The following is a 144,179-nucleotide window of genomic DNA, read 5'->3' on the forward strand; positions in this document are numbered from 1 at the left end:
CTTGAGTAGAATTCAGACAAAACTTCACTCTGAACACTAAAGCCCATGCTGGTGACTCCCCACTCTGGATTCCTTAAAAACATAGGGAAGCCAATGCTTTAGGACATAAAATGACATGGCGGTGAAAGAAAAGAAAAAGGAGGAGTCAGGAAAGGTAATGCAGTTTGATGAGTCCTTGTTCTGGCTGTTATTTCCCAACAAGTCTCAAGGAGATGCAGCTATTTCATGATGAATACACTGGCTCAGTGACACAGGTCATCTCTGGCCAGTCTGTAGAGAGGGAAAAGCTATCATCAGACCAGAAAGAGAGTTTATTTACCCATCTTCAGTATTGTTGGCCAATTTCTGAGATGCATCAAATGTCCCATTGCCCTAGAAAAGCCAGCATCCCACACCCTGTGGCAGGATGCTCATTCATGTCCAGAAGGTAGCGGATCAAAAGCAGCTTCACAACAGAGCCTTGCCAGAATCGGGCTTCATTACCCAGACAGTGTAAGCCTTGAATCTTGGAAACTGATAAGGACAAGAGAATAACTGTACCTGAGATGTATCAGATAAAATGACAGGGTTCTTGGCAAAAAGAACATTTTCCCTCAGTCCCAAATAGCTTTGTCAACATAGTTGTCTTCAGCTTTTAACCCATCACTGGGATGGACAGAAACTGAAGATTAGGAAGGAAAAGCTCCTTATCCACATGTGACTGAAATTTTTTTTCCTGTTGCTATGATAAACTCCAACTTAGGGACAAAAGGTTCACTTCAGCTTCCAATTCCAAGCAACAGCCCATTACCAAAGAACATTGGAGCAGGAACCTTGAGCATAAACCATGGTCTTTGCCATCAGATGATCATCTGTCAGCTCAGACTACTGAATACAGCCTGAGGCTGGATCATGAGGCAAGGAAAGATGAAAAAGGAGCCACTGTAAACCACTGTGCATCTTTGTCTTCAAAAGGAATCCCAGGAGAACAGGACAAACATAAAGGGCAAGCCTCACAATTCGGAGAAAGCAAGCAATGCAAGGTAAAGAAAGCCACGTGCATCCAGATGTTGTGTTCCATGTGTAACACAGTGATGATGCCTGGTCAGTTGTTTACGGCCCAGGTACACATCCAGTGAAATTCCATGTTCAAAGCCTGTTGTGGTTAGAATAGGAATGGCCCCAATAGGCCCATTGGGATTTGCACTGTTAAGAGTTGTGGCCTTGCTGGTGTAGGGGTGGTCTTGAAGGAAGTGTGTCACTGGGGCAGGTATTAAGGTCTTATAAGCTCAAGTCTGGCCAGTTTGTCTCAGTCTCCTGCTGCTGCCTTAGGATCCAGATGAAGAACTTCTCCTTCCACATGTCTGCCTGCATGCCACCATGATGATAATGGACTAAACCTCCAAATTATAAGCCAGCCCTAATTAAATGTTTTGCTTTATAAGAGTTGCTTTGAGCAGGGCATAGTAGTGCATGCATTTAATCCCAGCATTCAGGGAGGCAGAGGCAGGTGGATAGCTGTGAGTTTGAGGCCAGCCTGGTCTACAAATCGAGTCCAAGATAGCCAAGACTACACAGAGAAACCCTGTCTCAAAAACCAAAAAAAGAAAAAGAAAAGTAGTATTGAAAAATGTTATGGGGAATAACCACAACATGAGACACTGTATTAAAGGGTCACAGCATTAAAAAGGCTGATAACCACTGGAATAGAGGATCATGGGAATATTCACCAACCAATAACATCTGTAAATTTTCAGGATAGCATTGACATTATCTGAGGTACATGCATAGATGATGAATTATATTTTGTTTCTTATTAATTTCCTTTATTAACCAAATTGTGATTTTGACAACTATGATTTCCTTAATTTTCCTTCAATGTCCTTCTGATTAAGGCTCCAACAATAGTTATTGAATGCCTTACTAATCTCTTCTAACCTGAGACAGCTCCCAGACTTTTTGTCTTTTATATCCCTGACATTATTTGTGTGAATATAATATAATTAGATCATTTATCTCTTCCCTTTCTTCCCTCCAAGCCCTCCCATATGTCCGATTTCAAACTCATGACCTCTTTTTACATTTATTGTGGCTATATGCATTTATGTATAGGTGTACACGCTCCTGAATACAGCCTGCTCAGTCTGTATAATGGTGCTAGTATGTGTGCTTTCGGGGCTGACCATTTGGTATTGTGTAACCAACTGGTGTGTTCTTCCCCTGGGAAAGCTGTTTCTCCCACCCTCCACAATCGTTCCTTAGTTGTGTAGGGCTGAGACCTCAAGAGCTTTTTTTCATCTGCTTCAGCATGTCCGCCATCGTTCAGCTCATGTCTGAGCAGTTGTGCTGTTGAAACATTGTGGGTATAGCTTCTGGTATTGCTGGGAGAAACAATCTCACAGCAAAGCCAGTGATCCTCTAACATCTACAATCTTTCTGCTGCCTCTTCCTTAATCTTCCCTGAGCCTTAAGTGTGGGAGTGTTTGGTAGATGTATCCATTGGAGCTGTGTTCCACAACTCTGCCTCTGATTGGTTGTGGATATGCCAGTGATTTTTTTTTTTTTTAATGTCTAGGTCAACTGTTTTTCAGACTCTTCCTTGATTTGGACTTTTATGATTATTTCTTCTTGATTAGATTCAGATTTGGCATTTTGGGGCAGAAATCCTAGGCAGGAAATATTGTGTCCTACATCCATACCAGAGGTCTGGATAATTGAGCAAACTAGAGCAAAGTCTGGTCACTTAAGTAAAGGGTATCTGCCAGATTTCACTACCACAAAAGAGCACCTTTCCTTGTGTAATTAGGAAGTTATCTACAAGACAATACTTTAAGAATGAATATTCTCTTCTGAACAACCTTTTCCCCAGCGACTTTAGCATTATTAAAAATTCTTGCCTAAATTATTGCGATGGTTAAAATGGTGCTTTGCAATTCTACCATTACCTTGAATTTTTTAACTCCCATTCTTCTACAAAGGGGTGGGGAGGGTGCTTTCCAGGGGCTGAAGAGATGGCTCAGTGGCTAAGAGTACCAACTTCTCTTGCAGAGGACCAGAGTTCAGTTCCCAGCACAAGGTGGTTCACAATAGCCTGGAATTGTGAAAATCTATAATTCCAGGGGATCTAGTAACCTATTCTAGTTTCTGTGAACACTGCATGCAAGTGGTACACAAAAATCTATGGAGGTGAAATTGGTGTAAGGATAGACTCATAGATTTGTTTGTTTGGCCAAGAGAGCTTCTTTAAGCAAATCCTATACTCTTCAGTTTTGAGCCCAGTTTATGGTATTTACAATGAAAGAAAGAGCTTGAAAAAATAAACAGGAAGAAAGAAGGACCATGAAGGACTTACAACAAAAAGAGCTATGAAAATAACAACCCAACAGACGAATCTTCCTCAGCCAGAGCTATGAGGACAGGCCCGGCCATGATCCACACACATGGGGAGTGTCTGCTAGTGAGCTTAAATAAATGCTATTTGCTTAGCAAATAGCCCAGAAGGCTATGGGAAGGTGAAACTTGCACTGAGAGGGAGGCAGCACAACTGCTGGCTCCTCAGGAAGAACAGATTTATATCCGTTACAGTCCATCACTGAAGGGAGCCGGGACAGGAAACAGGATAGAGGAACCATAGAAACACTGCTTGCTGGTTCACTCAGGCTCATGCCCAGTTCTTTTCCTTATACAGCCCAGGACCACAGGCTCAGAAAAGAGTACTCTCCCCAGTGGGCTTCCCTCTCTTTCTCCTTTGATAGTCCCCCACAGACATGCCTACAGGCCTATCTGATTTAGGCAGTTTCTCCAATGTCCTTGTTAGGATTTACCAGTGCTATGACCAAAAGCTAGTTGGAAAGGAAAGGGTTTATTTGGCTTACATGTCTACAGGGAGGAAACACAGGCTTAGCTTTCACATCATAGCCCATCATTGAAAAAGTCAGGACAGGAACTCAAGCAGCATTGGAGCCTGGAGGCAGGAGCTGATACAGAGGCCCCAGAGGGTGCTGCTTACTAGTTAGCTTTCCACAGTTCGGTCAACCTTCTTTTTGATAAAGCCCAGAACCACCAGCCTAAGGATGGCACCACCCACAAAGGGCTGAGCCCTTCCCCACAGATCACTAATTAAAAAATGTTAACATCACCAGGACCAGTGGCACATGCCTTTAATCCCAACACTTGAGAGGCAGAGGCCATTTGAGGCCAACCTGGTCTACAAAGAGAGTCCAGAAGAACCAGGGTACACAGAGAAAACCTGTCTTCAAAAACAAACAAACAAACAAACAAACAAACAAAAAAAATGCCCAACAACCAGATCTTACAGGAGGGGGAGGTGGTAATTTTCTCAATTGAGGTTCCCTTCTTTCTGATGACTATAGCTTTTGTCACGCTGACATAAAACTAGAGGTGTTTCTCTCAGGTGTCAAATTGACAGTTAAACCTACCTAGGACAGTTGCTTTGGAGAGCAGAGGTTTTCAGGGGGCTACTATGCAAGTCTACCTCTGCCCTCTGCTAGCCCTGAGGCAAGAAAGGCAACCAAGAGGAAACTGAGCTCTACAGTTCATGGATTTCATAAACAAAACAAAACTTAAAAAAGCCACTCTTCCCTTGTGCGGAACAACCTGTCATGAATTAGATGTCAGTGGACCCCCTCCATGTGATGTGGACATGTGCCACACACCTTTTATCCTAGCACTTGGGAGGCAGAAGGCAAATGGATCTCTGAGTTTGAGGCCAGCCTGCTCTACACATCAAGTTCCAGGACAGCATGAGCTACATAGGAAGAGCCTATGTCAAACAACAAAGCAAAACAAAACAAAAGAGAAGTGTGGGCCTTGGGTGGTGAGCAGGTCATGAAAGTTGAGCCCTCATCAGTGGGATTAATACCCCTGTGAAAGGAGTGTTCTCTATCTTTCATGTAAAGAGAAGTGGACCAGGACATCCATCTTCATGGATATAAGAAGCCAAAAAGAGGCTAGACCTAACCATAAACAAACCTAAATAAACCCACCCCAATCTCAGACTTCTCGAATCCAAGACGGTAGAGAACACACTCCTGATTTGTATGTCTGTCTATAGAATGGTGTTGACAGCACACTAATAGACAGGGAATGCCCTGAGGCTATAGTATCACAGAGGAATCCACCAAGACTTGGGTGGGGCAGTTCCTTGCACACTGGGGAGCAGAGCAGTCCCCATGGTGTGGGCTTATTCATAGAACTTTGGGATTGGCTGCAGGAAACCCTTGATGAGTGGTAAAAACAGACTGTGGCCAACCACAAAAACAACTGAGGCAAGAGACAGCTAACCAGTGCAACCAAACAGCCTTTACCTGCAGGGAGACAGAGTACCCTGACACTCCGATCAATCCTGAAGCGAAGGCGAGCAGGGGACTGCCATGCCTCAGAGCTAACTAGCCGCTGACTGGTCAGTATCACAGGCCTGGAACATGGCCTGGCATTTTTTCCACCAGGCAGAACAGAAATGAAGACAGCTGTGGGATTCTAGAATAATGGAAGGAGAACAAATCACCATACGAAGAAAAGTAGGGGTGACTAGTATTAAAAATGTCCAAACAGGTCAGCCTCCAGAGACCCCCATGACAGTTACCACATGGAACTTTGCAAGACTGTTACAGGCTCAGATGGCCATGAAATGGAGTGAAGAGAGTGAGGCATCCCGGGGAAAATAGAAATGGCCACAGGCAGAGTCCCATGGGCTTCAAGTGGCAAGACTTCAGAGAATAAAGAAAAGGACTGTCTGTTGAGCAAAAGTGACAGAAGATGTCTGTGATGAGGAGGGAAACCAGCCCTGATAACAAACCTCTGCTTACCTTCGTTAAATCCCCAAGCATCAATTTCAAGAAAAATATACTTTCTGTGCAAGACCAAGTTTGCTTATATGCATTGTCTGTTACCTCCCCCTAGTGACTGAGCGTGTGAATGTGTGAGAGGACCTGGAAATTAGAGGTCCCCATGATGGACAGCGATGGTGATGCTGACCATGGCTGCCATGGTGGGGGGGGGGACCTCTTTTCACTTTACGGTGTTGCAGGTCCTTTGGTGTTGTTTTTGCAGGCACCCTCGTGCATCCAGGCAGCTCTGTAAACAGGACACTCTCCCATCCACTCATCGCTCTCAGGCACTGCTTTAGACTAGGGCTTCTTCAGTCTTTTGATATCAAAAGCCAACATTATCATCTACAAACTTACACGTGAAAACTGTGGGACCAGGTTAAGTGGAAAAAAAAAATCCCAAACATTGGACTGGAATGATAGTTCAGTGATTACGGGAACTTTCTGCTTTACAGATGATCACCCGCACCAGGCTGCTCCACTCACAAGGGATCTGTGGCCTCTTGTGGCCTCCAAGGCCCATGGAATACATACATACACTCAGGCACTCGTGCACACATGAGCACACACACAAAAACTTTTTTAAATTGCAAGCAAAACCTGATGTTTGTTTGCATGTGTATGTTGTGTACTTGGTACTTTTACTGTGTGCAGGTGCGCGCAAGCGCACATGTTGAGGCCAGAGGTACCCATCAGATGTGTCTCTTCTTGATCACTCTCCACTTTGTGTGTGTCTCTGTTATTTTATGTGCATGGGTGTTTTGTTTGCTTGTGCACCTGCACCAAGTGAGTGCCAGGTGCCATTGAAGACCAGAAAAGAACACTGAATTACAGACAGGTGTGAGCCACCAATGTGGTTGCTTAGAGTTGAACCCAGGTCCACTGGAAGAGAAGCCAGTGCTCTGATCCAGAGCCAGCTCTACTGGTCCTCCACCTTTCTTTCTCTTTTTTTCTTTTCTTTTCTTTTCTTTCTTTCTTTCTTTCTTTCTTTCTTTCTTTCTTTCTTTCTTTCTTTCTTTTCTTTCTTTCTTCTTTCTTCCTCTCTTTCTCTTTCTTTCTTTCTTCTTCCTTCTTTCCCTTCCTTCCTTCCCTCCCTCCCTCCCTCCCTCCCTCCTTCCCTCTGTATTTTTGAGAAAGGTCCTCTCATGGAATCTGCAGCTTATCAGTTCCCCTTACCTGGTGTAGTGGTTTTAATGAGAATGGCCCCCTAGGCTCATCTATTTGAATACTTGGTCCCCTGTTGGCAGAAATGTTTAGAAAGGATTAGGCCTTGTTGAAGCTGTGCCACTGGGGGCAGCCTTTTAGAGAGGTTAGCTCTCTCTTTGCCTTGTGCTTGACTAAGCTGTGAGCCTTCAGCTTGCCTGCCTGCTGCCATGTTCTCTACCATGATGCTCATGAACCCTCTAAAACAGTGGGACCAGAATTCAACGCTTTCTTTTATAAGTTGCTCTGGTCATGGTGTCTTATCACAGCACCAGACAAACGATTAAGACAGAAGTTGGTACCAGAGAGTGGACTATTGCCTTGACAGGCCTCATCATACTGCTTTTGGGAGAAATGTGGAAGACTTAGGACTAAGACAGCAGTCGAATGCTGTAAGATTACAAAACTATAATACTGAGAGCAATATGGACTATGGAGGCCAGCTCAGGAGTCTTCAGAGGGGAACAATATTAACAATTATGATAGAGACCATTATTGTGATATCTTGGCATAGAATTCAGCTGCTTTTTGCCCTTGTCCTAAGAATTTGCCTTGGGTTAAATTTTAGAGTTTTGGATTGATGTCATTGGCAGAAGAGACTTCAAGACAGCCTAATATTGACCAAGTTGCATTATTATCACAACAATAGAAAAGTAACTAAGACAACTGGGTAGCCAATGAGACTCAAGGATCCACGTTTCTCTTTGCCCTGCCTTATCTCCCAACACTAGCTAAAGGAATGAACCAAGTTGCCTAGAATTTTTTACATAGGGACTTGGGATTCAAACTCAGGTCTTCATGCCTGCATGACAGGTACTTTACCAACTGAGTTCTCTCCCCAGCCCTCCCATAATGTTCTAAGTAAGTTTATTATTTTTGTCTTGGACTACATTCATAGCTGTCTTCGGCCACAGTTGTGCACAGGTTGAACATGCTGGCTACAGCTATCAGTAAAAATGCAAGAAGGGAAACCAACCTAGGATTTGAAGCCCATCTGGCACCCAGAGCATGGTATCTGTAAGCACGTGGGTCTCTGTCTCCATCCACATAAAATAAGGCTGTGATTGCACATCATAGAGATGACTGAAAACAGCAACAGACTGAGTCACTTAATACTTGTACAAGCACTGTGTGAGGTAAGACCTTCCAGATGCAATGGCGGCGGCGGCTGTTGCTGATGTGAATGGCACTGATCACTTTCTTGGAAGCCTGCTGGGAAGCAATTCTTTCCAGTTGGACTGAAAAACTCACCACTAGAACGAGCATCCCTCCCTTGTTCTAATTCCCTTGCTTTCCTGTTGTTTTTGCCTTTTTGGCCTGGCTTCTGATGATGCATTTCTGATGATGGCATCCAAAGAAAGTGAAAGTCTGTGGATGACCTCTCCTGATGCTCTCTTGGATCCTAAAAGTCTGTTGGCTCATCTGGGGCACCCAGAGAGCTACACACAAGCAGGAGAGCATTTTAACTAGATTGTGCTTGGAGCAGTAATGCTCACTTAAATAATGGTGAAAATACGGTGTTAAGCATGATGTGCTAGGCTCAGGGCTCCCAAGTAGCCCTGGCTCCTGAGGTGGGGTCTGCAGAACTTGTTGAGGTTTGGTTCTGTCTATCCTTGGGCTGGGCACACACATAAGCGCCAGGGAACAAAGTTTCAGAGCAACTGCAGGCTGAGGAGAAAATTGCCTGAGCATGGTGGGAAGTAATTCCTAGAGTCAGCCTCCAAAAGTAGCTTCAGCACTTGGACTGAACAGATGTGAGAATAGAGCACAAACAAGCGGTTACTGAGCAAACACCTTTGACCTGGCCAGGAGAGTAGCCAACAGCCCCTGAAATAGGTACTGGACTATCTCTGCTTAATGGAGACCTCAGGAGCTCTGTCCCTTCTGAAATAACAAAGTAGAAAGGGTGATGAGTAACCAGAGTCACTTCTGCATCCTCATGTTGCCTTACTGAAGAGAACCTTTGACCCCTTTGCGAAAACTCGAGTTCATTTAGCAGCACACTAGAAAATCCTTAATCTAGTCTAGCATGGGGAACAGTAGCCACACATATAAACCTGCTGCATGTGTGGCTGGGATGCCATTTACAGCTAAACGGCAAACAGCAGATTGAGTCTGAGTCTCAGATGCACTCAGGTCGGTCTAGACACCACCTCTAGACTGCAATTATGGCTGTGCCCCCACTCAGAAACCTGAAGGGTTCTTTAACTTGACGGAACCAGAACCTGGTGACAATAATCCCACCCCTGCTAGGGGATGGAGGTGAGAGCACAGGTGCTAGTGCCCTACTGCCCAAACCTTGACTGGTCATGTAGTGGCTGTGTGAACTTGGGGACAGTCAGGCATCTCTCTCAGCCTCTGGCTTTCATCTTTACAATGGGCTACAAAGAGAATCCATTTAGTGCTGACAGTAAAATGAAATGGTGTACCCGACACAATAGCTGAAACATAGCCATCATTCAATGAATGACTGCCATTTGACCAATGAAGGCTATACACTCTGAAATGGGATTCTCTCTCCATAGGAATTGGGAACAGCTTTGACATCAGTTCTTTACCTTTGTATCCTGCAGCTTCTGTCCTGTGCAACCCATTCCTCCCCTCTTCCTAACTCACCCCTGACTGAGAGAAGAAAAAGACCCAGACTGGTCACCAGTTACCAATGTGACCAATGGTGCGTTGCAGAGGCTCTGATGAAGTCTGGTTCTGGCAAGCTCACACTCCATGTACAGGAGTGTGCATTCCTCTGTCCCACCAAAGCCTGGCTACTTGGACTTATCCTTTAGTTGAATCACTGGGTGTATGGTGCAAGGAATAAATGAGCTTCAAGTCCATATGTTCTGTAAATATGGCCCACCTCTGCGTTTTGAAGCACATAGTGCTTGCCCGCTTTACCACAGTTGTTGATGTGTGTACAGTACTCTGCAGGACATTTAGTACAGGTCTCTACAGAAACAGCTGAAATGTATGCATATATACATACCCATATGTGAAAGTATAACACAATACATGTATTATACATGCGTATCTGCATGAACTGGCTGATTCATACAGCCATTGAAAGGCCAGAGAATTAAAAATTGGGTTTCCTGGGTTACTGAGCTAAAAAGTTTAAAACATATCAGGCCAGTTTCCTTGCTGCTTCTAGGCAGATTCAGCTAACTACAGGGAAGAGCTGACCTTGCTGCTCATTAAAGATAGTGTTGCCAGAAAACCAAACCAGACAGCCCAACTTGTTCCAACTTGTGGCTTTGCCCCCAAAACAGCAGACTACCCAAGGTCAGCCATTTCCCCCAACAAGAGAACAAAGGAAGCCAGAACCGTTTTTGAAATGTAGCCTCCCCTTCTCTGTTTTAACCACTAGAAGCTTGCCAGGCTGGAATCACCCTGGTTTGGGTGCACTGGGAGGGACTGGTTCCTATAAACCACCCACAATCTGGCACTCTGTTAGATTCCAATGCTTTGGTGTCTGTGAGAGTTCCAGCTCGAGCTGTGAATAAAGATCCTTGAGTGTTTTGGAATGGACTTGACTCCTGGTGATCTTTTGGGGGTCTTGAAAATTGGGCTTAATACTATATTCACATCTGTATGAACTGGCTGATAAATCCTGAGTCCTGCAAAGTGAGGCAGCAAGCTGGAGATCCCGGAGAAACCAACTTTAAGAAGGCAGGACAACAGCCAGTGTCCTCATTTGTCAGCAGGCAGAAGGAATCCCTTCCTACCAGAGGAAGCTTTCAACTAAATGTGTGGAACCATTTTCCCTAGTGTAGTGTTAGTGGAAACAGCTCACCAACTTACATGTATGCCCTACCTGGATACACCCTCAGCAACACCTGGAGCAGTATGTGGGTACCAAATGTTCCAGGCTCATGTGCAGCAGGCTTTCCTCGCGAATTGCAACCTGTGAGTTCCCCCTGGCTCTCTCCCCTTCACCTCAAGACAGCGATAATGCCCTGCTCCTTCCAATTACCAGAGAGATTCCAGACTATGAGCTAGGAAGGTCCTTCTGCAATGCAGAAGCCTACGCTGAACTGTTTTCACTAAAACTAGACTAGGGAGAGTTGGTCAGTGGCCCCAATAACCCTGTAAATGGATTCTAGTGTCAGCAGAGTAGCCTCCCCTCTACTGTGTCACCTGCCTGGCCCTGCAGCTCCTTTGCTATCTTGTGGCTAATGGCCCTCCATCACAATTCTTGTTGTCCAGGTATTGAGCTTCATTAATTGTAGAAATGTGCTAGGCACAACCCTCTTGAGACTTCTACTGTGCCCCAGAATAGCATACAATTCTTCATATTAAAAATGAACGAACATGATGCTTCTTTTCCTACCCCAAGCCTCCAGGGACACATTGAAAACTATAATCAAAGTAGTATAAGCAGTTGGCACAAGCCCGACTAAAGGTAGGCTGCCTGGAATCCTGTTTCTCTTAAGCTTGTTAAGACTTCTAGTCTCACTGAGTAAGAGTCTTTCTCTGCAGGGATGGAGAAGGATGTTTAACATCCTGAAGTTACTCCACTCAGTTTCATCCAACTGGACTTCCCCTCTGTGTATTTCCACCCTCTTCTCTCCACAACCTCCACACTCCCCTACTATCCTGCCCTAAGAGTGTGTGCGTGTGTGTGTGTGTGTGTGTGTGTGAGAGAGAGAGAGAGAGAGAGAGAGAGAGAGGTGGAAGAACTGTTAACACACACTGAAAACTTGCTATGTTCTAGGCACATACCAAGCCTATCCCACACCCCTGGAGCATCTTTCTGAGGCTGAGAGCTGATGCTCACCCCTGATTAGTACCAGTATGTACACCCCACATGTTGCCCAGGAGCAACTAGATGGAAAACAGAACTAGAAGGTCCTCCCTGGCAACATCCCTCCTATACGTTTGGCTAACACAGCTTAAGTCAGTGCCACAGCTTCAGAGAAAGCTTTAGAAGACCCAGCTCCATCTTTCAGGAAATAAAAGGCATTCTTTGAGCTAACATTCGGCAAAATTGCCACGAAGGGGCCTGACATCTGGGAAGTAGGCAGGGATGATGCTCACTGGTCCAAACTTTCAAAACTGCGCTACAGTGGTTACTGCAGAGATGGAGGCTTTGACTGTGCAGATGATCAAGCCACCATGTAAGAATGTGTCACAACACTCAGTGTGTGTTACACCCCAAGCTATACCCATTCAGGACTGAAAACGCAGAAGCCCTTTGGCAGACTGGACTCTGGACTTGTGAATACCACTAACTCACCTACGATTTCCAGATACTTCCCCCAACATTTAAAAAGTCTAAGGCAGTGAATCTCAACCTTCCTAAAGCTACAACCCTCTAATACAGTCCCTCATATTGTGGTGAGGCCCACTCCCCCAACCATGAAATTATTTTATTACTACTTCATAACTGTAATTTTGCTGTTATGGATTGTAAATATCTGATATGCAGGACAAGTGATATGCAGCCCCTGTGAAAGGGAAGTTCGACCTGAAGAGAGAGATCCACAGGTTGAGAGCCATTAGTCTAACACATCAAATTGCACTTGATCTCACGCCTAGACTGTACCTATTTAGGCCAACTGTTTATTTACAATCACAGTGGAGGAAATGCATTCGTTTTTATTATGGTATACCAACAGTCTGAACTTAAAACCCTGATGCTCACCTTACAAACCAGCTCAGGTTCCACCTGAATGTTTTGGCCTTGAACGCTTTGGCCATGAAGGAACAGATGGAAGCTAACGTGATCCCATTAGACTGGTTAGGAGGTAGCTGAAGTGGCACAGACCACTCAAATACTGAAAATGAAAGACCATGGCTGCCATGAAGATGGTGGCAACAGAATCTGTCATTCTTTTATTTTCCAGTAGGAGATAATGGACTCTGTGTTGGTCCAACTGTGCCTGGCTGCCAAGGTTCCCATGTCAGTTACCTAGGTTCCTTTTGTAAATACATGATGGTTGGTACATTTTCTCCTACAGGCTGCGATACCTGGCATATGACAATGACCAGGCTCAGAGGAACAACAGTGAAAACCTGGCACAGTCAGTTCAACCATGGAGCTGGTTACTGATGTGGTCAGGGAAGTGGGTGTTGGAGCTTGAGGTAGAGAAAGATCCTCAAGGAAAAGCAGCAGAAATGACAGGACATTAATGGCATGGACTCTTGAGGCAGGCAAGCATGGGGAAAGCTTAGTGGCCACCACTTGCCTTATGCTACAGACACAACCTTTCCCGACAATGCACCCAATGACCTAAGGCTCTACTGGAATAAAGCTCCATGTATGGTCCTCTCCAAACAGAAGCTGTCAGGCCACTCCAAGCTAGATCTCCCTAAAATCCCTTAGTAACTCCCCTCTTACAGCTGAACAAAGCCTGAAATATTCTGAAACTAGGGGTGGTGAGCCCTGGTTTTGGGTGCATGCACAATAAGGCAAAATGAACTTGAAGAAAAAGCCTATTTGACATCTTTTGCCTATGCATAATGGGACATGTATATGATTTAAAAGCAGATGCACTATGAGAGATGTGCACAGTGAAACAAGACTCAGATAACTCAAGTATTCTGTCAATAAAAACAGAATATTACCAACATTCAACAGAAAGAAAAAAAATTAGGATACATTCAAATGTTCATCTCCCAAGTGGATAAGCCAATTCTAATAGACAATATATTGGATGTAATACACTCAGAAATATAAAGAACTATTGTTTACTACTCTGGCTCAAAGAAGCCCGACAAAAGTACCTGATCCATGATTCCATTTATATAAAATTGAGAAAGTTCAAAGTAAACTGAAGTGGCAGCGTATCAGAGATGCCTGGGAACAAAGAAGCAGAGAAGACACAGAAATCTTTTGGTTAATGGTTTTCTTCATTATTTTGTTTGTTTGTTTGATACAGGGTTTCTCTATGTAGCCCTAGCTGTCCTGTCCTAGCTTTGTAGACCAGGCTGACCTCAGAGTCAGGCTGAACTCATGAGATCTAACTGCCTCGGGGATTAAAGGCATGTGGCACCACACCCAGAAGTTTTACCACTTAACTGTAGTGGTTTCACACAGCAAAATATATCCCACTGCATACATGTAATACAGACAACTGTTTAACAGCAAACCATAAAGTCTCTCAATGCACTCCCGCACTCCCACTAAACTGACCAAAGTAATCTAAATCAAGTATGTGAACAAGGAGAACTCCTGCTTACTTTTTGTGGAACACAAAATAGCCACTACACAAACCACCTGATGGTACCTAATAGAACTGAGCATGTGCACACTCTACAATTCAGAAGTTCCATTCCAGGGCAAACTGAGTTACACACACTGTGAAAGCGTACCAAACATATTAATGGCATGTGCATAGTTATCTGGTTACATGACAACATGGAATTAATGTTCAGTTTCCGTCTCAGGGCAGTGGCTGTATCTGAAAGGTAGACAGGGCCTGGTCACACAAGACAATTCACCTGAGTCAAGCAAACATGTTAATAACTCATAAATCAGAGAAAGCTTATTTTGCCTCTTATTTTCTATTATATATATTTATTTTAATATGTTCAAAGACAACAAATTCCTATGTATCAAAATTTGTAGCAAAGTAGTCCAGAGAAAACCTATAGTGTAAAATAAATTTATTAGAAACAAATTTTACACAAAAGTTGTCAAAGAGCAAAATGAGAATTAAAAAAATATAAAACAAGGTAATTTTTTTTCAGTGTGTATAATTGCCAGATGTCATTTAAAAACTACTGGAAAGAAACAGTATGCAGAAGCAGTAGCTCTCAGAATTTTGGTCTCAGAATTCCTTTTAGATCTAAAAATCTGTTATTCAATGTACTAAATTAAAATGAAAAAAATTTTATTAAAAAAAACTTTTTCATACAACGTATCTGATCATAGTTTCCCTCCCCCATATCCTCTCAATTCCTCCCCATCTCACCACCCAACTCCATACCCTCTTAGAAAAAACAAAAAAAGAAAAGATACTCAACAAAAAATGTCCCACAAAAAACATAAACCGTACATATAAGCAAAATACCATCAAGACAAAACAAACAAAGAAAAATAGGACAGAAAGTCTATACCACTGTATTCCACAGAGTTCATTTTCTGCTGGTCAGCTACTCCTGGGCAGGGAGCCTACCCAGAGGTGTAGTTTATATGCCCAGGGACACTCCACTGGGCAAGCTTTTTCGTTTGCCAGCGGGTATGGAGCGCAGGTAGCTTCTTGGTTAGGGGCGGGAGCTCAAGTTCACTAGCAGCGCTGGGGCTCCATCTGGCTTGAACTTGTGCACACTGCAGTCTCTTGAGAGTCCAGATGTGCATCAGTCTTGTGTCTGGAAGACACTATTTTCCCGGAGCGGCACAGGTGTCGACACAGTAAAAAGGCAGATGGTATCTTATAAAAGTAGTTTTGAACTTCAAGACCCCTAGAAATCCGAGGGTCAGGAGGATGCCAAGTGGTCTACATGTCATACTTCTGAGAACCACTGAGGTAGACGGTCCCTTAGGAAGTATCAAGAGAATACGAGAAAGGTACAGTAGTAGCAAATACCTCTCCTTTTAAAATTTACTTTTTCTAGACAATCTATTATTTTTCTCTAGCTACAATTACATACACATAGTACAGATGTATGTGTAGATGTATGTATGCTGGCTTGTCAGTCACAAGCCAGACAACTTAGGGTCAGGACTAGAATACTGGCTCTCCTGAGTAGCCAAGACTACAGTTTCCATATCTCCAACACTGCTATATAACGGAACTCTTCCAATAAACATGAAATGGTATATTTTTCTAGGGAAACACAAAAATGAGAAAACTCTACTGCCAGTCTGTCAACAGTCTGTACTTACTCTTCTTTGCCAATTATGGTGTCAACTTTACTCGGAACGTGTCACTTATGTCTCATGCAGACGCTCATCAGACCACACAGCTGCAGTTTAATAACCCAATCAGCACCCCAGCTCAACACTAGTGGGATAATCAGGAACTGTCCATTCTTTCATTCCTCTACTTGTGGACCAAGATAACGAAGTCTCTTATGTGAGGGTGCAACTGACTGCCTTCTCCCAGTGATCTGCTCCTCCCACACATAGCAGTCACCTCCCATTGCTGAGAAAGTGCACTTAATGGGAGATTTATTTCGCACTACGGTTTCAGTCCACTATTGACTGCCTTCATTACTTGACAACTGGACATGTGGTGGAGCTTAGAACCTTTATGACACAATCACCTATCACTAGCACCACCAACTGGGCACCAGGTCTTCTACACAGATGGGAGGGGGCCTGTATTTTACATCCATAACTTATACTATCTAGAAGAGTCCTCACGGTACTGGTCATAGCTTCAATTTGTGGGTAGCACAATTACTGCCCTCACCTGTAGTTGAACATTCAAGACAGATGACCCCTAGCCTTTAACATAGTGTCACTGAACTATAGGAAACTGATGAACTTTCTCACATCAAGAGGAATGGGCTGCTTCATGGGCATTCCCATCACTCCCTTCCACCTCTTCATGCTTTTTGGAGTATCAACAAGTCTGTTCCCAAATATACCTCTTGTAAGAAAGAACGGATGAACATGGCGGCCAGAAGTGTTCAAAATGGCTAGTAAGGCCTTTCACCATTCATACAATTGCGGCTCTAGGAATATTTAACCTAAGGACATACACAGACTGAGAGCACAGAGCTATAACTACTTAACTGAACCATCACTGAATGGAAGCATAGTTACCTTTCCTGAGTGGAGAAGCTGACTAGACTGATAGATGCACCAGGAACAAAACATCTAACAGGATTTCATACAGGAAATCATTAAAAATTACTCAACGTCCCACATTGGGATGAGCAGTACTGTGAACATCCTGCTACTTCAGAGGCATCTTTTGCCTCTGAGTGTGTGTGGTTGCTACATTGAGGGAGGGGTGCAATTCACAACAAAAGAGGCCATTTGGGATTGAATCTTGCTTTGTGGCCTACGCTAACTTCTAACTCACAATCCTCTTCCCTCTACTTAGCAACTGCAAGTCTGACAGGTGTATATCACCAGACCTGCTTCAAAATAAAACAGCTTCAACAGAAGGAATACAGAAAAAAGAAGAGCCTCTGTGGTAGAAACATGACTGCTTTGTCCAAGAAATGGCAATGGAGGTTGGAAAGATACCACAGTGGTTAACTGACTACTCTTCCAAAAGACTTGGACTGGAGTCCCAGCAACCACGTGGCAGCTTGGAGTTTACAAGTCTGTAAACTCCAGTTCTCGGAGATCCAATACCATCTTCTGGCCTCCATGGGCACTATAAGCATATGGTGCATATACATACATGCAATCACTTATGTACACAAGATAAAAAGTAAACTAAAAAAAAGGAAATTGCAATAATACTAAAAGGTACTTTAAAATTCACTGGTATATTTGTCAATTGTTATTGCCATCTGAAGAAAAGTGTTCTACACACATACAGATACGCACACCCCTTCCAACAGAAAAGAGAATGCATATGACCTATACTAGCACAGTCTCAATAGGGAAGCTAAACAGTTGTTATTTTGAAACAATAGTAATAGTAAAAATAAAGCAAAACTCTCCTCCATGGTGGATAGGACACGAATGCCTGCACCATCCTCACTGTCACCCACGCTGTGGTATTTTACACAGCCCTGACCCATAGAAAACACAAAAGTCTAGTCAGGAAGTTATAGGGGCAAACAAGACTTGGCTTGTTTGGTGGCTGCAATTAGAAACTGGATTCTGAATGACACTGATCTGAAGCACTATTGAAGCTTGTTAAAACTCAATGAGAATTAGAGTGAGTCAGTTTGAATAATAAGTGTCCCTTTATTGGTGATTACATTAGCAACAAAAAAGTGTTTCCTTGAGTTGATGTCAGAGGCAGTTACTTCCCAAATGTTAAATAAAGCAGTGTACAACATCAGTATTAAAATGTTAAATTTCACATTGTCTACACCACTTTGATCTTCTGAACAATTTAATTGAGCAAAGTAAGGTAAAAGATTGTGTTTATTTATCTTTAGGAATGTAAAGGTCTAATTATTCAAACAGTTTTATTACAAAACTAAACTCTGAAGATGTCTACAGAGTTGGCTTTTTAAAGTAATTTTTTTTTAATTCAGTAGTCTAACAAGGATTAGAAAAGACAAAACTGTTCAGTGTCTGACAAAGTAGAAAGGGTGAAACATAAATAAGGCTTTAATTTGGCAAAATATAATACAATGCCTTCTGTTAGCTTCTAACGAATAACTTCCCAATTACTTCACTCTGTAAAAGATAAGAAAGCAATCTATTTAGAACAAAGTAAAAAAAAGCAACCAAGGGGGTGTATCCCATACATATTTCACGAGATCCACCCTGGCACTTTCAGTGACACCCAGAGCAGCTCTAGAGATGGTAATCAAAGAAGAGGGGACTCTTCGGATGCAGCAGGAGCCTGTAGGTAAATATTTTAAAGTAACAACAACCCTGAGGAGTCACTTTTATTAAGTCTTGCAGGTGCGGAAGAGATGGAAACTTACAAACAAAATCTCCAAAAAACATGAGCACGGTCTAAAACCAGGAGGCAGTAGTCAATCTCATCACTTTTTTAAAGTTCTCTAATAATTAAGCCCTTTTTATAACACCAAGTTGGCAGACTTGGCATATTTTATCCAATACCTATGCCACTGTATGCAAATAAAAGCTTCAGCAAATCATTAATGATGTTTGCAAAATGGTTTTAGATAGCAGTTATTCTAGAGTAGAGAAATTACAGCAAAGGAAGAAAAAACACAATGAGAAAATGACTTATTAGCAATACATGTTAATAAGTGAAATAAAAATTGACTGACAACATGAAGGAAAAACAAGATTAAAGGATGGGATCTAACCATGTTCACAAGACAGCAAAGGAATAGTCATGCTGAAGCCAGAGGAAGAGGAGGAGAAACACAAGAATTTCTCTGTGACACAGAAAGCAAAGTCACCTGCCAATCTGGGAAAGAAAAGTACCAGAAACAACTTCAGGAGAATGGGAAATTGAACTCACAAAGATGAAGTCTGACATGAGACCTTCTGGTGTAACTCTAAAGACCAAGATGGGTTACTGTGTTCAGTGCTCTGACAGGACGTTAGCATGGCTCAGTGGTTAAGAGCACTGGCTGTTCTTCCAAAGGACCCGGGTTCAATTCTCAGCACCCACATACAGCTCACAGCTGTCTTGTACTGCCAATTCCAAGGGATCTGACACCTTCACACTATTGCACATAAAATAAAATTAAATAAATTAAAAAAAAAAGAGCATGAGCTCAGGTAGGCTATCCTAAATATAAAGGGCAACAGTCTGAGTTGCCCCTCTGTGACTACAGTGTATCATGATTATTTGGGAGCAAAGAGCCTCAGAAGAAGAATATTTGAAATGTTCTCTCTACCCTACCTAGGCAGTATTATTTAAGTCATTTATAGAAAGCAAAAGCTAGATAATAAAGCCTCCATTCCCCAGCAGGAATACAAGGCATCTTTAAATGTGTTAAACTTGATCTTTCTGCAGTCATATAAGCAACAAGTGCTCATAACATGATCTAATGATTTATTATTTCTCTTAAACCAATCTTTCGGTTCAAGCAGAAGAAAGTTAGTTTCTTAGATAATCTACAAAAGCAAACTCAAACAAAACACCAACTTAGTATGGTGGTGCCACTGTCATTCCAACACAGTGGAGGCCAAGCCTCAGCAGTGCCTGAGTCAATCACCTTAAAAAAAAGAAAAGAAATAAAAACAAAAACCCCAAGCCAGTTTCTAATCCACAGAAATTATGAAACTCCATTATACCCATCTTTAGTTCTACAATAAATATTTTATGTTCTTTTCATATTACGAACTTATGACGACTTCATTTTTAGTCCAGCACTGATAAAGCTAAAAGCAACAAGTCATAAAAGAGAAGAAAAATGTCACACAGACACTTGTCCTGAACTAGGATCAGGATTGACTAACCGGCAACTGTGGGCATCGCTACAACAGACCAGCCCAGGTAGCCAAGTCACAACCAAGCTGCGCTGCAGTAACCACACTACAGTTCTTTTCCTCTACACCAGAGACCTCAAAATATGTCCAAGAGCGGAACAAAACGGACAAAGGTCAAAGCTGCCACCTGGAAACCATGAGAGGGACAAAAAGGTAGTATTTTCTTCAGTAAAATGAAAATTATCTTCTGGTGAATACATTTATCTGTACTTCTCCCCCATTCCATTATCTATACAGAAACAGCGATACTTAGTAGCCGTGGCCCACACCTGGGATTACTTCTCCTTTGTGAGTTGTTGATTTACTTCCTGAAGCAACTGCTGTAACTGTGTCACAGTCTGATTGAGACTTACAGACATCGTCTCTTTCTCAGGAGACTCCTGAAAAGAAGGTGGAAGGGATAATAACTTCAAAAGCCTCCAAACACAAAGACAAGAATGTGCAACCAAAAAGGGAAAATGATCTGAACATTTATAGAACAAAAATTAGCAGCAGTAAAAACTGCATACAAAAATGATTGCTGATTAGTGGCAAAAACTAGCTGGCACCAAAGGAAACTATATTGCATAAAATGCTGGTCACAAAGGAAAAAACCTAGTCTGTAGATATTGAAAATAACGTATTTTTCCTTTCAGAAAACAAAACAAGTATGTTATTTAAGAAAATTCTTGTCCAGCAAAGGAGAGCAGCATGCCTCCAAAGCCCCAACCACAGTTGCCATTCCCGGGGGCTTACTAGGTGCCAGAGCTATCCTCTACCAACGTGTTCTCCACAGTATTCAGTTGGTCCTTCCATTAACCCTACAAGACAGGCGACATAACCAGCATCCTTTACAGAAGCAGTGACGGCCACACATGAAGTTAGTAAGCAGCAGGGCACAGAGTCAAACATCCAAATCTACCTCCAAAGCATGACAGCACAATACCTCTCCATAAACACCAGAGTTAAGGTCAGGTCTCACAAAGCTAGAGTGAAAACGACCAATAACAAGAATGCAGAAGATATTGTGGTGAGAAGATAACCTTCAGTTAAGAATACTATACATGGAGCTGGGTTAGCTAAGTGAGAGAGAGCTTGCATAATATGCACAAAGCTGTGGATTCAATCCCAAAGTCTCCTCCCTTTCCCCAAACATGGAAGCACAATTTGGAGCCAAAGAAAGGTCTTGCACATGCTTGTTCTTCAAAGAGTTTACAAGACAATTTAGCCCAGAAATTTGGGGTTAAAGGAAATACTCACCGTTTCTGGGGAAACATCACTGTTCTCAATAACAGCAGTGTCTCCAGCAGCTTTTAGTGAAATTTTTGAGTGGATAAAGTTCAGCGACTGTTGAGCCTGTAACAAAAGCAGATATGTCAAAACAGAGAAAGGAAATAACTTGCATATGTATTCTGCATGAAATTAAAACTCCTCTCAATGTACAACATAAGACTTTGGCCACCAAAACGAAAATTACTGCATCTCCCACCAACTTGAAAGAACATGTGTGCACACTTTCAATAGTTCAAACACCAGAATTGTGTAAAGGAAATTAAAACTAGAAATAACCACACTGATATTTAAGTTTTAGTATGGATTACAAGTCTGTCAAATCCAACCCACAACCTGTTTTGTACACTCACATCTAAGAATGAGGTTTTACGTTTTTGAGTTGTTTTCTTTCTTTCTTTCTTTCTTTCTTTTTTTTTTTTAATTTTATGTGCATTGGTGTTCTACCTGCATATATGTCTGTGTGAGAGTGTTGGATAATCTGGAACTGGAGTTACAGACAGTTGTAAACTGCAGTATGGGTTCTGCGTTTTGAACCCAGGTCCTTTTGAAAAGCAGTCACTGCTCTTAACCACTGAGCCCTGGGTTTTAATGCTTTTAATTGATTAATTTTGGTATTTCTGAAATAGCCTGGTAGCTCAGACTGGCCTAGAACTCATTATGTAGACAAGGCTTATGCTGAATTAATGATCCTCCAGCCCCTGCTGTCCAAGTGCTTGGATTATAGGCATGCACCACCAACACTTGGTCTTTTATGTTTCTAAATATTCTAGTTTGGGGTTTTGAATGACACACATAAGACTATGACATGTGAACTACTCACTAATCCTAAACTAGTCTGGGTCTCCTGGTTCCTAGTATGGACCCTTCCGTAAACATGTTTAGAGAAAATCAGCAGAGAACAGTCTCTGAATTTGCTACAACACTTATACTGCATGTCTTACAAAGTGTTTTGTTAACTCTTTCAGTCAAAAAATATTTATGTGCATTTCCAATTCCACCTGAGTATTCCTATTATATATAGATAGTAAATGACTGTCACCTATCATTGACCTGAGTATTCCAACTGAGTATTCCTATTATATATAGATTCCAATTCCAATTCCACCTGAGTATTCCTATTATATATAGATAGTAAATGACTGTCACCTATCATTGCCATTTCAGTCATCACACATACCATGGCCTATCTACACCTGTTTAATATCCTAAAAATAATGTCTGAAAAACTTCACTGCCAGGCTAAAATTACATCTTTTATATTTTGATTCACAGGTCAAAAACTTAAAATAACCTACCAAATTAAATTAATACACATCTCAGCCGTGTATCTGTACTCTCACTGGGCATGTTGGTGAAGACCTTTAATCCCGGCTCAGGTATCAGCTTCAATATCTTTAAGGTCAGCTGGTCTACATAGAGAGTTTTAGGCCAACTAATGCTACATAGTGAGACCCTGTCTCAAAACAAGAAGAGTTTGGACTCTAACGCTAACTTTCTAAATTCAAATATATAATCTGAAAATTATCAAGTACTTCTCAAATCTTAAGTCTTTTGTATTAGTAACAATCATAAGCTCTAAGTGTGCACTATAAAATTACTTTTCTTATTTTTAAAGGTGGCATGATATTTAAATAAGAAACTTTTAAAAAGATGTTAGAGTATTAATATTTAAATGTACCTAATTGATACATGTATCAAAATTGAAGCTTCACAAATACTTGATTCTGCAATTCTAAAGACAGTGACACATGTAATTTCTAAGACATCTTTGTTTTGAAGCATATAAGAACTACTAAGATCATCACACATCAGACCTATGAATAACCTGTTAACCAAATGAAAAGAATAAAAAATACAGTCCTAAAAAAACCATCAATTTGAATAAGAGAATTAAAAAAAATTGTGCTCAACATGGTGGCACACACCGCAATAAGGAAGCGAAGTCACTGAGTTCAAGATCAGCCTGGGCTACACAGTGAGACCTTGTCTCAGAAGAAAGAACAGGAATGGGAAGGGAGAGAAGGAGAAGAAACATATACTGGTATAAAAAACTTAACAAAAGAAAAAAATCTTAAAACTACAGATGTTTATACATTTTTTTTCATTTATTTCATTCTATAAACAAACAGAAATGTTCTTTCTAAGTAACAATGGCAAGCCTTATTTTAAAACTTTAGCGGGCTGGAGAGGCGGCTCAGCAGGTAAGCCAGAGAACGAACAGGCCCAGAGGAACCAAGGTCAACTTTTAGCACCCACATGTAGCTTACAATTACCTGTAGCTCCAGTCACATGATCCAGAGCCTGTCCAGAAGTACTAAATAACCATGTGTTACACAGACATACATGTTAACAAAACCCCTACACAGATCAAATAATTATTTCAAAGAATTTTTCAAAAATGAATAAAAAAGTAAAAACCCTGACAAATGGGGAAACATGTCAAAGTTTTGTTGTTTTTTTTTTTTTTTTCCTCCCCACAGTAAGTAATTATGCAGCCAGCAGCCTACACTTCTAAGGCCCCAGGAACAATTTTACAGTGTGTTGGCTTAGATGCATGCAGGATATAGGCTGGGGACACTGTCTCCAGGTCAAGGAGTGCCTTACCTTATGCAAATCATCAGCTACCTTCTTTCTCTCACTTTGTTCATTTTGAAGTTTTAAGCGTGTTTCATTTAATTGTGTCTTCAACTATAGAAATAAAGGAACAAAATAATTAACTTAATTTGCATACTTATTTGCTTATGAAGGAATATAAAAGAATGAGCTCTTAACAGCCGTGATGCACAATGGCTTAGCTAACAGCTGACCAGAGGTACAGAAAAGCCGGCAGCAGAGGTCCCACTTGCAGAGCTGAACCTAAGAGAAGCAACAGAAGGACTAGAGTTTAGTGTAGAACACTGTCAACCCCAAACCAAAGCCAGATGCTTAGAAAGAACCTTTTAAAAGTTTCTGTTCATAGTTACTAAAACTATTCCAAATTAAAAGAGGGGAAAAAAAAAAATCCAATCAGCTTTAAAACACTCCCTTAGAGTTCTTTGAGCCAGTTGGGCACTGAGGGTTATTAGCTCAGTGTTTAAGAGCACTGGTTATTTTTGGAAAGGACCTTAGTTTGATGCTCAGCACCCACATACATCTGTCTTTAACTCTGGTTCTGGGGGATTCAACGCCCTCCTCTGGCTTCTGCAGGAATCAGGCATGAACATGGTACAAAGACAGACACAGACAAAATACTCATACACATAAAATAGTAAATCTAACTTTTTTAAGAGTCAATTGTTTATTACTTTAAGCCAGTGAACAATTTACAAATCCAACAAAGTAACTTTGAAAACAGCAGTGTAAGGTTGTTCTAGCCTAAACTGTACCAGTAAGAAATGTTGAGGGGTTGCATTGGCTGCTCTTCCAAAGGACCTTGGTGCAATTCCAAAGGCTCAATTCCCAGCACCCATACAGCTCACAGACATTTATAACTCCAGTCCCAGGGGATCCAATGACCCCTTCTGGTCTTGGTGGGTGCTAGATAAACATGTAACACACATATATACATGCACGCAAAACACTCATAGACATAAAATAAAACTTTTGTTTTAAAAAAAGGTAAGACGAGATAAAATTCTCAACAGCCAACTTGTCAAAAACGGGTTATAGCCCCAGTTTCCACGTGTGATACCTTTCTCACAACTGTTTCAATTAAACAGAAAGGAAACTGTTCATATTGCCTATGAAGTTAATTCCAGGCAGTAGTGGTGCACACCTTTAATCCCAGCCCTTGGGAGGCAGAGGCTGGAGGATCTCTGAGTTCAAGGCCAGTGTGATCTACAGAAAGAGTTCCAGTGCTACAAAGAAACCCTGTCTTAAAAGGGGGGAGGGGGGTTTAAAAAAATTACTGATTTGGCTTCCAGTCAGAAATAACAAGTACATAAACAAATAAATAGACTGGCACTTAAAGTGGAATGGGGAATTCTCACTTGGTCAATGTATTTGGGGAACTATATTTAAATGCCTAAAGCTATTGCTAGTTTTACTTAACAGAGCTCAGTTCTTTCTGGCAGAGAGCACCATCTTTTGACAACAGAACACGAAGGTGTGTGTATGGCCAAGCAAATTCATTTTATTTTAAAATAAAGCAACTATTACAATCATAAGACTAGAAAGAAGAAGAAGGAAAAAAAAAAAAACTGCCACTTAAAAATGTTTCTGATAGCAGAAGGGCATCAGACAAAATTTACAGCTCTGATACAACTGCTGAGTTAGCTTCTAAACACCAAAATAAAAAAACAAAAAACTCTCTAATTACAAATGAATATTCTCGGCTGGGCAATGATAGCAAATGTCTTTAATTCCAGGATTCAGGAAGTGGAGGCAGGTGGATCTCTTTGAGTGCAAAGCCAGCCTAGAGAGCTAGTTGTAGTCTACAGAGCTAGTTCTAGGACAGCCAAGGCTACACAAAGAAATCCTATCTCAGAAAAACAACAACAACAAAACTTCTAAAACATACTATATATTTACAACTGTGGTATATCAAAGAACTGATCATTGTGATATACAGTAAATACACGTACAAAACTAGTCTTATACTGCATGGGAAATGGGTATAATTGAAACAAAGTCTTGGTAAATGAAATAAGAATTTACAAAATTGGGATATACGTATACATGTAGACATACATATACACGCATACAGTACTCTATATTTACTTCTCATATAACTCTAAAAACCAATTCTCATAAATCACTGTCATACTGTTGGGCATCATAAATCTCAATACGCTGCAAGATGAAGCAGGAAAATTGCTGCCAGTTAAAGGCTAGCCTAGATTATATAGCCAAACTTTGTCTCCAAACACCCCAATCAGGAAGTGGGGGGGGGGGGGGAACAGCCAGAGGAACAAGGAAAGGTAAGGGAAGGACAGTGGGGGAAGGGAATAATAAAGATACATATATGAAAATGCTCTGGTGGACTTGTTTTTTTTACACTAAAATATTTTAAAACGCTAAAGTAAAAAAAAAAAAAAAATCTCAAATGTAATTGCTGTAACGAAGAGTGTCCAGGAATGAGGATAAATGGGTTAAATAAGTTTGCCTTGCACATGTGCAGTAGTGCTAAATGAAACAACTCTCAACTAGCACGATTAACCTGGAATAAGGAAAAACCTAGTTTGTTCTTCCTATAATGTGCTCAGATACTTAAAAGTTAGTATGTTGCAAAGTGTTATAAACCACAGGAAGATACAATGATTATTGTATAAAACAGAAAATGATAGGTATGTCTATCTAACAGGTCAGCATGTCAACGATCAGTATAAAAATCACTAAAAACTACAACAGGAATGCAAAAAACTTCATGTCTTAACAAATGTAGCTGAAGCTAGGCCTGATGGTGCAGTCTTAACTACCTGGGAAGCTGAGACAGCCTGAGCTATCAAACTCAAAGCTAACTCAGGTAATTTATCAAGACCTTATATCAAAAGTCAAAGTAAAAGGAAGAGCTGAGGACATAATTCAGAAACAAAATGATTGCCTATTATGCATAAGATCTTAGTTTTAATTCCTAGAACCACAAGGAAGGAAACCAGAAAGAGAAGAAGAGAGAGTGGATTCAGTCAGTCAGTCATTGTAGGTTACTGTGTGTTAGATAATATACTGATGGTGAATACTGGCTCATATCACCCCAGCTAAAAGACTGAGACAGAAGAATCACTGTGGGTTTGAGATCAGCCTACATAAGAGACCCTGTCTCAAAAGAACAAACAGAAAGAAAATTGCATTTAAAAGTTCTGAAATTTAATTTTAGAAAGACCAGTTAGAAGTTTTGGTTGGGTTATTCCTGGAATGAATAGCATACATCTGTAAGTTTCAACAAGCTTCCTCCAGGTTACAAAATTAGGGAGCCTAGTTAACCAAGATAGTTTGAAAAGATAATCTTTAAAAAATCCTCCCATCTTTTGTTTCCTTATTGACCAAAAAGTAACACTGCCAAGAAATTAGGCTGCACAAAAGACAGGAAACATTGAAATAGAGTTGGAAGCCACACATGCCATTAGGAGCTAAGAAAAGAAGAACTATCTTCGGAGACACCAGAAGAGGGAGATTACCTCTAACCTAAGGAAAGTGCCAAGCTAAGGGCGGTTAGCCAAGAAAGGATGTCTGGTGTAGTCTGCACACCAGCACACGTGTCTTCGGAGCCTACTTGACACTCGGTGGAGGGCAAGCTTCTTACCAAATTAAGCTCTTCATTCTGTCTTACTGCTTCAGAATATGAATCATCAAGTTTTTTCTGCAATTCAGTCAACAGATCTTTCAGCTGCAATGAAGTTTACAGTTTAAGATTGATCTCCATGATAACCCATACTTTGTAGCTACTCCGAAGCTCTTCTACAAATAACTTAAACGGAAATACTTTAACACTCTGTCTTAACTTAATTTGAACTGAAAAGCAAATCTGAGGAACTTCTAAGTACCTCTCTGACTTCCGTCACGTAAGTCGACCGTTCAATCTCTGCCTTCTCGAGCTCCATTTCCAAGTGTTCTCGTTCTCTTCTTAGCTGTCAACACAACAAAGGGAAGTTAATACATTTAAATTTTCCTTTTGTGGTGGTTTTTCCCATAATGGAAACTTAAGGTACTTATGAATTTAAAACTGTATCAACTAAAATTACCCAAAATAATAAAAACATAATTATATCATTAGACATAAATGTAACCTTAAAACACTATGGAATAACATACATTCTCCATCTCTTTGTTTTCTCTTCTTAATCGCGCTATCTCTTGCTCTGAGGACGTGAAGGAGGACTGCATCTGAAATGTGAGACAACGTAAGAGAGGACCACCAAGGACCCAGGCTGCTCCCCTGGAAACGTGAGCTAAGAGTGATACACTCAAACGGGCACTTATCTTCTGATCTACAAATGTTTGGGCCATATTCCCCTCTATTTTGGGCTACAGGTTAGATATTATAGCTTAGAGCATTTTAGTTTTTTTGCTTTTTATATTTTTGGTTATTTTTTTGGAGGCAAATACAAGCCACAGTGCTTCTGAGGTCAGAGGACAACTGTAGAAGTCAGTTCTCTCCTTCCACCATGTGGGCCCTGAGAACGGAATTAGGCTATCAGGTTTTAGCAGGTGCCTTTCACCAACCCCACTTAGAGGTTTCAAAATACACCCCATACTGAATTGTCAATTAAAGCTCTTAAAAATAAGTTTCTCACAACAACTTCATTTCAACACTGCTCAGAACTTACCCATCTGTACTGATCTTATATTAAGAGACAACTAGAGCCACTTAATTTTTGGTAACGATAGGAATCATTATATTTAATCTCCAAAGGTATTAACACAGAACACGACCAGAAACCTACAGCCTGCCTGTACAAACTAACACACACACATACACAAAACAAAACCATGTGTTTCTTCACTACATCTGTGAAAATGGCAGGAAAATAAAGACTTCCCAGTAACACTTGAGTCACATGAACAGAATGACTTAAATTTTTCTTGAATACAATATGATATGTGTAGATCGTTTTAAATCTGGGTTTATTGGGCTGTTATAATATGTAGTGCTATTACTTTCAAGCACTCTTGTCTGCTACAACATGCTTCAGTCACTCTGATGAGTGATTTTCAAATTGGTCAAATTCAGAATCACCCCAGGGCTCCTTTATAAGATCCGCTGCCCCTCCGCACACGTATAGAACACAGGTGGCCTAGAATGTGTCACGGTTCCCAGGTGACACTGGTGGGGAGCCAGATGTTCAATACTGCTGTCCTAAGCTCTTTCTTAAATACCTGTTTAATAGTCCTTCGAGATTCATCAGCTTTAATTTTCCATTTACTTTCTTCTTGTTCCACACTTCGCTGCAACTTCTGTAAAATCCCTTCCTGTGAACAAAGGCAGAATTGTTCTGAAAAAATCATGATTTTCAGTTATTCTAATGTCTAATCACATAGGCCAGGAAGAAATAAGTCAATAATTTAAAAAAAAAAAAATCAAAATGTAAACTCAAGTCATAGCCTACTGTTTCTGCAAGGACGGATTTGTATTTTTCACACTCTAGCTGTAGCAGTGTGTGCATTTCATCAGCTTCTTTTAACCTATGTTCCAAAACCTGCAAAGAATGAAATAAAAATGACAAATAAGAAGACTGTAGTTGTACTAGATTCACTATCTAATGACACAATAAATGGATAAGAATGATTTATAGCAGAGTATTTCATTTCAGCCTTCCTCAGCAGCAGCACAGTTGACTTTTGGGTGACATCGTCTTAGTCCTCACTAAGAAATGAACCCACATTTACTACAAGAATATGGCAACAACTAAGTAAACCCGTAAGTAAGCGTTACAGTGCTTATGCCACACACAATGAAGGTTTTATCTGTACCACCTAGATTCAAAAAATCATGGATCTGCAAACTCTTGGTGGCAGAAAAGGGGGAGGCAAGTTTCTGAATGCTGCTGAGGGTATCTGGGGGTGCTTCAGAAACAGTGAGACTGACTACCTATCTCAGTTGGGTTTCCTTTGAAAATATAAGCTAAAAGGAGACAAGAGTAAATAAACTTTGGTTTCAGAAATGAAGGCACCATATTCTTTCCACTACCCAACTAATTATACACCCTTCCATCACACCAATGTTCCTGAGAACAGGTCAGGTTTGCTCTGCTGCGCAGTTTATTTAAATACACAGTTCATTTCCTCAACTAACCTTGACTGCCTCTGCGTCCGAAGTTCCAGCTACACATGCTTTTGCCTTCTTTTCAAAGCCACGTAACCATTCACTGTAAGTCTGTAAGGGAAAAAGGTCAAAAACACTGATTTCCAAAAAAGTCTGCTTTTAAAAGAAATAACCAATGTTGGTACAATGTTCTTTTGGAATGTATACACCTTACTCTTGTTCATTCAAATGCTGATTTCTCTCCCCAACTATCTGGTTTCAATTCGGACACTACATTGTGATACTTATTCTAAGCATCACATGTCCCAAGTTTGTGTAAACATGCCACCATTTGTTGTCTAATTTGTCAATTAAAACAACCAGCCACAATGGTGAACAATGGAGAGGATAGGGTGGGACATCCTGGTTCAGAGTGGGAGGTGAGGAAGAAAGCAGGAGGAGAGTAAGGAGTAGGAGTAGGAGTAGGAGTAGGAGTAGGAGAGGAGAGGAGAGGAGAGGAGAGGAGAGGAGAGGAGAGGAGAGGAGAGGAGAGGAAGCAGGAAGCAGGAAGAGAGGAAGCAGGAAGAGAGGAAGCAGGAAGAGAGGAAGAAGTAGGAGGGAGGAGAGGCGCAGAAGCTGGGAGACGAGAAGCTGGAGGAGAGGGCTTGGAACGACACGGAGAAATGACCTGGACCTGAGATATCACTAAAAGCAAGAATAATGGGTGAATCTTAATGGTAGAAACTATGCAGGCTTGGAGGTTTAGGATGGAGGAGCTATTGCCCAGCATTGTGTTCTAGGTTAACTAAATAAATCCTAGTCTCTGTGTGGTGATTTGGTTAAACAGCTGTTTAGGATTAACCGCAGCTTTACTAAAAGATGTATCAATAGTAAATATTAATGTCCAAATACAACAAACCAAGCATTTCAAAGCATTAAATCAGATAATTATAAAAGAAACCTACATACATTGTCATCCTTAGGATCTCAAAGGCAAATATAACTTTCACAAATTGAACATAAACCCAGTTTCTAAAAAACAAACAAATAAAAACACTAAAGGCAGGATGCAGCACACTTGCAGGGTGTCAGCAGACTAAACACCAATTACATGTTGATCTTATTTTGGTTCTGATTATAAAATAAACTACTTTGTTACTTTTTAGCTGGCATGAGGACTATACATGAAAATTAGGGGAATGACTAAAGTTGTCTAATTAAAGGTGTATTTTTTGAAATAAAACAATTATACCTTAATCTCTTGTGTTGAAATATTTGCAGATAAAATGCTCCAATGCCTGAGTTTCTTCAGGATGATCTGACACTAGGGTTCTCAACCTGTAATTCACAACCCCTTTGGCAAACCTCTATCTACAAAGAAACTAATTACATTACAATTCATAACAACAGCAAAATTACTGTTATGAAGGAGCAATAAAAATAATTTTATGATTTGGGGTCGCCACAACATGAACTGTATTGAAGAGTCCCAGCATTAAGAAGGTTAAGAACTGCTGTCATGTATTAACAAAAACATGATGGTAATTCATGAAGCGGGTCCTATGATCATTATTATTCCATTGCCTACTTTTGAGTCTATATACACATTATTTTATTAAAAATTTAAGGTCAGTTGGGCATGGTGGCTCCCACCTTTAATCCTAGCACTCGGGAGGCAGAAGCAGGCAGAACTCTTGTCAGTTCAAGGCCAGCCTGATCTACAAAGCTACTCCAGGACCCAGTCTCAACAAACAAACAAACAACGACCCCCTCCCAAAGGTCTATCTCGCCATTTTAAGAAATTCAGGCCCATTCCCTGGTCTTCTCTGCCCTCAAATACTTGCTGATGATCTGAACCAGGCACTTTTCTACCCTACTTGAACCATGTTCAACCTCAAGCCAGCTGATTTTTATCAAGAATAGATGAAAATCATGTTCTAAAAACACTATAACATTAAAGGACCATTGTTAAAATTAGGAAGTAATCTCTTAAATTAACTATTATTGGTTTTATTGTCCACTCAGGAAAACGAAAAAAAAAAAAACCTATTTTACAAATACATTTATGAGCCATTCGGTTGGATGGACAACAAACAGAAGTCTCAGATTCAGACAGGTAAGCTGTGAACTAAGTCACTGTCAGAATGCTCAGAAGTTCATTAGTCACAGGGATACCAAATTCAGAAATCAAATGCTGCTACCACAACTCCCTACATCATGCTAGATGTTTAAAAAGGAGATTCACCTTACCAAATTAGAAGGAACAGACACCATTGGAAATAATCTTTTGAGAAGTTCTTTGGCCTCTAATTCAACAGTTTCCACGCGTTGTCTTTCCTAAAGCAAAAGATGTACAGGATCAAACTTAAAATGTTAAATGTTAAACAGTTTTGAAAGAGGGAGAGAAAAAAAGCTATGACCTTTTAAGCTCTAATGGAGGGAAGAAAAATCAATTTTCAAAACCTATTTTAATATTGAAAAATATCTATTTTTCTCACTTTATGAAATTAAAACATACCTCCTTGAAGACAAAAATCTGCAAATCTCTAAGGCATAAACAGCAAATAAAACACCACACAAAGCAGTATGTGACAATATGATTTTATCTGCATTAAAATAAAGAAATCTGTGTTTCTAGGAACACTTCAAACACATACATTCCTTCCTCTCAATGAAACCTCACAGAGGACCTCACCAACGAAGAAGCATCTGGGCAAGGTAACTGAGGCTCAGTGACCAGTAAAGGTTTACAAAAAAAGCACTGATATTTTCCTACGCTGCTCTTTAGGGTAACATGAAACTATTTCTGCTTTTGCTTTGTTTTTAAGATTTATTTATCTCTTTATTATGCAGCATTTTGTCTACATGTATGCCTGTATACCAGAAGAGAGCACCAGATCTCATTATAGATGGTTATGAGCCACATAGATGGTTATGAGTCACCATGTGGTTGCTAGGAATTGTACTCAGGACCTTTGGAAGAAAAGCCAGTGTTCTTAACCTCTGAGACATTGCTCCAGCCCCAAAACTATTTATGTTAAGCAAAACAAAAGGGAAAAATTGTAATGGGAAGTACAAATGGGAGAGGAGCACTGCCGAGACACGTACTTCACTAATTCAGCTTCCATGCTCAGTAAGAGCGCTTCTTATTGTATCTACACCTGCAGTGCGCGGGCTGCAGAGGTCACTATTAGTAATGTTTAACCTAAGTGTGTTCATTTTTAACTCTGACTCCAATTACAAATTTAAAACCACTGTCTGTCAAAATTAGAAAACAATATGATCACATACACATATCCCTTAAATCTAACGTTCAAACAATTTCTACAAAATTAAAAAAAAAAGACACCTATAAAAAATAGAGCAAAAGTAAAAGAACTTCACATAGTCCAACAAACAACAAGAGGGTGGCAAACAACACCTCAGCCCTTTCACATGCTCTCTGAAATTTGGTTCTAATTTAATACACACAGGGTTCTATTTAATAAAACTGTAATCATATTAAAATCTCAATTTATACAACAGAAACCAAAATTTCATGTTCTATTCACACTAAAAGATTAGCAATATCTTAGAATAGCTCTTTAACTAAGGTATTTTCAGTAATTTAGTAAAGTCCACAAATCTGTAGGCATATATAACTAACTGCACAAAGTAGGGTATATTCACCTGAAGGAAACAATTGTTATTTCAGAGATAATCAAGAGGTAACTGTATTTTTTTATAAAGGAAAAAAATACTGCACAACAGAAACATCCTGAAACCACATAGAGGAAGATTGTACTCAACAGCCATTAAGTAAGATAATTTATTCTACAAAAAATGCTTTAGCTATAAAGTCTTCATTTGACATAAATTTGGTTGTAAATAGTAATTTCCATTCAACACCTGAAATATATAATTTTAGAAACTGAATTATTTCCTAAGTACCAGCATTGATTAGAATATGTAAAGTACCTTTTATGTAAGTCTGTCATTTACAGTTTCTAACAAGTATTTACTGTCTTAAAAATAACTCCAGGATAAGTTTGATGGTCGTGCCTTTACCCAGCAGAGGTAGATTCTCAAGGAGTTTGAAGCTATCCTGTTCTAATTATAGTTCCAGGCCAGCCAAAGCTACTAAACAGGAAAACACTGTCTTAAAAGAAAAATAAGTAAATAAAAATTTCCAGAAGCTGGTATGGTGAGGTACATGCCTGCAATCCCTGACTTAGGAAGCTGAAGCAAGAAGATCTCAAGTATCAGGCCAGCATGGACCACATCCTGAGACTCAATCGCAGAAGATCTAGTTTATGAAAGCTAAACATCTAAGCAAAGGATGCTACTCTGTCTTCTTTGACCACGTCTCACACCTAAAACACTAACAGTGCTCATACACTCACACCACAATTTGTGACAGTTAATATATCAACATCATTTTATAACCATGTGATGAAAGGCTTCTCAATTCAGCTATGAGAAGACTAGATCCTATCCCCTGTAGATCATTAGCTATGCAAACCGTCACGCACATACTGGAGCTCCCTTCCTTAATTAGAGGATGCAACAATGTCTTGTGAGGAAAGGCATCAAGAACACATTAGCTCTGACCAGTGAAAAACCCATACTAGAACTCCCCTTGCTGACAGAAATGACTGTACAACAGGAACCTCACAATCAAACAAGACCTGTGTGGCCAAAAGCTTCACAGTCTGTGGCCTAAATCCCTCTGGCAGTAACAGTTGTCAACTGTCTCAACTTGAAGCGTAATGAATATTCAAGTATAAATCTATTGCATTAAAGAAATGTAACTATACACATAAAACTGGCAAATAATAAAATTGTATTCTATTAAGAAACTGTTTCAAATATTTTTAACACTTTGTAACCAAAATGCAATAGAGTACCTTGGAACACAAACCTTTCAGAAAGTGGATATGAACCATATGAGATATTCATTAACCTGGCTTCAAAACCCAATATTCATGTTGCACACATACTCAGTTGTCCCAATATTTATATTACTCCTCCATTAGACCATTCTCTCCAGGGGACTTAAGAAGAACAGCCTTTGTTGTTTTGAAGATCAAGGGAACATATGCATCCGAAGTATTTATAACAACTCATCAAGAAAATTCTCATTCATACTAATATTCCATTCTTAACAGGACACAGGTGTCACTACTGTCCAGACACTTTATAACAGAAAATTTAAGTCTCTATCTTCTGAGGAATCATCCTCAGTAACATACTTCAAATTGACCCTTTTTCTGTACTGTTTTCAGATTTTGCTGTTGTCCTACCTTGTCTCAATCTTTCTGGCATGCTCCAGAAACCCCACTTTACTTTATATTATAGACATATGCTAGGTTTTAAAATTTGTTCCATTAATTCACTTCAATTTCTCCGATTTAGGGACTTCATCGAAGTTTTCTTAACTATGCCAGGTGGCATACCATGTGACAAGGAAGGACCTGCACACAAAGCGTTAGATGAGCTCTTTCCCCTGAAGCTATGCACACCAAGATGCCAACAACTAGGTCATCCCAACACATCAGAGTGGCCAAAATTAAAGTCTTTAGGAGAAGATGAAAAGCAGAGATGAAAAAGTGGATAAATGTGGATGATAAAAAGACACTATATTTAACTTGTTTAAATTGCAGTAAAAGGAAATGCTTTAGTCTGATCTAGACAAGCTGCAGATTTTCTCTATGCATGGGCAGTTCTGGGAGTTAATTACAACCTTGGAAGTCTTGTTCACTTTGTCCTGCAGCATTTTTTCAGTTGATGCCAATGCTTCCATTGCTTCCCAGTTTTTCTCCCGAAGGTCCTAATCATTTTTAGAAAAAATGGTTTCAGTTTATCCATTATTAAAAGATTTATCCTTTAGCTTCATCAATATTTTGCACTGCATTTAAATGCTGCTCACTGCAAAATTATTTCAATGGGAAAATGTGTGTATTAGCAAAAAAAAAAAATAAATAAATAAATAAAAAAAAAAACAAACATGTTTAGAAGTTTAAATGAGAAAACTCAAGATGCCCTCATGTTTTAGTATGCAGACCATATATGGCAGTTTTGAAAAACAATTAACTGGGCACATGAGACAAAGAAGAAAGCATTCGAAGGTAAGCACTCCAACCAGAATTATAATTATGACTTCAAGTTCAAGCATTACAACTAAGGATAGAGCAAATACACAGTATTGCGAAACACTTCTTGTGTAACTATAAAACAGCGTCCAACATGACACTCCCAAACTTTGCTAAGTAACTTTTTTTTTCCTCTAACCCTATTTTTAATAAAATTAGCACATTTCCAATATTCTAGGAATGACATAGTAATCCTCTGTGCTCTGTATCTTGGCATGGTCAAGTGTGAATGCCACAAGCAATCAGACACAACTGTACTAGCCAGTTGACTGAAGCAAATGAGGTAGCGAAACTATAAAACGCATTCTTGTTAAGGAGAAACAAGGGGCCATTTTAAAATGAGCTTTGAAAGAATTTCCTTAGCAAATACAAATAAAAACAATATGCTGTTCAGAATTAGGAATCTAAGCATAAAAATTAAAAGCCAATAATTACTATTTATTAAAAATTTAGATGCCAAATACTATATTTAGCACTCCACAAATTCTCATTAATCCTTACAACAATTTATGATGTTTTTATTTCCACTTTATAGATGGGAAACCACAGCTGAAATTAAGAAATCTGGCCAAATGTATGAAACAAATGAGTGGCAAACTAGAGTGGGCTGACGCTGCCCCCTACAGGCTTCCACTTGTCCTGTCTCTTTTCAGACTTGAAATCTGCAGACCTGCACAGACCTGCACAGACCTGCAGTGCTGCTGCCGCTGTGCGAAGTGAATTAAACTACATTACTTGTGCCCTCCTTACCTCAGAATCCCAGGAAATAAAACAATTAGTTACAATGTTAGAAATATATTTCAACGTTCATGCCAAATTTTGTGGCTAAGTGATGCTGTTAGTAATTAATACTACAGAACACAGTATTACAGGAAAATGCCAACTCATTATTTAGCAATTTAATACAAACGCTGAAAGATTTAGTTTACACTGAAAAATCATATTACCAATATTTTATCATTAAATAACATTTTGTTTTGTTCACAATCTCAAGCATACTTTTGTCTGAAAGAATACTTCTCTAGTGAGACTACTTGCACTCCACTAGTTGCTATCTTTTGGAAAGAAAGAACTTAAGACATCTAGCTGCACCTACTATTTGTTTGCTTGCTAAAAGTAATGGGATTTATAGTTCTTAAAGAGGTTGTCATTCCCATTTTTGCATACATATATTCAAGTTCTAAAACCACTAGCAGACTTAACTACCAGTATGTGTACTACTGCAAAAAGGCGGTTACAGAAGGCTTTGCAAACGTGATTACAAAGACTAAAACTAATATTTATTTTAGTCTATCAGAAAAAAAAAATCCTAGCCCTGTTTTAGTAAAAGAAAATACCTTTGTTTTTACAATAACAAAATTGAAAGACTTATTTTTCTAAACAAAAATGTTAACACAAAGTCAATCATTTTTTTTAAAAAAAATTTAAAGCTCCATACTGAAGCTGGGTGTGGTGGCACACACCTTTAATCCCAGCACTCAGGAGGAAGAGGCAGAGACAGGCAGATCTCCTTGAGTTCAAAGACAGCCTATCTAAAAAGGACAGTGAGGGCTGTTACAGAGAGAAATCCTCCCTTGAAAAACCAAAACACGCTGTACTGGTATTTTTCAATATAAAAATTCATCTTTTTACTATTAAAAATCCTTATAATTACTTTGGCAACACCTCCAAAGACACAAAGAAAGCGAAAGCGCTCTCACCCAAAGATCAAGAAATCTAAAGTAAAAATAGATGCAAAGAAAAACCCCTACCCATCTTTCAACCCTAACATTCTATAATGGAAATTTCTCATGAAAGTGGCTTACATTGTTTTTCTTCCTCTGATGTTCAACAGCATTCTTCAAAGAAGCTAACTCATTGCGAAGATCATCTATTTCTTTCTCTTTCTCTGAAATTCTAAATCAGAATGTAAATATATTTTAAGTAAACAGCATCTAAAATAAACAATAATATAACTTACATATTAGATAAACAGTAATAGATACTTAAATATCAGTATTTTTTAATACAAAATAAAAAAACAGCAAGTGATACTTTGAAAAATGCAATTGTAAATCGGCTACTGTTTGTCATAAGAGCCCATCCTATAAATTCTTAATTTCAAAAAGTGATTTTTTTTTTCGGGCTAGAAGTAGCTCCCCAGTAGGTAGAGCGCTTGCCTAGCATGCCCATGGCCCTGCTTTCAATTACCAACACATGCAGCCCACAAATAGGTCTGCAAAGAACCTGCACTCAGACAGTGAAGCCAGGAAGACCAGAAGTTCCAGGTTATCCTCACTATAATGAGCTCAAGACCAGCCTGGGTTATGTTAACTGTCTCAATAGGAGTTGGAGGGATGAATTTAAGAGAAAGGTGGTCTATATAAGCATTTTTTTAAGGCAATTAAATCAGTTGTTACTAAATGGCTCATTACGCCAATACCATTATATGAAAGTGACCTGGTATCCTCTTGCTATTTTTACCCAATCTTAGGATTTATAGCTTTAATTACTGTTTGTTTTTCTTCTAGTCTTGTTCAGTGCCTTATTTACCAGAAATGCAGAAAGAAAAGGAAATTTTCAGAATTCATTCTGTTATACTTGAGTAGAATGTCCACTCACAAACAGCTTTCTTAAGACTAAGGCTGTATATAAAGGGTTACCCAACAACCAATCTGGTCCTCCTCACAAAGACTCCTACAATAACAGTTTGGCCCCCACATGGTAGAACTATTTTGAAATTGGTCTGATAGGGCCCTTATCAACAACAACAAAAAATATATCACTAGAGGTGGGTCAATGAAGGTATCTTGTTCCCAAACCAGAGCCTCTGAGGTGGGGCTCCTAATACCTGTTCTCCCCATTACAGCACAGTTAGTAGAACTAAGGACAATGGACTGACTACCAAGCATCTGGTCACAGTAATAAGTATGATTAACATAGTATTACTACTAGTTTTCGGTTTTCTGTTGTTTTTTGATTTGTTTTGTTTTATTTGACAAAGGTGCTTTGAGACAAAGTCAAACTATGTTGACAAGGTTGGTCTAACTGCAAGTGATCCTCCTGCCTCATCATACCAAACAGCTGGAATTACAGGTATGAACCACTGTACGAGTCTCCTTCTTCCACAATTTTAAAAAGTTTAAAAATTAAAATAGGGGCTACAGTGATAGTTCAGTGGTTAAGAGCACTTGTTGCTCTTGCAGAGGACACAACTTCGGTTCCCAGCACCTAGGTCAGGCCAATTACAACTACTTTTAACTCCAGTTTCAAGGAATTCAGTATCCTCTTTTGACATCCAAGGCCACTGTACGATGCTTATGGTCATAAACAGACAAGCAAGAAAACACAAATACATATAAGAAAAAAAAAAAAAAAAAAAACAACTTCACATATATAACAAAAGAAAGTAACAACATGAAACTGGGACCTCTATGGTCCCTGAAGCCACTATCAGCTTATTATAGAAAATGTTTGCATTCTAACTTCATACAGTCAAACTCCAGACAAACAACAAACAACCCTAAATGGCTACTAAATGGCCAACCTTACAAACAATCTAAAATGGAAGAATATTTAGACTCCTGTCATCTATTGATACACTTAATATAGTTGTCATTTAGCATTTTGAAACAAACTATAAGCAGAAATGACTTTCAGTTAGTAGCCTCTTAAAGAAATCAGAGGCCAACAAGGAAAAAAATGTTTCTGTTTCTTAAAAAGAGAACCATAACAACTCTCAAGTTTTCATAAAAACACAGTGGTGGGGCCAGAGTCTGCAGCACTCATCTAGAGTGGGACACAAAAGAAAAGCAAGCAAAGAGGATGAGGACGGCGCTGGGATGATCGAGAGCAAGCTCCAGCCCATCTGAATTTGCTGAAGTCTCCAGAAGACAGGAGGAGGGAAAGCAAGCCCTAATATCTCCCTCACCAAAATACTGGGAGAGAAAGACATGCCTCAAACTGTGCACAATGAACAAAAGCACAGCTATGCTTGACAGCCTGCAGCCCAGAGCACCCGAAGACAACTCATACATTTAGACAGTTACAGTAAATTCCTGTCTCAGGGTAATTTAGCACTGAACTCTTTGTAACACACCAAACTCCAAATCAATGAGTTACTTACACTCTTTGTAATTCCTCCTGAGAGGGAAAAGATGCCTATTAAAAGAGTTAAATATTAGTTTAAAATAAAGCTTTCTGCAACATAACAATTAAATTCTTCTTCAAGATATGTCAACACCAAACTTAAAAATATCATATATTCCATTATACCATCACCCCAACTTTAATCAAGTGGTTTTGATAAAAACATTCACAAATTTTGTAAGTGGTGAGTGTTAAGTCCAAATCTTAACGTTACTCCAAAAGTCTTTACTTAGTAAGGACTTACAAATTTCTTACTGTAAAGCACTGAGGTACTTTTCATATTGGCTTCTAAAACTACCTAAATGAAATCAACAAATAAATTAAGAAAAGGTAGTTTTCTCACATTCAACAAAAAAGTGATTTTATATAATATGCAAAGGTATACAGCTTTCACATAGAATGTTAACTCATCAAACTCAGCTACAAGAAACTGCTTGTCAACAGGGAGTCTTAATTGTTTCTCAATTAAGACTCTCTGGTCTACCTATTCACATTCATAAAAACAGTTGAGTAACACATATTTTAATAGGGCTTGAGACTTTGTTTAGTGGTAGTACAGGCCCCTGGGTTCAACCTCCAAACTCCAAAAACGTTGTGTTGTCACATACACATACATAACTTCTTAAAGAACATATATTCCAGGACATATTAGTGCTGGAGCATTACTTTTAATACCTATATTACATTTCTATTAGTTTCTTTCCAATTACTGATGTTTTAAGGAAAGAGGAAACTTAAGATTCAAACAGACCTCTGCAAGACAATGTTAACTTCCTAAGAAAAGCATTCTGTAAGATAGGGGCATATGCAAACATATTAGCATGTGTGTGTGTAACAGAGATGGATCAGAGCACACATGCCCATCTGTTCAATAGAGCCAGAACACTGATCAGAGTCCAAATGCACACACATGTATATTACAATGGAGCAGGAACACTGAGGGCATACACACGCATACAGGTGTGTATTATAATGGAGCTGAAACACCTATCGGCATATACACATACAAACATGTATTATAACAGAGCTGGAACAGTGATCAGCACACATGTGTGTATAATAAAGCTGGAACAGGACACATACATATGTGTATTAGCTGTGACACTAATCAGAGCATACAAGCACACAAATGTATAGAACAGCTATAACTGACCCTGATCAGAGCACACATGCACATACAGGTTTACACAGTCGAGCTGGAGCACTGATCAGAGTGCATGTGCGTGCACGCACATGTATGCATATAAACAGAGCTGGAGCACTGATCAGAGCACACAGCTACACACACATGTGATTACAAAGCATACATGCAAACACTTATATAATATAATGGAACACTGGAACACTGATCAGAGCAGACATCTGTACACGTGCACACACAGTAGAGCTGGAATATTGATCAGAGCACACATGTACATGTGCATATAGTAGAACTGGAACATTGATCAGAGCACACACATGTATATAATCAAGCTGAAACACTGATAATAACATTCCTTGAACATATTTTATAAACTATACATTATTTTGTCTTAGACATTGCACAGTAAATTGCTTTTATAAAAATCTGATAAATAGGAGACCCACCATTTTACACTCTGTGAACATTTAAGCATGACAAGTAAGTATAAACAGTCGCCAACACAGTAAAAGTGAGACATGGAGTAGTACTTACCTGTTGGTGATTCTGCTGACTAAGTTGTTCAACTTTGGATTTAAATAATTTATTTTCATCTTGTACTTCCTAATAAAACAAAAAGTAAAGATGAATGCCTACACAGAGATTATGACTTTTCTATATAGGCTTTTTAAATGTCATACAGTCTAGAAAAATTCCAAAATAGTAACAATTTTTAAAGGATGGTCTGAGCCACATTAAAACATACTAAGTAACAGCAGTTGAATTTAGTCCACGTCTGGGAAGGGGTAAGTCTCAGCAGAATGAACTGACACGACGCCTGCAAGATCTAACTGGCACGCTTCTGTCGAGGTAAGGGTTCTCAAGGGTCACACGGCAGCACTTGCTGGCTCCAAACTGGGCAGGTCAACCTGAGAGGGCTGCGCCTACTGCTAACTAGAGAGCCTGGGAAACAGGCACTGCAGTGCCCACATGATTCAATAAAACAGTTAACTCAACTCTCTTTCCTAAGTACTCTCACAACTCTGTGCGCTAAATTACATATAAATCAAAATATATAATTAAAATTATACTTACTACAAGGAAACACAAAAATGTTTATAACCACAAAATGAAGTGATCTTTCCTCCTGAGACTTAAAACAGGACACTGCTTATATTTCAATGTATAAACATTCTCAATTTTTGGAAGAGGGAATGGGATGTGAAAGAAGTCAAACCTCACATAGTAACAAAATGTTTTCCATAATACATAAGAAAATCTCATAAATTAGTTTGGCATCCCAGAAGAAAAACTATAGACCAAAATTAAATTAGCAATTAACACACAAATGACTTAAAACATACTAAGAAATCTCATCTTCTCTCAGTCTAAAGCAATTTAAATTGATCCTTTTCTTCAGGTAGGATATCACATCTGTAACTTCTGTCAGTTTTGGACAAGAGTATAGAGTAAGTAAGAACATGGTCAAGAAGCAATTCAGCATGGCCTAACAAAACTAAACATACATGTACTTAAGTGAGCTGGGAGCATGACAAAACAGTGGATCGCCCAGAAGCAACTACAAATTTGCTGCCCCTTCAGGTCACTGTCCTGTGAGCACTTTGAATAGTAACTACCTGAAAAGTGAGATCTGACCTTCTGTTTAAAACTGATATCTCAGAAAACAAAGCAAACTTATATAAAGCATTAATACAAAATTTTACTTCTAGGAAAGTATCAGACAAACAGTACTCAAAATACCATCTGTAAATATGATGTAAAGATAGCCTCTGAAGTATAGTTTGTAACAGGAGAACAACCCTAAGTACATTAGGTAACTTTATCATCTGGTAGCTGGGCATGGTTACTCACACCGTTAATTCCAACACTCAAGCTCAAAGGCAGGAGAAACACAGTTTGAGGCTAGTCTGAGTTCCACAGCAAGTTCAAGGCCAGGCTGAGCTACATAAACTAGACACTGTCTCAAAAAACTCCAAAAACCAAAAGCCAGTAATGTAGGTAAGTGGTGGAGTATTTGTCTAGCATGTCCAAGAGCTTGTATTCCTTCCATTTGAAAAGCACAAAACAAACTGTTAAAAAGTAGAGAAAGGCTCCTACTCCTACAGGCATTGCAGGTGTGGCTACTGTGGCACATTTGCACCAGTAGGTGGAAAAGAGGAGAAAGGCTATGTCGACACTCAGTGTTCTTCCCTATGAACAATGAAGGATTAGAACCCTAACATTCTCTGAAAAAAGCAATCATGAGATGAACATTAGTCTGGCATTAGGTAGGCCTGGACAGGATGAGGAGGAAGCCATAGATTAGAAGAACCCCACGTGTGACCATGGGCCCGGACAGAAGTGAGCCCGAGACAACCACCACACTGGCACCACCATGGATACCCTGAGATGACCCCTGCCCAGGGCCACAATGCACAAGCAGGACATAGCACTGCTGAACCACAGCACTCAGACACTCAGAAACCCTGAGCACCAGTAAGAGGAGCAAGTGTGCCGAAATGGAAGAGAAAGAAAAACAGAAGAATGTGGGCACAATGAAGAGGCAGAACTGAAGACTGGAGGATAATGAGGAGCAGCCTGTTATGAGTAGCAGTACTTGGGACCATGCCTGGTTCCTGACTTGCACTGCCACCGTGGGGCCAAATCTGGGTATATGGCCCTGTAGCAGCAGGGGTCTGTTACCATTAAAGGCCAGGCAGACATCCTTGGTCTGGGCTGCCATCTGGGGACATGTTGATGTCTGAGGGCTATGCAGAACTGGCCCCAACCCTTACCTGGGCATCTTCGGAAAGCTGTCCCTAGGGGCATGAGAATAAGCAAGGTGACCCCATCCCTAGCCAGCTGCAGTCCTCCAGAGAGCAGGTCCTACACACTGCGGGAGTTGCAAGTAAACCATCCCTGAGGATACAAGTGTGAGAGGGCTGGCCCAGAGAGCTGGCCATGCCCCTTACCAGCTACAGTACTTGGAAGAAGAGACCCTGTACCTGGCCTGGGTAGCAGAGTAGCAAGACCCTGAGGGACAAGAGGGGCAGACAAGTCAGCCCCAAGGGACTAAGTATGGGAGAGCTGGCCCCAACACTTGTCTGTGGTGACATGAGCAAGAGAGAAGAGTCCCCCACCCCCATAGCAATGTACAGCAAGCAGAGGAGCTAGCCCTGCCCCTCACCTGCTACAGCACTTAGGAGAGCAGGCTCTTACTTGGCCCGCACAGTAGAGCTAGCCCTAGTTATGGGGAAAGCAGGTGAGGTGGCCCGAGGGAATGAGCAAAGAAGAGCTGGCACTGCCTCTTATCTGCTGAGCAGTGGCAGGAACCAGGAGAGATACCGTCCTCCTCTTCCTAGTCCCTCATCATCTACGGCAGGAGGGAAAACTGGCCCCAGGGTCATGAGAGTAGAACTGGGCCTTGTCCCTCACTGGCTGCAATACTCAGAAAAACAGGGCCTGTACCTCTCCTAGACAGTAGGATAGAGCTGGTATTAATTTGCAGAGGTTGCAGGTGAGCCAACCCACAGGGCTTGAGAGTGGAAAAGCTATATAGATGACTAGCTCAGATAACTCTCAGGCCCAAATCCAGGGATTTGAACTGGCCCACCCCAATATCTACCCCATCAATGGACTGCTGGAGTGCATGAAGAGGCCAGTTCTAGAGATCCAAAACTATAGGATCTCCATGACACAGGACAAGAACAGGATATCCAAGAGGATTCCCAGTGAAGATCCAGTATTGATAAGAGTAGCAGAAACCAGAGGCTTCGAATCAGACCAATGAGCCACTGCAATGAACACTACAAGCAAAGAAGTATGGACAAAAGGGTATACTGTGGGACACACTGTCATACACTACAGCTTCCACAAGATTTTTTTTTTCTTCTTTTGGGGGGGTGTTGCAAGGGTGGAACACGGGTAAGAGTGTAGAAGGAGACAGGGTGAGACTGAGGTGTACGATATGAAATTCACAAAGAACCAATAAAGTTTTTTTAAGTAGAAAAAGGTATTTATATGAAAAGTGTTAACACTAGAACTTACCAAGCACTTTCTCAAAAGATAGAACCAGCCCACAAAATACTCACCTTTGAAACAAGACCCACAATGAACAGAAATGGCTCATTATATCTTTTTACATAACTCTATATCCTTTCATAGCAGTTAACAACCAAAGATAGTAACTCATTTAATAATTAATTTTAAGTAATCACTTACCTGTAACAGCTTTGATTTGTTAGAAAGATCACTCTCTGTGTCTTTCAATATAGCTTCTATTCTCTTAATTTCATTTTCCTTTTCTTTCAACCTAGAATTTTTATAAAGACTTTATTTTATTAATGTACAAAGAAAAGGAGAAACCAAGCTCTGATGTCACCCCTAAGAAAAAGGACAGCACAAACAATGCCTATCAGCCATTTCTTTCTGTACTCTATCAAGTCAGAATTTGTTTTAAAAGACAGTATTTCCAAAGTCATTCTACTTCCTAGTCAAGAACAATCTATAACAATCTATATTTTACTCTAACACTTCTTAAGTATGGCTTTATATAAGAGGAAAAGTTAAAATAAATGCTAAGTGCAAAACAGTACTTCAGCTATTATTAAAACAAACAAACAAACAAACAAAAAACTACTTTAAAAAAAAAAGGAGCCAGGCAGTGATAATACACCCCTTTAATCCCAGCATAAGGGAGGCCGAGACAGATATCTGGGTTCAAGGCCAGCCTAATCTACAGAGAGAGGTCCAGGACAACTAGAGCAACTACACAAAGAAACCCTGTCTTGACCACCACCACCCCAAAAAATAAAGAAATAAAGAAAGAAATTTTGCTTTTAGAAATCTTAGACATACGGGCTGGAGAGATGGCTAAGAGGTTGTTCTTCCAGAGATCCTGAGTTCAATTCCCCACAACCACATGGGGGCTCACAACCATCTATAATGAGATCTAGGGGCCTCTTCTGATATTGTAGATGTACATGCAGATAGAACATTATACACATAATAAATAAATAATCTTTTTAAAAAAGAAAGAAAAAAAACTTAAGACACAATTCATTAAGCCTGGAAGTTATAGAACACTCAAGCCTTGTGCTACAAATATGTGCATGCTATTTAATATTTCCTTAGCCAATTTTTCTTCTCCTTTTCAAAACATTTTAGTACATGCATTTTATCTATCTATCTATCTATCTATCTATCTATCTATCTATCTATCTATCTATCGTAGATATACAGGTGCTGTAGTACCTGGAGGTCAGAAAACAATCTCTCCTTCTACTGTGTGTGTGTTGTGTGTGTGTATGATATGCCTGTGTGCCACAGCATGAAGAAGTCAGTTTTTTCTTTAAACCAAGTGATTCATGGGATTCCAAACTTAGTCAGGCTAGGAAGCAAGCACCATTAATCACGGAGTCTTCCTTTACACAATCTTGATGTAAAGCTTCAATTCAGCCCACGCTAATTTCAATGGCCATTATCATTCTGAGGAGGAGAGCTTTCTCAATGCTGAACACTACTAAATAATTTACTCCTCAAGGCTAGAACCTATCTTTATTCATTTCCCCAATGTGTGGAGACATACAACACTCATCAAGTATTTGATGAGCACTACTTTTATCTCTCCTTAGTTGAAGAAGTGCCAGGACATTTATAGGTACTTCCAAAAAAAAAAAAAAAAAAAAACAGTAACATACATGAAGAATAGAATGGGGAAAAACAGAACAGAAAGCCAGACCTGTTGGCACATGACTGCATTCAAGAAGCTAAGGTAGAAAGACTACCATGTGTTCAAGGCCAGCCTGAGCTACAAAGAAGACCTTGTTTCCTGAAAATAAAAAAGGGTGAAGGAAAAGGAGAGGGAAAGGATAAAAAGAAAGTGAGCAAGAGAAAGAAAATTAAAAAAAAAAAATAGATGGAAAAAGACAGGACAAGTCTTAGATGTACACTGCTAAGTAAAGACAATCTAAAAAGAATGTGTGTACTGTACAGCTCCAGCTAGGACACTCTGGAAAAGGTAAAAGGTAAAACTACAGAAGATATAGTCAATGGCTGCCAGGTTTTCAAGGAAAATAATGGCTGGAGAGTAACCAGAGTGGGAGGAAGAAAAAAAGGATGAAAAGGGTAGACAAAAGATATTTTAGGAGAATGTAACTATCCTGCACGATACTGTGCCGATATATTGTTCTTACACATTTGTCAAAGCCTAATGGAAAGCGAGGTGTTTAGCTGCTAACAACTGTAGTGTTGTTTGTTCATCAGTGGTAACAGATGCACCACATCAATGCTGACATGTTAGTAATAGGAGGAATGGGACTGATAATACACAATCTATAATGCTTAATCTTTTCTCTAGATCTAAAAGTGCATCCCCCAAAATAAAGTCTAATAATTTTACACACACACACACACACACACACACACACACACACACACACACACACACAAAAGGTCAAGAGCTCGGTACAGCAATGTACTCGGGAAGTACAGGCAGGAAAATTTCTGAGTCTCAGGCCAGCCAGGGCTACACAGTGAGACCCTATCTTAAAAAGGAAATGACAAAACAGAGCAAGAAACATGAAGGATGAAAATAAACCCAAAACTATGTACTTTAGTGATTATACCAAGCCCAACAATCTCAAATCTCAATTCAATCCACAGGTCAACATATTGACAGAGAAAACTGATCCCCACAAGTTGTCTGTAGACCACATACACACACCACGGCTGAAACACCCACACATGCACATAGAAAAATAAATTCTTATTTATTTAAAGTTTTTATCCAAAAACTTGGGACCCAGTTTTCCTTCTTTACCATTCTGCGGTTGTATAGTTTAAGAAAAACAACTTCTGCTGACCATGGTGGCTCAAACATATACTCACAACAGTCAGGAGGAGGAGGTGTAGGGTCAGTTAGTCTGAAGACAGCCTGATCTACCTAGTAAGTTCTAAGCCAGTCTGTGTAACAAAGTGAGACTGTGTTTAAAAAAAAAAAAAAAAAAAAAAAAAACTTTTTCATATTAAAGAAAAAAATACTGTTCTAGTATGAACTTCTGAGAACACAGACCTCTGTGATGCTGACTAGTGGTGATAAATTTTATTATTCAGCACAGAATTAGCTTGAAAGATCCACATTTATCTAAAAGCAAGTACAATTATAAAATGCCCATTATTTGTTAGAGCTAAGATTACCCCCTGATTAAATAGAAATCAATTCATTTCTTCTTTATAACAACTGCATGATTTGTTTTTTAAAAGTCTGTATTTTTGCAGAAAGAAGATTAGAGAAAATGAGCAAATCTTTATGTATTCTAAAGCATTTAAAGGGTCTCTGCTTTATCACACAGCAAGCAGAAACTTCTCTTATTTGTCTCTAGACTATAATTAGTACTTAACCATGAAATCAATAACCTTTCAAAGACCCATAAAAATGAATTTTAAGCACATCCTGGCACACCTCATCAAAAGACTAACTAAAAGTACACTTACATATTTTCAAGTTCTTCAAATCGTGGTGTCGAACACACCTAAGGAATGTCAAAACAAGCCAGGTATTACAATATATATGCAGAACCACCAAACTCTAAAATGAAAATATAACTAGGTGGAAATTTTAAAATCAGGTTGTTTATAAAAATGTAACGTTCCCCTTTTTCTCTTTGCCCAGCTTTTGAAACAGGAGCTCATTATGTAGCCCGCCCTGGCCGTAAGTGCAAGGTGATCCTTCTCTTGAGCATTCCAAGGGATGGGTCATAGGTGTAAGCCACCAAGCCTGTGAGTTTACCTGATCAAACTTAACAAGCATTTTAAAGGATCACAGATTAGTATGCCAGATAAGCACAGTTAAGCATAAGCCTGAGTCCATTTGACTAAGAAAAAAAAAAAAAAAAAGAAATGCTTATACTATTAGCTTGAAAAATCAGGCAGTCAGACTTAGTTTGACAGTAATAAAAGTTAACTTACTTTATCAGCAATAACTCAACTATGGCACAACACAGAAACTGAGAACATATACCTTCTTACTTTCTAGAGCAACACATAGAATGGCACATTGCTTAAGTAGCACACTGCCGTCCGTTTATACTGTACCTCTGGCAAATTAGGCTGTGCTACCTCTTGAGCATGAGCCTTTAGAGATTCATTTTCTTCCTGAAGCTCCTTAAAAAGAATAGATGTGAATTGGTACTCAAATATCAGGAAAAGGATTGTCTTCGCTTTTGTTTTTAGCTTCTCACCTGTATTCGTTTCCCTCTATCTGTCAGGTCTTGGTCCTTGACTTCTAAAGTAGCCTTCATGGTGTTCACCTGTTCTTCCTTGCTTCTTAATCTGACAAGTTATTAAGAGTGATAAATCAAAATTTTACATGAATATAAATAGCAAAAGTACTAAAGATTACAAAAATATTTCAGGTATTCTTACAGTCTAATTCAACTGGACTATGGTAGAAATATAAATAAATGGGCTGGAGAGATGGCTCGGAGGTTAAGAGCACTGACTGCTGTTCCAGAGGTTCTGAGTTCGATTTCCAAAAATCACACGGTGGCTCACAACCATCTATAATATGATCTAATGCCCTCCTCTGGCATGCAGGTGTACATGCATGCAGAGCACTATATATACATAATTAATCAATACATCGCTAAAATAAAAAAGAAATAAATATATTTTATATATAAATTTCATACATAAAATATAAAGGAATAAAAGATGAGACATCAAATTGAAAAGTACAAGATAATTATAGAAAGTCACCTATCACTGAATCTACAGAGCTTAGATAAATTAGTGTAGCTGTCCTCTGACTCTATGTCATCCCATCTAGACAGCATCAGTAATTCACACAGCTTAGTAAACTGGCTTAGGTGTCAATGCATAGTCAGTTTCATACGGTCATTAAAATGAGGACGAAGCGACATCTCCACCTAAGGTACTCAGAAATAAAAGAATGAGAGTTCTCACACCATCTCCTTCCCAAAAAATAATTAATTAGTTAATTAATTAAAAAATAGCAGTTGGTAAAATATGAGAACCAAAAACTATTTAAAAAGCCTAAAATCTAGTAAAAAGAAATCTTAACCTTCATTTATTTAAAAAAAAAAAAAAAAAAGCCTAAAATCTTTTGAAACAATTTGGATTTGGTATTTTCCAGAACACTGGAATCAAATATTTAAAACAAAAAAAATTATAATTTTTATTAAATTTAACTTGCAGGAAAGAGATATTTATATATTTATAGGAAAACAAGACAAATGTTACTTACAAGTTCTGAAGCTCCTGAACTTGAGAAGTGACAGATAACTAAAACACAAAGGACAAAAAAAGTAATTCACAATCCTATCAAGCTTGATGTTATCTTTATAATGTATACGCTTCAAAATACAAAAGCCTAAGCTAAACTGATCATGCCAACATAAGATGTGTTTGCATTTCACCCCCTCTTGTTCTAGTGACAGTAAAAGTAACAAAGTAAAAATAGTAACAGGGAGGTCTTAAGGTAAGGAAGATGTTACAAACAGCACCCTGCATAAGGTGGTACTTCTACAGCTGACTACACAGTCTTCATCCAGTTAACTCTCCACTCACCTCCATACAGTATCAGAATGTTCCAGCCCAGTTTTCAAGAACATCTGCTCTACAGTAGTCTAGAGTCTTCCTTAATTTCATGGTTACTTATATATTTACTTATGATTTTTTTTTTGTATATGTTAAATGCATGTGGGCATGTATGCAAATATGGAGAGGTCAGAGATCAACACTGTGAATCGAGACTCTTTTATTGCTCTTCACCTTATCTTCTGATACAAAGTCCCTAACTGAGCCTGAAGCTCTCCAATCTGGTTAACATGGCTAGCCAGTGAGGCCCTAAGATTGTCCTGTCTCCACTCTCTAGTGCTCAGGTTTCAGCTGTGTGCTTCCGTGATTGGCCTCTTACTCAGGATCTGGATATCTGAGCTCATCCTCGTGCTGGCACAGTAAGCACTTTACCTGCTGAGCCATCTTTCCAGTAAGTCAAAGGCACTCTAGCATTAATCCCATTGCCTCTTGGCCTTGGTTCTTAGGTCAGCTCTGTGAGGAGCCTATGCTGAAGTCTCAGTCACTGAGTACACTAGCTCCAATCCTAGCACAGGGCTTTGACAAGCTGTTGGATTAATCCAATGGATGTACAAATCATCTCTCCCATACAATCTAACCATTTTAATAAAGACTAGTCAGGTTAAATCTCATAAAACTCATCTACCAAGTAAATATCTACTTCAGGATCTCCACAGAAGCATCTGATCCATGCAGTTTCTTTTACCAACGTGTTGTGTTTTGCATTTTAAACTGACTTAAATCAAACATTTATACAGGAAACTTTTTCTAGAAAAAAAAAAAAGCTTAGTAAAAGGTTTAAAAAGGACTATAAACAAATACAGTAGTAGCAAACTAGTAAAGATGAATAACAAGGGAAACAAAATGTTCAAGTAGCTCACAAATAACATAGACACCAATACATCTGTCATGCCGTGGCTCTGGGATTTTTACCTGCTGAGCCTTTTCAAGCTGGGCATTTCCTATTTCTTCTTTTAGAACCTCTATTTCCTGTTTCAAAGCCTTGACAATGATAAAACAGACAAGATTGGACAATGGAAAACACAATGAGTTGACAAAGAAATGCAACATACAAACACATGAAATCAAATGGTTTTAACTCAAGTTTGATAAACAGGAAAGCCAGACACTATTCTCTCTCCTAATACCTGAACAGTTTTCTCCTTATTAGCAACTTTCAGAAGTTCAACTTCTAGAAGCTCTTCCACAGACTTGATCTGTCCATCTTTCTCATGGATCCTTAAATAAACAAATCAAGTATTAACCTGACTAGAAATCATGAGATCAACCAACTAAGCATAAAGACAAAAGCATCATAAGAAGCATTAAAGTGAGACAGTAGCTCAACTTCACAGACAAAAGCAGAGAAAATAGCTAAAGTGCCTTTTCAATAAAAATTTAATCATCAACTACTAAAATCTATGCATATATGAAGTTGGTGGTATGCTTCAAAACTACAAGGGAAATCTACTACTTAAACCATGAAGGATACCAACACCAGAAAGAACTGAGTTCCATTCAATACTACTGATTACAGAATTTTGAGCTTATTGCACAATATGGCATCAAAGGAGACCAGTACATTAAAAGGGGATACATGCAGGGAACTGTCTCTCTGTGCAACATAAACTCATTTGTAATAGCTTCTGCTAAACATGGAAAATTAACAACTTGATGTCACTTAAAAATAGACTCAATTATGAAACTGGATTTTAAAAACAGATTAAAAAATCTTTGAATATGGGAAACAAAGCTAATCTCCCTTAGTCCACTGATGAGACATTTTAGAATGAAGGTCCAACTGATCCAAGTGTGATGATATATACCACTATCTCAGCACCCATGACTGTGAGAGGAGTGTCAGGAGTTAAGATGCCTGTCCCAGGAACTCGGAAACCCTGGCCAGACTGGATTAGAAAGGAAGGCAGAGGAGGAGGTAAAGAAGTGGGGAAGTAGGGAGAAGTAATATATGTCAATGCTAGATAGCTAGACAGATAAGATGTAATATATGGCAACTCTCCCAAATAAAGGATAAAACTCCATTTAATAGTACTAAGAAAATAAGTAAAAAAAAAAAAAAATTACAATGTTATCACTTACACTCTTTTAAGGTCTTCAATTAGAGACACAAAAGAAACCTAGAAATTTAAAAAATGCATTTTTATTAATTTTTAAATTATAAGTGAGTCAGAAATAAAAAAATATAAGCCTAAATTTGTTATTATAAAAATCAAAATCAGGGACTGAAGAGCTCAGAGGCTAAGAGCACTGACTGCTCTTCCAGAGGTCCTGAGTTCAATTCCCAGCAACCACAAGGTGGCTCACAACCTTCTACCATGAGATCTTGTGCCTTCTTCCGGGGTGCAAGCATGCATGCAGAGAGAACACTATATATATAATATATAAATAAATCTTTTTAAAAAATCAAAATCAAAGTAGAAAAAGTAAGCCCAAAAATTCTTCCTAGATTTTCTTAATATCATGATGAAAATGAATAACATTTTGAAAGCGAGCAGTTGAGATTAGTTAGTTGTATACAGCCCAAAAATAATCATTAGAAATATGCTTAAGTTACTTAATTAGTAATTCAAAATAGGTGAGAAATTACACCTAAGAAACTGCCTCATTTCATGCAGCCCTTTTGGCATTATTAGAGACTCAGTTTATATGTGTAGTCAAAACCTTCATTATTGTAATTAAAATAAAAAATAAAAAAAACTTGCCAGCAAGCTGGCTCAGGCTTGTTATGCAAGCCTGATGACCTGAGTGAGTGCAACCCTACTCCAAAGTTGACTGTGGCCTCTACAGGACGACATATGGTACATGTGTACCTTCACACATCCTACATACAACAACAAGAATAAGTTTTTTTAAACTTAAACTGGGCTAAAGAGATGGCTCAGTAGTTGAAATATCCTGCTATTCTTTCAGAGACCCCAGGTTCAATATCCAATATGCACAGCAACTCACAACCATCTTTAAACTCCATACCCAAGAAATTTGATGCCTTTTTCTGGCATCTGTGGACACTGTATGTACACATGGTACACAGACATATATGCAGGCAAAACACTCATAAACATATAAGTAAATTTAAATAGATAAAGAAAAAGAAAAGAATGAAACCTTATATGCAGTAGTTCACTGAATGCCTACATGCAGACAGTATTCACCAAATTTGCAGTTTCTATTACTACTCAAGTCACAAAATCATTCATCAATCAAAAGTTTAGCTGAAGCTAGGCAGGATAGAACATGCCTTTAGTTTTAGCACTTAGGAAGAAGAGATAGGCAGATCTCTGAGTATGAGGCCAGCCTAGTCTAAAAAGTGAGTTCCAGGACAGCCAGACAGCCACGACTACACAGAGTAACCCTGTCATGAAAAACAAAAGTTGAACTGATAAATTCAGCCTTGGAAAAGAAGCAACTGGGCGCTGTGTACCAGCCCTGCCTACTGTAAGAAAGAAGCAAGTAGGATCAGCAGTGTACATTACCTGGTCACTCTGCTTGGCCTTTAACTCTTGAACTTCTTTAGTCAGGGTTGAGTTTTCTGTTCTTATGGCCTTTTTTCAAAAACATAAAAGCACAACATACTTTTATTTTTATTATTCCTAAAGCACTAGCTAGTTCAAATTCAGCTAGCCTATTCTTCCTCTACCCATTTTTAAAATAATTTATTTAATTTTATATGCACTGATCTTTTGCTTGCATGTATGTCTGTGTGGATCTCCTGAAATTGGAGTTATAGACAGTTGTGAGCTGCCACGTGGTTGCTGAGAATTGAACTCAGGTCCTCTGGAAGAGTAGGCAGTGCTCTTAACCTCTGAGCCATCTCTCCAGTGTCCCTCCTCTACCCTTTTCCCTAAACCTTAAGAGTTAGTCAAACATTTTGTAATTCAATTTTCACCATATACAATTCAAATGAATTGCTGACATCCTCAAAGACAGTGTGTCAGTTAAGCCACAACAGTTATACATTCAACTATATCTCTTAACTGACTTTCCCAAAAGTCTGAGTTAATTTAGTAAGGGCTAACAGTGAACATGGAGCACCTGGATTGACTTGCTCTCACCCCAGTGCCACTCATGGACTTATGACGTCTGCTAGTGATCAATGTTTATAATCTCAATATGGATGCAAGATGAACACATACTACGAACTGCAACCCCAGTATCTACCTAACTAAGGCAGTGAGCACGAAGATCATTAAGCATTTTCAATTTCCAGAGAAATGCCATTTAGAGTAAATGAAAAGCATTTACGGACTTGGAACATGTAGCGCACGGCTGTGGGAAAACCATTACAGTGAAAGCTCTTCATACTGACAGAATAAGCACAAGGAAAACAATCTAGAAAATGCTTTACATTCAGTTCCTCCTCTTTTGTGGCCACCTGAATAAGTCCAGTTTCAAGTAATTCTTCTACAGTCTTTAACTTTTCATCTTTTTCTTGAATGCTGAAATTATAAATTTAAAACACACATATGAACTATTTGGTCAAGGTAAATATTATTCTTAAGTATTTTATATGGATCAACCCCTCTGTCCCTCATTCATTGTAAACTTTTACTTCTAGAAAGATCTCTGAGGACCTGGAGCATGGTTGTCAAGGTGAACTCCTCACCAGGACAACCATACAGTTGTCAGTATGGACTGACAACAACCTGAACAAATCAATCGTATCATATGATACCCACAACATACCATAACATGACACCAGCTAATTCACAGCCGGAATACTCTTGTCTACCACAAAGTATAAGTAGTATTTTAGGAGCCCAGATTACTACTGCCAACAATTCTATCACCACAAATGTAGACTCCAACACAAAAAATTAAACTCTTACCATTTTTCCATTTGTTCCACAACATCTTTATTAGGCTAAAAAAAAAAAAATTCAAAAAAGGTTTAATTCTACCAAGTTTGCATGCTATAAAAATTAGTTTAGAAAAAGAACACTGTTGAAATAGTTAAGGATTCTAAATAGTTCCAAAATTTAGTCTCTGAGGATGAGGACTGCTCAGGATTACATTTTTTTTTTATTCAAAAGTGAGCAGAAAAGAATATCTACAGGATACAAAAGGAGGAGCATGGCACTAGCAAAATGAACTTAGTAACTTTTAAGGATAATTTTTAGTTACTAAAAAGGATAATGTGAAGCGAGCAAAGATTTCTTCAAATATAAAAATTTTAGGCCTTAAGGCCGAAAGTCACAAGAAGCTTTTTCCTGTTTTTCCTGATTTTCCCCTACACTGAAGTCTGACACAAACATACTTGCATAAATCTTGTTTATAGTCCAAAGGATTTTAAACATGTAGATAGATATTGTGAAAATAGTACCAGACAAAAGCAAAGAATATATTAAAAGTGCTAGTGCACACTGCAGAAGCAGCAACACAAATATATCTCCTTATAAACTATACAAAACATGACATTAAAACTGATCCCATTCCCTTGACCCTTCAGTCCCAAATTCCCCCAACGTATGCTCACATGAACAAATTCCCAGGGTTGTTACTGTGTGTCTGGAGGCAAAGCTTTTCCCCTCAGCATTCTCAGACCTTCAGGCAATTCAGTACTCTAGCCAAAAAGGTCTGGGGTCTTCTGTCCATCTCCCATGAACCAATCTCCTAATCCTGTTATATTCTGTTTTTAACCTGTTTCACTGTAACTATTTTTCAAAATTTAACTAATGCTTCCTCTGTCAAAGCTAAGTCCTAAGATTCCACCTCTTCTACATTTCTGAATTAGCTCCTTCACTTCAATACCTACATTCACGTCCTCAGCTTTATTCGTTTCAAACACCACAATGCCCTAAATTCTGTCTGAAGGATTGTAAGGACTGCTTTGCAAATTGCACTGCAAGAATGTCCCACTGAGGAAAATTATCCCATCATGAAAAAGGAGAGAGGAAATTCCCAAAGGGCATTTCATCAATCTGATAGTATAGAAAACATCAAGCACTGAAGTTTGGCACAGCCATATTCACTGGAAACAGCAAGAGCCATGAAGCCAGCACAGCTGTTTGACACAATTACAGCAAAGCTGAGTCACTGCAATTGCTGTCATTCTCTCCCTCACTTTTGAGTTTTGGAGACTTTCTGCCTTATGATTTATTTTATGTCTTTTCCTGAGAAAATTAGGTCTGAGTCTTTTTAGGAAAATCCTAAAATTAAGTTTATCTGGCCCGATTTGGAAGTCTTCCTTATGCTCTAGAGATCATTAAGCACAGAGAGGCACATAGCTGATGAGGCCGTTCTATTTGTACTTTCTAATTGTGACTGAACTTGTAATCATGGACATGTAATGAAAAAATCAAGCATATAATATGTACTTCCTGGATAATCATTAGTCTGCTTTTGTTTTGTGAAACTTGTAATAATAAAGAAGCAATCTGGTTGCTCGTCAGTGAGAGCTGCGCAAGTCCTTGGACCATCAGTGCCCGACTGACCCCTATTGCCAATGCCTTCTCTCCTCTGCAGGCCGGTCTCTGCCCGCTCAGCAACGACTGGCACAGAAGTTGCTTTTTACAGACTGAACACGTTCATGAAGACAGTTTTTAATCCACGTGTTTCAATGAATCTTGTCTCACGAAAGACACAACACTATCAGTCCAGCTTATGTCTATCTTGATTATTTGGTTGTCCTACTTCTGCTTCTTCGACTCCTAAATTCAAACAGTTCACTGCTATCATTTTGACTTTCTCACATGAAGAATAAGTTTGTCCAATGCTCTTGTTACAATGTTCTTCAGTGTTAGAGAGGGTCACAAGCTTCACACACTAGCAAATCTTTCTCTAGCCCCTACACCCTCGTTTCTCTATGTCAATTCTGCCACACACCACCAAGCTGCTGAAAAGTTTTCTCTCAGTCTGGACTGCCCCTCACTGTCTGTCAAATTTGTGGTACGTTGTCCCTGTGTTAGCTTTCCACTCTTCAAACGAAATCTTACTGTAAGCCTATATACAGTTCAGGAATTTAACACATCCCACTTTTCTACTATACACAGCTATCTCCATAGCAAGCCACACTGTCACAGTAAAAATCAAGCCTCATTCACCTTCAGAGCCTCAGCATAGAAGTAAATACCTAATGTACACTCAACAAATACTTAAACTCACTTCCCTCAGTGAAATCATGTTTAGTTAAGTACTCTGGTTCTACAGCTCAAATACTGACCAGCATTTTTACTTTATTATACTTTACCAGCCTAACACAATTCTATTTCTTCCTCTAGATGATAAACCTATCTTCTATAATTTAGTATGATCAGGACAATGTGTCAGGCAAAGAAAGAGAAAGAAGCAATTTCCTATGATTTTTCTTAGTTACCTTGATTACAGACTTTTAAAAGTCTAATAGAACAAGAATAAAGGCAGACTGCTGCTCGGCTATCAAACCAGCAAGCATGCCTGGCACCATGTGATTTATATGGTAAATAATAAGCTGAGCTTATTGGCCTTACTAAGGGCATTATCTGATGACAAGCAAACCTGCACACACTCCTCTTCCCTCTCCTTAGTGTCTAAGCACATTCCCATACCTGAGCCCTGGGGCCTTTGCTCTTTCTACACCTGAAGAAGCAACATGGCAACATTACTTGTTTCTGCTTCAGTAAATTCAACCTTTTCCTCCAGAATAAAACTATCTGGCAAAAGAGATGAAATGTAATATCACAAACCTGTTCTCTCTTAACTGTCATTTGGAATTCTAACTGATACACAGGAAAGAAGAGGTTAAAAAAAGTTGGAAACAAAAAGAAACATAGGTACCCTAACTTTGATCTCTTATTTGACTATCAGTAACAATAAAATGTGACTACAGAAAAAGCCAAAGAGTGAGGGAGGCTGTCAGGATGGCTCAGGAGGTAGATGTGCCTGTTGCCAAGCCTAATGACCAGAATTCAACCCTCCAGGATGGATATGGTAGAGGGAGAGAACTGATTCCTGAACCACACTGAGGCTGGCCTCTGAACTCTATACCCCCTAAAATATGTACACAATAATAAATGTTTAAAGTTTATATATTGAAATCTCTGGTAGTTAATACATAGAAACTGCATGCTATTTCTCCAGGTAAGAATTAACAAACACAGAAGGAAAAAAAAAAAAAAAAGGAAAAAAAACCCCACCATTCTTTAATCTAGCAAGGTTACGTGTCTAGGTAAAAAAAAAAAAAAATTTAAAGACTTGAGTGCTCTCATTTGCATCCAAACCTGTACACTAGAAAAGGGCATCAGATCACATTACAGATGGTTGTGAGTCACCACATGGTTGCCAGGAACTGAACATAGGGCCTCTAGAAGAGCAGACAATATTCTTTAACTACTGAGCCATCCATCTCTCCAAGCCCCATGAGGTAATATTTTTTAACAGTAAATTAAAAATACTGTTAGAAAAACTGTAACTGAAGACTACAACTGATATTCAAGTTTCAAAGACAGTCATCTGGGCTTGGGTGCCAATAAATCATCATTCATAATCTATAATACAACAAATGAGAAGATTTACATTTTTCCCTGCTACCTCTACGCATATACAATGTAACAAAAATTACACAAAGCATTTCATATCACAGAGAAGGGAAGGAAAGTCTGATTTGACAAAATGTTAACAAATACTTCAAGCAGCAGCTAGTTACATCAATATTATACTTGCTTAATTGTGAATTTTAAAACAAAGAAAGCAAACAGCTCTAAAGGAAATGCTATTATTTCCAATTAAGAATAGTTTGCGAACTTACTATTGGGAAAACATGCAAAGTTTATATTCTAATATAGAATTTAATAGCAAGAGTTTCTAGACTATTTTGTTGTAAAAATTTTTACATTTACTTACTGATTTATTTACTGACAGAGAGAGAGAGAGAGAGAGAGAGTGTGTGTGTGTGTGTGTGTGTGTGTGTGTGTGTGTGTGTGTGTATGAGTGCTTGCGAATGTATGTGTGTCTCAAGGCTCACATGTTCAAGTCAGAGAACATGTCCTCTCCTTCCACCGTGTGGAAGGAGAAATCAAAACTCAGGTCCCTCAGGTTTAGTAGGAAATACCTCTACCTGATGAGCCATCTGGCCAGCTCCTAGAATATTTTCTAAAAATATACTCTGAAGGTTTTCTATGAGAAAAATAGGAAGGCAACACTATGAAAGCGCCAGTTGGCTTATGAAGTAGTGCCATTCAAGGCTGCTATAGTTTTACTATATACAAAGAGTGACAGTGTTAAGTGGATGATAATGAATATATATGTGTGTACATGTACATATACATGTACAAATATATGTACATGCACACGTACATACACACATATTAAAATATGCATATATTAAAAATGCATATATATTCTTAAAATGAACTTATTTAGATAGAGTCTATATGCAAATCACTAGACTAAGCAATATATTCATGCTTTGCCATTCAGATTTAAGAAATCCTTAGGTACAATCTCAGTGTGAAAGACTGAGTCTGAGGAATCAGAAACCAACTTCAAGGTGTTCATAAGTTTCAAACTTCTTCTTCTTTTAAAAAAAGCATACTGCCTATATGAAAGAGTTAAGGCTCCAAAACCAGAATTTTTTTCCTTTCTTTCTTTTCTTCAAAATGCTTATTAAAGATTAACATTTGCTTGATCTCAGAGATGCAAAAATTTAATTTTTTAAACTTGGTAAGCACAAAATGAACAGGGTGAAATTGAAAGATAGCTAACTTTAAGAACAGTTTCTCAACCAGGTGGTTCTAATTCAACCTTTTCACACTGGCTGTTTCCACACTACTCCTTGAAAAGCCTCACCTGTTGAGAAACAATGACCTGCAGCTTCTGAACCTCCAACTGTAATGCTTTATTCTGGTCATTCAGAATCTGGAAGAAAGAAGCCCAATTTACTGTTTTTTTTAAGAAGGAGAAAGGTAATAATGCAATCATTTGAATCAGATTTTTGAACATGCAAACTCACGATTACTTTAGGCATTCATAAGAGACTAAAGAGTTACATGCAGACATAAAATTCAGACTGCAATGGACAGTGATTAGCAATGCAGCAACAGTGTAAACAGCAAAAAATATCTACAAACATAAAATGCTCATTTTAAATAATACCAAGGAATGCTTGAGGCAAAATCAATTTCAAACAGTTAAGATCAGATAAAGTACAGTGAGGCAAAGTCTATTAAGAGTTCACTATTCACATAAGCCACCAAATAAAGTAAGGAAATGTTTCCAAATGACTATAAAAAATAGCACTTTGAGAGTCATTGTAACTAAATGTATACGAAGTTGTTTTGAGAAATCCAAGTTCACAAGCTTAATCACACACCTTAAATTCTTCCATTTTGCTTGCAAGTTCACACTGCAGCTGTTCTTCAAGCAATCTTATTTTATCATCCTTTACATGAATACTATGAGAAGAAGAGTATCAATTAAAGCTTAGTTCATACATTGCAAGTTTTCAGGGCTATATGAAAGCTCAAATAGCCTCAACTGGAAGCAGCACTGTACATGAACATGGATGTACAAGTATCTCTCCACAGAACATATTACTCACCTTTTCTGCATCTTCTCCACTTCATGTGCTGTAGCAGCCTGTATTCAGAATAAAGTCAGAATCTTATCATTTCTGAGGAAACCATCTAAACTTTACTTATTTATATAAAAATTTGTATTTCCATATATGTACCTGTGTGTTTTATTGTCCATTATTTTTTACTTCTCAGAGGCCAATTTTCTCTAATGAAGGTTTTCCCATTAAAATGAAAAGGGCAAAACGGGCAACACATGAAGACTGTTCTAACAATCTCATCTATCTCAAAAATGAGTAATTCTATGTACCATACATTACTTCCAATATGAATCAGTGACATCTAAGTGGTCTGTATAGAGGCTCTAAATAACACATCTTAGAGCCAAACTTAAGTAGAAAGTATTACACATAGGCAGTATTTACATACTGGGGCTCACCGACTCAAAAAACAAAAAAACAAAAAAAAAAAGGCAAATCAAACTTCAAAGATAAATAAGCAAAAGTGATCTACCTGCTCATTAGCCAGGACCTGCAATTTCTGCACTTCAGCTTTTAATAAGAAATTCATATTCTGTAGATCCTAGAGAAGAAAAAAGTACAGGGTATTAAAAATATTTCCAAAAATTTTACTTTAAATTTGTGGCAAGGTATCTGTTCAACTTAAGAATTAAGTTACGGTCTCAAATTACAAATTTCCTAAATCAAAATAAAACATTAATTTGGCAAATATCTGAAACTGTTATAAAATGCATCATATAAGTAAAACCCTCTTAGAGCTGAAAAAATATACTTCTTTTATAGTTCAAAAGAGGCAGAATTATTCCATGAGTTCTAGAATATTCCTCACCCTTCATACAAACACTGACTATAGACTGGATATAATAATCTTCAGGGAAATTCAACTCTGAGTCCTACAAAATACTGCAGCAAGCTGCAGGAATTAGCATACCTTAAGCTCTTCCTCTTTGCTTGCTAAGTGATCGTGTTCACTTGCTAATGAATCTTCAGTCTGCTTTAGCTGCTTGTCCTTTTCTGCAATCCTTCAAGAAGGAAACACATTTGGGCTTTTAATAACCATTTATTAAGATTGAGTCTTACATGGAAAGGATCATCTTAACTACATTTCTCATATGACTACTTTCTCTTTCTAGGCACTCTATTTAATCTACTAGTAACTGTCATAAAGCATAATGCCCTAAAGTGTTATGTTGTGTGTGTGCTTAATAACAACTTGCAAAAGTTTGCTCCCTCCTTCCAGCATGTTAAAACCAGGGGATAAAATGTAGGCCATTAATCAGGGTTGACAGTGAGAACAGGATGGTGGCTAATACCTATACTTAGGAGGCTAAGGCAGGAAGATCACAAACTCAAGGCCAGTCTGAGCTACAGAATGAGGCCTCAAATCAGAGATTCATAGATGGACAGACACACAAGACAGACCCATTATTTAAAACTTAAGTCAAAGAATTTATTTACATTGAAAAGCCTGGCATCAAAACCAGACCATAGGTCATCTGTATATATCTGATCCATATCTGTATAGTTATGCAACACAAAACAACACAAAATTACTTTGAATGTATGGCTAGACACAGAAGAGCCACAAGTACGAAGCAGACAGAGAACTAATTTCCTTCCACTACTTTGAAAATACAATTGCCTCTTCTACATAATTATGAATATCCCAATGAAGGAAAGTTTGCCCAGCTCTTTTATAACAACAACAAAAACAAAATGTAATGTTTGGGGACTAAACAGACACAGGTTATAAGAAAAGAGCAAAATTAAAGTTAGGGTAATTTCTCAAACAGGTCAGAGTATGAAATTAATTGTGTTTTGTATCAAACAGGTATCTGTTAGTGGTTATTAAACAATTATAAAAGAAGTGTGGAATGGCAAGCTTACACTTTATGTAATTCTTCTGCTAGAACTGAAGCGGAGGTCTGAGAAAGAAAAACATTATCAACATAAGAGCATTTGAGAAAAAGCTTAAAAGCTGTACAATAATAATCACAACAGAGCTTTGAAAAAAACAAGAGAAATTAACATATACAAAGTTGTTAAAGACATATCTGGCCTAAAGTGCATAGCTATCATCCTGAAAGCACGTCTGAGCACCAACAGCCAATATTAGGGAATTACACATCACATCACACAATATTAAGACTTAAGCAAGTGAGCAGGCCTGGAAACTACAAAACTGACAAGCAACAAGTACCTAAGGGCAGGTCCATCCACAAAGACCATCTCTAGCCCTGTGCATCTCTTCCTTATCAAAATCTTCTGAAATGATCCACTTCACGGTTAAGACAATGGGGAGAATGCCGTGCTGCTCTCCCATTATTAAGGGTTCTCAGCACACTCTAGGGCGGTTCTGACAGGCTGGAACACTACTTCTCAGCTGATAATAAAGATCCCAACCCAATGGAGGTTGGTAACTCACAAACATACAGCTCCATTTTGCTGTATTAGATGGTTCTCCCCAATAAATTTTAAGAGTATCATTTCTACAAAAAAAGAAATTAGGAAAAACCACTTATGTGCACAAAGCATTGGAAGTTTGGACTCTTAAAATTCACTTTTAATGTTAAAATCATGAGTCACATTTCTTTTTAAAGATTTAATTTTATTTTGAATATGTGTAAGTGTTGAGGAAATATGAGCACATGAGTGCAGATGATGGGAGGCCATTAGAACCCCTGGAGTTGGTGTTACAGGCAACTGAGAATCACCTGATACTTGGGCTGAGAAATGAACTCTGGGCCTCTGGACCAGCAGCAGGCACACTTAACTACTGAGCCATTTCTTCAGTCCAACAGTCAAATTTCTAGTACTTGTTACAACAAAGAATTTTTATAATTTTAAAGTTCAACTGAAATTGAAATGTACAGTATGTGTATGTATGTGGCAACTTTTACTTTTTTTTCTGGATGTCTTATCATTTATATTCCAAAGCCCATCAATCAATCAATCAATCAATCAAAGCATGGGGCAATGGTGTAAAACTTTGTAATGTTTACCATTAACTAAAATGAATCATACATTTCAAACTGAGTCTTCTGCAAATACAATCCAGGATTAACACAGCTATCGATCCATACTCAGTTCCTATTCTAGGCTCCACTTGGCTATTACTTTGCTAAGTGTTCCCATCTAGCCCTTCTAATTACACATGTTCGAGTGTTTGAAACTTGGGACCACTACAAACTGATCCATTGACTAGTCAGTCTCCCAGCTACTGAACTCTGGCACTACAGAGGCATTCACATATTGTTCAAACACGTAGAAAGCTATGATTAACAGAAAGCAATTAAAAAAAAAAACACCATTACCTGTGCTGCGATCTGGGAATGGAACTGTTGAATCTGAGCTTTCAAAGCCTCATTTTGTTCCAAAATATCCTTTCATTAACAGCAAACAAAAAGAGAGGAACAAATGTGTTATTAATAAAACCCAAGTGCACACGGACGAAGTGATTTACATTTTCTTGGCTTAGTTTTAAATTTTTATTTAAAGCAGTTAAACATTCAATTTTGAGTTAATTTACAAAGCAGACATAAGAAGTCCAAAGGAAGTGGATGAGCTCATAAACACACGCTCAAAGATTAAATATTAATTATTTACCATCATTAAGGATGTGGACATACCATACTTTTTCTAATTTGTTTCTCCTGATTTAAACATTTCAATGAAACTTTATTGAAATTAATGTATTTACATAGATATAAGTATTGGAATTTTTGTTGCAATTTTTAAATTAAAATATAATTGTAACATTTTCCCTCAATCTCACCCTTCCTCTCAAATTCATGATCTTTAATTATTATTGTAACACATGTAAACACATAAATATGACCCCTTATTTTACAGGAAAAAAAAAAAAAAACAACGAATACCTGAACTTGAATTTGCAGAGACTCTTCTTTGCTCACCCGCTTTTGCTCTGACTCCATTAACTGCATTAGTCTCTGCTCCAACTGCTGTTTTGATACCAAGGTGTCTGTGAGCTTACTATGTAGACTCTGGACTTCATTTTCTTTGGCCACAAATTTACTTTGTAAATCTGTAGCAAACAAAAGTACTACATCTTACAGAATGCCTCTTCCTTCAGCCCATCCATCCCCAATATATGCACTGCTTCTCTAGAGCACTTGCACAGAGCCACGGTCCTCCTCCTGCACAGTCTTAGCAGCTCATCCTCCCTGTACAACACCCGTCACCTGTCAATTGCTCTTGCCCTAAGAGGGAGTTCTTCTGGATCAGAGACTGTCTTGGGTCTATATCCAGAGCTGTGCCCAAGACTTGGCACAATACTGCATACTCAATAAGCATTAACTAAGTGGTATACAAAGGTTTTAAATGGCTCTCCCATTTCTTGAAAGCAGTAATTCCCTAAAGATTCCTTAATAATTATGTTATCAAATTTTCATGAAATTTGATAATAACTGAACTCCTCTACACAGAAAGATGCCAAGGAAATCTATTATCTAAAAGCTGACATTTAAAGTCATTTAAATAATTTGAAAGGAACGATAACATTTCTGTTTCCTTTCTTCAACGTTACAGATAACTCCCCCAAAATAAAGAAATCAGAAAAAGTGTATTTGAACTACCCTAACTCAAAATCACAAGAAATGAAGACCAAGTGAGTTTAAAGAGAATCACTAATTTGGTAGAACGAGAAAAGGAACCTAAGTCAAAAAGGTTAGCAACAGGTGACCATCTATAATGAGATCTGATGCCCTCTTCTGGAGTGCAGGTAGGTATACATGGAGGCAGAACACCGTATACATAATAAATAAATAAATATTTTTTTAAAAAAACAAAAAACAAATAAATAAGCATTTTTTAAAAAAACAAAAAACTAAGTTCTAACATATACAAAACAATACAACTCAAAAAGAAGTCCTGAAACATGTGTTGGTATAATGTTCTTTTAAAATGTATATGCCTTACCCTTGTTAATTCAAATGCTGATTACCCCACCCCCAACTCTCTGGTTTCAATCGGAAATTGCATTGTGATACTCACTATAAGCATCCTGTCTCAACTCTGTGTAAACAGGACAAAATAAAGCAACTAGATACAATGTTCTGCAATGGGAGGAGCCAGAAGGCAGGAAAGGAGTGGAAGGGAGCCAGGTGAGCAGAGCTGGAGGAGAGAGCTTGGAGGACGTGGAACATGAACCAGACCTAAGATTTCACAAAAAGCAAGTTAAATGTGGGAAATCTAAATGTTAGGAAACTGAGGGCATGGAGGTTTAAGAGGAAGTAAATATTGCCCAGCATTGTGTTCTAGGTTAACTAAAAACCCAGTCTCTGAGTGGTGATTTGGTTACACAGCTGTTTAAGATTAACAGCAAGCTTTACAAGAAGATAAAACAATAGTAAATATTAATAACCATCTTACAACAAACTTGTAATGGACATATCTGGGATTAGAACTCAAGGAAGCAAAATATCTACTACCAACAATTAAACCATTGAGTTCATGATGTCAAAAACACTGCTGGCTTACGACTCAACCTCCAGTCAAACCAATCTAAAAAGGTAAACACATTCTCAGATCTACTTAAGGCCTCCACACATTCACTTCCAGGCATACTCATATGTAGTTAGTAAAAATCAAGCCATATTCAATCGGGGTGGTGGCCATTCGTGCCTTTAATCCCAGTATTTGGGAGGCAGAGGCAAGTAGATTCTTTGAGTTTGAGGCCAGCCTGGTCTACAAAGCAAGTTCCAAGACTACGTAAAGAAACTTTGTCTCGAAAAACAAAACAAAAAAAGAATCACTGAAGTATCAGTATTGCATTTCTTTAGAAATATGGAGTAAAACACAGACGTTCTAAAGGCATGATCAGTTAGAGTACAGTAGTAGTTAAACAGAAATATGGCATAAAACACTAAAGTAAAAAATCAAAAGAGCATAGCTATGGGGCTAGAGAGATGGTTCAGTAGTTAAAACCACTTGCTCTTACAGAGGACAGATTTGGTTTCCCAGCAACCACATGGCAGCCTACAAACATCTGTAACTTCAGATCCAGGGGATCTCATGCCTTCTTCTGACCTCTTGGGGCACCAGGTCCATATGCACACATGATGCACACATACATATATATGTGCAGAACACTCACATAAAATGAAAGAAATAAATAAACTTAAGAAAACATTTAGATGAAAACTGTTGTTTTACTCTCCAAAGCTATTTGGTTCATACTGATAATCTTCCTGGCAAGATTCCTATGTTTCATTGATAACATGTAAGATGCAACATTTTTAAATAAGTTAAACAAACTATCTTAACATAAACACCAACTTTATATAAAAGTAATAGGGTTACAGGATATTTGATCACATTGTGAACTCCGAGATTGTGTTGTTTACTGGAAAAACCTGTTCCTAGCTGTAGTGTGGCCTAGCCCTAGCTCATACCTTCAATCCAAGAGCTTTCTGCTTATAAAAAGGATTAAATAAAGTCAACTATAGGGCATGCACCAGTTGAAAGGGAGTGAACACAGGAGGGGGGGGGAATTAAAAAGAAAAACTCCATAGAAAGTAAGAGGAAGTCAGGCCAACCACCTGTAATCTCAGCACTCAAGGGGAAGGCAGAGGCAGGCTGATCTCTGTTGGCCAGCCTGGTGTACAAAGTGAGCCCAGGACAGCTAAGGCTACACTGAGAAACCCTGTCTCAAAATGAATGAATGAATGAATGAATGAATGAATGAATGAATGAACGAACGAATGAATGGGAGGAAGTCAGGAGGACAAACATAGAGATGAGAAGGAAGTAGAAGGGAGTTGAGTTTGAAGGATTTTTGAGACAGCCTAGGAAAGAAGGATTCTTTTTGGGATGTCGGCTGAGGAGGAAGGTCAGCTGGATGCTTTCTCTGCCTCTCTGAGCTAGCAGGCTTTCACCCCAGCATCTGGCCCAAATCTTTACTGGTAAAATCGAACATTTGAGATTTTGCTAAAAACAACTTCTGTGTTCTTAAAGTATCCTGTGTTCATATTGGTGTTGACCAAAAAGGATAACCAGATGAAACCAAAGAACTAACAAGTCAAAACTCTTTTCTATCCTATGTGGAGCCACATTCAAGTCAGAAAGACATTCTGGCTAATATTTTTTTTGTCACTCTGACATAAGGTAGAGTCATCTAGAAAGAAAAATTCTTAATCAAGCAACTGTCTCCAGATGACTGACTAGCCTGACTCTGTCTCGGGGAGAGGGGAAAGAAGGAAGGAAAACTAAGCAAACTCAGCAAGGCATGGAGGAGAAAAACTCAGTATGCAGCGTTCCTCCAAAGCCCTGCTTCACTTCCTACCTCTTGATTCGTAACTGGCATTTACTACTTAGTGGGTTCTTCTTTTTCCACACTTCTCCCTTCTTTTCTTCCCTTTTAACACCCTAACACTCAATATGAGGAAAAAAAAGAATAGAGGAATGGAAAACTATTCCTGAATAGGTAAGGGGTTGGAAAGGGACAACTACTTCCTGCTCATTAAGGGCACTGAATTCCTTGGGGCAAGGGTATCAAACTTCTTGTTGTTGTTTCTTCTTTGTGCATGACTACTTAACATACCACAACCAATAGCATCTAACTACCAACCAATGACCCACTCAGGCGCCCTAGCATTTATATAACCTCTGAAAAGTCCCCAGAATTCCATTCCAAATGTCACACAACTGCAGAAACTATCTGCAGTTGGCAAAAATCACACCTCTGCAACAGCACAATACAAATAGTAGTCAGCTGTTGTAACATCAATAACCCCACACCGGAGTTTAAAACAAAAAGAAAAAAATTCTTGTAATATTTCTGTTTTTTTTTTAAAGAAATCAAAATTCCACAATTCTCACTATAGATTCCTGCCTTGAGTTCCTGCCCTGACTTCTCATCATGATGGTCTATAAGCTCAGAGATGAAATAAATCCTTCCTCCCTAAGTTGACTTTGATCATGGTACTTATCACAGCAACAGAAACCCTGAGACAAAAAGGAATAGTAAAGATAAAAAGAGCATACATGAAAGCATAAAATTTCCAGTAAGTGAGCAAAGTTAACATTTACAAAGGTAGACAGATTCAATTAAACCACTTTATCTTCTCAAGAATAAGAGTACCAACAAGACCAAAGGCAAGCCATAGAAGAAAACAGTGTCACAGGGACATTCTTATCAGCTCACTAGGTGCTACTTCTCTTGCAGTAGCACTGCAGACAAAACTGGAAGGCTGCTTATTTTAAAACACCTAATAAATGTTGAAGAAATCAGATAATCTGAAAGGATAAAAATCTACTTTTATTTGGCACTACTAAATGCCAATTTATCTTTCTCTGCAGGCAGAAGAGAGAGGGAGTTTCCCAGTCTGCACAAATGTTTCTTCCTTTACCTTGCTGTGCAGCCTCATGCTCTGCTGTTCTCTTCCTGATGTAGCTTTGAACTTCTTCCCACCTCCTCTCAGCTTCCTGTAGTTGAACCTTAATATTTAAATAGAGAGAGAGAGAGAAAATTCAACACAGATAGACACAATTTCAATTGTAAAGGGGAACCACATGTCAGCCATATCCATGGTTTTCTCCAATATCTTAGGAAATGTGTACTGTTAGATCAAGAGATAGCTGCTACTATTCCAGTGTTGGGAGAAGTGGGATTCCAGTGCTGGGAGGGATCTATTAAAACTTGTTTCAAGTTACAGATGAAAAAAATAATGCTAAAGGTTCTGTTCTAAAATAATTTTTTCCTTACACGTGTAGGCACTAACCACAATATATAAAACAAAATAAGTTTACCCTTACTTGTCAATCACTTGGTTTCATTATTTTTATCTTCAGTCTGTAGCTTCAAATCCAGAGCTACAAGCAGTTCTTTTATCAAGACATAACTTTGAAAAGGAAGTGGGTCTCATTAAACTTCATACTAGATTTCCCAAACCTACATACATATATTTATGTCATAGAGATGGAAATCACTATTGTTCACAAAATGGTACAAAGAGGTGGTGGTGGGGGGGTAACCTTCAACTGGGTAGCAGCTTGCTCTGCATTCTTCTTCTGGACTCCCTCTTGCTGCAGCTTTCCTGTCTTCTCATTCAGCTCACTCACCAGCCTCCCACAATCCTGGCGCAGTTTATTTAGCTCTGCAGACTGCCTGCAAAGAGTGACTGGATTAGAGATTTCGCACATAAAGAAATCACAAGCACAACATAGTCTATGTTCGTTGTACTAAGCTAGTACCTCTACTTACAGGCAAATGTAAAGGAAGATGATTAAGCAGTATTATTGCTCCCAAGTGTACTCTTAAATAATTCAAATGATGGTAGGCTCTAAAAATCACTATAGGGCTTAAAGGATGGCTAAGAGCTTTTCAAGCCCAACAATTTGAATGCCACCTCACATTCCATGGTGGCAGGAGAGACCCGGTTCCCCAAAGTGTTGTGTGTCATATTCACATATACTCTAGAGAACAAAACGGGAAACGCATGCTGTGGCATATACACAATAATAATAAAATAATTTTAAACTTGAAAATTACTATAAAATATCAAGAAAAAAATGGATAACCAAAAACTCAGGGGCATGGAAAGCTTCCTAATATAGAGGGTAAAGAGAAAGTTCAGCAGCTAGGAGCATTTGTTGCTTTTGCAGAAGGTCCAGGTTCAGTCCTATTACCCACATGTGGTTCATAAATATCCATAATTCTAGTTCTAAGGAATCCGACATCTTCTTCTGGCCTCCCATAGGTACCAGGCATACATGTGGTACACAGACATATGCAGGCAAAATGCTCAGACACATAAAATAAAACACAATACTGTAACTGGACTTGTCCTATTGCCCAAAGGAAGAACGCATTTCATTTTCAATTCTAACGAGTAAGCTTTTGCTTCATTATTGCATTATTGCTTCATTATTGCATTATAGCTTACTTTGTGCAAAACTACTACCCTCTCTAAGACCTACTGGGCTCTACTTTTGGGCCTCTGGATCTCAATCTTTATAGAGGTAGAAGGACCAAAATTATACTTCTTATATTGGCATGGTAGGTGCTCCTGAGAATAATAAAATCTAAGAAGTGCTGGACTGGAGACAGGCAGCTTCGGTACGTACAAGTTACTTCATTGGCAAGTGATGCTCAAGGGGCTTTACAGTCTGCACTACTCATAGACCTTGGATGTGTCAGAGAGCTTCAGACAAAGCAAACAGTCTGCCATTCAGTTGAGAATGAAGCATCTGGAGACATACTTGCTTTCCAGCTGGTTTGTAGTGTTGCTGACAGCATCTCTCAGTATACCGTTTTCCTGCTTCAAATGAGCTATCTCTGCTTCCATTTGTTCCCGAACTTGCTGAAACTATTTTTAAAATATGTAAGATTTATTAGAAAACAAACATCAGCAAAGCCACTTTTAGGAGAAATTGCACTATAACAAGAAAATAAAAAACATTAAGAAAATGAAACACAAGCCATATTTTTCAGGTCAATATGAAGATACTAAAAGAAAGAACTGCTTACTGATGAATGCAGAATAAATAAAACTGTCGAGCTCAAAACCTAAACAGGTCATCAGCTATTCTCACATCTGAGATAAGAATCAAGTACACATCAAGTTTCAGAACTAAGATATGATTTGAAACTTCTCATAGCTAACACAAAAGTAGTCCTGTTCTGACCCCAGAATATGACAATATTACATCAGTAATATTTTTAAAGTATTAAGTTGGATGAAGTAGCACACGCCTTTATTCTCAGCATATGGGAGGCAAAAACAGGTAGACCTCTGTGAATTTTAAGGTTAACCTGGTCTACATGGCACTTAAGACAACAAATGAAGACCCCCATCTCAAATAAACAAAGTTTCAGCTATCCAAAGTTTAAACATTATAAATATGCATGAACACTTATAAAGTTATAAATTAAGCGTAACAGACACATAAAATCTACTTGAAAAACATTCAAAACTGTGCTAAGTAACATAAAATGAATGACATAAAATGCACCATTATAACCACTATCTTCAAATGTATCTATGCGGTGTGTGTGTGCATGTGTACATGAGTACACGTATGTATTCAAAGGAAATTAGTTCTTTCTCTCTCTACCTCCTAAATCCAAGGGACTCCACTCAAATCAGCAGGATTAACAGCAAGCTCACTGAGGCATATTGCTGACTCTACCCTTTTCATGTGGAAAAGTTCAAAATTAAACATATCCATTCTGCTATATAACCATCATTACCATTCATACACGATTCCTAAGTAACACCTATTCACCCCTCAACACCTTTAATCACTACTGTAACATTTCTTTGACCTCTAATCGTTTAATTTCAGACAATAAATAACCTTGATTCTTACAGTCATATAAGAACATGTCTTCCTTTACTATATAAACTATTCCATTAAGAGAAATTAGTATCTGGTGATAATCTTACTAACAATTCAGCTAACAAAAGTGAAATTATTTATTTCTGGTTTTCAGAGGATTTCTATGAACTCCATATATAGATCTATACTTCCTGACCTCTACAAGCAATCAAGTAGAAGCAGAGTAAATTCAATTAACCTTCCACCTTCAATACTGCTCTAACAGCTGATTTTCACAAGAGCAGTAAATAGTCATTAAGAAATGATCATTGAGTTCAATGCATCTGATTTTAATCTATACACAACTAATTATGCTCAGATACAAAAAGTAGGTAAATAGGAATTTTCTTTTCCCTATGTACTCAGAAAACACAGTTTGTCTGACCACTCATGCATCCAAAACTAGATCAGGCAGGATGGGCTTGCTGCCTCTTATACCTGGACATGTCCCAAAATATGTTTACTAGAAAGTAAACACAGAAAGGTTGTTAGAGAAGGAGATATTTAGTCTACTGTTTAAGGCAAAGTGGGACAAACACGCAACTCAATGTAGGGAAGGGTCCTGGGTTGCTAGCTGCATCTTAGGAAAAGGGTGTAAGCATAGCCTAAACCAAGTTGAGTCTCAGCTTGCTATAGTTGCCTGCCTCGACTCTATATAAAGTATCTATAAGTAGACCAATTTGTAAACTGGGCAATGAAGACAAAGGATTCAACCTAAGAAAACTGTCTTAAACTACTGGAAAATAAAAACGACTTGATGAGTACGAATTTGACGTTAGTAATGTTAAATCTCAGGTTTGTACTTTTATTTATAACTAAAGCATCAGGAAGCAAACAGAAGTAATAATTTCGAAGAGTTATGATGACTACTAAAATCTCAACTGACAAACAAATCCAAACCTTGTTCATCAAGAAATGAAAAGAAGACAAAAGGGAGGAGGGGAGAAAAAAAAAAATCACTGGTTAAATTGAGGCTGGTCAAGAGCACTGGCTGCTCTTCCAGAGTTTCCGAGTTCAATTCCCAACAACCACATGGTGGCTCACAAACATCTATAATGGAATCTGAGTCCCTCTTCTGGTGTGCATGAAGCACTCATACATATAAAATAAATCATGTAAAAAAAATCTTAAAAATGAATGATTCATGAAATAGATATTAAGAACCTCCCAGGCAGGTGGTGGTGGGCTCACCCCTTTAATCCCAGAACTCAGGAAACAGAGGCAGATGGATCTCTGAGTTCAAGGACAGCCTGGTCTACAGAGCAAGTTCTAAGACAGTCAGGGCTACACAGAGAAATCCTGTCTGAAGAAAAAAAAAAAAAAAAAGAACCAGATCTCATTCAGAGACTGGTGAAAAGTGTATAGATACCATGCACAGTGGTCACTTTCACTTAACCTCTAGAATCATCCCTCTCATCCCTCTCTACTGTAATGCCAAGCCCCATCTAGCTCATGTGGATTAGTCCAACTCATTCTCAGCATCTGGTTGTGCTGCTCTGATTAGAATGCCTATACACATTTGTAACTACCCCTGTACACCACTCTCTATACTGCCACCAGAGTGACCACCGAAACAAACATGAATCACACTGCTGCTTTCCTACGCTCATTCCCTGGCTGCCCAGTCTTCAAGCATAGGAGACCCTCTAAGTGTTCCCATACTTACTTCTATGTCTTGTCTTCATGCCAAACTTAGTTTTCGATTCTTAAAACTTTTATTGCATTTCTCACAAAGTTCTGGGTTCCCAAAATACAGCCAGTGATCCACTATCCACGGAGGTGGGAACAGAGAATTACACCAAGTAATTCTTACAAGCCAGCCCCAACTCCTTCAGTCTCACCTGACTATGCTGATGATTGAGAAGAACCAACACAGCCTGAATACCATGTCTAACAACTCTTCTGTCAACTGAATACCATGTCTAACAACTCTTCTGTCAACTATCAATTCTCTTTCCCACCTTCCCAAATCCACTACTGCAAAGCACAAAATGTTTACCTCTACTGCCCTAGGGTATTTCCCTATCAGCTTCCAGCCTTCCTACCCCATATGGAGTATTTATTTACTTTAGAATGAAGACGTTTTAGCTAGTTACTCTATGTCAATGGCTCACCCCATGCAAGGCACTTGAAAGTTTGTTGGTTAAACAAATACACATATTTCATCTTACTTTCCAAAACTTGAAACATACCTTAATCTGCATCTGTTGATTTTCTTGGTAACTGACGTGCATTTTGTTTTGAAATATATTATGTTCCTTTTCTAGTGTTCCAATACGATCTTTCATCCTTGCTATAACTACACTGCTTCTTTCTTTCTCTGTCATCATTTCCTAGAAGAATAAACCAGGAAAGAAAGTTATGAAGAACCTGTCATGAGAAAGGTATTATATTACAACACAACCAAAGCAAGGCAATGTCTTAACCATTACATAACCATGAATGCTTAATCAGGGCTTGTGCACAAAGCAAAGTCAAGGGTTAAAAACAAAGAAACCAAGAGGCTTCTTCTGCATCTCCTTACCCTCACAACTCCTTTTATAGTACAAACACTCACCAGTCTATTTCAAATGCACTTTTTGATTCAATCATTAAATGCCGTGAGCCTAAAATAAATCCCACATGCTAACGTGACTACAAGAGAAATATTTTAAGGCAAAACAGTTATCATTTCTTACTCTCCTTTGGAGTTCAGTAAAAAGAACAGAGGAGGTGCTAGAACAGGAAATAAAAAGGGGGGGGTCCTCTTTTAGAGTAAAAGACTGGGTATGTCTATAGCAGAAGAGAACTTTAAAAATGGCTAAACCAGAAAGCAAAGCTTTATTACTTTCTCAGTTCAAATCTAAATGGCATGAACTCCTAGAACAAATACTAGCTAAGCAAATGAAAGCAAGCAATTTTAGTTATCTGAAGGTATACATTCCTGTTTTAAGAAACTGTGACAAAACTGAAGCTTTCATGTAATTTATGGAGTTATTGTATACTTTTAAATTTATATTTGAAAGTTGTTATATTGTTATACAATACACTTAACAATTTCTTTTTAAAGAATTATACTACATATATATTTACAAAAACAGTATACCAAAGTCAGGTATACTGACACACATCTATAATCCCAGTACTCGGAGATGCAGTGAGGAGGATCTGGAGTTCAAGGTCATTCTCAGCCTTGGTTACCTAAGACTGACCTAAAATTAAAAAAAAAAAAAAAAAAAAGGCACTGTATTTATTTAACTTCATATAAAATTATAAAATATGGTATTCAAAAGCATGAGTTTTATTTTTATTTTGAAGATAATTAAATCAGATTTTTTTAATGAAGCTATTCAACTTAATTACTAAGTATACACATCCCCAGTATACAGGACGATGAGGTATTAAAAAGTAATTTACTTAGCCAAGCATGATAGTGCACACCTTTAATCCCAGCACTCAGAGAGGCAGAGGCAGGCTGATCTCTGTAAGTTCAAAGCCAGCCTGATCTATAAAGTGAGTCCAGAACAGCCAAGGCTACAAAGAGAAACCCTGTCTTTGAGGAAAAAAAAAAAAAAAACACACACACACACACAAGCAAAAAATTAAAGTAATTTACTAGGTCGTTAAAGGGTCTCTCACAACCAAAATGTCAAAAACTTAACCTATCTTTTTGAACTTCAAAAAACAATATTAAATGATATTTACATCAAAATATATTAAAGTTAACTATAAGGAACATGGTTTACGGCAATTTTGTGTTTCTACTGACTTGCCTTAATAGTCAAAAGCACACAAAGGGTCTACACTGAAAACCATTCATCTTCTTGCCGTTAACAGGAATTGGTAAAAAGAAGGCACACAAGCTCGACTATACTATTGTGTCCAATGGAGGAAAAAGTTTCAGGAACCCACATTCTCTCTAGAGTTCCACTTCCATTCTCTTAGTCAACACAGATATTTTTTAAAAAGATTTGTTTGAGTTTAGGTTTTACCCCTCAGACTAAAATGTCTATATTTTTTAAAGAGGTTGATTTTAAATATCTATGACAAGACTTTCATACCTAAGTAAATAAGTTTCACATGTACCAAATAATTGGATGTTACGCTGCTCTGAAGAGTACATCTATATCAAATCCACTTAAACAAACTCCTGTGTTCTGAGGTCAATGATTTTGCTTTTCTGGTTAGACTACGAAATATTTTTATGTTATTTGTTATATCATGAAAGACTTAAGTCTTCCATATCAAAATCCTAAAAGAAAGTTACTTTTGGTAAAACTTATGACACAAAAGTTAAATCAAGGAGCATAGGGCTTCTTAAGGCTCTCACTGCTTCTGACGGAGGAAGGGCATCCTGAACCTAAGAATGTCCTCACCTGAGCCACCTGCTTACAGCGCTCCTCTGTGGCAGCAGCGTCTCCCCTCACAGCAGTGAGCAGCCTTTCCTTCTCCTGAAGCTGGTGCAGAAGAGCACTCAGTTCTCCTTTACTTGACTATAATTGAGAAATCAATACGGAATGAATAAGTTAAAAATAACCCAATGAAAACTGTGAGAGTGAAACGTACTATCAAGAGCTGTTGGGTCAATGGAAAATATAACATCTAAAATAAAAGTTACTGCCACACACTAGTCAAATAAAATAAGTCACTCCGACAGTGCACAGTCTAAAACTAGTTGGGTATAAAGCAACATACTTTAACAAAGAAATACAGAACAAAACAACATTTGTAAGCCCAAAAGTCACCAGTAATTTCCTTCCTTACTTTTCCAGAAGACTGATTATGAGACTATGAAATCATAGGTGTCCTCTCAGTAATAAGTAGTTATGTGTAATCTCATAGAAAGGTGAATATCAAACACAGTGCTCAATATCTCTGTCACAATATGCCAATATGTTCTCTAATGTTAACAGGCACCATTCCAAAACGAGAAAAAAAAAAAAAAATCCAAAACAAAACCAGAACGTCTCATTTGACATGGGGAACAAAAGCAAAGTTTCAGGCAAGAAACTTTCTTGGAAGAGAGTCTTAAAGGCTATACGAAGGAAAGGAGAAAACAATGAAGAAACTGCACCAACTTTACTATACAATACTATGAGCACAGGAAGCAGGTATAGGGCCCTCCTTGGGAGGCCCGAACAGAACAGAAGGGCACACTGCCTGCAAAGCCCTCACAAAGAAGACATCAGGCAAATTCACCGTTATCCACCCAGCACAAAGGCTGTGCCCTCTTAGAAGGGGGAAATTCCACCCTGGATACAGAAAAAAAAAAAAAAAAAAAAAAAAAATTAACTCCCCCTTCCTTTTCTTTCCTCTCCCAACCTCTGTTAGTAGCATTTTTATTTGCCACATATTCCTTATAATTTCCACTTCTCTCCCTGCTTTCAGTCTTGGCTCTGTGGTCTGAAGATGGGCGCAGGCCTTGGCTGCCCCACCATCTTTCTTTAAACCTGTGTCTCCATGAGTCTTCAAAAAGTTCTCATGGAAACTCTACTTCCAAGTTTTTGTCGTATTAAGGTCCTGCTTTGTTGACTTTGGACTTGAATGATAGTTTAGTGATGTTAAACATCAATCTGCTGAGTTTCACTCTCTTTCCTTGAAAAAAAATTCAGTTATTTGTTGTTTTACTATTCTCCACATAAATAAATCTGAGGGCAGGCACTGAATTTCACGTTCTTGCCATATAATTCTATCAAACTATGCTCTCACACAAGCACTGTTTGAGTAATCAGCACAGTTTATCTACTGATTTTCCCCTGTTGCCTGTACTGGCAGCCATTAGGAAGCTTAGTTAGGGGAAGTTCAGCAGCAGTTCTAACTGAAATCCTTTGTCAGGCAAATGCTAGCTCTCCTTTGCCTGTCTTACCTTTCATATCTTAGTCCTTAAAAAAAAAAAAGACTGTCTAAGCGAAGAAAATGTTAATTTTTTTATTTACATTTATCAGCAATAAACACTGTGACCCTTAATGCCAGTGTGTCCTTTTCTCCTTCTTTACAACTAAACCATCAGACAATATTACTTTTATTTCCACTTAGAATTTTACCAGCCCTAAATCAAACACTATCCTTAATACTACTTAACTTCTTCCTAGTCCTATCTTAACTAGAAATTAAAGGTACTCTGACTTGCCATTCAGCCTTCAAGACTTCAAAATGCCTCCATCAATAATATAACTATTTCTATACGCCAGCAGCAACATCCTTAATAAAAAGACAGACACTTAAAGCATTTGTTTTTAAGGACAATAATTTTAATCAGCTAGTTAGTAATATTACCTAAAATCATTCATGTGCTACAAACATTTCAAAAACCCCACAACTAACTAAAAACTCTTTAGATACATTCACCTATCTATAATAAATCAAAGCAAAGAATAAATTCTTCAATCAAAACCCAGCATGGTGGCACATATCTTTAATCCCAGCACTCAGGAGGCAGGTGCAGGCATATCTCTGGGAGTTGGTCAGCCTGGTCTACAGAGTGAGCTTCAAGACAGCCAGGTATACACAGAAACCAAGTAATTAAAAAAAAAAAAAAAAACGAACAAAAAACAAACATCAAGAAAGTTCATTGCAATGAAACCACCTGAGTTTCTATTCATAGTCATGTATATCTGCTGATCGCCTTAAATACGTAACACCAAAAGGCTGGTACAACCGCACTGATAGTATAGCGAGTATACTACAACCTAAACTGTCAGACTTGCTAGGTGCACTGCTAACATACTCAGAGGTATAGACAGGCTCTGAAAGCTGTGACAAGACATAGAACAGCACTAGAATAACTAGTTGTCAAGTCAGGCATACACGAGACAGTGATAGTGGCAAGGAAGAGAAAGAAGAAAAGACTGCTGTGCTAGAAGAGCCAAAGAGCTGGTTCAAGTAAAATTCAGTGATGGTTAAGGAAAAAAAAAAAATCACTAAACATTAATAATAATAATAATAATAATAATAATAAAGTGTACTAATCTACATGCAGAGAAAAGCACCACTGAGGTTTTAACAGTGAGTAAATAACCTGATTTACCTCTTGAAGATCACCTCACAGGTACATAAAAAAATAGATGAGAGGTACAAGAGGAAAATCAAAAGCAGACTACTGCAGGTGACAGGTGGTAACTCACACTCAAGATAAAATCCAACTGGGTTATAAAAACAACTAAGTACGTAAAGGAGGGGGACACACATTTGTACCATGCTTAAAACAAGGAAAATTAAGTCAACCATCTAACACTTATACAAGTTAACACTTAACAAACTTGCCACTTTTTCTATATGGCCAAGTATATACAACAGTATAGTGAAGATAAACCATAAAACAACGTTAGTTGCATGGGGTGTTGTTTTGGAGAATATTTTATTTTACAGGGTTAGAGGGTGTCTGTGGTTAGACTTAGCAGTGATTCTACCATCTAAATGGGGGAGGAGTTTACATAAAAGGGAGAGGTCAGAAGTCAACCTAAGGTATTATTTCTCTTATGGCCATCAACCTTGTTTTTCTGAGGCAGGGTTTCTCTTTGTTCTGGGGCTCACTAATTCAGCTTGGCTGCCTAGCTAGCAAACTAGTGAACACCACAAACCCTCCCCAGGGATCTTCCTTTCTCTATCCCCCCTGCGCTGAAACTAGAAAGCACATGCCACCACAGCAGGTATGTTACCCGAGTCCTAGAGATCAGAAACAAGAGGACTAAGCACTAAATGATGGTGAAGCCATGAACCTGGTGATGAGTTCAAGAGATAAAACTCAGGCTCTCATGTTTGTATATCAAGAACTTTACCTCTCCAACCCACTGCAAAAAGGTCTTAGGGTCAGTCTTTCCTATGTGCAATCTTCGATCACAGAAGTATTGTTTGCTTATATCTAAAAAACACTTAGTATTGACTTCTAGAGCAAAGCATGATCCAACTTAGTTAAGAGCCAAATAACTGCAAAGCCATAAAAAATCATGTTGCCTATTTTAAATGACTGGTTTTTGTCAAAGCAGCAGATGACTCAAAGTATGCTTGATTAAACAAGTGCATAAACTAACATGGATACATGGAATAAATTCTAAAGTATTCCAGAACATTTAGATATGGCTATAAGGGTATTAAGAATAGGAATATAAATAATTACGAAAGCATGTCTCTTGGTAAACTTTTAAAAACTGTTCACAACTGTGCCCATAATCAAATACTACATACCTTCTTTAAAGCATCTTTTATCACAGACTTCTCCTTCATCAGGCCTACAACACAAAGAGCCTCATCTTCAGAAAACACCATACTCTTCAAGGACACAAGGAAATCTTTAAATTTCACTTCAGCGTTTTCTTAATTAAAAAATAAAAGGAAGAGAAAGTTGGCATTAAAGGTACAAGCAGCAGACGCAGTGGCACACAGCTGCAAGCCTAGCACTCTGAGAGGCAGAGGAGGCAGGCAGATCTGTGAGCTTGAGGCCAGCCTGGTCCAGGACAGCCAGCATTACACAGAGAAACCTTGTTTGGGTGAGGGGGGCATGGTGGGAGACAGAAGCAAGAATTTGAGCAAAGATAAATAAAAAAAAAAAAAAATCCCTGACCCCGAAAGTCAGTAACCACAAAAAACCCCCACACTTTTCAGGTCAAGAAACAAGAGATACATTAATTGAGAAGGAAAAAACATGCTTAACAAATCTGCACTGTAAAGAAAGTACATCAGCTAAAAGCTTTCCCAGACTGCAAGATACTAACTAAACTACCAATATGCTTACTTTGTATTCCATTTATTTGTTTGTTTGTTTGGGAGGAAAACATACATGTGAAGTTCAGAGGATAACTTTCCTGAGATGGTTCTCTTCCAGCACTCATGTGCATATGTGGTGTGAAGGAGTAAATTAATATTTCATTTTCTATTCAATTTTGATATGAACTTGAACTCTTAAATTTACATTTACACAGTGTCTCTTTTCATAGTCCCAAATGGTCTTTCTTATACTCCCCAGAGTATGATAAGGACAGGAATGTGCCCAGCTAAAACACTCTATTTAGGGGCTGAAGATGGCTCAATAGTTATAAGCACTTACTCTTCTAAAGGACCCACCTTCCATTCCTAGTACCTACATGTAGGCTCATAATGATCTTTAACTATAATTCTTGGAGATCACATACCCTCTTCTTGTTCCTACCTTCTATATCACAGTCTGTCACTGAAGGAAGAAGTCAAAAATTTTGCTTACTGGCTTGTTCCCTATGGCTTGCTTAGTCTGCTTTCTTTAAATCCAGGATTACCTGCCCAGGGTGTCCTTGTCCACAGAAAGCTGGGCTTGCCCACATACATCAAGAAAATGCCCCACTGAACTGACTCCCCTACAGGACAAGAGCTTGTGTCCAATTGACGAAAAAGAAAAAGTACAGTTTCTAAAACACACTGCAATCTCTTTACAGCACATGCAAACTCCTCTGCTCCCATAGAAACAACGAACTGGTGTTTTTCTACTGTCATTCCTGAGCATGTAAGCATCAAAACAGTTTCTCTCTAGACTGTGTTGATAGAATGTCTGATTCTTTAAAATGGTGTTTTGGTTGCCAACTTGGGTTGAAATTTTTTGTTTTTTAAATGCTGTGAGTTTGGTTTGAGGTTAGGTCAGATATGATTCCAATAATATCTGAGATGGCCCTCAGCACACATCTGCCAGTTTGTACATGTATTTACATGAAGCAACATTTTCAGCAGAGAGGATCTAAAATCAAAATACCAGCCAACTTAGGGAGACACAGGTGTGCTGCAATACCACCTGCTTAATCAACATTTAATTCTTACGTAAAAATTAACAAGCCCAGACATCTTACTAGAAAGCAAATTTGCTTTCAACTCTAACAAATGGTAAAATTATATGTATACCAAAGAACTGTTTTGAAACAGTTCTTATTACAGTAAGTGTTTGGTTGGCATACCAATTTTATATACCTAGGATAACATAAAAATTTCTCAAGCAAAAGATGGTCAAGTGCTTAAAAATTAAAACTCCTGAACTACAGGACTACCAGTAAGTCTTGCACTTGAAGGATGCTTATTGATCTTTTCCAATACACTGATCTTATGACAACATGTGCACCAGTCCAAGACTCAGAATCATAAGTTTATAACATAACAGGCCACAACATTTTACAACTACCTTTGTCAGTTTCAATCTTCAGCTTCTTAGCTCCAGATTTCTGGATCCCTTCTACATGGTCAGGTTTAATGATATCAATAATTTCTCTCTTCTCCATCACAAGATTTGAGTTAGCATTATCCATCAAAGGAATGTAAGTAGTTGCAGGAACAAGGGACTCATCCACCACAACTGCAATTTAAGTAACAAGAGCATAATTACTGAGTTGTTAAGACAGAGTAATTAAACAATACACAGGCACACTTTAATTGCAAATGCAGTGACTCTAAAATCTCCTATTAGATCAATTTAGTTTCAAATTCCCACTTCATCATTTAACATGACTTCTAAAGTATCAGTTTAACATCTTAAATCATTCAAGTCATCTTAAATGAGTAGTGTATCTTCTCTAACAGTGTTGAAAACTTCTTACATCTATCCATTAGCTAGCTCTTGTTTAATCTTTCTGAGGTTCTCTTCTGTTTCTTAGATGAGATCTCACTACACATCCCAGGATAAACCTGAACCCAGTATCCTGATGCCTCAGATGAAATTATAGGTATGCTACAACATTAAGGCACTTCTCTGTCTAAACAGAAAATAACCTATTCCATCTCACTAGTTCTCTTAAAGGACGTTCATTTTTATTTATGGTGATATTAAATTACTCTCACAAGTAGCACTAAACTCACTATATAACCCAGGAAGACTCAAAACTTCTGATTCCCCAGGCCTCCACCTCCATGCCTGGCTTGAGTAGCACTGGGGATTTAAACCCACAGCTTTCTGCATGCTTGCCATCCCACAAGTGATCATTTTAAATTCAGTTTCTTCCCCATGCTAAGTACAATATCAGTCATTTTTGTTTGCAGATAGCTTCTCATTTTAACAGCCATGTCTTTTATTCCTTCAACACATCTCACTATGCTTATCAAGAATGGAGAAATGGTGCATACCTTTAATCTCAGCACTCAGGAGACAGAGACAAGTGGACCTGTCAGTTTGAGGTCAGCCTGGTCTACATAATGAGTTCTAAGAAAACCAATACAGAAAAATAAAATACAAAAAATAAAAACATGGGGAGAAGCCTGAAGATTTTCCTCCCAATTTTAATATGAGAAACTCTACTAAAAATATGGACAAAAACATCTTGTTTAGAGATAACAAATATCTGTACCTAGATGAAAATCTCACTACGATCAAACTTTGAAGCATGAGGATGCAGCTCAGTGGTAAAGCACTTAATTACCTAGCATGCATAAAGCCCCACCAGGTTTGATCTTATACAGCCTTACCCATAATAACTTTCATGTTGATGATTCCTGTCTTACTTAAAGCTGGTGAAGTTTAAATATTAATGCATATATAAAATATATGCAGATAACTTTCTCTCATAACTTATGTCTAATACATCATAATTTAAAGTAAGCTATGCTCAGTGGCACACTCCTTTAAGCCCAGTACTTGGGAAGCAGAGGCAGGCAGATCTCTGTGAGTTCGAAGCCAGCCTGGACTACAAAGCAAGTAAAGGACATAATCTTTCTTTTTTTTTTTTTTTAACTTTTATTAATTACACTTTATTTACTTTGTATCCCCCCATAAGCCCCTCCCTCCTCCCCTCCCAATCCCACCTTCCCTTCCCCTACTTCACGCATGCCCCTCCCCAAGTCCACTGATAGGGGAGGTCCCCCTCTCCTTCCTTCTGAGCTTAGTCTATTAGATCTCATCAGAAGTGGCTGCATTGTCATCTTCTGTGGCGTGGTAAGGCTGCTCACGGAAGGTGATCAAAGAGCAGGCCAATCAGATTATGTCGGAGGCAGTCCCTCTTCCCATTACTATGTAACCCACTTGGATAATAAACTGTCATGAGCTACATCTGTGCAGGGGTTCTAGGTTATCTCCATGCATGATACTTGGTTGGAGTATGAGTCTCTGGGAAGACCCCTGTGTTCAAATTTTCTGGTTCTATTGCTATCCTTGTGGAGTAAGGACATAATCTTAAAGTAAATAAAATTTCATCATTTCTCTTCCAAATTTAGTTTTCTAGCACTGCGTAAAATGACAGCCCAACACTATTTTTAAATATTGCTGTTTAATGTCTACCATCAAACTTAAGAGTCAAGCTTTCCCTGAAAATTTCTAAAAAATAAGATTGCTTTGTCACTTTTAACTGGATACCTACCATAAACAATGGAAATTTTATATAGGAAATAATATGAAATGCAGGATAATGTTAGGTCTAAAAAATGTGAATTATAATTTCAAATGATATTAAAAAGTATGAATATTTCATGAATTCTCTCATTTGTAAAAACGTTAAAACTAACTTCAGTAGAAGCACAACTATAAAGGAAGAAAAAAAAGACCAAAGGATAAGGAGAGATGTTAAGACAAGGAAGGGTGATAAGGAGACAGATATGATCAAAGGGACACACAGCAAGGGGCGGAAATGAGAGAGAGTGAGTGTGTGTATTAGAAATTTCACAGTGAACATGTCACAGTAAAGCCCATTACAGGGGCTGGAAAGGTTGCTCGGTTGGTAGAGTGCTCATCTAGCATGCGGGAAACCCTGGGTTCAATCCTCAGCACCATACAACCAAGCTTGGTGGCTCGCACTTCTACCTAGCACTGGGGAAGCTGGAGGCAGGAAAATCATAAATTCAAAGTCATCCTCAAATACATGGTGAGTTAGAAGACAACCTCAAAATGCCAAAATAAATAACTTTGAAAAAAGGTGTGTCCAATTAATGGGTTAATAATTATAATAAAAATAAAATGTTTGAGAAAATTTTAAGGATAAGCACTTGAGGAATTTTTTATATATATCCTGTACAGACTTATTATTTTTCAAAACTATGAGTATTTGCAAATATTCTGTCCTTTTTAAATTACAGATTTAAACACAAGCATTTTTAGCACACCTGATAAAGCAATACAACTGCAAGGTTGAAGAGAATTTTAGGCACATATTAGAATTGCAGTGGTCCAAGCACATGAAAACTAGAAATTACCAGTGCATGTGTGGTTTGCAGGTGCTGCCCACACCTCTCTATAGTTAGCATTCATAAAGCACGTACAGACATATCTCACCATTTTCCGTCTTCTGCTTCTTTGACAAACCTTTCTTCTTTCCTGGTCCACCTTCTTGTTTATTATCTTGATGGAAGAGCAATACTTCCTGCTTTTTTGAAGGTGCCATCAGCATATCTACCTTTTTATCTTGGTCATCTTTATTAAATATAAGTAGGGGAAAAAAGTCATAGCAAACAATGAATACAACAGAGAAAAAAATTAATGAATAATTTCTAAAATGCTTTCCTACAAAAAGCTTAGTCTCATATTTAATCTGTCATTCCACCTTTCTTACTCTATAGTATCAAATCTTTAATGTACTTGGCCCTTTTCTCTCATTTCACAGCCGTTCCCAGCCCACAGTACAGTCACCTAACATCTTAAAAGATTAAAAACCTTCACTACTACTGCAGCTCCTACCTTCCATAGCCATTCCCTTTTATATGCACAAAAAAAACAACTATACTTTCTCTCTACAGACCAATAACTACAGCCTAATCTTTATCTCTCCCAGTCCAACAAAAGATTAACTCAAATCTGTCCCAAATTTTACTACAATTTAAGGAAAAATTTCAGTTAGGAGTGGTGGCACTTGGAGGCAGAGGCAGGCAGATCTCTGTGAGTATGTATACAAGGCCAGCCTAGTCTACAATGAAAGTTCCAGGACAGCTAGAACTATAACACAGAGAAACTCTGTCTCAAAAAGCCAGGTGCAATGTCACACCCCTATAACCCCAGCACTTGTGGAGGCAGAGGCAGGCAGATCTCTGTGAGTTCAAGACCAGCCTGATCTACAGAGTCCAGGACAGCCAAGGCTATACAGAGAAACCCTGTCTTAGAAAAAAAGGGGGGGAAAAGGAAAAAAAAAAAAAAAAAACAGTAACAGTAACAAAACTTCAGCTCCCAAAATTTTCTTACATTCCTTTGAAGTTTCGTTTCTGAACTGCTTGTAAGGAATACCTCACATGCAGTCATTCTTCACAGTGAATGATGACACCGACCACTTCGACAACCACCTTCACACTTTAGGCTGCATTATAAACCTGCATTATACCCCATTTATGTATTAAGCTGCACTCTCAGCTGCTATCTATGTGAACAACAAACACAGGCACCTGAAACACAAACTGAAAGTATTCTTTTCTCTTCTCACTTTCAGTCTCTCCAACATTCCTTATCTTAGTGCTGACAAACACGTAGTAACTACGGATTAGAAAGCCTTTCAGTCAAGGACCAGAGAATAAATGCTTTAGCCTCTAGAGGCCACTACATGCTCTGCCAACCATAACAGCTCACTATGGAACACTATAAAAACTAGTTACAGGTATTTAGAAATGAAAGTGTTCAAAGATAACTTTAGGAACACTGAAGCCTAACTGATAATTTCTACTTTTCTCCAAGTATTATTTTTCTCTGATTCTTTTCCCTGGTCATTTAATATATAAGATCTATTCTTGGGAACCCAAGTCAGGATGAGTTAGCTCAGAGGCTGTACTATGCCAAACGTCACCTAACTTAAAGTGCCAGACAACTCTGATCCTACTGTCTTTATTTATCCCAACACTTCTATCAGGTTGGTAGAGTCCTTCTTAATTTATACACCTCTCTACTTTCTTTCCTTTTGGCACTATCACATTCTGGCCCCATGACCTAACTCTGGGACACTGTCCAAACACTCTTTCACCCTATGTGAAAATGTCCCATGGAATCTGTTCTTATAAATTCTGCCCAAGAACACTTTCTAAGATTCAAATGTAATCAGGGGCTGGAGAGATGGTTCGGTAGGTCTGAGCACTTTCTGCTTTGGCCAAGAAACTGGGTTTGGTTCCCAGAATCCACATAGTGGTTCACACTCATCTGTAACTCCAGTTACAGTAAATTTTGACACTCTCTTCCTCTGAGGTAACCAGAAATGCAGGTGGAAGACAGACATACATGCCAGCAAATATTCACATGCATATACACATAATAAGGATAAATCCCTAATATGTATGTGTGTGTGTGTGTATGTATAGGTATAATTCTTAAAGTATGTGTACATACACATATATAAATCAAATGCAATCTAACATCCCTCAAAACTCACTGTTCCCCTACAGTGTACTCAATAAACTGATAGATCGATAGACAGACAAATGGACAGACAGACACATAGGAAGCAAAATAAAAAACCTGACTATATTAACCTGATTGAAAAGCTCTAACAGCAACTAATCAAAGCCCCACTTCCTGGAGTAGTTTACAAGAACCACCATGTAGCCGGGCATGGTGGAATATGCCTCTATCGCTGTGAGTTTGAGGACAGCCTGATCTACAAAGTGAATTCAAGACACACCAGGCTACACAGGCTAAACCCTGTCTCAAAAAAAAGGGGGGAAAAAAAAAAGCCCACAAAAACAAAAAAAGACCCACCATGACCTAGGCACTGTGACCTTTTCAGCTTTGTTCACTGCACTCTTAACAATACTCTATAGTCACATATCTCCCCTGTTCCCTGACAAGTAGCTGTCTGTCAATGTAGGTGAGACCCACTATTTACCTGGGAAAGTGACTCAGGCTTAAAGACAGCTTAGGCCTTGCCTCCTCTCTAAACCCTTTACCTAAAAATTCCACAAATTACTGTTACTTTGGCTTCTGTATTTCTTCTACATTTTTCTTCTGCAATTCTACGTAATTTTCACATTTTATCACTGGCTTACACATTCTCCTTCCTGACTTAAGTCATACAGGGCTTAATACTATTTCTCTGGTACCATCTGTGATCAAAGCTCTAAGCAAGCCTTTTATGTCCAACATAACCATTAACACAATAAGAACACACAAAGGATTTCAGTCCCTTCACATATATGTCAACTCTCTGCAGCTCCACCCATCACTCGTCCACTGAAACAGATCTAGAAAGCCCCATACCAAAGCCTGAGTGCTCAATTCTCTTGCAGAAAATGACACTGTGTTTCAATATAACTAATGTACTTTTCCTATACACTTTAAACACCTATTTACTTATAATACATTATACAAAGTGGATGTTATGTAAATAGTTGGACTATGTTGTCTAGAAAAATGACAATTTTAAAAGACTCTCCATATTGAAAAACGCCCAAATAGTTTCAGACACAATCTTTTTTCAAATATTTTCGATCCAATGCTTGTTATTTATATATGTATATACATATTTATGTGCACAATAACAACTAGCCAGCACTTTATCAAGCTTTAAAATTAATGCCTGGCACTGCATGCTCCAAGTGGCCTACCTTGGAATTCCTGAGACCCAGATCATCTAATTTTTTTCTACCATTGTAGCCTATTATGCTAGTGTCTACAACTGGCATGTGACTCATCTTGAAGGCCCACTGCCTCCAGATATGTAAACATTTGAAAACTGAATCAAATGTGAAAAACAATGTTTCACCTTTTCAACTCCTATCACACTGATTACAAAGTGTTCACTGAAATGCCACTGTCAATAACTGCAAGCCCTTAAGCCACTAAAGTCAGGTGCAAGTAAAATTCCCAGTGAGTCTTTTACATAGTTGAGGTTTAAGGTATTTATCGCTGCTAACTGCTATCAGCCATCTGTTAGCGAGAGCAAACAGTGAGGTGAATAACCTGTTTCAGACTTACTACATACAACCATGCAATGAGTTAAAAAGATTATGTACCGCTTCCATTTTTAGACTTCTTCTGCCCTGCTTTCTTCTTCAGGGCAGCTGCTTCGGCAGGTGGGGCCGGCTGCTTTGTAAGTAGGACGGGTTCTACTTTTTTGCCTGCAGTCTTTGAGGCATCACTTTCTTTGATGATAGGCTCTTCAAGTGAAGGTTTTTGTTTCTTTTCCTTCTTCTTTCTTTCCCTAACACTGCTGGAAGTTCCCACCACATTCAATGTGGCAGGTACAAACTGCTCAGCCTCCACACATGAAGCATCAGACAATTTAAAGTCCCGAAGTGCACTGTCAGAATCAGATTCATGAAGGGTCCCATTCTGGATTTCTTTCTTTTTGTTCTTTTTCTTTTCTGCCTTCTTTTTATCTGTTTTTGTAGAAATCAACTTTTGTTCTCTCTTTTGTTTTGCAAGAACTTCATCATATAATGTTTCTTTCATGAAAAGCCAAAAGAAAAGGAAAATGACGGTAATAACTACTGAAGGGATAAGGACAACAAAATACGTTGACTCATAAAACTCCATGGTACTTTTCTTAACATGAACCTATAAAATCAAAATATGGGAGACAAAAAGGACAAAGAAGAGCCAGTCATTTATAAAATTAAATGAATAAGCAAACTTAAAACACCCTGCCCCAACAATCAGCATTTCAGAGCTAATCCAATCTACAAGCAGCCCAAAATAAGTTAGTGGTCTCAAAAATGTATCTGTCAACTACAACAAACATGAGGGAAATGGGGGGTAACTGAAAGTGTAGCATAGCCTTCCCTTCTCAAACCACATGAAAAGACCGAAAGGCGGTGGTTCTTCCCCACTGCCCTCCCTTTTTCTAGCAGGGTAGGGAGTGAAAAATGGAATCACAAAGACTACTGCTAGGAATTAAACCTGGACCACACCAAACATGGTCTATCATAGCTATAACTCCAGCCTCAATTTTGGTACTTATTTTAATACTTAGTCCCCACCTTTAAGCACACCTTTAAGTACTTAACTACATGTAAAAATAAAAATATATTAGCAATTACCAACATGCTTTAGTCATTAAAAGTAGCAAACTTTCAGGTCTGGCCATAGTGGTGCACATCTTTAATCCCAGCACTCAGGAAGCAGAGGCAGGTGGATCTCTGAGTTTGAGAACAGCATGGTCTACAGAGCAAGTTCCAAGACAACCAGGGCTATACAGAAAGAAAAAAAAAAAAGTACCAAACTTTGAAAGGATAGAGGTAGTTAAGACAACTGTTAGAATCTTTATCCCTCTAACAATCAGCCTGATAACATAATGGGAAATAACAAGAATATGGAAACAGAAAAAAAAAAAAAAAAATACATCATGCCGGGTATAGTGGTACACATATGTAATCCCAGAACTCAGGGGGGCAGTGGCAGGTGGATCTCTGTGAGCTTGAAACTAGCCTGGTCTACAAAGCAAGTCCAGGACAGCAACATTACACAGAGAAACCTTGTTTCCAAAAAAAATTAAGAAAAGAAAAAAAATCACAATGATTAGATACAGCATTTGACATTACAAAGTAGATGTTTTTCATAGATGCTCTCTCTGATCTTACTTCACAGATGAAACAACTTACCATGCACTGTCATCTACTATCTGACAACTTGATGGCTGCATGGTATAAATCTGATTACCTGACCGCATCTGCCTCAAATACTGACAACATATGCCTAACCTCTCGGAATATCTACGAAATTTTAACTCAAGGTAAAAATGATTTGGGAGTTTAGATTCTACATCAGTATTCTTATATGTATGTATATTCTACATAATAGTTTGTTTTGGTTTCGTTTTTTGAGACAAAGTTTCTCTGTGTAGTCTTGGCTGTCCTGGACTCGCTTTGCAGACCAGAGATCTGACTGCCTCTAACTCCCTGAGTGCTGGGATTATAGGTGCGCACCACAAAGCCCAGCTCTACATAGTTTGTATTCTTATGTCACCTCCAGTATGTTGTGGAAAATGGCAGTACATGAACACAGATATAATTATACCCTGTGACTTACTTACAAATAAAGCAAATTCAAGCAAGTTAATTAACATGTGTACTTTTTTTAAAAGATTTATTCTTGCAGCTGGATAGATGGCTCAGTGGTTAAGAGCAGTGACTACTCTTCCAGACGACTGGGGTTCAATTCCCAGCATCAACACAGCAGCTTACAACTCCAAGATCTGACACAGCTATACATGCAGGCAAAACATCAATACACATAAAAAAAATGATTTATTCTTTACTATATATGCATGTGTCTGTGTGTGTGCGCACTTGAATGAAGGTATCCTCAAAGGCCAGAAGCGTCAGATTCCCTGGAGCTAGGATTACAGGTCTGCCACCTAATGTGGGAATCAAACTCAGGTCCTCTGAAAGAGCAATACATATTCTTAACCACTGAGCCATCTCCCCAGTCCCACACATTTAATGTACAATAAATTCTAAGAATATTTAAGCTTCATAATTAAAAATTCTGAGGTTGAGAGTGAATCTACTGGTAGGCCTAGCAGTCATGAAGCCCTGGGATTTGATCTCCAATACTCCATAAAAATTAAGCTTGGTAAAACAAGCCCATAATCCCAGCACTCTGGAGGTGGAGCCAGGAGTACCACACATTCAGAAATATCCAAAATGTCTAATTCCGGGTTTTTTTTTACAGGTAAATAAGTGCCTAATAAAAACGTGTATTATCTTACACACTGATATATTTCAAATTAACATTATAATCTTCAGGCTGTATTATACATGAAGAGGAAACTGACAATGGGGATCTCAGAATGAAATAAACAGGAATTCAGAAAAAAGTAGGCAGAAAAAGGATTTTACCTGGTGAAGAAGTAATGGGGAAAAGGGAGGAAAGGGGATTGAGACAAAGTTAATTTAGCTATAGTTGCTAGAAACCCTATGTTTAAGCCCATAGTTTACAGTTTCTATGTTTCTAAGCCCATAGTATACAGTTCAGCATGTTTGTTGAATTGATAATATAGAGACGAGGTAGAGGGTTTGGTCTGGGCCTAAACTTGGGCAAAAGTGACCCATGTAATTGTTCCCCTTTATTAGGCATGGAACATCAATTATCTTTTTAAACTGACCATATGAAAATTTAGTGGATTCTAATCTGAATGCTGTGAAAAGCCAATGACAGTAAATGAAATTTCTGTTAAGTGAATCGGGAGTGAAATATATACAGGATCCCAAGAAATCAAGCCTCTTCAGCTCAAAGCACTTTCCATACACTAATCTGTTTCATTTTTAACTCAAGCATAAATCCTTCAAAAAATTTAATGAAATACACCAACTATATCTTTACTACAAAAAAATTATAACACAATTTATTCATAAATAATTTCCTGACTCTGTCAAGTGAACACATACATCTTTGCACAAAAATCTTTCCCTAAGTAAGAATCAAAGATTTCAACCTGGCAGTACATGTAAAGAATTGCAATAGCATTAAGTTAATAATATGGGGATAGAGTCACTCAGTGGTAGAGCTTGGTACATGCCTTCCACAGCACTACAAAGCAAAAAAGCAAAAGAAAAAAAAGATGGAAAAATAATATTAATATTCAAATGCAGTCTTTCAGAGTTTGTATTATAAACAGTAATCATGTCACTTTTAAATTCTATTTACTTGTCCTCCTAAAATGTGTACTTTCTCTTACAACAATTTAGCTACACTACTGAACTGTATAAATCTCTTAGAAGGCATGGAAACCAGTTTCTGTAAGAATATGTATAGCACACAATTTTAATGGTATGAGACAGATGTGGTGAGGTGTGACTGAAGCCCAGGGCATGTAGGCTAAAGCAGGAAGATCAGTGAAGGAGCCAGTTTGTGCCATACAGTTAAGATCTGTCTCAAAGATACTTATTTGGCTTTGTTTTGTTTTTCACGTCAGAATTTCTCTGGGTGTCCTGGAATTCACTCTGTAGACCAGGCTGGTCTGAAACTCAAAGAGGTCCACCTACCTCTGCCTCCCAAGCACAGGGATCAAAGGTGTGCACCACCACAGCCCAGCTGAAGATATTTAAATCTAAAAATAATTTTAAGAATTTCAATCAAACTACTTAACTGGTAAAACTGTATGTATGTATATACACACACACACACACACACACACACACACACACACAGATGCATTTCACTGCTTTTAACAGGAAAACATTATTTCAATGTGAAATACCTACAGAAACATTACACAACTTAACAGAATTAAGACTTAATAAAAAACAAGAATCAAGGTGGGCGTGATGGTGCATGCCTGTAATTCCAGCACTAAGGGAGGAGAGGCAGGCAGATCTCTGTGAGTTCAAAGGCTAGCCTTGTCTACAGAGTGAGTCCAGGACAGCAATGGTGACACAGAGAAATCCTGTTTCAAAAAACAAACAAACAAAAACAACAACAACAACAAAATTGTTATATTTTTTGGCCCCTGTCCTGACACTAGCTCTGTAGAACAATCTAGCCTCAAACTCAAAAGATTCACCTGCCTCTTCCTCCTAAATATTGGGATTAAAGGCGTATGCCACCACACCCCACTAGGAGTCACTCTTAATGAACAATATTACACTATTTTTTAGATAAGGTCTTCCTAGGTAGCTCAGGCTGGCCTCATACTCCCAAATATGGAACCATAGGTGTGAAACACCACACTCAGCTCTGCTATATTTCTAAAACTAAAAACAAATTAATATTAAGGAAAAAAAATGAAGCAATATCATCAGATATTATTAAACTTCAAGTAAATGAAAGAAATTTTAATTCTGTTTTCTTACTGGGATTTTCCTACATCCACTAACATTTACACACACACCTACTTTTAAAAAGAATTTTGTACTTCAATTAATAAATTATATCAGTTGGATGGTGTAAAAGAACTGGAAGCCGGCAAGCCTTTAATCAAAGCCTGAGGGCAGAGGCAGATGAATCTTTGAGTTCAAGGCTAGCCTGGTCTACAAAGCAAGTTCCAGGACAGTCAAGGGTACATACATAGAGAAACCCTATTTTGAAAAACAAAACAAAAGAACAATTGGAGAGAAAAATCATCAAAATGAAAGACTAAACAAACTTAAAGTGGTTCTCGCCCCCGCCCCTCCCCGCCCCCCCCGTTGTGGCACCAAACAACACAGGCAAACTGGCACATTCAAAAAACAAAACTATTTATGTACACAAGTTCAGGCAGTTTTCAATCTAGTGACATAAAATTCCTTAACTGTAAAACACCGGAATGGGGACAACTAAACGAGCCTCTCTTTAAAAGGTGCACATACTTGTCAGCAAGCCCAACAGCATGTCTCCAATGGTCAAGGCAGCTAACAAGAAACAAGTCTGAGACTGAACAGGTTTATTAAATGCTGCTAAAAATAATCTGCATTGTGATCACTGAGCCTACACACTCTGCATTCTAAACAGACCATCACTGTACCATGTTTCTAATCTAATGTTGCTTTTTAAGGCAAATGCATTTTTTGTAAAAAAAAAAAAAAAAAAAAAAATGGTTCACTTATAGGCAGTATGCTACAATGACCAGCAATGTCTATACTGGTGGCCAAAACATTCAAAAACAATACCAATACTCAGCAAAAAGAACAATGTTGGAGCTATCACAATGTCTGGTTTCAATTTAAACTACAGAGCCCCAGGAACAAATACAGCATGAGACTTGCATAAAATAAGCATGGAGCCAGTTTAAGGACTCAGAAACAAACCCAAGCACCTATAGCCAAGTATCAACACATACTGGACAGCAGGCAGCCGCCTTCTGTGCTAGGAAATTCAGACATCCACATGCACAAAACTAAAACTGGAGCCATCTCTCTTGCCCTAGCTGAAGAATATGTAACCCTGAAAATGCTAGCAGAGAACAATGTCAAATACGCACAGGCAACAACTACACACACCAACAGCTCAAGAAGAACTAATAAGTGACGAATGAGACTGAACCAAACAAAACTGCTTCTACACAGCAAAGGAAACATTGAAAAGACATTGGAAAAAAAAAGAAGACTCAAGGAAATCTCTACAGACTACTCATTCAACAGAGGATTAATATCCAGAACTCTGTCAATAACTTAAAAAAAAAAAAAAAAAAAAAAAACTAACACCAAAAGATCAGGGTTTGAGGGAGAGAGTTGCACTATATATTGTTAGTAGAAATGTTGTGTAGCCACTTGGGAAATCTGGATGAGTCCCTGAAAAGCTAAAAGTAGAGCTATCATATGATCCTGCTACACCACTCCCTAAGTAAATATTAAAAGGAATCAAAAACAGCAGCAGTAAAGATGCTTACACATCCATGTTTATTGTAACAATATTCCTAACAGCCAAATTTACGGAATTAACTCAGGTGCCCATCAGCTGCTAAAGAAAAAGTGCAAATCCCAATAGAGAATCCCTTCTGCCATAGAGAAGGAACTCACTTCATCTGCAGGACACGGGTGGGACTAGAGACAGTCATGTTAAGCAAATAAACCAGACACATAAAGACAAGCATCAAGTGCATTCTCCTATGTAGGAAGGAAAACACATGAACGTAGAAAGGGCACTACCAGGAAGAAGGGTAGTACAGGGAGGGACAGATGAGGTAAAAGGAGTATGAATATGATCAAAATATAATATCTCTGTGCATGAAAATGCTACATTAATAAACACTGCACATGCTAGTTTTATGTCAAATTTGATAGACACTGAAGTCATTTTGGAAATAGGAACTTCAACTGAGAAAATGCCCCCAACAGAATGTCCTGTGGGCAAGCCCATCCATGGGCTGATGATCATGTGTTATTACAGGCTGAGCAAGCCATGAGGAGAAAGCAGTAAATAGCATTCCTCCACATTCTCTGCCTCAGTCCCTGCCTCCGGTTCCCTGCCTGAACTCTGCTCTGACTTCCTTGTTAGATGAAACTGTTAGGGCCCAGAGAAACCTGGAACAAGTCTCGCGAAGTACCTGTGGCTCCTCCTAGCCCTTCTTAATCCTTGGTTCAGTCTGCTGGCCATGTTCAGGCTGGACTCTGGTAGATGCCTCTGGATGTTCTCTCCCTGTCTACAATAAAAATCTCCTCAACCAAACCTAAGAGAGGCCATGTCCTCATTTTCATTCATGGTCACATGGTATTTTACAACAGCAACAGAAACCCTGACTAACACAAATACTAACAAAAAGCAGTCAATATTAAAAAGTGACTGAATAAATACAAATTAGGATTTCCAAAAAAGAAAAAGAAAAAGAACCTGGCAGTGATGGTTCATGCCTTTAACCAGCAGTCTGGGAGGCAGAGACAAGCAGATCTCTTTGAGTTTAAGGCCAGCCTGGTCTACAGAGCAAATTCTAAGACAGCCAGTGCTACACAGCAGAAAAAAAAAATTGTCTCAAAAAAGGAAGGAAGAAAAACAATAAAAAGCAATAACAAATTCAAAACTAATAAATGGTAAAAATAGGTTCAAGAGTCTGGGTGTGGTGACACATGCCTATAATACCAACACTTGGAGGGCTAAAGCAGGCAGACAGGGAATTTGAGGCAAGCCTGGAGTATAAAGTAAGTTCCTATCTCAAAGGACATCCATTATTAGCATGCCTTCAATTAGATTAGAGAAGAAATTCAAGCCAATATAGACACAAGTACTGGAGAGCAACCACTTACAAGACAAGGTAACTTTGTAAATTAAAAGGAGCCCAAAATAACTTTCAATTTTATAAGAATCCATAAACGGGGGGGAAAAAATAACTTTACACACTCAGTAAAACTAAATATTTTTTTAACTTAAAATACCTAAACCAAGTGTGGCAGGGCACTCCCTTAATTCCAGAGACAGAGTTATCTATCTCTGTAATAAGCTTGATGTACACAGAAGTTTTACTCAGTGAGACCGTATCTCAAAGGAGTTAACGAAACCAAACCCAAATAGATTACTGAAAATTATTTCAAAACAGTAGAGCAAAGACAGGATTATTTAGATCAATTAAAAACATCCAGAACCAGAGTGATGTCTTAGTACAAAAACCTGATGTGTGGTGGTTCTACTGAGAAATGTTCCCACAGCTCAAGTGTTTGAACACTTGACTCTGCTGGTGGTGCTGTTGAAGGAGTTATGAACATAGGACCCTGCTGGAGGAAGAACAGCACTGGAGCATCTGGAGGGTTAGAGCCTTGCCCAGCTTTCTACTCTCCCTCTCTTTCCTGGACACTGTAATCTGCTTCCTGCTCCTGCTGCCACACCTTCCCCTCCACAACCCCACTCTATCTTTTCTTCTCTAACTTGCTTTCAGTTTTTAAGATTTATTTATTTATTTTATATATGAGGGCTCTATCTGCATGTACACCTACCTGCATGCCAGAATAGGGCATGATATCCCAGTATAGATGGTTGTAAGCCACCATGTGGTTGCCGGGAATTGAACTCGGGACCTCTGAAAGAACAGACACTCCTCGTAAACGCTGAGTCATCTCTCCAGCCTAACTTGCTTTCTGTCTGGTATTATATCGTAACGAATGAAAGGATCACTGTCAGCTGAGGATCCCAAGACCAAGTTCTCAGCACAAGGGAGATATATTTGGCCCACAGGGACAGAGGGCAGAGAATGATTGAGGAAGAGGGAGAAGGAGAAAGGTACAAGGCAGATGGGGAACAGGATAAAGAGGAGACAGACATGGCCCATAGGACAATGGTGCTTTATAAAGGTAAAGCAGGAAACCTCATGTTAGGATGAGGTGTTTGATTTATTTGGGCATGTTAATTAAGTGAGCCAAGCTTTTGATTCCTGACTTCAATACTTTGACAGCTGGGCCTTGGTAGTCAGCCTCCAGGAAGAAGTTGGCAGGGAACAGACCTTGGGGGCTAGCTTTAGGAATGTAATCTAAGGTTTTTAGCAAGACAGAGGGAATGGGGGAGAAGGGCAAGGCCTGCCAGAGCCATGTTTGCCATGCTTGAGCTGGCTAGAGCCCTTTCAACAAAAGTCACTCAAACACCACCCAAGGCTGCCAACCTGAGGTCTGATTCCTAGATCCCCTGGAGGAAGGACACATTCCAGCCTACTGTTTCCTGACCTCTACTCATACACTATGGCACTTGTGTACCCATACACACACCATTATACACCCATAAATCGTAATAGTTTAAATAAATACCATAACTGATGCAAAGTTTTATACACAGAAAACAAAATACTTGAAGGAAACCTGAAAAGGTAGTGAGTTCCCTTTATACAATCTAAACGTTTATAAATACATTTGCCAGTAAGAAATCTTAGAAACAAGCTTGAAATAAATTTTTAAAAGCTAAATAACCCAAAAGAATAACAAAGTATAACCTTTCCTGAAATGACCATCAAATTGCAAAATTTCATCTAAATTCACAGTCTAGTCAAATCATCATGATGGTCAGTTTGTTAATGATATAAACCTAGACACATCTGAAAAGAGGGCATCTCTCAACCTCTGAGCAATCTCTCCAGCCTTGAAAGAGGGAATCTCCACTAAGAAAATGCCTCCATCAGATTGGCCTGTAGGTATTTCTTTTTCTTTCTTTTTTAGTTTAGTTTAGTTTTGTTTTGTTTTGTTGAGACAGTGTTTCAGGCTGTTCCAACACAGCCACCAGCTGTGTAAGTATTTTCGAAGCAACCTCAGTAACACTAAGACACACAAACAAATACTGTAAGACCTCCTTTCAGTTAGGCACCCAAGACAAAAGAGGGATTACTAAGAAAAGCAAGAAATTTGGACATGAAGTACACATTCAATGCCTTGAGAATGGTAATCACATCACCAATTCAGTGTTCTCTTCAAACAAATGTGCATTATTATATGCTAGATTCCATGAAGCCATCAAAAAATCATCACCTCTCATTACTGTTGGCAAGTATTACAAGCATACACTGGGAAGAAATGCAGCACTTTCACAATGTTAGTTTGAGTATAATTAATTCAATCCCAAGAGAACTTTGGGAAAGGCATAACCAAAGTTTATATTTAGGCTGGCAAGATGGCTCAGTGGATTAAGGGGTTTGCCACCAACCCTAACAACCTGAGTTCAATCCCCAGGACCCAGATGATGGAAGAGAAAAGCTGACAGGAAAAGGTCTCCTCTGACTCACATACACACACACACGCACACACACACACACACACACACACACACACACAGAAATAAATTTGAAAGTACAAAAATAGTGCTTCCTCTTCAAAAGAAAAAATTCCGTCCCTGATGGTTTACACTCTCAGATGGTCAAACTCAGCAGTGCTCATTCTTTTTTCTAAAACCTTACAATCTAGTCTGTAGTCTACATTTAAATTTTGATTTAGTCACTCCACAGGCAAATTCCTAAGTCTATTTAAGAGAAAGCAGAGATGGCAAGTCTACACAAACATAGCACAGCTCTACCAGAAATAGACAGGGATGGGAATGAAAGCAACAAAAGTAATGTATAAAGAGCTGAGAAGTTAAAAACAGTCCTGGTTACTCAGTAAGAATACTCTATCAACTGGATGAATAGAAAGTGGTCCTTTCTTAACACTGCAGTAAAGCAGCAAAATGCCAACAGTGACAGCTGCTTCATAACAAAAGTCCTGACAAATAAGGAAAACCACATACAAACACAAGCCTGGCTTTGATATGTTCACAAATTTCATGTGTTGTCATTTGGGGTTTGGATTTGATATTTCAAAGTATGTAACTCTACACTTTTTTTAAATTCTACATAATTAATAAAACAAAGAATGGATACAATCCTTAAAACAACCCTATATTGTAGGAACTACTGAAGCATCTAGAAAATAAACACATCTTAACAACGAAAAACTAGAAATCTCACATAATGCAGAACTTACAAAAAAAAAAAAACAAAACAAATCACATGAAAGAAATTACAAACTCAATTTCAGGAACAGAACCTGTGAGGCAACATAAAAATGTAAGAAAAAAAATGTAAAAAACATGCAAGAATATCCCCATTGCCAAGCGCAGGGCACCCACCTATATTCCCAGCACTTGGGGAGGCAGACACAGGAGGATCTCTGTGAGTTAGAGGACAGCTTGGTCTACAAAGGGAGTCCAGGACAGCCAAGGTTACACAGACAAACCTTGTCTCGAAAAAAACTAAAAGTAACTTAAAAAAAAAAAAAAAAGGAAATAATGGTAAGTTAAAACTAAACTAGTTTTAATACAGTACACATAAAAAAGAACCCTAATGTAACAGAAGATATTTGTAATACATAATTGGCAATAAATTAGTATTCAGATCATACAAATAAATCCTAACAGCCAAAAGAAGAAAAAAGATACATAACCCAACAGAAAAACCGACAGTCTCACGTAAGAGGAGGAGAGAGAAAGGTACAGAGAGGCACAGTGACCCCTCAGGTCTCTACAGACAGCACTGAGGGGGAAGAAGCAGGGTTCTGAGTTCAAAGTCAGTCTGGGCAACCTGTCTCAGAAAAAAACAACAATCATACAAAAGTCTATGTAGCAATAAAAGTACCATGGCCTGGCATGGTGGCACAAGCCTTTTATCCCAGCACTTGGGAAGCCGACAGATGTCCGTGAGTTCAAGGTCAGGGTGGTCTACAAAGTTCCAGGACAGCCAGGACTACACAGAGAAACCTTGTCTCAAATAAATAAATAAAGTAAGTAAATAAGAAAAGAACACTGACTACAAAGTTGAATGGAAAGGGTTGGAAATGTCAAATAAATTCATACAAAAAGAGTCCCACTTAACAGCGTTCAAAAGGAAGAAAACAAAACAAAATATGGCTTAGGAACGAAGTATAAACACAGCCTAAAAACACAAAGAGCAGGGAGTTTGAGGTGCCCCTGATGGGTGAAAAGGCTCAAGCAGCACAAACCAGCAAGGCCAGACATCAAAGCTCAGCTCTTTAGACCCCAAAACACTCTCATTCTCTCCAACATGTCGTGAAGGCATGTAATTAAGAACTGGGAGATAAGAACTTAGATAAAACAGTGTTAATAAGGCTTAAAACTGGTGGGTTTCCTTTCAACTTCCAGCTTATTACTGCCTACTTGGCAACTCATCTGGTTCCTGTGTAACAGTAAACTACTGTTCCACATTTTCCAAGGGGCATGTACCATAACAATGTGTCCTGATAAACAATGTACCTACTGAATCTCAGAAAACTACTGATAATTACAAATTTACTGCGACCAAAACAAAGAAATATACTAGAGCTGTAGCTCAGTGGTAGCTTGCAGTCCCTGGGTTCAAACTCCCTCTGAGAAAGAAGAGAAAAGCAATAATTAAGGGGGAAAAAAAGAAGTACTATATAGAACTACTATAAGCATACTCTAAATGGTGCCATCTTAACCTCTTCCTGAATGCACTGACATTTTCCTCCTTTGCAAAAAGATGTGACTAATATCTGCCAAAAGCTAAATGTAGGAAAATAAAACCAAGACCTTTTAAAGGATTGGAAACTCCAGGATCTTGAGTTTTTCACTTTCAATATTTTCATTCTATTTTAAAGAAGCCAGTATTAGAAGTTATAGATAATGCTTTTAGAATACAATCTATAAAAGGAAAATTTGAAAACCCCTATTCTAAGAAAACTGATTAGTCTGAATAAAAAGATATACATATCAATTAATGTTAAATACTTAAAGTACAAATATTTAATGTACATGTTTCAGCGTGGTTTAGTTTGGGTTTTTTTGTTTTGTTTTGTTTCAAAACAGGGTCTCACTATGTAGACCAGGCTAGCCTCAAACTAAGAGATTAACCAACCTCTTCTCCCCACCCAGAAGCCCTGTGTTGCTGGGATTAAAGGCAGATGTATTTTAAGTCCTTGTCTTAACCAACTTTTTAAATTAACCAATGTTTTCAATAATATAGAGTGGGTAACTAGTCTGCACCACAGTATAACATTATTCCTTCTACCTAAAGGTTTCCCAGAGGCTCCCTACCACTGTTCTGCTCTCTGAAAGTTCCTGGGAAAGGAACAAACTAAAAGCTGCATGTTATCCAGAATGCAGTATCCATCAAAGAAAGGAATTGCAGGACACAGGCCTCATTAGTTCCTTTGACAAATTCTTACTTAGCACCTATTATGAGCCAGACAATGCCTTAAACACATAGGTTAAACAAAGGAGAATAAGTTGTAAGGTCATATATTTATAATCCCATACTGGGAGGGAGAAGACAGAACGGTTGCAATTTCAGACCAGCCTGGGCTATATAGCCTGGACTATAGAGTAAATTCAAGTCTAGCATCAGCTTCTCATATATCAATATACAAAACAAATAAAAGACCTGTTCCCTTTTTCTCTTTTGCCCTAGCTGTCCTGGAACTCACTCTGTAGACCAGGTTGGCCTCAAAAATCACAGAGATCCGCTCCTTGCCCCATCTACTGCAAGAATGAAGACCATTCTCAGCAATCAGATGGTTGACATCCCAGAAAATGTCGACATCACTCTGAAGGGGCACACAGTCATTGTGAAGGGCCCCAGGGCAACCCTACGGAGGGACTTCAATCACATCAGTGTGAGTCTTCTCAGAAAGAAAAAGAAGAGGCTCTGGGTTGACAAATGGTGGGGTAGCAGAAAGGAACTGGCCACTGTCAGAACCATGTGCAGTCATGTTCAGAACATGATCAAGGGTGTTACACTGGGCTTCTGCTACAAGATGAGGTCTGTGTATGCTCACTTCCCCATCAACGCTGTTATCCAGGAGAATGGGTCTTTGGTTGAAATCCGAAATTTCTTGGGTGAAAAATACATCCGCAGGGTTCGAATGAGGGCAGGTGTTGCTTTGTTCTGTCTCTCAAGCCCAGAAGAGCACTGGCTGTTCTTCCAAAGGTCCTGAGTTCAATTTCCAGCAACCACAGGGAGGCTCATAACCATCTATAGTAAGATCTGGTGCCCTCTTCTGGCATGCAAGTTCACGTGCAGGTAGGATATTATATAAATAAATCTTTTTTTAAAATGACACTTAAATAGCAAAGGAAGTAAAAGAGTAAGTCATGAAAACACCCTAAGGAAAAAGTGATCAAAGAAGGGTAATAAATAGCCTAAAGACCCTAAAACAGGCAGCTGGGAGTGAGTGGTCAGCAGCTAAGTTAAGAGGCAAGGAGAGGGCATGCCCAGATTGTGTAAGGCCTTCAAAGCTGTAAGGGCTACTTTTGGGAAGTGATATGAGCTGGTTGCTGTGGTGCAAAGACTGGGGAGTTATAACCAAAGCAAGGAAAGCAGCTAGAAAGACAACTGCAGAAATCTAAACAAGATGCCGGAATGGCTTGGATGAGGCCATTTGCAGTAGAAAGAAGTGGATGGATTCTGGTTATGTTATTAAGAAAGGAAAAACCAGAAAATGTCAAGTGTCAAATATGTAAGTCAGAGATCGCCAACAATTTTTGGAGGTATAATATCCATCCAGACAGCTGGCTGGATGTCATCAGATAAAAATGGGTTCATCAGCAGTAGGGGCAGGTGGAGGGGAAATCAGAAAGCTTAGTTTGAGGGGAAAAGCCTAACCCTGAAGTGTAGGAGAGAAATCAGAGTAGAAATTTAAGTAGACACCTGAACCATGAAACTGGATGAGACCGCCAGAATATAAAGAGACAAGTGAATCAAGGACTGAGTGCATGACGTTTAAAACAGAGCACCCTGGAAGAAAGGGCATGTGAACAGTTGCTACGACTGATGAATAAGTCACTTCTCCTGATACCAGACTTAACTACAAGTTCTCAGTTCCTCTGCAGTAGTTGGGATGAGAGAGAGTAAGGTACGTAAAGGAGCAAAACAACACTTGTCTACCATATTTGAGGCACAGGGTCAATCCTCAATGGTGGGGGGGGGGGATAGGCATAGTAGCAGAACATGACTTTTTAAAAAGTTGAGTGTTGCATATACATTTCTTCAGAATGTTATATATCCAATCGGAATCTCTACCAAAGGACTCTTTTTAGTGGAAGCTGTCTTGCTTCTTTAAATATAAAAGCAACTAAAAGCCCAGAGGAGTCAGGTGTACTGCTTAAGAGGCAGTGTTAGAAACAGAGACCTCTGTGAGTTCAAGGCCAGTCAGAGCTGTGCAGTGAGCCTCTTTATTCTTTCTCTTACTTTAGTACAAAACTGTTATTAGTTTATTTTATAAACATTAATTTTAAAAATTGCAAATAAAAACATCAATGCCAAAACTAACCAGACCCAAAGTCTACATAACTTACTGGACTTCTATACAGTTAGAATTGACACTGAAATTGAAAGCTTTGAAACTTCACGTTAAATTTTATACTTTCAGTATCAGATACATTTTATGCATTTATCCACCATCAGAAACAAAAAATATTGGGGCTGGAGAGATGGCTCAGTGGTGAAGCGTACCGACTGCTCTTCTAGAGGACCAAGTTTAAAGCCCCAGCAACCACATGGCAGCTCACACCTGTCTTTAACTCCTGTTCCAGGGGATCTAACACCCTCACACAGACATGCATGCAGTCAAAACACCAATGTACATAAAATAAAAATAATTTTTAAAAATTAAACTTTTAAGAATCCGTGACAGAAAAGCAACTGGCCTTCCAGTCTCAATCATACTCGGGTCTATCACCTGCACCCAGTCCTCCCTCATCCCCTTATTTTAGCCTTTCTTGTTCTCTCTTCAGGTTACACTGTACCTGCATATACATTAGCTTACATCTATACAGACATATTGTTTAGACTCCACTTATGAGAGGGACCATTCGGTTTATTTTTTTTCTGAGATTGTGTGACCTTGATTACTAGCATATATTCCAAGTCTATCCATTTTCCTGAAATTTTTTTACATCATTTTTCTTTAGAGCTGAGTAGTATTCTACTTTAATACAGAAGCCTAATTTTCATTATCCAATCTTCCACTAAAGGACAACTAGGCTGACTCCAGTTCTTTGCTACAGTGAATAAAGATGGGAGTACAACTATCTCTGTGGCAGAAACTAGACCTTTTCTTTTAAAGGGGAAAGAGGAAGATAGTTCTAGCTGTTAAAGGCTTAAAAAAAAAAACTCACAACGTTGATTTTCTGTTGTTTTGTTTTGTTTTTGAGACAGGGTATTACTGTGACCTTAGCTGGCCTGGAACTGACAGAGATCCGCCTTCCTCTGCTCCAGGAGTGCCGGGATTGAAGACACCAGCATGCATTCGGCATTTTTCTTTTTAACTGAAAAGGCTTAAAAGCAGCTGAATGCTGCAGTTCTTTCAAAGGCGCTCTAAGCAGCAGTCCACCCGCGTGACAAACACGTGTAGTAAGTCACTACTTCTCTCGTCTAGAAGTTTAGAGGCAGCTTATGTTAACCAATCTCTTTGGTTCATGGCCCCAAAAGTGTCCCCAAATGTCGGGATTATAGGGAAAATATAGTTCATATTCTTCAGCCAACTTTCCCCAGCCACCTAGACATAAATTACATATTTTTATATGTTCCTAATAACTGAAGCAGCAATGGAACAGAATGCGGTCACTGTACCTTCTGAACAGTTACTTCCAGTCTCTAGGGATACTTTGGATTTGCCTTCACTGGACTTCACAACCACACACACAGCAACTAAGAAGTTACTCTCAACACCTGACTGTTCTGTAAAGCACTTTTCCCCTTGCATCTCCCTATGGCATATGAGGTCAGATTCCTAAACCAAATCTCCTGAAACCATTGAGTATACTATTTTTTAGAAAGTATTGAAAATATTTTTAATTAAAATTTTGCTATTAAAAAAGCATAGTAGGACCGGGAGTGGTGGCGCACAACTTAATCCCAGCACTCGGGAGGCAGAGGCAGGCGGATCTCTGTGAGTTCGAGGTCAATCTGGTCTACAGAGAGAGTTCCAGGACAGCCAGGGCTCATAGAGAAACTGTGTCTCGAATACACCCCTTCCCCTCCTCCCCAAAAAAAAGTATAGCAGGGATGGCGGGTGTGGTGGCACATGCCCTGTCTCAAAAATAACAAAAAAAAGAAAGAGAAAAAAGCATAGTAGGCATATTAATAAAATTACATATTCCAGGTTGCTCGGTGTCACAAATACATACAGCATGCTCAAAAGTCTTGGTTCATCCCAACGCGTCCCTCCCTGGAAAAACGACATATCCTCCAAAGAGTGCAAGTCAAATTCCAGCTACAAACTGACCAACCATCAGTCTCAACATGGATCCTTTAGAGAGAGATTAAGCCTCACAATAAGCCTTTACTCTTTAGGTCTTTAGCAAAACCTAACAAAAGAAGATTAAAACCTACCAACTAGCGAGCCTGTAAACTGCTTGCAGTTGAGGGTTTTGGCTGGGTTTTGCTTTTGTTTAATACATGTGAGGAATTTTTAATTTTAATACATCTGAGGAACACATTGAGGACTTTTTCTGATAGGTCCTGTTATATTTTAAGTTTCAGTGTGTCCCTCAGTAAAAGTAGAACACCTTATTCTCTAAACGCACCTGATAATTAAGACATTTATGCCTACTGAAGGCTAAAAATTAAAAGGAGCCGTTCCTAACTCAGGGTTGGCATGGGAATGGAACCTACACAATTAAGTCCAGCTAGCTCCTGCAGGTTCCCTGAAACAGTAGGAATGCGGGAGGGGCTTACTTATCAAGCAATACATCAAATACGAAAAGCTACTGTGGGACACACAGAATGCAGGTCAGCCGGGGTGCTCCAGTGAAGCTCATTCCCAAATTTTTAGACACACTGGAGCCACTGCTTACGAGTCTGGTGGGGAAAACAAATAGAACCTAATTCAGGCAAAAATCCCAATCATCCCTCAGTCACCTCTGGGGTGCTCCTCTTTACCTGGGTATCGGGATGTAAGTTTATCAAAACACCCCACAACTTTCAACTGTTCGTCCGGTGGCTTTTGAAGCTATGCTTACTTGAATAGCAGCTAAGGAATCCCTGTCTAGCAGAGGCCCCGCTCTTAGAATCGCGGCTTTCGCCTCCTCACAGAAAGAGCCGCTGACACTAAACAGCCCACTTTTTAACCTAATCGAGGTGCGGCCGGACAAAGGAGAGGACGCCGCTCGCCCCGCACCCCCGTCTCTGATGGCCCGACGTCCGTTTCCTTACCCCCGAGCGAGGGGACGCCCCACATCCCATTGTTGGGAGCTGAGGCAGACACACCCCTGAGAGGGAGGGGGAAGAACTTCGCAGGATTTCTGCTAACTCCACGCACCGGGCGCTGGGAGGGACGGCCCTCGGGGTGAACCAGCCGCTCCGGCCTGGCGCACGCGTGGCCCGGCCGCGGCCCAGGGCGCCAGGGGCGAGGCTCCCTCCGTGCACCCTCCTCAGAGCCGTAATCCGCCCTCCCTCCCGGGAGCCCGCGAGCCCGGCTAAAAATAGGCTCCTCGGTCACCCCACGGCCCGGGCCGGACGACCTCCTCCTCGGGAGACGGGCCCGGGAGCTGCGGCCACTCGCGGGGCTGGGGTCGGGCCTGGCGTCCCGGGGGAAGGCCGAGGCGGAACCCTGGAGCCGGAACCCTCGGGCGGATCCTCACAGCGGGCCGGCGGCGGCGCGGCCTGGGGGACGCTGCACACTGCGACCCCGCGCCGAGGCCTAGCCGGCGAGCGCGCCCCGCGCCCCGCGCCCGAAGCCCCGGCCCGCTCCTCACCCTGCGCCGCCGGGAACCAGGCCGGGACGACGCGGCGGCACGCCGCACCGCCGGGTCAGCGCGCCGAGGCCCCTCCGCAGGAGTTCAGGTGCCGTCGCGCCGCCCCGCAGGAAACGGGCGGCTTCGGGGCGGGGCGGCTCCGCACGTCCGGGCGTCGCGTTCTGAGGGGCCCGGAGACCGGCCCCTTAAAGGGACAGGCCCGGCCGGCCGGCGGCCTCTCACCCCTCCACCCCCACCCCCGTTTCCTGCAGAGACGTCACCCCTCGGCCTTGAAGTCTCAGCGGAATCCCTTCATCCACTCAACCCTACTGCCTCCCCCAGTTGGCCTTGGTCTCACGTGACCTTTGCACAAAAGTACCACTTGGCCCCCGACACCGGATGATTCCTTTTGACCGACTGGACTCAAAGTTGCTAGACATCACACTCGCACACTCACATTCAGTTGGGATTTCTCCTCAGAAATCAACCGGAAAACGAATGCTCCCTTTGCTGGGTATCCAGAGTTCTCTCTGCCTTCTCCTTGGAGCAACCCTAGCTACAACCCGAGAGATTGGAATCCGACCTAAATTAAGTTGTGTGCAAACGCCGGGAGGCTTGCAGTGCCTTCTGGCTGCTGGCCATTCCTTAAGCCAGGGTAAATAAGGAGAAACTGCAGCGCGAAGAACTGGCCAGAATCCCTGCTTGTCTTTGCTCTTTGCTGCGAGGGTGGAACCGATTTCTCCGGTGCAGCTTTTTCTTGTCTTCTTTCAGACAATGCCAGCCACTGCCCAGAACCTAGCTACAAAATGGGCTCTCCTGAAAAGTTACCAAATGATTGACACACTTCTGGAGTGTGGGTAGAGAGACAGGAATCAGACTCACCCTCACCCAGGAGCAATCCTTAAGGACTAGAGAAGCAGATAGGGCTCAGCATTAACAGAGAATGCCCTCGTCAGGACCTAGTTACAAGAATGTATCTTCTGTCTCTATCCCGGTGGACTCGGCCCAAGCTCTCCAGACCTTCCAAAGCAGAAATGAAAACTGAAGCGGATGTAGCCGCAGCCGGGGGAGGTGTTGAGAATTCTGCCAGTGTCCAGTCACGCTTTCTCCACAGCGACGTTCTATCAGATTTTAACCCAAGGAGCCCGCACTTTTTCTTTCTCAAGGGTATTACTCAGCCCTCGGCGACTCTAAGGCCAACAAAATACTATTTCTGCGCTGCTGTCTCCTAAGCCCTGTGAATGCAAGGATCCGGCTTTGTTAGGAAGTGAAACCATTAGTGATACAAAGTGGAACTGGATCATTTCTGTAATGGAATTTGAAGGTTCTTGAATAGCTTACAAACAACTTTGTAATTACGCTCCTCTCCCCCGCAAAAAAAAAAAAAAAAAAAAAAAAAAAAAAAAAAAAGTTTCCAGTTAATTTCTTCTTTCTTCTCTCTGTACTTTAGGAAAAGGACACCACCATTTTACACACAAGTGATATTTAAGTGCATTTGTAAGTTAGACAATAACATGGTCTTCAGGGAGACAGTTCTCTAAATGTATTGCTCCTTATAGCCACAGAAGTATAAATCAGCTACTTCTTTTTTGGATGAGCTTCGACTTTTAAAAGGGAAGCAGCTGGATGCGTCATTATGTAAAAGCTTTCTAATTGCTCACATCAAAACAAAGACTCACTAGAAATTCTGCACATGGCAACCCTCAAAGTTTTGAAGTACAGTAAGATGAAACCTAATTACAATTTCCCTAAGTTATAATTAACCTTGGCTGCTGCTTACTGCCTGCCGATGTTGCGGAAGCCCACTAACTGGCTACCAGGGTTAGCACTCTGAGTTACCTCTCAAACAGTAAAAATAAACCTTATTGAAAACTGGCAGGTGTAATGTAGCGGCCTACCCAGTATTTCTCCTCCTCCCCCCTCGTCTGACAAAAGCACAGTTTACTGCTTTTAGCATGTAACAATTTCCTTTTTTCTGAATTTTTGAAGATTTAAAGACATGAAATGCACTGATAGATGAAAAGAAACCTGTCTATTCCCGATTTGACAATGTAGGCTTCCCAGAATTGGGGAGTTCCATAGAGATGTGAGTAAGTAACTGTATCACCTAACTCCACCAGCTCAGAGATGGGCATACATGTGAGGCAGCTCACACAACAGGAAGGGAGGATTTCAGGCCCACCTTCCCCTGAATACTGGAGTAAGAAGGTTCTTAGAAATGTCAGCAGCTGATCTAAGAGTAACCAGCTCTTAAACAAAGGAGCTGGTACACAAATGGGGGTGGGGGTGGGAAGGGCTGTAACTTTTCAAGAATGTGAAATGCAAGCTTGTATAGCAGTCATTTGCCATTTGGAGTCTATGTCTAGATTCTTGAATCTGGGAGGGCTCTGTGATAGGTACAATTAATGGAATGTCTCAGTGTCAACAGTGTGCCAAGTTTGGGGCAGAAGGTTCCACATAGTTCCACCCACTGTCTCTTGGAGCCACTGATCTTCAAGCTCTCAAGTGTTTCTTAAGAAATCCAACTCCAGGCTAGAGAGATGGCTCAGTGGCTAAGAGCACTAACGGCTCTTCCAGAGGTCCTAGGTTCAAATCCCCCAGCACCACATGGCAGTTCACAGCTGTCTATAACTCCAGTGCACATAAAATAGAGGTAAATAAATTAAAAATAAAACATAGAAAAAAATTTATGCCAGGTGCAGTGGCATGCACCTGTAATCCCAGCACTCACGGAGGCAGAGGCAGGCGAATCTCTGTGAGTTCAAGGCCAGCCTGATCTACAGAGCAAGTACCAGGACAGCCAAGGCTACACAGAGGGAAACCTGTCTGAAAGAAAGAAAGAGAAAAAGAGACAGAGAGAACGAAAAGAAAGAAACCACTGCATTGCTGAGAGACCCTGAGACTAGGCCAAGAGGAAAGTGACTCAACTGGACTCCAGTACTTTTTTTTTAAGATGTATTATGTGTACAGTATTCTGCCCGCATGTACACCTGCACTCCAGAAGAGGGCACCAGATCTCATTATAGATGGTTGTGAGCCACCATGTGGTTGCTGGAAATTGAACTCAGGACTTTGGAAGACCAGCAGCCAGTGCACCTAACCTCTGAGCCATCTCTCCAGCCCCCTCTAGTCTTTCAAGTAGCTGCCCCTCCAAGATGCCAGGTTGATGAGTGAATCTTCCATCCACCACCATGCCCAGTTGGTTCAACAATTTTTGTGTGTTTGTTTGGTTTTGTTTCTTTGAGACAGGACTTGTCTGTGTAGCCCTGGCTGTCCTGGACTTGCTTTGAAGACTAGGCTGGCCTCAAGCTCAGAGAGATCCACCTGCCTCAGCCTCCCTGAGTGCTGGAATTACAGGCATGCACCACCTTGCCTGGCTCCTCTCCTGGCTCTCATTCTCTCCATGCTTGCTCTCTCTCACTCTCCACGCCCGTTCTCTCTAGCTTTGTTCCCACTCTTGCTCTCCAGCTCTCTAGCTTTCTCTGGCTCTGAGTTATGTGAAAGTGCTCACATGACAGTGTGTTCTCACTACCCCTTTGATACCCACCTGCTGTATGGCCATTTGCTCTACACCCACAGCTAGATTCTGCAGCAGTCCTTATCAAAGTGACCAGTGACATTCCCAGTGGCGGCCTTTCAGTCTTGTGACACCACTGATTGTTTCTTGAAAGGCTCCTCTTGCCTTGACTTCAGTCACATGACTTTTCTGAAATATAAGACAACATAGCTTCTGATATGGGAGCCCATTTCCCAGCAGAAAGAGTCACACCACAGCTAAGGCCTGAAGTATTTACCAGAAGTAGCTGACGTGATAGAGTGGTGGGAAATGGCCGTTCAAGACCCAGTTCGGGGGATGAGCAGGAGACATGGTGGCTTGCAACACTGGAGTTTTACTCTACAAGGATGAGCTCCAAAGAGATGCCAATTTTAGAATTCAAAAGCACACAGACATCTAGAGAGCATTACAGGAGCAGAAACAGAAAAGAAAGGGAGATGGTTCGTCTCATTGCTCTCTCTCTCTCTCTCTCTCTCTCTCTCTCACATACAGTTTTTGCTTTGATATTTCCAGATTTCAAGGTCTCCATTCCAATGAAATGAAGGCGTTTACTACATGAAGACATCAACCTACATGGACAGAAACTTGAGGCCTCCCTCCATCCTTTTTGTTTCTAAAACCAGGGAAAAATACAGGAGGGGTGTGCTCTTCTGAGTTGGGGCTCATGATTCTCTGTTAGCAAGATTTAACCTCTGATCAGTTCTCTCATAACTGGGTAATCAACACACACCAATGTGTTCATTGCGTCTGAGACTTTCTTGGCTTTTCCAGAATCGCAGCCTAGGAAATCCCTAGGAAAACTGGAACAGTTGTTGATTGAACTCATTTCCCCCCAAGCATCAAAATATGCAATGCATTTGCTTTAGAGTAGATCTCATGTTTGTCAGGCAGAATCTGTCCCTACATTTCAAAGTACGTCCTTGATGACACTCAAACTCCTTTTGCAGCTCAAGGAAAAACAATTTTGAAGATAAAATAGGGTTGTCCCTTCACTCAGTCACTCTGTTCACAGACGTCATTAGTGGCTTGAATGAGTTTAATGACAGCAACGCTTCCTTGGCATCAAACTGATGGAAAAGTGCTGAAGGTTACACACTTCAGCTCATTTCAGCTCTTTATCTGTCTTTTCTAACCTCTCTTTCTCATGTGTGTATGCATGTGTGTGTGAGAGAGAGAAAGAAAGAAAGAAAGAGAGAGAGAAGAAATATACACTCACCCACACAGGCACACATGGAGGCCAGAGAATTATTTCAGGATTCCTTTGTTAATCATGTCTCCATCTTATTTTTTGAGATAGGGTCTCTCGCCGAACCTGAAGGTCACCTTTTTGGCTAGACTGGCTGGTCAACAAACCCAGAATCTGTTGTTTGTGCCCAGAAATCACTGGGGTCACAGGTGTGTGCTAACACACCCAGCTTTTACGTGAGTACTAGAGATGCAAACTCGGGATCCTCATGCTGTGTCATAAACACCAGCCATTAAACCACCTTTTCAGCCCCCAATATCTTTCACGACCATCACAATCTTGACTTTTTTTCTGTAAACTTCCTTAACCTAAATTTTCCAGTACTCTGAGATTGTAGAGAACATCCCCACTCAGACACCGCAGGTTCATTCGGAATTACTCCATTTTGAAACTTGATTGCTTTTTCTTTAGTTTACAATGTGTTGTGTTCCTTGGGCCTTCCAATACACTCGCACATTCATTTCCATTTGTACAAGGCTGGTAACCTCTGACTTTCAAAACCTCAGCCTTCTTCTCTAGCATCTCATTAAACATCACTACTCAATGAGAGCTTGTTCCAAAGGGACCTCTGTCTCCCGGCTTGCACATCACTGTCATTCTCGGTAGTGCCTCGGCAATGACCTCTGTGACTATCAAAAGGTGTGCTTCCATCTGGACTTGGCTTACAGTGCCAACCACAGAGTAGTACTCAAATGCCAAGAGTAAGACTCTTTTCATTTCAGGTGAGAAATGGCTGGGGTAAAACAATACCTTCCCACAAAACCTCCACTGCTGATACACTTGAGCAAATAATGGCTTATAAGTAAATCACTCATCTTGAGTTATGGTCTGAATCAGTTTTCCAATTTTTCTAGGACAACCGTAAAGAACAGCAGGTCCCACAGAAATAATTGGCTGTGGTTTTTCAGTTCTAACCAAGAAATATCCTGTGTACTTAGAAATTCAAGCCAGTTTGTTAGAGTCTGTCTCCTGTGAAAACAACTTGGGAGGTAGCTCATAATTTTTTCTCCCTCCTTTAACATCTTATTATTTTTGTAAGTTTGTTCTCTTATTTAAATGCAGTGGGGTGGCTATGAGACTAGGTGGCTATGGTTAGTTCCCACTGGTTAGGGACCTTGCATAGGAATTGAGATTATATAAGCACAAAAGCTAACAACAACAACGCCCTCTTCAGTATGTGACCAGACAATGGAGAATAGAAATTGAAGCTACTTGGCAGCAGATCTAGCCCTGATGCTCCAGAGTTCTAGGAATGCTCAGGGTAGAAATCATTTAGAATTGGAAAGGAGAAAAAACAGAAAGAAACAAATGTTTTGATTTAAAAGGGTTTGGCTTTTATCTTGGGTTGTTTTTGTTTATTTGTTTTGCTTTGAGTCAGCTGCTAAGAGCTTACCAAAATTTTGTGTTTTCCAGCTTCTTTTCACAGTCTTTTACTTGATCTTATCTCACCAGTCTTGTAAGTTTATTACAGGTGACAAGAATTCTTCAAATGGCTTTGGAAGCAAAAATGAAAGGCCAGCTATACGCATCTGGACAGAGCAAGCTGCCATTACTAGCTTTTCTTTCATTCCCTTTTTTCTCTAGAAATGAAAACCAAACTTGTATGGAATTCAAGGGACCTCAAGTCAAACAATCTTTTTAAAAAGATTAAAGTCAGAGAACTCACATTTTCAATTATTACACCCACTACAAAGCTTCAACAATCAAAACAGTAGTATGAGGCTGGTGGAATAAGAGCCATATGGATCAGTGGAATGTATTAAAAGCCCATTTATAGTTTCTTTAACAAGGATGTCAGTGGTGAAAGAAGTGTCTCTTCAGTAAATAATACTAGAATAACTAGATACCCACATACAAGAAAATAGTTTCCAACCTTTGCCTATACTGTTGTCATATATATTTGTACATATACTACTGTTACAAAATTTCTGAGCCCGGGTAATTCACAGTGAAAAGAAGTGCCGCATAGTTCTGTAGGCTCAGAGTCCAGGATCAAGGTTCTGATTAGGGCTTAGTTCTGACTGTTGCCATGTAAAGATACCAGCAACTCTTATAAAGAAAAACATTGAATTGGGGCTGGCTTACAGTTTAGAGGTTTAGTCCATTGTCATCATGGTAGAGGGTGTGGAAGCACACAGGCAGATATGGGGCTAAGAGACTAGTTGAGAGTTCTACATCCAGATCTGCAGACAGTGGGAATAGAGAGCTGCTAGACCTGACTTGAGCTTCTGAACCCTCAAAGCTCATCCCTAGTGACACCTGTCCTCCAACAAGGCCACACCTACTCCAAAAAAGCCACACCTCCTAATAATGGCACTCCTAATAGTTCTGTGGGCCTATGGGGATCATTTTCATTCAAACCACCACGACTGTCTACTGAAGGCTTGGTCTCCCCACTTCCACGACAGCATCTTGTTGCTGTATTTTCCAGAGGGAAAGGTTTCACTTCCTAATTGTTGGACAACCTCAGGCCAGTTACCAGCCATCTTGAACCACAGCTTCCCCACATGTGAAAAGTTGGCGGGCAGAGGAGTGGAGAAGAAGCCTAATATCAGGGTTGTATGTATACCATGGTGCTCAGGTTGAGGTCAAAGACGCCTTTGAGGGGTGGGGGTGGGGTCGTCTTTCCTCCTCTGTTCTCCCCTTCTACCTTCACTTAGATCCTCAGGCTTGTGCGGCAAGTCCCTGCCCAACAGCCATCTCACCAGTCTCTTATTCAGGGATATGTAAAGAGTAAAAGAATGCAGGGCTGGTGTAGCTGCTGTCCACAAGCATTCCATATTGATCTCAGTGTTCTTTAGCTTTAAGGCTTTCATTTTAAGGAAGGTTTCCAGAGCAGAACCTGTTTCAATATTACAAGGACATTAAGAACCAAATATCCATTGCAGGGAATTCTAGTGACCAAGATGAATCCTATAAGGAAGGAGGAGTCAAAAGCCTCCACATGGTTTTGAAGTTGTTTTTTTTGTTTTGTTTTGTTTTGTTTTGTTTTGTTTTGTTTTTAAGACAGGGTTGCTCTGTGTAGCGTTGGCTGTCCTGATCTCACTTTGTAGACCAGGCTGGCAGATCACAGAGATCTGCCTGCCTCTGCCTCTCCGAGTGCTGGGTTTAAGGCATGCACCACCTTGCCCAGCTGGTCTGGAGTCTTAATATCAACCTTAAGAATTACATTTCTCTTTCTAGTAAAAGTACAACAAAATATAAGGTATCTGAAGGCTGAAGCATTAACTTCAGAACTGATAGGATAGACGGGAAGGCCAGAGCAGACCACCCTCAAAGGTGGGTTCCCTGGAGGGAAAGTGGAAAAAGTAGAACAGAAAGAGCCAGGCAGAGCCTGTAGCTCCACCTTTGTAAGGGTAGAAAGGGACTAAGAGTAGAGTCTGTCATGGCCAGGAAAAGAGGAAAGCTGTCCCCCACTCCTCTGGCTGCGGCTTTGCACTCGTTAGATACAGGATTTGGATGAGGCTTCCTTTATGCCTCTAAAGAGTTTGACTGGGCCATCTCTGATATTTCTTCCAGGTCTGCAATTGTACAATTCTATCAATTTTGAGACCCATAGTAAATCATCTAAGAGTTGATAGTATCTAAGGGAGAAAGGAAATTAAAACTGTCCTGCACCTAGCTCTAAAACTGCTTTTGCCAATGAGAGAGAGGATGTTGTGAACTGAATTAGAATGTTGTTTTGGAGGTTCCCTTTATAAAAATACTTAGGAACTTTGAAAATTTCCTAACATTCTTTTTTCTTGACTTTGAACATCCATTTGACGTCTTGTTTATAACCTGGAACAAAAAAGACTCTAATATGAAGTGCCTTCCACTTGTGATTTAGGGGATCAGATCCATACCCAGACACGTGGAAATCAACATCCTCCTGACCATTAGGCTCCAGAATTGTATGCCCACTGTGTTCTCTCAGGCCTTATGAGGCCACAGCTCTGACAAGAGCCAGCTACATGCACTTGACTTTGAGGCATGTCATCCAGGGAAGTCCACAACATTCTGTGCATGCTCACAAGCACTTCAGAACACTCCAAAACCACCTGTCAAGATGCAACAGATCAGCTCAGGAATGTTCCTTAGGTCTCAGTTTTAAGGCTCTTCTGCTGTTTCCTCCTGGTTTCTATCAGAAGTCTCTCAAAGGCTGACTCTGGGCTTTCAACCTTACAGCATTGTACTTTATCATAATGAAAAATGCATTCAACTCACTGGAAAATATGTTCCCAAGAGTTTTGAGTGTGGTTGGTAAGATTAAAGAAGAGTTTGTGTTGGGGTTTGTGGCTTTGGTCATAGCATGCCTTTCTGCTTCTCAAGCTGCCCATTTCAATTAAAATTAATCAGTGCCTTCCAGGTCGTGCATGCCAACATGGCAGATGAAGAGTAGCTGCCTTCCATCCATCACTGCCTGGCTTATCAAGTTCCAGGTCAGTATTTCCTGATTACATTCCATGAGCCCAGCGTGCTTCTAGCAGCTGCTTCCAGCCATTCATCACACAATTGTTGCTGTTAGCTGTTTTTCTCACATGACCAGTCCCGCAAAGTGTGCCAGAGAGGAATACCCATGGGACTGCTGCCCTGGATTCATAAGTGACCTTAGGTGCCATAAGTGAAGGCTACCCGTAAAAATGATATGCAGCACTCAAGTGAGGCTCTTTCTCTGGAAAATTAGAACGTGCCCTTGATTCCCATGGTGAGCTGTGGTGCGACAACCCTGAGCCACAGGTTGAGGAATTGTGGGAGCTTTGTCAGTTGTAAATCTATAAGTCACTGAGGAGTGAAAGAGTTAAAAAGTCAAGGAATTAGAATGAATGATTGCTGTTCTTCTGCTCTCTCTGCGTGGCCTGAACCCTCTAGTCATTTATTTATTCTTCAATCAATATTTACTGAGTGTTCCAGGCACTGTAGACAGGGATCTATTTTCTTTACAGTAAGTCTTGTCATGGCCATCTAGAAACTCCTTTACCTTCAGGGTTGGGTTGCTATGGAAATCCAATTTGGGGTCCCCAACATGCACGTGCATGTGCGCGTGTACACACACACACACAGAAAGAGAAGAGAGAGAGAGAACCATGGACCTGTGTATCTTAAACTACAGAGAAATTTTAATAATGTAAAGAATTCAAGGTATGTGAGTGCAGTGAAATGCTGTTAAGCCATTGCAAACTCTGATGCAGAAAAGCCACAGAATCTACATGGATTGATTTCCCTGTCTTTTAAAAAGTATGTATGCACAGATACGTAGTTTGCATACACACACAAATAGAGAAAGAGAATAAATAAATGTAATATTTTAGAAATTATTATAAAATAAACAACAAACCCCAAAGAGCTATGAAATAAAGAGGACACTGAGGAATTTGAAGCAGCTAGCAGCCACAATCTCTTCAACTATACCAAAGAAAAAACAAGGAAGAAGCTTCCAGAAAGGAAGAAATGGAGACCCTGAGGAGAAGGGTGTGGCCCCCAGGTTGTGACACCTCAGAGCTCTGGGAACCTGCCTTCAGGCTGCTGTGGAGGATCTCTAAGACACAGCTCAGGAACCAACTGAGGCATCAGTCAGGGTGCTGGGGAAATCTGCTGATTGCAGGAACCTGCCAAGGCAGGCCCCAGAAACCCTGCTGCTATTGCAGAGTCGGGCTAGATCCCTAGATTGATAAGAGAGAGAAACAGGAAGGCCAGCTGACAGGGAAAGTACACACACCATTCAGCTCCAGTTTTGCAAAACCAACAATGAGATTGGGTACAGAGAGACAATATATTGATAAGTGACCAATATTCTCAATTCTAGTATCTTGTGCATGGCATAGTAATATGAGCAAATGTGTATATGGTTTTATAAACTGGTATTTTCTTGCTGTTACATTATTATGCAACATAACTGCTATATTAAACATTTTACATGGTAAAATCATTATTTTATTATCAATTTATTGTACTTGACTACTTTCTTATTCTTTCTATTAAAATGTGTCCCGTTTTTACTATTATGCACAGTGTTGTACTGAGCGTCTTTAAGTAATTATTTTCTCATAGTAAATTACAGAAGTTGACTTGTTGGGTTAATGATGCTGTTTGAAAGATCCCCGGAGGGTATCTTCCGTCTGAGAGACCCCTGCCCAAGGATCAACGAGTCCAGGCGTTCGGATGCAAACAGCAAGAGGCTTTTATTGGATACTCGGGTACCCGGGGCGGAAAGTCATTTGGGGGACTTTGCGTGCCCCCTTGGTGGAAAGCTGGGGTTTTTATAGGGTTTTAGAGCAGAAGCGTGGGTACAGAAGCGAGAAGCATGGTTACAGGGGGCTGATTGGTACGTTTACATGAGACCACGATTTGCGTCAAAGTTTGGCAGAGACACCAAGATTCCAGGAACTGGGTGGTCAGAATGGTCATGATGACCCCTTGACGTGGCCCGCCACCTGTTTGTTTTATTTTTCCCTATCTCAGCTGGAACAATCTCTGACAGATATCCCATGAGGGTGGTCACAACAAGTTGTTTTTAGCTCAACTGGGGCAGCCTGACCGCAGATACCCCAAGTGGGTGACACAGCTAGGTTTCTCAGTAATTTTTCAGTTTCTCATCTGGCCTTCAGAGTTTTACAAAACAGTGGTGTCCCACAAAATGGCATTAGCTATGTTTAACTCAGGGTGAGGCAGGGGTCTTTCACTGTTAAATTGACAAGGGTATCTGTTCCATGCATTATTTGATGGCTTTTGTTTTCATAAGAAAAACATTTTAGGACACTCTCACACCCTCACCTCCACACCAACATGTACAAGCAGGTACATACACAAAAGCATTTTTGTTTTGTGAACTCACAGCAATCTGCCTGCCTCTGCCTCCCAGAGTGCCTGAATCACGGGTGTGCACCACCATGCCTGTTGCACCTTTCAACAATGCATGGAAAAGATTGTTTTTTGGGCATCTGATCTGACATCCAAGTCAAACAAAGTCAGGTACCATAATGCTTCCAGGAAGAATGTCTCTGAAAGCCATGTGGCTGGACCAGGAAATTGCCTGCAAAGTTGCTATCAACGGGCACCAGCTTCTCTCTACAACGTCATTTGGGTTTGGGGATTACTGAACTTTATTTTCAGAACAATTTTTGGCTTACAGAAAATTTAAGTCAAAGTACAGAGTTTCCTTGTTATTCCTTCTTTCCCACATACACAGTCTTCCTCATTATCATCAGAGCGGGCACCCTCGCTATCATCATGGCACTTTTGTTAAAGCTGGGGGTGGGGAGCTTCATGGTTAGCAGCACCGTTACCTGGCTTTGGAATCTACAATGCTTAAAAAAGAGAAAGTGACCTGATCATGCACAGCGTGTAGACATTTATTCCCTCTGCTCTCGCTGGTGGATGTGGGCAGCTGCTTCAAGTTCCCATTGCCTAGTCTTTCCTAAAGTGATGTACTTTAACCCGCAGTTGTACATCAAAATAAACCCTTTCTCTCCTAAGTTGTTTTTGTCTGGATATGTTTACCATAGGAACAGAATAAAACTATATGCTGAGATTGCTAGACCTAAGGTAAGACACAAATGCAGGGGCCGGTGAGATGGCTCTGAAGTTAAGAGCACTAACTGCTATCCCAGAGGTCCTGAGTTCACTTTCCAGCCACCACATGGTGGCTCACAATCATCTCTAGTGAGATCTGGTGCTCTCTTCTGGCATGCGGTGTACATGCAGACAGAACATTACAAACATAATAAAACTTCAAAAAAAATAATTGCATCTACAAAATTATAAAAAGAAAGCAAAGATATTCTGGCTTGCTTTACTGCCACAAACTACCATGGGAGGTCAGTGATTGGACCAGCTTAAACTGTATACTAGGCTAGTGTGCACAGGGCAGAGAGCAGCATGTTGCAGAGCATAGGACCTGGCATTACCTGTGATTTCAAGTGCCCCCTGTGGGCCCTGAATTGCTTCCCTTTCTGCATTTATAACCAAACACATTGTCACTGCTATTATTTTGAAGACTGTTGTCTTTTATCAGCTAAGACTAAGGAAAACAGAGCTAGAGAGCTAGCTCGGTAGATAAAGCACTTGCCACACAAGCATAAAGACTGGAGCTCAGATCTCCAGCACCCACATAGAGCAGCCATAGCAGCCTGCCAGTAATCCCAGTGCTCAGAGACAGGGCCCCTGAGGTAAGCTGGCTAACTAAGGCTTGCCAATTGGCAAGCTCCAGATTCAGTAACAGACCTGTCCTCAGTAAATAAGTGGAAAGCAATTGAGGAAACACTTGTAATCATCAGGGTTTTCTAGAGTAACACACGTGTGTGTGTGTCTATTATAAAATATAATACACAATATGTGTATATATAATGTATAATTATATATATAATGTATATATATATAATGTATAACACGTATAATATGCATTATTCTTCCTTTAATGTCCTTTATATAGGCTGCCAGTAGAAGGTGTGATCCAGATTAAAGGCCTCAAATGATCTTAATCGCTTATCTTCCCACCTGAAAGATCTAGATTAGAAGCAGGTCTTCCCACTGAAATTATTAATCAAGAAAAAATTCCTCAGAGGTGTGCCCAGTCATTTGGGATTTCGCTAATTCCAGATGCTGTTAAGGGTTCAACCAAGAAAAGTCATCACAGTGCTCAATATCAACCTCTGGCCTCCACATGCACATGCACACCCAAGGCACACATGTCTGCCTACAAGCATGTGGGAATGTGTGCACCATCACCATACACAGACACATGTGAAGGAGGAGAAAGGTAATACAGCCCAAGGGTGTGTGCCTAGGCAAGAGAAGAAGATCCCATCACAGAAGAAGAAAATGAAGGAGGCCAGTGCATAGCTAAGGCATGGAACGCAGGCTGAGTTTGCTCCTCGGCACCACACAAAAAAGACAAAAGGTACTTTACCCTGTGAAGTTCCCAGAAGACGAGCCACGCCAGAATCAAACATTCTACAAAGCAATGACTGAGGAGAACTAGAATGTTATGGTTGGGAGCCAATTCATCGTGGGTAATCTTTAGTTCATTTTTCACAGCCATTTATTGCCCACCTCCGTGTGAGAACTCAGATTCTTCTGACATCAGGTAAATGCTTTCAAGATGTTCTAACGCCCAGTTCCTGGCAAACGAAAGGCTAAGAATGCCATTAGAGGCACCTGAGACACACCACAGAGGTTTTTGGAGATGGTATTTGGACCAACCTAGATCTGTGTTCTCGGACCATTGCACTCATATTTGGCTTCAAGGTGGATGGACTACTTCTAACTGCCTTCCAGAGGAGAGCTGGCCCTTTGTCAGCAACCTCATTCTCTGGAGTGCATCCTCTTTGGGTGCAGGTGGAAGTCTATGACCGCCGTTCTCTCTGAATAACTGTGTTTAGCACTTCTTACAAGGTAGTTCTGTCACCAAATCTAGGAGCATCATCCTCCACCCCCCTTTTGAGACAGAATCTCACTATACAATCCTGACTATCTTGAAACTCATTATGAATAGCAAGCTGGCCTTGAACTCACAGAGATCTGCCTGCCTGCCTGCCTTCTGAGTCCAAGAATTGAGGCATGTACTACTACACTCACTTCTTGATGTTGCCTGAGCTTCCAGGATCTGTGGTTTGTGTGGTTTTGATGACTCAGCGTCACCACTGAGGGCTTAATTCTAGTCTGCCTTCATGACAGGCTTTAGTTTTAACTTTACCTAACTAGGCTTCAGTTTCAGTTTCAGTTTCTAGAACCATGTGACAGGCAGCCAATCAGCCTTTACCCTGACACCTAGCTTGGGTCAGAGAGTTACTTAATAATTGCTTTGGAAAGTCCGTAAGCTCCGGCCCAATCCTGATTGGCCACTTAGCTAGCTGCTCACCAATCAGAGCAAAGGGCATCTAATCATTCCTAGAAGTCTCCTAACTGGCTGTCTATAAACAGGGCCTTCCACTGCTGGGTCACAGCCGTCTTGTGAAGGTGGTGACCCCAGCGTGCTGGAATTCTCAGCAGAATAAATGCTCTTTGTTTTTGCATACCATCTGAGTCTGGGGTCTTTCTTGGATGAATCAGGAGCTCTTAGCACTATTACTATTAGTTTTTCCCTCCTCCTTCTATTCCCATTATGTGTTTGTTCCATCTTCGGGATTTGTGCCACAGTTGTTGGGACAATTCTCCCTTTTTTTAGTTTTTTTTTTCCTTTATTCTTTCTATTTTACAAGTTTTTATGTGTCCATGTGTGCATATTGCAATGTGTGAGTATGTGTGCCTGTGCAAGTTTCCGTATAAATAATGTGTATGGTGTCTGTATTTGCTTGGGTGTGTATGTATATTGGTGTGTGGGTGGAGACCAGAGGTCTTTTTGCATACCACTCTCCACTTGATTCTTTGAGGTCTCTCTTGTTGAACCTGGAGCTCCCTGACTTGGCTAGACTGCTGACCAGAGAGCTTCAGACCCCACCTATCTCTACCCCTCAGCACAAGGTTACAGGAGTGCACCACTCTGCAGATGCTGGGGGTTCAAGCTCAGGTCCCCCCGTTTGCACAGCAGAGGCTGTACTCACTGAGCCATCCCCTCAGCCTCAGTTTTACAAGCTTCTATTCTCAGAGCCTCAGTCTCAGCAACCTTTCTCTCTGTGTTTCCCATCTACTATTGAGCCCACAAGAGGGAGTTCTCACTTCTGTGACAATAGGGTTTTTTTCCCCTCTCTCTTTGATGGTCCTTTTTTATTCTCTTAGATTTTCCATCTCTTTAAATACACAGCAAGGTGTCTACATTTATCATGAGAGCCCTTAGCCTATTAATTATAGTTTAAACAATTCCTTGGTAGAAGCAGCCTGGCTTTGGGAGACAGAGGCAGGCAGATCTTTGTGAGTTCGAAGGCAACCTGATCTACATAGTGAGTCCAGGACAGCCAAGGCTACACAGAGAAACCCTGTCTCAAAAATAAAAAAACAAAACAAAACAAAAAAACAAAACAAAACAAAACTAGGTTAATCATTCCAACATTCTTGACATTATCTGACCCTGGTTCAGACTAGTTCTATCTTCAAACTGTGCTCCTTTAGGTATGGCTTATAAACATTTGTAGCTAGGCGGACAGGACCTGGCAAAGAAACCCGATGAACACAGGTCACCTGTGTTGTACTAGAGAGATGGGCAGGCGCAGAAGTGCTCAACAGTCCATGAGAAGATCTCCATCTTTTTGTTAGCCTTCGCCTTTGAACTGTGAAGTTTTTTGTTGTTGTTTTTGTTTGTTTGTTTTTCTCTTTTGATAGTGCAGGAATGAAGCTGGATTGCTCACCCATGCTCAAGGGGCTCCTAAGGAAGGCTCTGACATACTTTTTCTCTGACACTGGTTACTGGTGGACTTCCTGGAGGGGAGCTCCTGGAGTTAGGAAGCTGTCTCTGTGACCAATGATCCCCACTGTTCAGTATCAGAGGTGTCACCCTGAGCGTCTATCAGCTGATCCACACCCTCCATTTCCTGCTCTGGGACTGGTTCCTGCGGTTTGCTCTGATAAGCTGATTCCGGCAGGTCTGGCTGTCTGGCTCTCCTGCATCAGGGGTAGCTCTTTGCCATATAGTCTCCTTCTCTTCTCTGATTGATCTAAGATGAGGTGTTGAGTTTTTATTTAGTCAGGGAGAGCAGAGCAGTGACTTCTAAGTTCCTTCCATGCCTGACAGAAGCCCTATCTGTTTAGAACCAGAAACTCACCAAAAATATTTTATTTATTGTAAAGTAACATTTATTACTTAGAGTAAAGGAAAACACACACACACTCCTGCCTGTGTGTACAACTTCTAATCTCTGTGAAGACGATCCGGAGGCTTCTAAGATCTAGTTCCACATGAAGAGCTAATAGGATTTGGAAAGCAGTCTGTCAGCACTGCACATGCTTTACAAGTTACAGCGGCTTTTAAAATTGCGCCTGTTACCTTCAGACCACAAGATAGCTGCTACCACCTCAGACTTCACATCCAATGTCATAATGGGAAGAGAAGGGGAAGCAACATCTGCTCTCTTCTTTGTTACTCAGGTCTGCTGGACCAGGTCTGCGCTGGGCGAGTGAGCCTCAGCAACTCTGAACCCATGGGAACAAGCCTGTGCTTGAGAATGGGGTGGGGAGGGCAGGGCAGGGTGGAGCAAGCACCTAGCTTTGGCAATCCAGCCTGACTTATGGATATTTGAAAGGGTCATTAACCTTCCTCCTCCACAGACAGGACTCAGGTTTCATCTAAGCCTGTGAGCTTAAGGCAACTCTGTTGGTTCTGAGTGGTCACTCAAAAACGGTACCTTGAGGCGATCACTGGACCCAAAACTGAGAGACACAAGTGTGTGAAGCGCATGCCGAAGAGAGAGAGAGAGAGAGAGGTTTTTGTTTGAGACAAGAGCTCTTGTTGGCCTGGAACTTTGCCAAGGAGGTTAAGGCTCACTGGCCTTCAGGCTTCTGAGCAACCACCTGTCTCTTCCCCTTGCCCCGGTCACTGCTGGCATAACAGGCATGTATTGTGGAGCCTGGCTTTTTACATGGGTTCTGGGGAGCTCATGTCCCCTTCATTTAGAAGGCAAGCACTTTACCATATGAACTATTCCCTTAGCTTTTGTTTGTTGTTTTGTTTTGTTTTTCGAGACAGGGTTTCACTGTATAGCCCTGGCTGTTTTGGTACTTGCTCTATAGATCAGACTGACCTCTAACTCACAGAGATCCACCTGCCTCTGGAAGTAAAGGCGTGACCCCCACCCCCTCCCTTTTTTAATTTTTAAAGACAATTGAATTTTTTAAATTATTATTTTATGGTATGGGTGTTTTGCCTACAGGTGAACCATGTCCATTCCTGGTACCCTCAGAGGCTAAAAAAGGGTGAGCATTGGCTCCCCAGGAACTGGAATTACTGATGGTTGTGAGCTGCCAGGTGAGTGCTGCAAATCAATCTTGTGTCCTCTGGAAGAGCAGTGGTTATGATATGTAATGATTCTATGAGGGGGTACCATGACGGGACCATGCCAAGGTGTACCCCCTGAGGAACAGATCTGGTATAAGGAGGTTTATTTGGGGAAGGGAGAGGAGGGCCTGGAGAAGGGGGCAGAGAGGAGCAAGTGAGCCATGAGGGCAGAGGGGTGGGGCAGAAAGGGAGAGAAAGGGGGTACTTGGCAGAGAGGGAGAGAGAAAGAGCTGGCACAGAGAAAGAGCTGGGGTGGTGGTGGTGGTGGTGGTGGTGGTGGTGGTGTTCCTTTTATGGGGCAGCAGGGGATGATGTAAGATGTTGTTAGGTCCCTGAGGGCAGGCTAGCAGAAGGGCCCGCACTCTAACAGCAGCCCCAAGAAAGACAATTTCTAATGAAATAATTAAGTTTCCACAAGATAAATCAGAACTATTTTAAGCCCTCTTCTCCAGTATTCCCTCCTTTAGCATGCATTTTAATTACACCCAGATTCTCCTAACCCTGTTCCTCCCTGACTGTAAGAGGTAAATAAAAGCTTTACTTAATCAGTCTTTAGACTTCTGTCTGCCTGACTGCAATGTGAAGGTCATCAAGGTCAAGGCCTTTGTCTCACCTGCCCAGCACTCATCTAGACTCTCACCTAACGTTTGTTCAATGAATAGATAATTGTACACCCTTTCCAGTTGCCACCACCAAACTTCAAGATAGGTATTATTCTATATTTATCACACAAGGCTACATCAGGAAACCGAACCCACTCAGATTTTTTTTAAAGCAGAGGAAGCTTTATACAGTGAATTGATAATGAAGAGGCTGCAAGAAATGCATGGCATCCTGGGCTTTGGAAACGTTGGTGGCTCTCGGGAGCTTCAGGTTGGAGGGACAGTAAGAACCTGTATTTGGGTAGCCTCCAAGGCCACAATGTATAGGACAGGCGTCCAAGTGCAGTTATGGCTCATTTGAGTCCTTTATTTAGAGTCTGGTAAAACTCAAGTCAGGAGAATTCCATTCCTTTCTAGAGGAAGGAACCTGCTTCCAGCTCGTTCAGGCTGTTGGCAGAATTCAACCCCAGGCAGGCTTCTGGTAAGGGTTCTGTCTTCTTGCTGGGTGTCTATCAAGAATGATGTATTTGTCTAGAGATTGCCTGTAGGGTTTGCTTCACAAAGCTCTACATCCATCTTCAAAGTCAGCCAGAGTTTCTCATGCTTCTGATCTCTTGACTTTCCAGCCAAAGACAGCTCTCCCCTGAAAGACCCCTGCCTCACCCTAAGTTAAACATAGCTAACGCCATTTTGTGAGACACCACTGTTTTATAAAACTCTGAAGGCCAGATGAGAAACTGGAAAATTACTAAGAAATCCTAGCTGTGTCACCCACTTGGGATATCTGTGGTCAGGCTGCCCCAGTCATACTAAAAACAGTTTGTGTTAATCACCCTCATAGATATCTGTGAGACTGTTTCAGTTAAGATAGAGAAAAACAAAATAACAGGTGGCGGGCCACGTCAAGGGGTCATCATAACCCCCTTGACCACCCAGTTCCTGAAATCTTGGTGCCCCTGCCAAACTTTGACGCAAATCGTGGTCTCATGAAAACGTACCAATCAGCCCCCTGTAACCATGCTTCTCGCTTCTGTACCCATGCTTCTGCTCTAAAACCCTATAAAAACCCCAGCTTCCTACCTAGGGGGCGCGAAAGTCTCTCAAATGATTTTTCGCCCCGGGTACCCGTGTATCAAAATAAAAGCCTCTTGCTGTTTGCATCCGAATGGACTCGTTGTTCCTTGGGAGGGGGTATCTCAGACGGAGGATACCCTCCGGGGATCTTTCACCCCTTAAAAGTCTCAAGTGATTAGTGAATTCACCCAAATAGCCCAAGAGCATCTCCTCAACTCAAATCCCTGACTTTAATTGCATCTACAAAGTACAAAGCTGCTCTCACCTTTGTGCCTCATGAGTTATAGAGATGGTATGTTCAAGTGTTTGTCTTTCTCCCCGGGCCGTTTTTAGTAACCATCTTCTACAATGTAGCCTGCTTCCCACTAACAACCCCTTACAGCAACATTACCCCAGTCAACTGAACTTTAAAACTGGTGAAAGCAGCAAGAGGACTATTGAGGGGCCTAGAGAGAAGACTCGGTGGGCAAAGGTAATTAGTGCTCATGCGGAGGACTCCAGTTCTGCTCCCAGCATCCACATCTGATGGCTCAAAGCGTCGTGTAACTGCAGTTCCAGATGGTGCGTGTCACATCACAACTGGTCTCCTTTTGCATCTAAAGTTAGGAGGACATGTCCACTCACGTGCACACATGCACACAATTAAAATTTAAATATATATATTCTTGGCATGGTTGCCTAAAACTCACCTTGACGTCTCTGAAGAAATGTGTTTCCTTCAACACCCCCTACAAAGCCAAACGTCTCCATCTAAGTGCTTCAGGCCTTCACTCTTTTCCTAATCTAGAAGTTTCTTTTCCCTCTAAGGTAAGGTGTTTGTGTTCCTGCTCCAGTCTCCTGTAACACTATGTCAAAGTGCAACCTTGGTTGTCAGGTTGGTTGGGTTAACCAGTGCCTGGCTGGTTAGTAAAGCTCACTTCTGGGAGTGCCTGTGAGGCCATTTCCAGAAATGGTTGAATCATCAGGCCCCTGCTATAATGACTCAGCCCATGATAGGCTCTTTACATGAAGGCATTTTCGGAAGGTGGTGAAAGGGGAAAGGGGCCAGGGCTAAGGTGAGGGAAGTGGGTCACACTGGGAGTATGTCCTTGGGGATTCCATAATGCCCTGGTTTCTTCTTTATGCTCCTTCCTCTGCTTCTTGACCACAATGATGTGAACTACTCTTCTGTCCCCCAGCCTCTGTGCCATAATGGATGTAAGCCTCTGGAACTATGAGCCAGAATAAACCTTTCCTCTCCCTAAGTTGTTCCTGTCAGGTGTTTTGTTACAGTCATAAGGAAATAACAGATACAGACATGCTCCAAGTTCCACTCTTGATTTATATACGTTGTCAACCACCAAAGAGTTAACTTCTCCTCTGAAGGAAACAAACCTTCTCTGACTGATAACTGTGCTGAAAATCAGTGCATTTTAGAGCAGGATTCATTTTATACCATCTTTGAAGTTTAACCAGTCATTTCCATGCTACTAAATACTAAGATTTTTAAATTTTAATTTTATTTATATATTTCTTTATTACAGTTTATTCACTTTATATCCCTGCTACAGCCCCCTCCCTCATCTCCTCCCAGTTGCATCCACCCTCCCTCTTCTCCCCCTATGCCCCTTCCCCAGTCCCCTCATAGGGGAGGATCACTTCCCCTTCTATCTGACCCTAGCCTATCAGGTCTCATCAGGTCTGTCTGCATCATCTTCCTCTGTGGCCTGGCAAGGCTGCACCCCCCAGGTGAACCAGCCACTGAGTTCATGCCAGAGACAGCCCCTGCTCCCCTTACTGGGGAACCCACTTAGAAACTGAGCAACCAATGGGTTTTCTTTGAACAGGGGGGTCTAGGTCCTCTCCATGCATGGTCCTTGGTTGGAGTATCAGTCTCTGCAGGTCCCCTGGGCCTAGGTATTTTGGCTCTATTGTTCTCCTTGTGGAATTCCTGTCCCCTCCAGGTCTTTCTATCTCCCTCTTCTTCCATAAGGATTCCTGCATTCTGTGCAAAGTTTGGCTATGAGTCTCGGTATCTCCTTTGATACCCTGGTGGGTAGAATCTTTCAGAGGCCCTCTGTGGTAGGCTCCTGTCCTGTTCCCTATCTTCTGCTTCTGATGTCTATACTGCTTGCCCTTCTGAGTGAGGATTAAGTGTCTTCCCCAGGGTCCTCCTTGTTGTTTAGCTTCTTTAAAACTTCAGGTTTTCATATGTTTATCCTATATTATATGACTGAGCTATTTTTAAATTTTTATTTTTAATTGTACACAGAGGAAAAGTGGGGACTCTTTGATGTCCAGTTTCTATTGCCTTGGACAGATGAAGTGTATAAGCTGTTACCATCATTGAGAATCTGGATGGTTTATCTCATCACTCTTCTAAATGACACATGGGTCTGTGATCAAGCCCAACATCTGGCATCCACCAGGGCGTTCTCTAGCCCTATAGTTCTGCCTTTAAAATGCCATATAAAAAGCTGGGTGCAATGGCACACACCTGTAATCCGAATACTCTAGAGGCAGAGGCAGGAAGATCTTCTACAAAGGGAGTCCAGGACAACCTAGGCTACACAGAGAAACCCTGCCTTAAAAAACAAAAGCAAGCAAACAAACAAAAGTCATATAAAGCAAGTGTGGTGGCTCACGCCTTTAATCCTAGCACTCAAGAAGCAGAGGCAGGCAGATCTCTGAGTTGGAGCCCAGCCTGGTCTACCGAGTGAGTTCCAGGACAGCCAGGACTACACAGAGAAACCTTGTCTTGAAAAACTAAACTAAACTAAACTAAACTAAACTAAACTAAAATAAAATAAAATAAAATAAAATAAAATAAAATAAAATAAAATAAAATAAAATAAAATAAAATAAAATAAAATAAAATAAAATAAAATGCTATATGTGGTGATCTGGAGAGGTATGGCCCCGTAAACTCATGTGTTTGAATGCTTGGCCTGTAGGGAATAGCACTATTAGGAGGTGTGGCCTTGTTGGAGTAGGTGTGGTTTTGTTAGAGGAAGTATGTCACTGTTGGGGTGGGCTTTGAGGTCTCTGATGCCTAAGCCACTACCCTGTGTGGCACACAGTCTCTCCTTGCTGCCTTCGGATCAAGGTGTAGAACTCTCAGCTACCTCTCCACACCATGTCAGCCTGGATGCTGCTATGCTTCCCACCAGGATGATAACAGACTGAACCTCTGAAACTGTAAGCCAGGCCCAATTAAAAGTTTCCCTTTATAAGAGTTGCCTTTGGTCATGATGTCTCTTCACAGCAATAAAACTCTAGCTGAGATACCATATAAATGAAATTGTATAACATACCCTTTCCATTTTGGTTTCTTCCACTAGACAGAATGCATGTGAGGTTCATCTAAGTTGTTATGTATATTGATAGTTTCTTCCTTTTGATCACCAAGTAGCATTCTACTATGTAGGATATTAATTTTTTAAATGGTTTCTGTAACAAATTACTACAATTTAGTGGCTTAAAGCAACAGACAATTATTGTCTCACAGTTCTCAAGGCCACAAATTTAAAATCTGTATTAACAGACCCCAAGCAAGGCCTCTGGAGGCTTTGGAGATGAACCTGTTTCCTGCTTCTTTCAGCTTCTGGTGGCTGCTAGCATTTCTTGGATATGGCCATATCACTCCAGTGTCTGCCTCTGTAGTCAGTGCCTTCTCCTCCCTCTGGAGTCCCTCTGCCTTTCTGTATGAAGACATCTGTGCATGTCCCCCAAGTCAGGACCCTTAATCATGCTAGCAGCTTATTTGTTTCCCTTTGCAGTAAGATAGTACTCCCAGGCATGGTTGTTGTGTGGGGTCATTATTCAACCCTAACTGGGCATGCTACACTTATGCATCACACCTTGAAGGACATTCTGATGTTCTATTTTGGGATCCTTAAATATCAAACTGCTAAGCGGCTGGCAAGACCATTCACAAAATGGTCTCAATCTGCATGCTTAGCACTAGGTGACTGGGGAAATTGATTTTTCTTAAGTATGTCTATCTTTTATTTTCCAGCAGTTAAGTGTAGAGTGACATTTCTTGCAGAAGACAAAAAGTCCTCATGCTCACGGAAAAGCACTATGGGAAACAAGAATGCCGTCTCTTTAGGAAGAGATGTGTTTTCCACCCAGAGGCTGGGTATGGGTGTAGGTAGTTGCCTGGTGACCCCTGTGCTACCTGCGGGTCCAGGCCACACTTGGCTTCCCCAGACTTACAGACAGGACGAGAGGTGGTTAGTGGCCTGGTAACTTTTGTGCTGTCTGCATGACGGAGACCACACCAGATATTCCCCAGGACCTTAAGACAGAACATGTAGCACATGGGTGTAGTGCCTCAGGAGGCCACCAGACCCCCTGGTGCTGCTGTTACAGGCGGCTGTGAGGTGTAGGTGTTGGGAACTGAGCTAGGGTCCTCTGCAAGTGCAGGGAAAGCTCTGAATGGGTGAGTCATCTCTCCAGAATTTGTATATTACACAATCTTGTAGAATGGTTCTTCCACTGAAAATATTTTAATTGTTATACAAAGTATCCCTTTGTATTTATCCCTAGTGTAAGACTTACATATCCAAGTGAGCACGCTTACATTTCTATCCCAGACCTTGAGCCTCTTGTTTGAATACGTGCGTCCGACATTTCTCGCTGGAAGAACCCCAACCCAAACATGTCTGAAGCTGATCTCTGTGCACCACACCCCAGTCAAACCTGTTATTTTTCCTACATTCCCTTTCTCTGAGATTGGCCCCACCACCCACTCAGTAATTCAAGAACCTGGAAGTCATCTGGAGTCCACCCACACCCTCCCTCCTTCTCATGACCCAGTGCTCACACGCTTCCTTTATCCTGTGGCTTCTTCACTCCGGCTGCCCCACCCCCAGTCCATGCCCAGCTCCTCTTCCTGACTTCCCAGTGGCCCCAGATCCCTATATGTGGGCTATACTTTGACCAGAGTGCCCTTCTTTCTTGGCTGACACAGAGTACACTTTCAGATCCAAGTTTAATTTTAATACCACTATTGAAATATATTCAAAATAATATACAGTCGAGTATACAGAATAATGAAGTCTGTGTTTTCATTTGGTAAAACTCCTAACCTTGTAACATTCGTAATTTTACTCACACATACACATATGTATATGTATTACTTTAACTAGCCCATCCCTGTCCTCAGTCCAGGATACATTATGAAATGACTATTATCCATTTCATGTTATAGACATTTGTAAATGAATGGAAAAAAAAAACAAATAAAAAGGGAAGGACATGATTCCTCCTAGATATGGTGGAGGAGAAAGTTTGTTATAGTCAGAGGCAGGGACATCTGGGACAGTCCAAAGTGGTCATGACCCTGAGTCATGTGAGAAGAAGGGGGGAGAGGAAAGGGGAGAAAAGAGGAGAATGAGGAGGAGCTCGAAGCAGCTGACAGGAGGGTAAAGGTACAAAAAAAAAAAAGGCAGATAACCTAAATGTCTGGATTATTGGGAAGGGCAGCTCAGCCCTGAACCGCAGAGTTCCAAGTAGAGGACTGGAGTATGCCAGCCATACCTGAAACAGGCAGGGACTGAGGGATGCTGGGAGAACCTAGTGGCCAAGTTCATGCTGACATGCTAAACAGGCACCTCAGCCATTTGTCCCAGGGTTTGAGACTTAACAGTACATTCATCAGCAACAGAAAGCACTGCTACATAAGGATTTTAACTTTGATAAATTGGTATCACGCTGTCTATAACCTCTGCAACCTGCTTTTTTCACTTAGCTATGATTTTTCCCACCGACACACATTGCTCTAGTTTACTCATTTCATCCACCTTATGGTGTTTTATTACGAGACTCTACCACTATGTATAGATTTATTCTCTGCTGAAGGACATTTAGGAATCTTGCTGGCACACAAGGCGCAGCGCTGCTCTCTGAGCAGATGCCTGAGAGCTCTCCAGACTGTCTTCTCAGGAGTGCCATCACTATGCAGCTGCTGAGCCCGGAGGTAAGTGGTTCCCAGCCTCCTTTCTCTAACCTATGCAGCCGGCTCACACCCATGCTCCAGTGCCTTCAAAGAAGCAATCCATTCCTCAGTGACACACAGGAGGCCCCCTGTTCCTCCCCTCAGCTCTCCACACCTCCCCCAGGGCCCCATCCCTCAGAACTCCCTCAATATCCCAGAGATGCTGTATGCTGCCTCCAGCCTCTGACACCTTCTCTTCTCTTCCCAGGAGCTCCCTAACCTCACTCCGCCTGTACACCCACTACCTGGATCAGTTCGTTGTTTTTCCAGGGCACTGAAAGAGGGCACTGGTTTGAACCCTGCACCACTTACTAACTTGGGCCAATCTATAGCTATTCTGAGAATAGCTTCCTCAACTGTAGTGACAGTGACATCCTCATATGTTATCATGAGGATAAATAATAAAAAAAAAAAAAAAAATTTTTTTTTTTTTTTGAGACAGGTTTCTCTGTTAGCCTTGGCTGTCCTGGACTCCCTTTATAGACCAAGCTGACCTCAAACTCACAGAGATTTGCCTGCCTCTGCCTTCCAAGCGTTGGGATTGCAGGTATGTGCAACCGCATCCGGCTGATAAATCAAATTGTTGTTGCTGTTTTTTTTGTTTTGAGTCGGGGTTTCCCTGTGTAACCTTGACTGTCTGGACTTGATTTATAGACCAGGCTGGCTTGGAACTCACAGAGATCCACCCATCTCTGCCTGCAGAGTGCTAGGTATACAGGCATGTGCCACTACACCGGTGATAAACCAAATTTTAATTCCTAGATTTTGATGATTGAATTTGATTCTTGACCTCCACTTTTATTATATGGCTTTACATTTTACATACATAAAATCATGTTATTTCTATAGAATAGTTCTTTATGCTCTATACATAATATATAGAACTATATGATGCAGTTTATAGAGAGGGAAAGCATTTTAAATTTTATGTAGTGTTTACTAATACTAATTAGCTATTATTTGTTTATTTATATTTATTATTTATACTATTTATCAATTAAAGAATTGGTTATGGGGGCTGGAGAGATGGCTCAGTGATTAAGAGCAGAGACTGCTCTTCCAGAGGTCCTGAGTTCAATTCCCAGTAACCACATGGTAGCTCACAATCATCTATAATATGATCTGGTCCTCTCTATCAGCATGCAGGTGTGCATGCAGATAGAGCACCCATAGACACAAAAATAAATAAATAAAGGATTGGTTATGGGTCTGGAGAGATAGTTCGGTGGGGAGAAGCTCTTGCTGCTCTTGTGGGAGACCCCGGTTCGGCTCCCGGTTACAAGTGGCTTGGAGGGGCCACCTGTAACTCCAGTTCCCGGGGATCTAGTGCCCCCTTCTGGCCCTCACTGGTGCTGCATGCCCTTGGTGCCATCTAGACAAGCAGGCACACAGACTCACAAATAAAAATAAATGTTTTCCAAAGGACTTTATTAGAACTACTTCTTTTTGTTGTCCGCAATTTCTGATATGGCTCTCTCCCTCTGCTAACAGAAAGCATTCCAAGTCTCAGACCACACTGGCCAGTTGATCACCAGCACAGGGCCAGGAATAAAAAAGGCACATTTTAATAATAAATGCTTAGTGGATAAATGGATGCTCCTTGGGACGATCTGGTATGAGGGGTGAGTGGAGGGAAAGGATAAAGATGGAGAGACAGAGGAAAGAAGGGTGGTGGGGAAGAATAAAGGAAAGGGGAGAGAAAATAACGAAGACAGTTGGGGGTTCAGGGCCCTGAGTTTGATCTCCAGTACTAAAAAAGATATAAAAATTCATACTTTATCCTAGATAGCATTGTGCTGTGACAGAAAATGCAACTGTTGGTGAGTTTTTTTTTAAATTTTTCTTTTACTGTCAAAACTTTGTTAACAGTTTTATTTCTTGGAGTTGGTAGTGCTTTATGCAAACCTGTCCAGAAATAGTGCTAAAAGAATTTAATTTGCCACTTAGTTGTCCCTTGGGAAAGGAAAGGGTTTGATTAACAAAACCAGTGATCATGGTTCATTTAGCTTTGCTGTGGATTTACAGCTTCAATGAGGCATGATTTAGTACCTGGAGATCCAGTGAATTCAAAGGTGCAGTTTCTGAAGTCGGAAGGGTGAAGATCTGCTGGTACAGAGTGCATGCAAACAAATGTTTCTGACCCAGAAGGCCCAGTGCCTGGAGGGAGGTGCAGGTTGGGGTCCAAGGCCATCTTTTTTTAGCCTCCTTTACTGGCTTACTTTTCTCGAACGCCAGGGCCCAAACCTCAAGCCTGGGCCTTGCAGGGGCCTCTCATACTGTGGGCCACCAGCCAGACTGGATTCTCCTCTTGTCCCAGGCCTGGTGAGTTTGTCCAGTCTTTTTGTCACACAGCAGGCTTCGCTGAACCCCTGGCAGAGTGACAGTCCAGAAAGCGTTCCAGGAAACTGCGCTCTTTGAGCTCTGCCCATCCTAATCACCCCACCGCCAACAGGCCTGCTTTAGCGAAGCGGCCCTTCTGCAGTGCCTCAAGTCTGACTTCTGCGATAGCTGCCTCCTCATGCAGTTGGGGCAGTACTCGTGCTGATGAACCAGGATTCTGCATCTGGCACTACAAGTGATGCAGGATGCAGTACTGGGAGCACATTCAGGGCATTACACTTTAGTCAAGTCTGCCGCTTCCTTTCTTCAGTGTTTCCTTCCGTATGTGGTAAAGGAGAACACAATGGAATAATATAGGACAGGATGAGTGACATAAGATCAGATGGGTGGACAGGGAGACCTCTCAGTACTTAACTGAAATTGTGGCCAAACCCGAGTTTGGTATGTGGGACTCACTTAGTAAAAGGAGAAAACAGATTCCTGGAACTTTTTCTCTATGACCTACACTTACAAGCCATGACACATCACACCTTCCACCAACGCAACTAAACGTGATTTTAAAAAAGTATTTTTGAGATAAGGTTTCTCTGTGTAGCCCTGGCTGTTCTGGAACTTACTTTATAGACCAGGCTGGCCTCGAGCTCACAGAGATCCACCTGCCTCTGCCCCCTGAGTGCTGGGATTAAAACTGTGTGCTCCTACCATCTGGCTTATCCCTGAAGAAAGGGAGGCACCAATTGATACCAATTCATGCAGTATTCTCAGCAGCCAGGTTACAGCAGCAGCAGAGTTGCCTGTGAATGAAGAATAAATAAGGAACACACACACACAAACACACACAGGCATCATTTGGCCATAAAGAATAACAAAATCGCCTTATAGGTAGAACAGGAGATAATCATGTGAAGCTTAGTAAGCTAATTGCAATAATCTCTATTCAAGCAGGGCAGGGCCAAAAGAGCAGCACATGACTGATGTGAGTGAGATTGGGCTCATTAGAATTTCTGTATGGGGAAATGTCCAGATTAGTGAACAAATACATCCTTGGCTGACCTGGACTCTTTGTGGACCAGGCTGGCCTCAAACACACAGAGATTTGCCTGTCTCTGCCGTCTCTGCCGTCTCTGCCTGTCAAGTGCTGGGATTACAGGCATGCAACACCATACCTGGCCCATATCAGGACTTTTAACAATCACCCGCAATTTCATCTCCTAAGGATCTGTGACAATTTGAATGAAGATGGCTGCACAGGCCCATAGGGACTAGCATGATTGACAAGTGCAGCCTTGCTGAAGTAGGTGTGGCTTTGTTGGAGTAGGTGTGGCTTTGTTGGAGTAGGTGTGGCTTTGTGCCACTTTAAGGTCTCAGAAGCTCAAACCAGGCCTGGTGGCTGATAGTCTCTTCCTGCTGCCTATGGGTTCATATGTAGAACTCTCAGCTACTTTCCAGCACCACGTCTGCCTATGTGCCACCGTGCTTCCCGCCATCATGATAATGGTCATGGTGGTCACGGTGTCTCTTCACAGCAATAAAACACTAAACTAGGACAAGATCCCATGCCCGCTTCTGGCTTCCTCAGACACCCACAAGCATGCAGGACACTCAATGCACACAGACACACAAAAGGGGGCAGGATGTAAATGATAAAACAACTTAATTTAATCTGTTTTAGTTAGTTTGGGGTGCTATAACAAAATAACACAAACTGGACAGTTTAAACAAGAAAAATGTTCTTTTTCACAGTTCTGGAGGTTGGAAATCTGAAATAAAGGTATTTTTGAGACTTCCCTCCTTCCTTTTCTTGTAGATAGTAGTCTTCTTGCAGTTCCTTTTTGGGTTTTTTTCTGTACATACACAATTGTGGTGTCTGTGAGTTTTCTTATGAAGACACCAAATTTACTGACCTGCAGCTTACACCTGTGACCTTTGAGGGACAGGCAGTTTAAATGCAATTAAAATCACAATAGTTACTGCTCTGTGAGGCTGGCCCTGAGCCTGCAACTCAGCAAGCTGCCTCATTTGGCATACGCTATTAAATCATGCACCATTACATAAAATTTCAGCTTTGTCAAAAGGCTCCTTTTATCCTGATTAGAAAATATAATGCTTAGAGCTATCTGATTCTAGGACATGTTTCTCAGGCTCCACTCTTAGGATAGAGTGCTTCATTAACCAAGATCTATTAAGCAAATGAGCTTGGAACACAGACACAAGAATGAATCATTAAAATTTCTTCTCCAAATCAGTGGAAGAAACAAGTAGCAAAGACATTCCTTTAAGTCTCCAAGTACATTTTTAAAATTTCTTATGTAAATGTGTCTGTTTATAGACCCATTCAGCATTTCAGTTCTTAAGAAAGCCAATGCATTGGAATTAATGATTTTTTTTCTTTCTTTCTTTTATTTGGGAAGGGGGGGGCATTGAGACAGGGTTTCTCTGTGTAGCTCTGACTGTCCTGGAACTCACTTTGTAGACCAGGCTGCCCTCAAACTCAGAGTTCTACCTGTCTCTGCCTCCCAAGTGTTGGGATTAAAGGTGTGCGCCACCTCGCCTGGTGTGATTTGAAGAAAGAGAAAACTTTGGATTTTTTTTTTTCATTATCTTCTTGAGTTGTGTGGACCCTAACTATGGAGCAATACAGTTCTGTATGTAGCTGCAGGTAATTGGTGAAAGTCTCCTTAATTGGTGAAAATCTACCTGGGGTATGGAGGAAAAAAAGAAAAGAAATATCACATCTGGGTGGGTGAGATGGCTCAGTGGGTAGGGCCACTTGCCACTGACCTTGGCTTCTGAGTGGAATCCTTGAGTTACTTCCACATGTTAGAAGGAACCTACTCTTGAGAGTTGTCCTTTGGCCATCACATATGCTCTGTAGTATGCACACATCACAGACTTTCCAACAGTCATGGGTTCAGGAATACTTTACCCTGACCACTTGAACACCAGACTCACATTGATGGGAGTTTATTGAATGCTGAACAAAGACTGACCAGTCAGGGATACAAGCTGGGCCTGGGAGCCAGACTGTGATGCCAGCCTCTTTCTAAGGCAGGTTTTTTAAATAAGAAAAACCATAACCAACTAACAACCAGCTTAACCAGGTATAGGAAGCAAGGGGTGAGGGTGGGCAGCATTACATCATTTTGACAAGCTAAACCTAATCAATTTTGTTCTGGGTACATTGTATCTAGGTAGGCAGCCAAAGCATTTTAAGCTGATTGGCTAGGATATAGGCTTGGGGACCTTCCATTTTCCTACCATTCCAGGAAAAAGTAACAAAGCAGGGTATTGTGGTTTTGTTTAAGTAGAACATTAGTTCAAGCAGAACATTCAACAAGTGTTGAATTGTAAGTAAAAGGCTAGTTCAGGCAAGCAGTACCTGAAAACCTGAACTTAATTTCACCTTATGATCAAAATGGAGAATTAAAACCAAAATGGCTTCTGCTATGCTAAAGACTTAGACAGGTGTTAACAGAGGAGCTATGGTTATGCTAAGAACAAAGGGGCTGTAGTTATACAAAAAGTTTGACACTGTCTATGGACTGAGTCCAGAATCATCCATTCCTAAGAAATCATAGGACAACTGAGCAAGATATATGCAGCAAGGTGTATTTCGGTACTGCTTAAAATTAGGAACCCATGTTAAATACATAGCAAGAGGGTATTTTTTTAAAGCCTTTTTTAAAATTATTTTTTATTTCTTTATTTTACATATGAGTGCTCTATTTTGCGTGTACATCTGCATGACAGAAGAGGGCACCAAATCTCATTATAGATGGTTGTGAGCCACCATGTGGTTGCTGGGAATTGAACTCAGGACCTCTGGAAGAGCAGACAGTGCTCTTAACCTCTGAGCCATCTCTCCAGCCCTGCAAGAGGGTATTGATTCAAGTCACAAAGTAAAACTGAACTAGCTATATGCACATTGAGCTGGAAGTAGTGTCTTTGTTTTGTTTTTTTCAGACATGGTTTCTCTGTGTAGCCTCTGTGTAGTCCACCCTGGACTCACTTCGTAGACCCACAGAGCTCCACCTGCCTCTGCCTCCCTGAGCTCGGGATTACAGGTGTGCGCCACTGCATCCAGCTCAGGGCATGTGTCTTAGTCAGTGTTCTAGTGCTATAAAGAGACACCATGACCGCAGCAACTCTGATGAGAAGAAAGCATAGGAAGACCTGGAGAGGACAGGAGCTCCACAAAGAGGGCAACAGTACCAAAATATATGGGCACAGGGGTCTTTTCTAAGAAAGATACTCCAACCAAGGACCATGCATGGAGATAACCTAGAACCCCTGCTCAGATGTAGCCCATGGCAGCTCAGTCTCCAAGTGGGTTCCCTAGTAATGGGAACAGAGACTGCCTCTGACATGAACTGATTGGCCTGCTCTTTGATCACCTCCCCCTGAGGGGGGAGCAGCCTTGCCAGGCCACAAGAGGAAGACAATGCAGTCAGTCCTGATGAGACCTGATAGGCTAGGGTCAGATGGAAGGGGAGGAGGACCTCTTCTATCAGTGGACTTGGAGAGGGGCTTGGGAGGAGATGAGGGAGGGAGGGTGGGATTGGGAGGGAATGAGGAAGGGGGTTACAGCTGGGATACAAAGTGAATAAACTGTAATTAATATAAAAAATAAAAATAAAATAAAGCATTTAGTTGGGAGCTTGTTTACAGTTTTGTTTAGAGTTTTAGTTCTTTATTGTCATGGTGGAGAGCATAGATACGCACAGGCAGGCATGGTGCTGGAGAAGGAGCTGAGAGTTCTACATTTGGATCTGTAGGCAGCAGGGAGAGAGAGACTATGGGTATGGAACTGCCTTTTTGAAACCTGAAAGCCCAACCCCCAGTGGCACATTTTTTCCAACAAGGCCACACTTTCTAATCCTTTCAAATAGTGTCACTCTTGATGACCAAGTATTCAAATCTATGAGTCTATAAGGGTAATTCTCATTTAAACCACCATATTTCACTCTGGTCCCTATAGGCTTATAGCAATATCATAACACAAAATGCACTTAGTCCAACTTTAGGAGTGCATATAATCTACCAAAGAATCTTCTGAGATTCATGGTAATCTCTTGACTGTAACCCCTGTAAAATAAAAATTAATAAAAAGCAGATCACATAGTTCCAACATACAATGGTACAGAATACACATTAAAATTCTAAAAGGGAGGAAAGGGGGCATAGTGAGGAAACCCTGGATCAAAATAAGATTGAAAACTTGGGAAAGCTGGGCATCATGGTGCATGACTGTAATCCCATCAATCTGAAAGATCCCCGGAGGGTATCTTTCGTCTGAGAGACCCCTGCCCAAGGATCAACGAGTCCATTCGGATGCAAACAGCAAGAGGCTTTTATTTTGATACACGGGTACCCGGGGCGATAAGTCATTCGGGAGACTTCCGCGCCCCCTAGGTAGGAAGCTGGGGTTTTTATAGGGTTTTAGAGCAGAAGCACTGGTACAGAAGCAAGAAGCATGGTTACAGGGGGCTGATTGGTACATTTTCATGAGACCACGATTTGCGTCAAAGTTTGGCAGGGGCACCAAGATTCTAGGAACTGGGTGGTCAAGGGGGCTATGATGACCCCTTGACGTGGCCCGCCACCTGTTATTTTGTTTTTCTCTATCTTAACTGAAACAGTCTCACAGATATCCATGAGGGTGATTAACACAAACTGTTTTTAGTTTGACTGGGGCAGCCTGACCACAGATATCCCAAGTGGGTGACACAGCTAGGATTTCTCAGTAATTTTTCAGTTTCTCATCTGGCCTTCAGAGTTTTACAAAACAGTGGTGTCTCACAAAATGGCATTAGCTATGTTTAACTTAGGGTGAGGCTGGGGTCTTTCAAATCAAGGAGGCAGAAGCAGGCAGATTTCTGTGAGTTCCAGACCAGACTGCTCGACAAAGTGAGTCCAGAAGTCCAGGGCAGCTAGCGCTACACAGAGAAACCCTGTATTGAAAAACCAAAAAGAAAAAACAACAGCAAAACCTGGGACGATTCCAACTCTGCATCTCCATGTCTGATGTCAAAGCACTCTTGAGCTCTCCAACTCCTTCCAGCTTGTTGACTATAACACAGTTCTTTCTCTTGGGCTGGTTCCATACCCTGTTATCAGATTTCCTCGGCAGGTACCCCATGGCTCTGATATCTCTAACTTTTCGGGTCTCTCAGGCGATCCAGGCTTTACCTTCACAGTTTTACATAATGGCCTCTTTAGGCCTCCACGCAGGGCCACCCCTGACACATGACTGGCCTCAGTAGATTTTCTTAGCCACGAAGGAAGATTCCATAACCCCTTTCTTGTATCCTTGATTTTAAAGCCAGAACCATGTGGCCGAAGTTGCCAAGTTCTGCTGATTGCTGGGCCTGGAACATTATCCCCTGGTTCAATGACATTGACAGCAGCTCTCTGTTAATCATTTCCTTCACTACTTATGGGTTTTTGTTTTGTTTTGTTTGAGACAGGGTTTCTGTGTGTAGCTGTCCTGGACTCTGTAGACCAGGCTGGCCTTGAACTCACAGTGATCCTCCTGCTTCTGCCTCTTGTGTGTGGGGATTAAAGGCGTGTGTCACCATGCCCAGCTTTTGTTTGTTTGTTTGTTTTTCAAGACATGGTATCTCTGCCTTGGCTGTTCTGGACTCACTTTGTAGACCAGGCTGGACTAGAACTCACAGAGATCTGCCTGCCTCAGTCTCCCTGAGTGCTGGCATTATAGGTGTCACGGTACTTGGCTACTCCTTAAGATTTTATTTAATTCCTTTCCACAAGTTGGAAGCTTAGTTGGGTGGGGTCCTGACCTGAGGTCCCCATTCCCTTTATTCCACGTAGCATCAGGCTTTTCTTTATATCTCCCTGAGCACTGGACTTAGCTCTATAACGCTTCTTGATGCTTTTCTCCTCAAACTGTACATTTTGTATTTTTCCTTTCTCAGCTTGTTTCTTTTCATTATAAATTTGCATAAGAGTGACCACTAATAACCACACAACAGAGTCAATACAAGGCTGTCTTGAAATATCCTCTGTCAGTGTCATTCATCTAGAACTCTTAAGTTTAGCCTCAGGCAGAATTTTTTATTTTTTGGACAAGGGCAGAAATCAGCCACATTCTTTACCAAAAACATCACAAGAATGGTCTCTAGGCCACTTAACTAATATTCTCTTCCTTTGAAACTTCTTGAGCCATGCCATGATAATCTACATTGCTCTCAGCACTGTTGTCATCTATGTCCTACTAGTACGGTCCATTAAGCTCTCATTAAAGGGTTTAACTGCTTTTCTAGTCAAAAGTCCACATTCAGCCAACAAGCAGCATGCTCAAGCCTGTCACAGCAATACCCCAGTAGTCATGTTTATTTGGCAGTCTTTGTGTGGCTGTAAACGCCACAACAATGCTATCTTTGTTGTATTCCTATCCCAAGGGAGCAGTCAAGTGTTCCTGGCTTCTTTCATCCTAAGTGTTCATCCTCATAGCCAGAATGGCCACTCTTCCTCAGCTCAGCCCTCAGCGAGGACAGCTCAGGCTTCAGAGAACAGCACCCGCCTCCCCTGGATACACACCTGATCCAAAGCGCCTGAGCTAATGGAGAAGGGCAGGTGTTTTTACAGTCCCGGGTTCAGTTAAGTCTTCTCATTTCAGCCTTTAACTCCTTTGGGAGTGAACAGAGAATCTGTGCAATCCAGTGGGTAAGGGCAGTGGAGGGGAGGGCTTTGTTAGCTTTTTTTTTTCCAACCCAAACCCAGGAGGAAAAAATGTTTGAACTTTGCTTAACTGCTCAACTACAGTTAACTCCAAGATTTAACTTGGGCATTGCTTCCTTCCCCACTCCTAACTGTATTTTTTTTATCTTCCCCCAACTTCCACACCAATTTGCTTATTGAGTGATTATAATATGTTTTCCCCCAACCCCCAATCTGAGATCTGTGGGCAGCTCCTTCCCTTTCTGTGCAATACATGTCACCTCTCATGTGAGGACTCAACCTGGGGATATTTTGTAGGCACACAGTACATGTTCCATATTTTTTAATGATTTATTTATTTTTGTTTTCTGTGCATTGGTGTTTCACTTGCGTGCATGTCAGTGTGAGGGTACTGGATCCCTGGATCTGCAGTTACAGACATCTGTGAGCTGCCATGTGGGTGCTGGGGATTAAGCCTGGGTCCTCTGGCAGAGTGCTCTTAACTGCTGAGCCACCTCTCCAGCCCCCTGTACAAGCTCCATTTAAAAATATATGAACACAGCCAACTTTATCCCAGATTCTCAAGCCACAGGCCTCCAGCCTCCTGTCTC

General features: G+C 40.2%; 1 protein-coding gene and 1 non-coding gene across 18 annotated transcripts; one reads left to right on the forward strand and one right to left on the reverse strand.

Moving 5' to 3' along the window:
- Nucleotides 1-17,823: 17,823 nt before the first annotated feature.
- On the reverse strand, nt 17,824-109,460 carry Ktn1 (kinectin 1). 17 transcript variants are annotated; one of them, XM_055606235.1, is made up of 44 exons: nt 109,069-109,460; nt 89,634-90,177; nt 85,987-86,124; nt 82,918-83,088; nt 80,967-81,094; nt 77,159-77,275; nt 74,996-75,136; nt 71,685-71,791; nt 70,458-70,590; nt 69,833-69,920; nt 65,342-65,508; nt 64,778-64,846; nt 63,351-63,388; nt 62,395-62,485; nt 61,957-62,025; nt 61,470-61,507; nt 61,242-61,323; nt 60,719-60,787; nt 55,783-55,817; nt 55,302-55,392; nt 54,430-54,498; nt 53,036-53,073; nt 52,084-52,174; nt 51,869-51,937; nt 50,604-50,641; nt 49,579-49,669; nt 49,433-49,501; nt 48,833-48,870; nt 45,560-45,650; nt 41,894-41,962; nt 40,196-40,230; nt 37,896-37,986; nt 35,682-35,768; nt 32,210-32,296; nt 30,011-30,091; nt 29,325-29,414; nt 29,095-29,187; nt 28,030-28,101; nt 27,762-27,845; nt 27,521-27,604; nt 23,905-23,988; nt 21,268-21,363; nt 20,298-20,408; nt 17,824-18,288 (listed from the first exon to the last, which is right to left on the reverse strand). In XM_055606235.1, exons 2-43 carry the CDS (start codon nt 90,154-90,156, stop codon nt 20,304-20,306), a joined length of 4,047 nt encoding a protein of 1,348 aa, XP_055462210.1. In that variant the 5' UTR covers nt 90,157-90,177; nt 109,069-109,460; the 3' UTR covers nt 17,824-18,288; nt 20,298-20,303. The 17 variants fall into 17 exon arrangements, with proteins under 17 accessions (XP_055462210.1, XP_055462209.1, XP_055462211.1 ...); XM_055606234.1 differs by lacking the exon at nt 109,069-109,460 and adding an exon at nt 108,208-108,341; XM_055606236.1 differs by lacking the exons at nt 51,869-51,937; nt 109,069-109,460.
- On the forward strand, nt 43,452-43,582 carry LOC129676186 (small nucleolar RNA SNORA17). The gene has a single exon (XR_008720044.1). It is a non-coding gene; the product is annotated as a small nucleolar RNA SNORA17 (small nucleolar RNA).
- Nucleotides 109,461-144,179: the final 34,719 nt, after the last annotated feature.

This window comes from Psammomys obesus, unplaced genomic scaffold (assembly GCF_907164565.1).
Source record: "Psammomys obesus unplaced genomic scaffold, mPsaObe1.curated_primary_1811, whole genome shotgun sequence".
NCBI classification, from domain to species: Eukaryota; Metazoa; Chordata; class Mammalia; order Rodentia; family Muridae; genus Psammomys; species Psammomys obesus.

Bases quoted from the DNA above. Each gene is read 5' to 3' on its own strand.
- Ktn1 (XM_055606235.1), bottom strand. From the start codon at position 90,156: ATGGAGTTTTATGAGTCAACGTATTTTGTTGTCCTTATCCCTTCAGTA. The intron at 53,074-54,429 runs GTAATGTACACT...TTAAATTTCTAG, and splicing joins AGGCCAAGCAGAGTGACCAG to GTTTCTTTTGTGTCTCTAAT. The intron at 45,651-48,832 runs GTAAGTGTACTT...TAAAAATTCTAG, and splicing joins TTTGAAGAACTTGAAAATAT to GTTGAAAGAAAAGGAAAATG.